General features: G+C 39.5%; 2 protein-coding genes across 4 annotated transcripts; both read left to right on the top strand.

Annotated features, from left to right (window-relative positions):
- The first annotated feature begins 12,888 nt into the window (after positions 1 to 12,888).
- Positions 12,889 to 58,124, top strand: TENT2 (terminal nucleotidyltransferase 2). Of its 3 annotated transcripts, none has more exons than XM_084224995.1 (15): positions 12,889 to 13,027; positions 14,649 to 14,840; positions 15,437 to 15,574; positions 16,817 to 17,072; positions 18,029 to 18,143; positions 18,265 to 18,356; positions 19,128 to 19,194; positions 24,283 to 24,352; positions 27,907 to 27,983; positions 31,120 to 31,248; positions 33,389 to 33,432; positions 39,274 to 39,410; positions 47,058 to 47,149; positions 52,363 to 52,442; positions 53,916 to 58,124. In XM_084224995.1, the coding sequence occupies exons 2-15, from the start codon at positions 14,686 to 14,688 to the stop codon at positions 53,988 to 53,990; spliced, it is 1,527 nt and encodes a 508-aa protein (XP_084081121.1). In that variant the 5' UTR covers positions 12,889 to 13,027; positions 14,649 to 14,685; the 3' UTR covers positions 53,991 to 58,124. The 3 variants fall into 3 exon arrangements, with proteins under 3 accessions (XP_084081121.1, XP_084081123.1, XP_084081122.1); XM_084224996.1 differs by having other exon boundaries at positions 12,996 to 13,033; positions 14,656 to 14,840; XM_084224997.1 differs by lacking the exons at positions 47,058 to 47,149; positions 52,363 to 52,442; positions 53,916 to 58,124 and adding an exon at positions 41,850 to 42,029.
- Positions 58,125 to 58,738: 614 nt separating this feature from the next.
- CMYA5 (cardiomyopathy associated 5) lies at positions 58,739 to 104,322 on the top strand. Its single transcript, XM_084224552.1, has 13 exons — positions 58,739 to 58,987; positions 66,663 to 76,938; positions 79,588 to 79,683; positions 80,335 to 80,568; positions 82,324 to 82,346; positions 84,290 to 84,411; positions 88,310 to 88,459; positions 89,334 to 89,480; positions 92,705 to 92,849; positions 100,768 to 100,901; positions 101,665 to 101,764; positions 102,714 to 102,890; positions 103,734 to 104,322. The coding sequence occupies exons 1-13, from the start codon at positions 58,833 to 58,835 to the stop codon at positions 103,984 to 103,986; spliced, it is 12,012 nt and encodes a 4,003-aa protein (XP_084080678.1). The 5' UTR covers positions 58,739 to 58,832; the 3' UTR covers positions 103,987 to 104,322.
- The last annotated feature ends 9,803 nt before the right edge of the window (positions 104,323 to 114,125 follow it).

Here is a 114,125-nt window from a genome sequence, read left to right as displayed (position 1 = left end):
GCCGTGGGCTCAGCCCCTCCGGTGGGACGGAGGGAGAGACCGATGGCCGCCTCAGGCGGTGCCCAGCTGCTCCGGCGCCACCGAGCTGCTGCCTGTGCCTGCTCGCATCCCCCGCCTCCGCCTCACACCTCCGCCACCGCCCGCTCGTCCCCTCGCGGCGGGCAGGCGCAGCCGCCGCGCGGAGCCTGCACCTCCGTCCTGCTCCTCCTTCCCGGGGAACGGCAAGGGAAAGGAAAGAAAAGGAAGGGAAAGGAAGGGAAGGGGCGAGAAGAGCGGAGTGGAGCCGCGCCCTGCCCTACAGCCCCGCGCCGCACGCGGCCACCGCGCTCCTGCCCGCGGCGGCACCTGCCCGCTCTGCCTCCATCCTCCGCCCGGGGAGCTTTAAATAGAACACGTCACCGCGCTCCCCTACGCACCGACGTCACGCCCCGCTCCCGGCGCTGACGTCACCGGGGTGCGGAGGATGATGTCAGAGTAGTCCACGCCGCCGGAAGCTCTTCTATAATAGGGAACGGCGGCGGGGGGAGAGCGGAGCGGGGAGGGCTCAGGGTGCTGGCGGCGCCCGGGCCGCCTCCTCCCGCCCCCGGCCCCTGCGGCGCCGTCTCCACGGCAACGCCGCGCCCGGCGGCTCGGCGGGGAGAGCCAGTGTCATGGAGTCACGGGCGAAGGCGGTGCGGAGCCCTCTCCGGAACGTGGCTACTGCAACTTCCCAGCCCTCCGCCTTGCCAAAACACAGGGCCGCGTCCCCATGCTCTGCAGACGCTCTGCAGACATTTAACACAGACAGCGTTACCGGAAAAACGAGGAAGAAACACGGCAGCCGTTCTAAAATTGTTCCCCCAAAACCGTACATTCCCGCACATCCACGCTAGTACTATCGAAAAGAAAGAGACAGCACTGTAGGCTGGATAGGACCTGCAGTATTAGTCTGGGTTCTTCAGTTGTGCCAGTTCAGTTCATGAAAACAGCGAGCTTCTAATCCATCACACTTGCCCAAGTGTCTTGCAGGGATATACCACATCTTGAGTTCTGCAAATACTTCCATTAACTCCCTGAGATTCCCTCAATTTGTAAACATTAGGTTTACCTACTCCCGTACACTGCCAGTGGCATTGGGATGCCCCAGGTGGAACATGCTCCTTGCTAGGATGTCTTTTAGTATTTTCATGGTATTTTCTGCTTAACTGAGGCTGTAGCTACCCCAGAGGCATACTAAACTACAATGAGCATAAAAGGAAGATATTGATACTATACTAGATACCAATCTCCACATAAAAATTGAAGAAGCCCAGAATATTACCAGTGTGTGTTACAGAATTGTAAAGCCTGATAAAACCAACCATGTTAGAACTGTTGCTTTAACAAAGGGTTGCTTGTCCTCTCATAGAACCTCTATCACTTGTGATCAAGTGTATCCCATGAAGAGGCTGGAATAAAAGACAGCTAAAGCATTCACCTAACAATCTGATTTTTGTGGAGTCAGGATGCACGTTTCCAAAACTTATTTTAACTTACAGGTTACATTTTACAGACTCTTGTTTCAACATTTTGACCTCTAAAAGTAATCAGCTATGGGAAAAGCAAGGATGATAAACTAAATATGAAGGCAAACCTCCCCCAATCACAATCATAGGAAACCCAGCATGAATCATTACTATGGGAGTAGCAGCAAGGCATACTGCCTCACGAGGCAGAAAAGAACAGCTTCCTCAGTTGCCCATTTCTCATTTCCCACACACCACCTCATAAGCTACAGTAAAGACACTGAGCTAAAAAAACTTTAGTCTGAGTGACAACAGTCTAAGGTTTGTTGTGTGCAATGCTCAGGACCAGCATAGTTATGATGAGGCTTCATTACTTCATTGGACTGCAATTGCTGTGGTTGGGCTTCACCTGCTAGCTCTGAAATATGAAGTCCTATGTATTTTCCACTAAAAATCAAACTATGTGTGCAGGCTTCTATTATAAAATGGAGGTACTCTCTGGTGTTGGGGTGGGGGGGAAGATGGAGATCCACAATTATTCCTTCTTCTATATGATTAGAGTGAAAAAGATCAAAATTAATGCCATTAGGCAAACATAAACAAGAAGTAGCTTATATGTACATATTCACTGATGTCAAGTAGCTAGGAGTCTATATTCATTAGCTTCTAAAAGTCTGAAATGACACTCTGCATGTCCTGCAGTAATGGCAGGTCAACAGCAAGGAAACTAAGGCTTTAGTTTCATATATGAGTAACTGTTGCATCAGTTTTGTTCTTTCAGCTCAAGCTCACACACTAATGCAAATGCTTTAGTATTTCATTATGTTCACAGTATTTTGTTTAGATATCACAAAGATTATTCCATCTGTCTCTCCCTTCCAACTTGTTCACATATTTGTCTTGCATGAAGTATACTTTTCTACAGCATGGGTACAAAACCAGAAATCCCCAAGAACGAGGATAAAAGAGAAAAATATAAAAACAGATAAATACACACTGAACCCTGGGGTGAAGAATAGTGTGTTCCCTTGAGAATCAGAGGTGTGAACAGAATCATGGACAAAGAAATGTGGACTATCAATAATGTCTTTATTGACTTTTGAAATAATGAGCTGTATGTTTCATGCCCTTCTATAAGTAATAAAATATGAGTACTGGGACAGATATATCCTGGGTAGGGGAACAGAACTGTAGGGACAAAGAAAGCTTTACTTCAAATAAATCTGATTTTTTTTTTCATTCTTAATTCTTCATTTAAACAATTTTTATTTATTATTACATTTAAGTGCAGAGAGTCCACCTAAATGATTACTTCTCTTCCATATTTATTGTTACATTGCTTCCAGTTCTGACATGTTTTTCTAATATTTAGGCTTTGTCTCAATTACACCCTTTTACGATCTTGATTAGTTTCCAGGTTGATTTTGTCAAGTTAACATTATTTGTCTTGTGGAAAAAGCCTCTGTTTTTACTTGCCAACCTTACTGAAATCCCTTTTCTGTGTTGCCATTCCCCAAATTAATATATGACACAAAAACATGGTGATCTATGTCAGCTATGGCAGAACTGTACATACAGATACAAAGTAAGCAAGCCGGGTGATTAATCAGAGATATTAACAGGAGAAATACACAATCATCTCATCTTGAAGACTGAAGTGTTATAAAATGGAGAATTTTAACAGTGATGACAAGACTTTTAGTTCTAAGTTAGTTGCTTTGGGATTTTTCCCCTGGTATTTTAGAACACTTCTTTGTCTAGAGCACTTTGATGGAGGCAGTCTTGAGCATGCCTGGAAATCATCAGCAGCTTAGTGGCTGTTCCTTCACAAAAATACCAAATAATGCCACAATCAAATAAGAGATGGATGGCTTCAGGCAAGGCAAAGCACAGGTGCAGGAGAGAGAGTCTTATTTTGCAGAGTTGAAGTAGCATACTCCTGGCGTGTATATTCTTTGCCAGCTATTGAGCTGCCAAACCCTGTTCTGACACCCTTGCCCAGGATGGCCAACCAGCTGGGGCAACACCTGTAAACTTGGCAGCAGTTACTGGTATCTCTGAAAGGAATGCTACTTTGAGTCTCTCAGTGGGATACCTGTAGATGGAAAAAAAAACCCAGATGGCTGTGCTGTCTGAATCTCAAGCTTGCTGTGTATCAACATGGCCACTGCTCAAAGTCCTGGAACAGCAGAAGTACAGAGCTGGAACATCAAGAAGCACTACAGAGGTCTGCATTTTGCCTGACTTTGCATGGTACCTGTTTTTTCTCTATGCAAAACCAGATCTGTACCACTTGATTGAACACTGGCTATGAGCTACCATTCCTATGGAAAAGACAGGGGAATCCCATTAAATTATATTACATAGTGAAAATATTTGAACTGCAATTGTTTGTTCAGGTCTAGTTGACACACTCAAAACAAAAGAATTCTAGCTGCAGCAAAACCAGAAACTGTTAAAGGGTTGTTTAGGGAACCTCAGAGCAATTATGTGAGAATAGAAAACTAAAAATTGGCTTGTTTGGTTTATGAAAGTAAAATCCAATATGACATATTATTATGTTCTCCAAATATTTTGGGTGAGGTTAATACAAGCAAGGGAGCAAAAAGAGCTATTAAATGGCAAAAGAATTAACAAGTGTAAGCCTTCCATAAATGTTTTTTTCTGGTACTCCAAAGGTTCTTGCTCTTCAAGAAGCTCATACCTTCAGGAGTAGCCTTCCTAAACAAGGATTGTGTGCAAAAGAAGAAATGACTGAAAAGTAATCACAGATGGCAGCCATGTCTGACTCCATCTGGGAAAAGGTAGAGGTAATTAAGGACATAGACATCTTTGCTACAGCAGCTCACAGCCTGCAGGTACTAGTTCCTCCATGGCTCAGGGCTGGGGTACTACCACTCCCTTACATCAGCTGTTTTGTTCTGTTTGTTTGTACTGTTTGTTCAATACCAGATCACTTTAAATTTTACAGTCCCTAAGGAAACCAAGGATGTTTATGCCTGTTGAAGGTGAGGGAGCCAGGACCTCACACTTGCCTCACTTCTCATGCATTGCTGCTATTTAGTGTCTCCTTCCTTCTCCTACTCCTTTATATCTTCTTCTTGCCCTCTTTTCTCCTGTCTAATAACAAATTTCCCTCCCCACACACATGATTCTTTCAGTGAGTGGGATCACTTCTCCATCATTCTTCCTTGCAGGATCTGCATTTAATATATAAGTGGAGAAAAGAGAGGAGGAGAGTAAATGTCAGCCTCTTCCCTGAGCCCAAGGTTTTTGACTACATTTTTATCAGTCTAGAATAAACTTCACTGCTGCATCAGATGGGCCTGGAGGGATTCTGGACCAATTTCACAACCACTGTTTTTTCTCCTGGAATAGATGAAGAAACGCAAGTGTTGCCTTACATTCAAGTAAATGTGGTACTCTCAAACTAAGACTAGATTTGATTTTGAAAGCAACTGTATGACATAATTCCCTGAGATGCCTTATGGTCCAATATTTCTAACTCTGCGCTGTTGCCAGTGAATGCTAATTTTCCAGCACCCACTTCCAACATTTCATTGTCTTGCCACCAGAAATGTATTGCACATCTCCTACACAGCTCTGTGGCAGTACACCCCTACTGGAATTTTTAAAAGATACTGATCCCTGATTCTTTTATATCTTACTTAGGTTTATCAGTGGCTGTTATTTCCTTCAGTGCTTTTTCTGGCCATACAGAAAATACAGTTTATGCCACTAGACTGATTAGGTCAACTTGTCATTTCTGTCTTTTTACACCAAGTTTACCTAGAGACATCACTTGGTTTTGTTTTTGCAGTTTCAGCTGAAGATTATTAAAATATTGTAAAATAGTCACTATAGTTTTTACATGTGAGTACTGAGAGAGTATGTATGAGAAGGAGGGAGGAGTGGGGGGGGAAAGCATTTTTAAGCCTTGAGGTTCCTAATGTTCAACATCTGTGCATTCCTTGCATATCATTTGAGAATAGCCAATTAAAAGAAGACACAACTTCACATAAATCTGCCCCTTTATCTGGCAGATGCAGGAATTCTGAATTGGGCAAGAGAATATGCAGGCTTGTAGCCAAACACAAGCTTTGCAGAGGCTTGATACTGCTCACCAAGTTGCTGGGGAGGAAACTGGAGGAGAAGGAGCAAGAGCTCTGTCCTGTGAAGTAGAATGTGAAGTGCTGCAGGGAAGAAGACACACTTGCAAATCACAAACTTTTTTCTTTTATTTTCACACTTTGTTGAAGTGTACCATTATACTGGTAAATTGAACTATACTGAAGTTACTGTTTTCAGTTTACCTCTTGTAGATTACTTGTGTTTTCTAAGATTTTGCTCTTCATGTGATAATACTTGAAATGTGATGGCCATACTGTGCAATTCTAACTCAGAAGGTGTGCATTTTCATTCCCTGGCCAAAAGTTAGCCATAATATTATTTTTTAGACACACATCATACAGTCACTCTCACAATATGAGAGTGACAGATAGAGTCAGCCCCAGTTAACATCTGATTTCTGATGTTTGCTGAGTAGCCGCTGCCATTGATATGCATTGTCAGTAGCACTCAATATAATTAGAATTCACATTTTGAAAGCCACTTATATATAGTTGGATAAAGGGGAAGTAATTAAAACCATGGCATACTACTTACCTAAAGGTGTAGAGTTAAGGCTTCCATGGCAACCTTAACTCTGCATTTCCTGCCTTTAGTGATTTCAAAAGCTCAGCTTCACTCTTCCTTTAATATAGTATTTCACACTGAATACTTTCACCAATGAGAAACCTGACATTTCTAGGACTCCTAATGCTAACCCAGTTTGCACAGCAACAACTATAAATTATTCAGAAGAAACTGCACTAATACATAGTGCACAACAAAGACTGAACTTGCCTTAAGTTGGTGTAATGTATTATGGATATGTGGGAGCCTCTCCATAGAAAAGGTGATGGCAACTTCCCTTTGGATCTCTGTTTCATTGCCTCTGTGACACTGGCTGAAGAACTATCTGGCCTGAAAAACACTATATTAAAACTGAAGATGAGAAGGAATATGCCTGCAAGCATAAAATTAGAAAAATGTTTTAATTACAACTAATGAAAAAACATTAGCAAGTACACCTGGAAAACTGGGGGTGTGATAGTGAATAGAAGCAACACTATGGATTACTGTTTAAAATTGTTCCAGTTTTGAACTTCTAACTTTTCCTTAGACTTCTGTAATTTGTTTCAGGAAGTGTGTGTGGCACAGATATATCTCTTGGCTACCTGCATTTTAACAGGTCAACTTTTATGGCTTAACATAAATGCTATTGGCTTGAGAGATAGGCCCTTCATTTTCAGAGACAAAGCACATAGGACCAGCACTTTGCTTAAATGGTTATTAAAAACTGTGTCTTCAGTTATTCCTATTATAGGGCTTCATAGAAAAGTTTTGAAGGAAACATCTATTTGCATCATATTGCAAAGTTTAAGGCAATCCTTGTTCTTGTTAACAAAAATGTTCTGATTTCTTGAGTAAAACTCTTAAACATGAGTATATTTCATTTGAAAGCTTTTATGGTACAGGAAAATGTTACTCATTCATCCATGTTTATAAGTATCTGAAGAATGTCAAGACAATTGATTCAGGCTTTTCTCAGTGGTGCTATGCAATAGAACAAGAGGCAATGGGCAGACACTGATGCACAGGAAGTTCCACCTGAACATGAGGAAGAACTTCTTAACTGTGCAGGTGACCATGCACGGGAACAGATTGCCCAGAGAGGGTGTGGGGTGTCCCTCACCGGAAATATTCAAGCACTATCCAGATACAATCCTGTGAAATGTGTTCTGGGACAACTCTGCGGGAGCAGGGAGGTTGGACCACATGACCCACTGTGGCTCCTCCAGGCCTGACCCATTCTGTGTTGCTGCCGAATGTATTTGAAATTTGGCAAATTTCAGAATAGCTTTTGTGTAAGTAGGCATGTAATACTCAGAATATGAATAACATTAACAATCTGCCCTGTGGGGTTAAGATTAAAATTAAGGAACTTCTTAGTTGATAGGTACATATCTTTGACAACAAAACCATTATATTAAGGTTTTTTTTCCTATAAAATGCCTTCATCATTTACAGCCAAATGATGGAATTTAGGTCTTACACATGAAGAAGCTCATGAATCAAATAAAACTGGGCATTCAAATGCATTTTCCACAAACAACCAAAACCAGAGGTAAAAACCTGAAAGACACAGTAAAGAAATATAATACAAGAGAATTTATGTTGGCCACCAACAGCTAGCTCTTTCACCCTTCTCAGCCTCTGGCATTACATTCAGAAGATGTTTGGAAAACAGGTAGGTATATTTTATTTACTAATCCACAGCAGAACCTTTGCAATTTGTTCAAGTCCCAGTATGCTGAGAACTCATAAATTCTAAGTGCATGCTTAAATGTATCAATTTTTAAACAAATATAAAATAGAAATAATACTGACTTTATTAAATGTTTAATTCAGTAGAGAAAAAAAATTGTATCTGTCTATCTGGCAGTTTGGGGATGTTACTATATGCATGAAGATAAGTTTATGGATATTGCCTCCAGATCCATTAACCTTAAATCAATTTCTCTCAACTACATCTAAAAACTGGGCAACAGTGGATTATGTACTCTGGATTATCAGAGTAGCAACGACAAAATTCTTATTACAATCTTAACCCTCAGAAACTGACATATCAGGCAGGTCCCTCAAAAACTTAACTGACTAGTTTAGGGCATGAAGAACATGAATATCCTCCTAAGGGTACAATGGGCTAATACAAAACAAAAAAAACCAACCAGTTTTCTAGAGTTGTGCAGAATAAATTTGCTTTATCCACTGTTTTCAATCAAAATTCATGACCCTGTGTTTTAAGACATGTCTCTTTTTATGAAAGAGAGAAAAGATTAAAATTTAGGAAAAATTAGACCTTCCTTTAAAATGCTTGTATTTAAAGGAGTGCAATTAAAAAATTTACAGAAACAAAGATTGAAGTAGTAAAATTACTAGCAATTACTCATTAAGCTAACCAGAGCAGAGCATTAACCATGTATCATAACACCTTAACTCTCGTTAAATGCATGTAGTACATTTTAAATTGTAATCTAAATGGTGTACTACAAAATATTCGTCCAAAGAAGATACAGGGATAATTCATACATAAACACGCCAAATGAAGATATAAGTACATATTTTGCTATAAATCATTATTATAGATTTATGAAATCTGTATGTTATCTGGATTTTACAATTCAAAGTTGGAATTAATATATTTAACTGACATGTTTGCAGAGTTACTTTACATTTTCATTTGGGGCCTATGATATTAATTACATTTAATAAATTCTATATTGTATATTATGTGATACCTATATGCATATAAAATTAGCATACTATGTAATAAGTACTTTAAAAGCATACATAAGCATCACTGAATCTCATCACTGAATCTGGCTGAAGGTTGGACATCAGAACAAGAATGCTGCACAGTAGGGAAAAAATACTGCATTTGTGTAATTAATTATGAATTTTTCATTCAGTATTTACTTGCTAAACTTTTGAATCTTACTTTATATGCCTTTATACCTTTTAATATTGTTTTCTAATGGACATCTAATTTATGTTCTTTGTATTATTATTAAAATCTTGTATTGTTTTCCTGGGGAAAGCTGCTTTTTCCCAGGTACAGAAAATTTGTTTTAAACCTAATTCTCTGCTTTGGCTTCAATCCCAGAGTATCCTGATTTCTAAATGAAATCCAAAACATTTCATGACTAAGAAGCTTCAATCTTCACAGTGGATCCTGCACTGTATTAATCCCTGTTATACCATTTATTTCATTGTAGCTACATTTTTTTATTTTAATATATGTGCTATGTTTGGTCTCAGTACCAAGTATGAAAAAAGGATACTTAGAATGAAGCTCCGTGTTGACACAACAGACCTGGTCCCAGACACTAACAACATCATAAATGATCACATATTACAGGTGGTTTTGAAATGAAAAAAAAAAAAGTTAAATAAATAGGTAGGGGCAGAGTATGCAAATACATATTTTTCATCACTCTGAAAGAGTGCAGTAGTAGGTGGCCTTTAATAAGGCTGTTTGCTATGGTAAAGCTCATTCTAACCACACACCTGTCTGAACTCCCATAGGCCTTCTGAGGTACTAAGAGGCAAAGAAATGTCTGTAGATGTTTCAAAGATTAAACAAAGGTTTCCATAGAGGAATTGACTTTTATTCTTAATTTTTGCCTTCTTGAACTACTGACAATTGAATGCTTTGACCAAACTTTCCATCACTATTTACCTTCAGAGACTAACTAGCTGGAGCACTTCAGCTCCAAAAGCTTCAGAAAATTGCAAAAAAGCACTAAATAGGGACTTTTATGTTGCATAATGGTTTTCTTTCTAAGAGGGAGATTGCAGATGGCTCATCAGAGATCTCTTTGTCAATTACTTCTGGAAACCACTCTCTTTCCTGCATATCAGAACTAAGTATAGTTTTTAGTTTATAGAGGCTGACTTTAGACTCTTGCTTCTATTACAGATCATAAATTTCCTTCATTGATCGCTCCGTTTCATGGCTGTCATTCAAATAAATTAGTTTTACAAACAGTTCTTTGACAATAAATATACTATTTTTATTCTAATGCAAGCATCTTTTGACACAGAAACACAAGACTAGTCCTAACGCCATTCTGTTTGGGGGAAATCGGTTGGAATCACTAGTGCAAGTTCTCCAATTCTTTGTTGTATGGTTGTTCGGTTGAGTATCTGTAGACCACCAGTCCGATTCCTGACTAAAACTAGAAGTAAGGCTTTATATGTCTTTTCTAACAGAAGAGTATCTGTAAACTGTCTGAGATCACAGTCAGGGTCAGGAAGAACGACAGCACACATTGAAAAAATAGAACAGCTCTCAGCACATCAAAGCAGAGAGATTTGTCTCAGAAGGCTGTTAGCAATTTGTAAAATGTCAGGTTATTTCAGGTGCCTCACTGAAATGTGCAGCTAGGTTGACAAGTGAATGCAGGCAAGACATGGGAAAAAAAAATCCTTAAGACTTAACAATCTGTGCCAAAAAAAAAAAAAAGTTATTTAGTATCTCAATTGATGCAAACACAAAACCAGAGTGCCTTATGCCAAGGAGCAGAGGAAAGGAAACCAGGAAAATACATAGCAACACAAGTTACTTCAATCAGTAAAGGCATTCCTAAATATTTTTTTAAATTTTCTTTCCTTTCTCTTTTTCATTTTTGCTGTATAAATAGATGTTGATTTTTAATACCTTGCTCTAAAAACTGCCTGCTGCCAAGTATATCTATTGTGTTAGGTTAGATTTATCGTAGACCCCATGGCAAATGTGAGAAACCTAGGAGCACGACTAGTTTTGGTTAATGGATAGATTATGGCAAGAAAAGCAGTCAAACAATCTGGAGAACACCGTTTGAATGTGGCACATGGGGAACTGCAGCTATAAGTAGTTGTATCACAGACTTCTAACAGTTAAGACACAAGTTTCTGTCTTGAGCAGGAAAGAAAGTTAAGTCTTCATTCCAAACAAACAACACAGAAAGATTGTCATTGTTTAATTCTGTCTCTCAACCAGCATTACACAGCCTCCTTCTTACTTCTCCACTAGAAGGATCTGTGACAGAATCAGAAGGGTAAAATTTAGAAAACATGGCTTGAGATACAGACAGTTTAATAGAAAAAGCAAAAGCTGTGCATGCAAGCAAAGCAAAATAAGGAATTTATTCGCCACTTCCCATGGACAGGCAGGTGCTCAGCCAGGAGAGCTGGACCCCATCACAAGTCACGATTACTCAGGAAGACTAACAGTATAATTCTAAATGCCCCCTCTTCTTCCTTCTTCCTCCCAGTTTATATATTGGGCATGATGTCACATGGACTGGAATATCCCTTTGGTCATTTTGGGTCACTGTCCAGCTGTGTCTCATCCCAGCTTCCCAAGCAGCCCCAGTCCGCTCATCAGAATAAAAAGTTCTTATGGGAAATTTCTTTGTGGCTGAACTTTGCTTTACATCGTCACTCCAAGTATGCCACTAGGATTTGTCTCTCATAAATGCAATGCTAACCACAAACAGATCCTTATATGAAGATCCCATGTCATAGCCAAGACAATAAAGTCTCTTCACAGCCCAAACTTTCCCTTTCCAGTTCCATTTGCAGTCCCACTTCACTAGGCCCCTGTGTTTTGCCGCTTTCTTATCTGTTAAGTCTATCTCCAAGTGGACAGAACCTTAAACCATAACAACCCCAGCTGTGGCCCGCTCTCAGCTGAGCAAGCACTCAGGTAAGAATTTTGAAGCTGACCAAGCTTTCAACTTACCTCTTTCCTCTCAAACGTGGGAGCTTCAGCAGTGTGTCTATGCATGCACAAACTCCCCGTTTCAGTACCTGCTCATGCCAAGAGCTCACTTACGGTTAGCGTACTCCCCAAGAAGGAATCAGATTAAAGGGGACATCGAGGTGCTGGAGTGTGTCAAGTGATGGGCAACAAGGCCGATGGAAGTACTAGAAAATGTGTCATAAGAGGAACAGCCAAGGGAGCTGGGTTTGTTTAGTCTTAAGAAGAGCAGGCTCAGGGGGCACCTTATTGCTCCTACAGCTCCCTACAAGGAAGGTGCCAGGTGGGAGCTGGTCTCTCCTACGGTGCCTGCAGGATTACAGGAAACTGACTTAAATTGAACCAGGGAACCTTCAGATTATGTATTAATCATTTTTTTCTCTATTATTAGGGTGGTTAAACATTGGAATAGATTGCCTAAGGACGTGAGTCACCTTGAGAAGTTCTTGAGGTGTTTGGATCTGGTGCTGGGTGATAGTTCAGTGGTTTAGGGATTACAGTTGGTAGCGCTGGGTAGGGAGTTGATGGACTGCATGTATCTTAAGTCTCTTCCAACACTGATGATTCTATGATTTTGCTTCTGATATCCTTCAGGGAGCAAGCACTTCAATAAATTCGTAACTCCAGATTAATCCTAGCACGCCTATAATCCATGTTGGCCAAATCCTAGTATTTAGCTAAATACAATAGTTCGGACACGCTTCTGAACAGTAGCCCAATAACAGTCTGCCAGTAATTATAGAAAGCAAACCAGATGTACCGTGGTGTCACCCTCGGGCCCGGCCGGACCGGGTGCCGGCGGAGCGCTGTGACTGTCGCCACCGCCTCCCACCCGCCCCTCACGGAGGCGGCGAGAGCGCCCGCCCCGCGCCCGAAGCCGCCCCGCGCATGCGTCCCGCCGCGCCGCCAGGGGGCGTGCGCGCCGGGAGGAGGCTGCGAAGTGGCGCCGGAACTGACGGAAGAGCGCTTCCTGCGGCGGCCCGGCCCTTTCCTGCAGCTTGTCTGCATCCGGGGACGGGACCGCGCTCAGCTGCGGGAGCTGCTCTCCGCTGCCCGCCCCGCGCCCTGGTACCGCAGGCCCGCCCCGCGCACTGATACCGCAGGCCCGCCCCGCCTGCCTCCGCTCAGGCCCTGCGTGAGTGTCCTGTAGGGGTCCCGCGTGCACATGGCAGGGAGCGGCGTCGGGGTACCGGGCTCTCGCCCCGGCGGTGGCGGTGGGCCCGGACGGCTCTGCCGGCACGGGGGCTCCGGGCTGGGCGCTGGCGGGCTTCCGTGCGCACGGGCTTACCTGCACGGTTCACTCGTGTGGCTCTGTGGGGAATTCTTGCTTGTTTGGAAACACTGACCAAAGGCACAAAGGTACCTGAACTGTAAGTTAGGAAGCTTGTTTAGGAGAGCCTGGCAATTCCTGGCGAAGTAACCAGTGCTGACGGTCCCGGTAAAGGTATTTGTCGCTGTTGTGAGACAGCGGTGTTGCTGCATTGGTTGGGTTGGAGAAGGTTACTCCTCCATTGCTTGTCTGCTTGGTGTTTACAGCTTCAAAGGCTAAACCGAGCATGTGTTTCTTCTGCGCTTAACTCTTGAATTCTCATTCCTCGTTCTGTTACTAGCTAATTGTATCCATAAACTGCTTATGTCTACGGTGTGCTGTGGAGAGTGCCTGGTCTGCTCACAGGGGGATGGGGCATGTGAACAATTGTTCTGTCTGCTAGAAATGGAAGAGTTTGGATGGCACATAAATACTTATTCAGACTAAATGTCAAGTGACTTACTTGTTGCGCAACATGGTGTCATTTCTTCGGCAGAACTGAAAGTGAACATCCAAATAGTAACTCCCATAATGCATAATGCTTCCCCTCACCCACCCCATCAGTGGGGGGTGGGGGGGGAGGAGGGAAGGAAGAACTCTTAATAGCTTTCTCTTAGAGCTAGTGCAGCAATGGATACATTTTTTTCTGTTCACTAATGTGGGTTGTTATCACAGGAAATAAGGAGCAAAGCCAAATCCAACCATATAAACTCCTCATTATAAATTTTCTTATGCTTTGTCCTAATGCTGTCCACAGTGACAGTCAAAACCATCTGGGTAGTTGTGCCACAATCAATTTTTAGTTGAAAAGATAGTAAACCTATATTTTTCTAAGACAGAGTCTGTTCAGTGAAATAATACTATATATGTACGATAAACCATGATTAGATTAGTTGCAATTGGTGTCATCATTTGTCTGCTTTTTTACATGTCATGTTGTGAAAAGATACTAAACTTCATGACATAACTTGGTAGTTCATGATTAGCTGCATCATCATGCTCTTATGATGTACTCTAGGGTTTCTTTCCATATATTGTGAACCTCATTGTGGAATGTTTCCAATATGAAACAAATTCCACGGTTATATGTTACTTTTCCCTGAGATGAAAACTGTTATATCTTATGACATGTAGTTTTTTTAAAAAGTGAACTTAAAATTGAGAGGGTCATATAAAAAATCAAAAATTAAAATTCACTTTTAGACATAAATAAAGTAAGCAGCAATTATGAAACTTCAGAGTTTGCAGTATTTTTGTTTAGTGTCTTATAATGAAAGTAAATCCTGTGATCACCATTCTCTTAAGCAATTCCTGGAAGTCTATTCTAGCTTACTTGAATTTTTAAACCAAGAGCTTAAAAGGTAACTGGTATTTATTTTTGCTTGATTTAAATTTCTTTTTCTTTTTTCTTTCTTTCTTTTCTTTCTTTTTTTTTTTTTTTTTTTAGATAAAAGGATACATGTTCACTTCAAGTAGAAAGGAGCATGTTCCCAAATTCGTCCAACTTGGGTCGTCCACCCTTCCCTCCAAAATATCAACAACAGAGTACTTTCTTCACTAAACTTCCTCTAAATGTGCCTCCTACTCTTCTTCCTCACCAGCAAATTGTTGTTCCTCAGTTTCATCTTCACAGTGCAGTGTGAGTACAGTAAGATTTGGTAGCATGGGTTGGGTCTGAAAGAAATATTTCACTGTTTATAACACTGAACTGCCCTGAACTTCACAAAATGTGAACATGTCATGCGTATAAAAAGAGCTATATAATTTGTCTTATGGACCTGCGAATCTAAATGCCTACCTGTGATGCAAAATGCATGAGATGTAATGGCACTGATTGGAGTTGTTAATCCATAGTTCAGTTTTGAAGCTCTTCAATTGTATTTGTTTACTGGGGAGAACAGGGAGGTGATGAGAAGGGGAGGAAACGTTTATTCTAGGGTTTATATTTGAAGACACTGTAGTGTTGTTTAGGCTTTTGAATTTAATAGTTCCTTAAGTGAATTTGTTTGCTAATCCCTTCTTACACATGCGCTGTCAAGAATGAACATTTTCTGGTTTTGATGAAATACCTATTATAAACTGAAAGATATCTTCAAGTTGAATAGAAAAGAAAGATGTATTTCTTCTAAAAAAAACCCAAGTGACAGGACTTGTAGAATTTAGTATTCAGTTAACAAACTTCCAATCCATAAAAAGTATCTTGGTTATCTTACGAATTATTGTTTTGGACTGTAGTCTTTCTAGAGCTCTTTTGAGTGGGAGCATTGAAGCTACTCCAGCTGCTACTCCAGTTGTTACACTGCAACCAGTGACTTACGGAAGTGTCAGTCCAGTGTCTACATCGGATGCCCTGACGTCATTTCAAGGAAGAAAGTAAGTTCTTTGTGCATGTGTGACTAATACTGGTTGTAGTGTACTCATTGTGAAGCTCATCTGATGCCAATTTCTTATGCAGTTTGAGTTACGTTAGAAATTGCAATACTGAATACTTTTTTCTTTTTGATGGAAACAGGCCATGTATTGGCTCTTTAAAGCATTTTACCTGATTGAGAATCTTAGTACTAAGAAGTGACTTCCTCTACCTAGTTTTTCTCTTCCAGCATCTGTAGCCTTGCAGAAGTGATTTAAGTGATTTATTGTAATGCTGCAGTAAGTTGTGGTCTGTGTGGGCTTGACTTAGGGCTGGTTTGTGTCAATGAATGTTCTTTTCCTGCTAATTTGTCAAAATAAAAATAAGAGCACATGCTCAAGGTTTTATGGGAATTGTCTTGTTTTCCTGATAACACATTATGTGTTTTTCCTAATTTTCTTAACTATGTGATGTATTATTTTTTTATTACAGGGTGTTAAATACAAGCATGTCTAAGTTCTTTTATTTTAAAGACGATTTTATGGAAACCTAGTTTTGTATGTTGTATTTTTTAAATTAACTTGAATTTACTACTTTTCTTATTTTAGTTACCACAGAAAGGGAAATTTTGCATAAATGTAGGGTTTAATTTTCTTTTAATACTTTGGAAAAAATCCAGTTATCTTTATTAGTTCACTTATACTAGTCAATACATGTTTCTAGTAATTGTGGGAATCAGCTGATTGGAAGGAGGTTCTTTGTAGTATGTCTTCAGTACTATCTCCTGAATGATATTTCTCTACCAAATCTAACATGAAAAAATGAGCACAATTAGATATGTGCTGTTAAGTTATAGCTGAGTGTGTAATTATTCCGTGGACTAAGGAAGCTCCAGGTTTCATGCTGCATGCATCTTTTTTTCTTGAGCAGTCTGTTCTATGACAAACTATGCTATGTTGGGAGATTTGTAGTCAGCTTAAACAAACTCGTCATTTGGGTTTCAGTTGGTTAAGTGCAGACTCTTACCTTAAAGACTTGCATCAATCCAATTCTCGCGTAGTTTCATTTCTGTGATTTTATGTTCTCTTTTCCCATTCCAGGTTTGTTTCACATAGTACCTAGGATGGGCACGCTGGTTCTATAGCATACTTGGGCTTAGTGAAGTAGTTATGTCATTGTGTTAGTATTTGAACTTTGTAGAAACTGTCTTTTAATCATAAGTTGGAGCTTGTGAATTAGAGGAGTTACACAGTGTCTCTCTCTAGGAGACAATGTCAACAGAGTGTTCGAGATGATGCCAAACGGCAGCGGATTCATTCACATGATTCTGATACAGCTGTAGTTAACCAAGCAGTGCCTTTGCCAAAAGAACATAGACGCTCCTTCCCAGCATCAGTTTCAGTTCAGTCTCCAGTGTTGCGTGCAAGTGGCTCACCAGCCTTAATTGGATGTGTACCTCCTTTGCAAGATACTTTGTTTCCAGATCCTTCAGAAACCAGCCTCCCTGTTGCCACTGACGAGGTAATGGCTTTCTGTGCCTGTGCTTTACTTCTGTCTTCCAAGTATGCAGAATCTAGAGGTGCTGTAGGAGACCACAAACATTTCTGCCAGGGTTTTTGACAGTATCATGGGATATCTATTAGTAAGCTGCCATTAGAAGGAGTATCAATAAGTGTAGCTGCCACTGTTGTTCTGTATCACCTCCTTGTCTGTGGCTGGGTTTGAAGCAATTTTATGGTGGCAGGGGAAGTCAGTATTGTTTCCGTGTAAAACCCCACCGTGGTAGTCTGAGAGAAGCCCATTCTGAATAAATGCAGTATTTGGCCTGAAAAGATGTTTGCTACCTCTCTTCAAGAAAGCATAAAAGTTACTGTCATAGCTGTTCTGGAATATAGGGGAGAATGGAGTGGAGTTCAGAACTGTTTCTTGTTCTGCACACGCATGAACGAAGGGTTTTGGGTTTTTTAGTGTAAATATGCCTGCTGATTATAGAATGTAACAGTGCTGGGAAGGGAAAACAGTTGCTACCTCTTTCCAACTAAGATCTGACTTCTTAATTAGTTTATGTGGGATAAAAAAGAAAGCTAATTTAAATCAAGTTTTTTAATGATATTTTTCTCCCTATTACTGGTGGGCTAAGTGCTGATATTAAAGTCAGCAGAAGATGTCTCTGGTCATTCATTACTTACTCCCTGAATACTGCATATACTGATGATGTAAAAATTATTTTCTCTGGTTTGCCATTTTATAACAAATGGAACAAATTTAAATTTAAAAAACTTAGCAGAAATTTCTTTAAGGAACTATTAATTGTGAATTTGAGTGCAGTAAAACTCTAAACAATGGAGTTGGTCATGTGAAATGGTGCTGGGTTTTGCATTAAAAAAACCCAACCTTCTATGTTTCATGTAATTACATCTGTGACAAGAAAGAATGTTCACTTTGCTGTGTCTTTACTTTTTGTATATTGTATCCAGTTAAGTAAACAGGTTTTGGAGTGGTTTCAAGTATGTCGGCAACAGGCCTCTGATTTGGACAAAAAAGAGCTTTGCAGAACAGAACTCCAGAGAGAAATTCAGCTAATTTTTCCACGTATGTTTTGAATCTAATTACTTAATATCTGTTTGCATGTTCTTCAAGTCTGTGATTCTTCCTTCCTCTCGAACTGTAATATGTCACGTCACGTTTATTTTTTGTTACTCTTCTATTACAGAGAGCAGACTTTTCTTGGTTGGGTCCTCACTGAATGGATTTGGCACTCGTACTAGTGATGGCGATTTGTGCCTGGTGATTAAAGAAGAGCCAGTAAGTAATTTAAAACATACGTAGCTAAAACTAAGTCTGGTTTTATGTATGTGCTGTTAAAAGGCTGGATCCTGAAATGATAAAAAAATGTTCAAATCTTTTTGATTTAATAACGTAGTTTTGCACGCATGATAGCTACAAAGTTTGAGCCCATTAATGCATGGATAAGAATTAAACCCTATCTACCTAACAAAACTTATTTTTTAAAGTTTTCCCTTCAATTCATAAGTGCAAAAATACAGCAAAAGAGAAGCAGATGCCTAGAATGACAAAACTGTTTAGAGAACTCTTTTAGATGCAGAAACAACTTCTAATAAGTAAAATTTCTTATTATTAAGATTCGTAGCTACCAATTTTAGTGATCAGGCATTAAAATGTATTTAGTATTGTAAACATTTTTAGTGAGAAAAAATGTTATGAGTAGAAATTGGGTAAATGGAAAGGATATCTAAAATTTAAATAGACCGTAATCTTGAAAGAATTGAAGCATAATTTAAAGGGGAAAAGAGGGCATATTTTTGTAAATGGGGCTAGGTTTTCATCTAGGTCTGTGATATTTGAATGTCTGTTAATCACTTTGTATATTGAGTATGGATTGTTCTGTCTGGCATTTACTGTGATAAATGTGTCTGTAGGCTGTAGAATGTGTTGGTGTACATGTTCATGTATTATTCTGAGAACTAGTTTCATTTTAAAACCAAAGCATGCTTACTTTGAGTATTTAAATGGGAGATACCAAATTTTTTCATTAATTTTAATACCACATTTCAGGTGAATCAGAAGACTGAAGCAAGGCGTATACTCAGCTTAGTCCAAAAACTCTTCAGTACTAAACTTTGTAAGTTACCATCTAAAGTGAGGTGGTAAGATTATTGGCAGTTCTGGAAGAAGTGCTGATGCTCAATTGCAACTAATGTATGTAATTATGTTTCATCTAGGTTCTCTTTGGGAAACCTCTGTTAGTGAACTCTTGCTAATATCTTAGATTGCAGTGTCTTCCTGGGAAAAATGCTCTTAAGAATTTGTAAAATAAGATGTCAGTCACAGTAGACTGTGTAGAATTGGTTTTGTTCTTTTGAGAAGTAATTAACTTAGGTGCCTAATGAAGAAAGTAATAAATGTTGACAATACCAGCACATACAGATAAAACGTATCAGTTCCTAGTTTCTTTAGTTTATTGTTTAGACTCCCTTCAGGTTAAGAATTCATATGGGTAGTTCCTGACTTAAATGTGAAAGCCTTCTACTTCAAAGAGGCTTTTGTATCTTCCTTTGAATTATAAAATACTTAACATTTACTGATACCAATGACTTTATCACCCTGCTTCCCAGACTTGTGGTATATTCTTTGATGCTAGTACTTATGGTGATGTTCTGAACAGTCCTGCAGTGCTAAAAGGCTCAAACCATAAGTTTAAATGCAGACTTCAAAATTTCTTCATTGGCAAGCATGCATGCACAGATTTTAACAGCTCATGTGGAAGAAGGACTTGATACATCTATTGCTGAATAGGCATATGATATTTAGTGCTTATTACTACTGATTATTGACATTTGCATAAGTCTGAAAATTAATCTGGGTTTTTCTGTGGTGCAGCTCTCTCTGTCTGTGGTGCAGTGCTTTCTGATAGCACAGTGATAACATAGGTGTGTTTTTAGGGTTCAAGAAGCTTCTAAATGAGCAGTCTTTTTCAAGAGCTCTTGTTCTGTGACAAAGTCTTAGACAAAATCAGGTTTGTTTACCAGTACCAGAAAGGTATGAGAAAGGTATGATAGTTGTATGCAAGTAATCCCCAAGTGATTTGTGCCTTTGCCTATTTTTGATTTTGTAATTCTCTGATACCTTGCAAGTGCATTTGGTCTGCTTGATTTAATCAAAATATTCTATGGAAGGTAAGACAGGACAAAGCACTGCTGAGATTACCACTCCTGTCAGGCTCCCTTAGTTGTGGTATGTAGTCCTCTTACATCAACTCTTCAGAATCTTAACATCACTGTGGCATTAATTCCTATTTGTAGCAGTCTGTCCTGTGTCTGTGTGTGGATGTTTTGTGAATAGAACTAACAAGACAGAGTTTGGTTAAAAATGTCCAAAACCAAAAGGCTTCGGCACATGGGTCTTTGCACCTAGATTCAGCTAATTTACAAACTATAGCTCAGTTATGCCAAGGTTTAGTACTTCTGGATTGGGAGGTGTCCTGGTTTCAGGTGAGATAGTTAATTTTCTTCTTAGTATCCAATACAGTGCTGTGGTTTGGATTTAATATGAGAATAATGTTGGTAACACACTGAAGTTTTAATTGTTCTCAGTAGTGCTTACTATAAATCAAGGAGAGCCTGTCTACTTAAAATGTATGAAGCTGCTTCTGGTAATTATTTTCAAGTTTTTGCTGCCCTGTTCGCATGTATGATACCATCCTTTAATTTTAAGGTAATACCTCTCTTACAATATTAGTTAAGTATTTCTTTCTTTCTCTGTAGAAGAGAGACTGCAGCATGTTCTTAAAAAGTGCGTGAGCACTCATAAAACTTACTGTTGCTTCACAGGAAGGAATGGAAATAAACAGTGTGGGCCAAACATGAATGCTAACAAAGTAACAAAGTGTGTGCCAAGATGTAAGAGAAACAACAACAGGGAGAAAATACAAGATGCTATTTAAAATAAGTTCTTGCTCTGTTTTTTTTGAAAGAGTTAAAGGACAAAAAGAAATAATATATTTATTTGTGGCATAGATAAAGTTTTAGAGCTTTTTTAACCTTTTTCCAGATCACTTTGCTTCAGAAACTTGGGAGAAGTTTTTTCTATCTGTGCCTCTTATGACATCTCCTTCTTTGCTCTTGCACCCTGCAGTGTTCCTGTGCATTCCAATATAAGGACAGTAAAAGTGTGATTCTGTGCTTATTTCACCTCAGTTCTATGATGGATAAATGAAGGAGCATTCCAAGTGCAAATTAGATCAGTCCCTTTCACAATTTGTTTTGTTTTCAGAACTTTAAGTGCCATCTCTTTTATCCTTCATATGGAGTTGAATGTGATTATTAGATTGGGAGGTTTGGGAAGTGGGTTCAAACTTTGTATAAACTCTAGCTTGCTTCGGGTTTGTAAAAGATAACAAGTCTGAGTAAGGAGTTTTAGTCCATCAGATTCTAAGTCTTAGAGGCTTTTCTGTGTTGTCATTTTGCATCTAGAATACCAACAAGTGAAAATGTGTTCTGTTTTTGAATAGTCTAATAACAGAGAAAAGTGGGAAAAAGCTTCTGATATTTTATTCATTGTTTTTGTGGATATCTAAACCACTGAGAGTAGATGTCAGACTGATTTCTCACTTCAGATTCATCTGTGTGGGATTCATTTGAAGAACACCTTGATAATATTAGGTTGAGAGGTATTTACTGTCTGCATAAATAGCAAAGAGCTCATTTTCCCTTGGATTTACAAAGAGGTACAGTAGCATTGAGACTAGGGTATCAGAGTGGAATCTGCCTAATGGTGATCTAGTGGGAAATGTGGAACAGCTGGGACAAGCAAAGGATTTTGAACTCATTTGAATGGCTTTGAAGGACCGTGCAGATCATTGAGTGAATTCCAAAAAAATCAGCAGTTACTTCACCCTGTGGTGGGTTGTACCTTCCTAGATTCTTCATGAATGTAGATTCACAGACTTCTGTGTTGTCCAGTTTCTCCTTCTGTAGCATAATCAAATCAATAAGAGCAGGCTCTGTGCCCAGGTTGTCAAAGATCTTTTTGGCAAATATCATGTTTGGGATTAGTGTTCTGTAAAATTGCTTAATCTTTCATTATGTAAAAGAAGAGAGGGAATTAAACTCGTCAGTCTGAAATTCAGCATGAATAAGTTATATATGAAGCAATGCTTAGTCTTCTTTGAAATCACTTATATTCTTTTTTGCTAAGGTGAAGTGGTGTTCATGACCTTTCCATAGACATGCCTAAAACTATGGATCAGCTGTACAGATTTCTTTTCATGTATTTTGGTGTAGCCTCTCTGGTCATAGCTTTCATGATCACATAGTCAGTTTACTAAGGCACTTACTCAACCTTCAAGAATTCCACACCCTGTATTTGTGGTTATTTCTTCCCTGTATGTATATGTAAGGTACAGTATAGATTCTGCTAAGAGCATCATTGGACTGAGCCAAGAAAGAGGATACCAGCAGGAAGTTACTGCCTTCTAACTTCCTCTTACCTCTTCTGTCTTCTTCCTTGCTTTCTACCACCCTGTGAAACAGAGTGAGATTATCTTTTTTTCTTAGTCAGCCAATTTGGCACAAGCATCCATCAAGTGTAGGGAGGCACTTGCAGACAAGGATGTGTTTGGAAGTAGATTGTCCCTAGAATGAGGTCAGTTAACCTCTGAAGAGCATTAGGAAGGATCATAGTGAGGAAAGCTGAATTGCTGTGGCATACAGATAGATGTCTACTCTTGCCTACCGTGTGTTAGTGCATTGGGAATCTTTGTCATAAATTTGATAGTGAATAGAGAGGCGGCAGAGAGCTCTGCATTCGTTAGACTCTCACTTTAAAAATATTCTGCAATGCTGGAGGAGAGATGCCTGGATGTGTCAGAAGGTGCAGCTAGAAGGTGGGGATGCTTGTGTTAATTTAGCAGACAGAGAGCATGAATTGAAGTTGTTCATTTAAGAGTCTCCCTTTAACATTGGTAAATTAGTAAGATTGTCTTTATTCTGAGTGCCAGTCTGTGTTGCTTAGGCTTGTGCGATGCATTAAAATTCAGATAAAAGATTGCCTCAGGTCAAATCTGTCTGAACATGCATATCCACAGAACAGTTTCAGAAAGTCTAAAAAAAAAAAGTTTGTTTTAATTGAGTATTGCACAGTTTTTGTTCCACCAAATCTGAATTTGTCACCCAAAAGCAATGGAGATTATGCTGTTTAATCAAGCTTACTGTTCAGCTGATAGAAGTACCTTGTTGCTTTTTCTGGAGGGAAAGAAAAAAATCATTTTATTCAAGGTTATTTTTAGTCTGTATTGCTTGTACTGTGCATGCTTATTTATGCTAATCTGAAGTTAATTTATAAAAACAATGGGAAAATATATGATGTTGGATATGGACAAATTCAAATGATCCTAGGCTTGGCAACAGAAGTAGTTGCTAAAATCACACCTTTTCATATCATATAATATGAAATTCATATCATACAACCTACAGGCTCTATCTTTCTTTCTTTTTTATTACTTTCTTGGGCACAATATTCATTCAGAATTATGGAAAATTACTGAATAGAGGCTGAGGTATCATGAAGTCTAGGGAATTCACAACAATATGGCTGATGCAACAGCTTTGGGGAGCTGAGTGGTAGATGCATTTGGTAGCATACTGTGTAGGTAATATCTGATAATCATCATCAGTGTGGATTTATTGCATGTCCTATCACTATCAAAACATAAGGCAGATAAAGCTTACCCCATCTTTGATAGAAAGCGTTATTGAGTTTTCAGTAGCATTTCCTGGTATGTAGTTTATAATTCAAATGAACAGTTTTCAAAACAAGTTTTAACCTTATCATTAGCCTATCCTGGTTGGATATGTTCTTGCTCCTTTATTTTTGTACCTTAATTATAATTATTCAGGATTTGTATTACAAGTACTATTCCATGAAAGTATTATAGTACTGCATTCCTTATGTTAAAATTTCTGGAATATGTTTCCCTCTTTATGTTCTACTTACTTCTTCTCTAATGTTTAGTGGGGGGGTGGGGGTGTTCTACCTGCTTTCATAGGTTTTTTTTGCTACAGGTTCTAAAGGTTACTTAATTTACCAGAACCCTGCTAAATTTAATAAGCTGATATTTGCTATAAATCAGTCAATTAGATTCTATTACAGGATCTTTTATTAAGATTTGCAAATTGCATGAAACTTAATTGCATATTTTTCTCTCTTTCAGCTAGCTATATTGAGCGACCTCAGCTGATCAGAGCAAAAGTGCCAATAGTGAAATTCAGGGATAAAGTCAGGCAAGTATTCTGTTCAGCCTAATCTTTTAGACTTTGACATGGGAAAGTATTCTATATGTGTACTGCTGTTACAAGGAGTCCCACTATTTTGTGTGTTTATTTGTGTGGTGCTGTAGTTGTTACCACAAGTTTGTAGAGCTAGCATGCAGTGACAGTCAGCTTATTGCCTTGATGGTCTGACTCTTCTCATGTGGTTGAGATGCTATTCAGTTCCTGTGATGTGAATTAGAAGCAGTATATCACATATTTCTGTGGGGTTTTTGTACATAACTGGACTCCAAGTTAACAAATGGTTTGACAGAAAAACAGTGGTTGGAAGAAAATGGTTGTGAAATATAATTTTGCTTGCTGTGCAGACATAACTATTGGGCTATATAAACAACACTGAAACAAACTAGTTTGTGGTGATATTTTCTTGTATTCATTGTATATTCATTATGAAGACATTAGAATAATTTAGTGGGTTGCACTAGGACAGATAATGATGTCTTTCTTATTGTGTATGATAAAAGTATCTGACAGGAAAAAGTCATGCAAACACTGAAATATGTTGACAGTCTGAGTAATGTTCATTGGATTAGTTTTGTAACATTGATATGTATCAGTTTCCCATAGTAACATTGTTTCATCTTGTTTTTAAATTGGACTTTGAGCAACTTTAATGTAGCTCTCTCAACCTGTCTATACAGTTCTAAAATTTTATAATACTGTCTCTGTCTTTTAAGAACAAATAAGCTTACTTTTCTGACCTCTCCCTAAGAATGCATATCACAACATGTTTTTATCATGATATAACTTTATCATGGCTAGGTTCCTGCCCTAATAAAACTAAATCTGTCATGTTTACAATTTGAACTAATCTATATCATCAGTTTAACCTTTTGTTTCATCTGAGATTATATGCACTTGTTGGGGTTTTTACTTTTCAGTTTTTTCTTCATTTTCACCCAGTCCCATATTTACTTGAGTATAATTGTCTACCTTTTTTTAAAAATTGGAATGTTTTTTACTTTCTCTTCTAACAGCACAGAAGGTTGTTTCTTCCATGCTTCCTGAAAGTATGGTACTTGTCAAGCTAAAATTTGGGTTATTTGGATTAGCTACATATAGCAATGCTAGTCTTCGTATATAAATGAAATGATACATTCCTGGTCCGAATATTGAAGGAGTTACGGGATTATAGCAAGAATATTTTTTTCCCCAATTTAAAATGAGAAAATAAACTTTAAAAAGAGACCTTTAATATGGAAGAGATAGAAGTGATTGTGTGAGAAAACGGAAGTCTTTTTGTAAGCACTGATAATTCATAGTATTGTCACTTTCAAAAAATGTCATGATAATTGCATACCTTACAGATAGGATTTAAAGAACTCTTCATTTCCCACTAAATCAAAGTATGATCTTCTAAGACTAGAAGCAGCACATTATATTTTTGCAGAGTAAAAAGCAGTATTGTTCACCGTCTGGTTTTCCATCTTCCACATTGCTTTTGTGGAAGAGAGAAGTGACAGTGAATGTCATCATTTTGGGTTGGGATTTTTTTTAATTGGAGTTAATTTTTGTTTTCCATCTTTGCAGTTATCTTACTCTTACATAAGCTGTCACCATCATGTTTTGTCTTTTTATTTAAGCATTTGTCTCTTTCTAGTCTCTTCCTGGCCTCTTGTCTTTTATAGGCTCAGATGTACAAAAAATGCATATGCATGCATTTTTTCACAAAAGTCTTGAAAAAATGCATTGTATATTCTGTACCCTGAACACTAAGCCTGTCTTTGCCCAAATTGAAACTAAACATTACAAGCTTCCTGTGGGAGCCGATTTTTTGTTGGGAGTTTTTTCAGCTGCTGCGAGAACGTGGTTGAATTCGATGGGTGTTATCTCTGTATCTGGAGATGAACATTCTAATGTGTTACTTATAACTGAAATATATATATATTTCATATATAACTGAAAATGGCTGTTTCCTTTTACTTTGATTCAGTGAATGAGAAAGCATTCAGTTTGTATTTGTTCTCTTTTAAAATCTTTAAAATTGGGGGTTTATGGTGCTGTAAAAGTAAGAGAAGATCAACTGCACTTTAAGACTTACCATCATTTTTTTTGGTAGTCTTTCCCAGGAAATTATTCTAATGCCAGTACTGCTTCCCAACAAGCCTTTTATCAATAATCAAGATTTTTATACTACAGAAGATATAAAAAACTTCCTCTTCTGCTACAGTTTATGTACAGTTGACTCTTTTCCTCTTCTTAAGTGCTTTATAGTAGAACTTGAGTCCAAGCAGTACAAAACCTTTTTCACTTGCCACTACTGCAACAGCCGGTAAACATGCAATAGGACTTGCTCCAGTCAGCATCTGGTGAACAGTCTTGTTGTCAATTTGGATTAATTGGAATTACACATGCAATCTGACATTTTTTATTATATTTGCACATACAGTTAATATTCTTATGGGTGTTCATGTTTATATTTACAATTGTGATGTGGTAGCTGAAGCTTGTTTATTTCCTGTACTGTTATGTACTATATTCCTAAAACATATAAAAGGTTATGTTTGATACTAACTCAGGTTTAAAATTATGCAGCAGTTTTGATGCAAATAATGTTTTGGTGTAAAAAGTGTATAAAAGATGTAAAAAATGTAAAATGCTCAAAATATATTAAAAATTTCTTGTTGGCCTCAAATTATTGTCTTTTAAAAATTTAATGAATTTCAGGTCTGTGTTCCCCTTATATAATCAAGAAAATCCAAAGAAGTATTTGCGTGAACAAATGCTATGTGAATGAAACTTGTGCATGTAAAATGGAAATAGCTGTATATCACATATACAGCTACTTCTTTGTCTTATAATAGACTCTTCTTATTGCAAGTTAGTGTTGATACAGATTATTGACTATGAATGCAATATAATTTCTTGAGTTCTGTGAGTAGTTAGGCTCTATGTGCAGTAGGAAATTCAAACTTGGGGGCAGGTTGTGTTGTAAATAAAGCAGTTAATGCTTGTTTGCCTTATTTAATCTTAACAGAATGATAAGTATCAAAACTGGTTTATTGCAAAACATGTAGTGTTGACTCAGAATTGGTTTTATTCCTATGTACTGGTTCTCTCTTACTGTCATTGCAGAAATAGCTCTTACCTTCTGACCTCTTCCAGTTCTCTTTCTCAGTTCATTGGCATAATTTCCTAAACTAATACCTCAAAGAGTCCTTCCTGGTATCAAAAGTAGTCTGTAATAAATCATGTACTGCAAGTGTGGTTGGGAGAAAGATTTGGTAAAAGTTAAAAAAGATATACTAAGTTGTCGTAAATTCTAAATTTGTATCTACATGTATTCTTAATTTAAAACAACAATAACATTTTTATACAAAGGAGTTCAAGTCTGTAAGTGGCTCAGGTGCTATAAACAAAACTAAATCATGGCATTTAAAACTCCGAAGAAAGTTTATAGGGCTTTATATTAAAATTACTTTTCTCCATATCTGTCATAAAGTAGGTAGTAAACATTCAGAAATTAAATACCATGATGCTTCTTTTTTTTTTTGCCTCCTGAATAGCAATGTGGATTTCGACTTGAATGTAAACAATGTGATAGGTATAAGAAATACATTCCTTCTGAGAAGCTATGCATTCAGTAAGTTTTTATTGTATTTTCTTATTTCTTTAAACTTTGCTTTTAGAGTTTGTATTTTGGTATTGATATGCTATGAAAATTCAATAGATTACTATATATATAATTACCTATTTAGCTACATTAAGTAGCTTTAAGATAAGTTCTTGTTGCTCATTCTAAATACGTGGAGAAAACAGCTGTATGTTTTTAACTGAATATTATAATATTCAGAGGATAAAAAAAGATTCCTCATATTGAGGTCCATATATCTACTACAAGGGCTACTTCAGGTACTCTGCAGATAATAAAATCAGTATAGTAATGGTTATCTAGTGGTATAATCTCCAGCTTCTTTTATTTCCTTACAGCCAATGACAGTATGGATGGCTGATAGCCAGCTATGTCTGTATGCTGTTGCAGAGCCTTTGCTTGGAAAATCCAAAATACAGCTTCAGTATTTATACTAATCCCAAATCAAAATTGGTTTGTGTCTGCTCAGGAATTTGCATTTTAGGGAGAGATTGCGAAACAGCCTTGTGAAAGGAAGGTAATAACAACAGCACTCTTAGTGGTAAACTAAGAGTTTCTTTCTTAGCATTGCAATGTCATTTGTCAGATAAGTACATAAAGGAGTGTGCCTCAGCCTTTTTCTTCTAGGGCATTTGCATTTATTCCGTGACCCTCTTCTTCAGTTCTTGCACAAAAGAATTTCTTTCTGTTTAGGGTAGGCAGTTACCAATAGAAGCTGCCTTCACTAGTTAAATTTTACTAATACTTCAGTCAAAGTAGTTTGTATTCCATATTCATGTTACTAGGAGAGTCTATAACTTGTCCTGGATCAGTTGGTTAACTGTAATTTCTTCATACATTTAAGAAAGTGTATGACTGGAAAAGGATTTGCTTCCAAGTATTAAAAATGTTAGGAAGTAATCATTGAGCAGTCAATTCATGAAGTCTAATGTTGATATACTTGTTTGTAGCTTCTGTCACAGATTGTCTTTGCTCAGAAAATCACTGTAGGGCCTACAAGTGCAGATGTGAAAACAGCAGTGGAAGCAGTCCTAGTATCCCACTTTGTCTTCTGTTCTGCTGTGGTGCTCACTTTTATAAGGCCAGCAAAGTCAACTTCATGTTTCCTGGTGAAGGCTAAATAATATTTTCTTGAGGTCAAGGGGTGAGTTAATAGCAAAGGGAGACCTGTGATTGAAAACAGTATCTTCCCAATGTTCTGGACCTTCCTAAATATCATACAGCATACACATTGTCTGTCTTGTCTTCCTTGGACCAGAAAACTCAGGTGACATAGGGCGCACAAAACTAAATGGAAGCTTTTATCACACTGCTTCTATACTTTTTATAAGTCATATGAGCAAGAGTGAATAGCCTTATATGTATTATCCTGCTCACTTAAATGTGTAGTTGAAGGTCTTCAACCTGAATAGGGGGAAAAAATTATCAAATTACCTCTAACGTGAAGATGTATTGGTCTGTGTTCTATTGGAACAAATTAGATACTCAGGCAAACAAGGGACTATCTTAGTGAACATGATAAAAAAGCTACAACTCACAAGATTTCTGTGGATGCCCTTCTGTCTGTTTTGAAGCGAGTGCTCTAGAAAACATCGAGAATGATGAGGCAAGCTGACACAAAATGTCCACAGAAAGTGTAGGTAGATTAGGCACAGCTAGAAGATGAAGTCTGTGCTGTTATGTTACCAGCAGTTTGTTGAAGGGGCCGTATCTGTGATTAATCAGCAATTTTTGCTAGATATTTTTCAGTTAATGGGGGCTGGGCTTCTTAGCTTTGTGCAAATAACATTACTGAGCATTTTCTTGCGAGGTAGCTTGTATCAAAGTTTACTGGCCATATTGCACACTAACTTTGTTGTATACTAGTTAGATGCACCAGCAGAGAGAATTTAATATCTCAAAATGAGGTCAACTAAAAAAAGGTCTTTTCTGCTGTGACACAAAATAGCTATGTTTGAAACTGGAACCTATTTGCATTTTTCTCTCATGGAAAAATTCTATTCCAATTAATGCATCTTCATGTGGTATCTATACAGTACTTTTTTGGCATCTCACAATTGGTGTGCTAAGTTATATTTTTTAGTTTAACCACTGGTGAACAATGTCAAGAATAATGTGATTAGTGTAAGGAGTTTGGTTGTTTTCATAAGGTGTTCCAGATCTAGTAGGACATTAATTCTTAGAAGAGTACCAGTTACATGGGCATATCTGCTGAACCACTCTAAACATATTGTGAGAAAGTCATGCTTGATAGTTTTACAGAAAAACAGAGAGCACCCCAGCTGAGGCAGTTGTAGGATGCTTTTTGTCCTTGTGTCCTGATAAGCAAAATACAAAACTTTGTATGATGATGTCAGGTTAGAAAAGGTACTCCAGAATGTAAAAGCTTTTTTTGATGATCTACTTCGGCATACCTGCAAATAATAAACTATTCTGCAGAGTCCCAGGAGTTTGTGGTGGGTGATGTTTTCCTACAATAGATTAATACTTTACTTAGAAGGTTATCTATATTCACCAGAAATTCAGAAGATTGTATCTGGCATATGGCTGTATTTATGTTTTTCCTCATGAAATGCATATGTATTAATTTAAAGAGATGTTGTATCTAACATGTCTTCTGCATTAAAAGCTATGGAGGACAAGGCAAATTTAAAATTTATGTTTGGATGCAGGGATTACTGCTGTCATGTCTCCTGATGTAAACTTTAGAATCAACTGTGTCCTCCAGCCACAATAATTCTTTTCCCTGCCTTCAAAGTTCGTATAGTCTGAATTAAATAAAATAACATAGGGTCTGTCGTGGCAGCAAGTTTTTTCAGGGAAAATTGGTACTATGAACTGGAGAGACCTTAGAAGTAGAAAGACGCTTTCCAAATTTCCTAGTGTACCTCTTATGATGTGTCTGTGGATTTTACTACTCAAAAGGCTGTTTGCAAATGCAAGTACTATATTTTGATTTTTATAGGGTGGATAGTAATTGTAGAATTCTATAAGTAAATTCTATAAAATGCCTGCAGAATGTAGCCTTAGAATACAAAACTACCATGTTCATCAAGTAAGAGCAAATGTTGATTAATTGCTATCTAGTTAAATGTACTTTTTTGAGATCTGTTTATTTTACTTGCAGTTGAGAATCGAGTTCGTCCATTAGTAGTTGTTGTTAAGAAGTGGGCAAGTTTTCATGAGATAAATGATGCCAGTCGTGGTACTTTAAGCAGCTATAGTCTTGCGTTGATGGTTTTGCACTATTTACAGAGTAAGTATTTTTTACATGTTTAAACTGTCCCTTTTAAGTTCATTTTGTAGTTTTCCTCTTTAATGAAATAAAACAAGCATCTCCTACACAAAAATACTTAAAAGTAAAAGTGAGTTTTACTCCATTTCTTTAGTGTTGCATTTGTCTTTAACAAGTGGTTCTGCTCTTTGGAGGCAGAGTTACCACCTTTAAAAAGGTTTGGAAAAGAAAAAAGTACCTGGAGGACACTGTGTAGCTATAAAATAAACTCAAGTATAAAATAAACTCACAAAAATGCATAAGGACATTTACTGTAGTCAGCTGCCACAGCTGTCTAGGAAAGAGGAAAAAAAGGGTTCAAATAATCCTTTTCATGCAAAACTGTGATCAGTCAGCTGTCTTGGGAAGATCAGCAGTCCAGAAACCAAAGAGGAGCCTTGTACCTGTGCTTCCTCAGCCTTTTCTGTGGGGGGAAAAAAAGGCATGAAAAAAAGCCCCTGAGGTGTGGCCCTGTACACTGTACATGCATCTAAGCATCAGATTTTTAGGTTCTGATGTTTTATTCATGCAGATTTTAAGGTTTTTTTCCCTGCTATATGCATGTGATGTTCCTGAAAATAGCTTGTGTCCTAGAATTTCTAATAATGTTTTTGTTGATACTGTAGAGGGAAAAAAAGAATACCTTTCTTTGGCACTAGTGTCCCTGCCTTCGCGAGGCAAATTTCTTTTCTATACTTATTTCTATATTCTTATACTAATGTGGATGTCTTTGGACCCAAGTTTAGTGTGGCTTGAGTTTATTTTGTAGATACATCAGTATCTTGTACATGAACTTTCTTCCAGATAATATGTCTAATTAACTTGAACAGTAAAAAAAGGAAACTCATAGGGCAAATGCTAGTGGTAAGTGGTAATATTTCCCCTCTCATCCGTCCTCTTGGTACAGCTTACTAACGCATACACACCTAGATACAAACCTTGGTTGTTTGCTCTGATTTTGTTGCCTTTTAATTTAGTGTGGTAGAGAACTGGAAAGTATCCAAGATGTGGCAGAAACATGAACACCCACAAACAAAAATGTTATTGAAGCAGCTGTGGTAATTTTCTTAGCAGTCCTGATAGTATATTCTACTCTTTGAACATACTCCAAGCACATTCTAAGGATTTTGTGTTCTGATTCTTAGTTCCTATGGAACTAGGATTCTATAAGGTCTTCACCTGTAAGACCTTATAGAGTGAACTAAGTCCCAAGTCCAAGACCTGTGTACTGAATTTATTTATTATTTTCCCTAGTGAATTTTGTATACCAATTTCTTAAACCATGTTGAAGAAATGATATTCAAGCCTTAGTTTGAGGAGTGCTCTGACAGTTCTATAACTGCTTGAGTACGTTGAAAGTATAGAATATACTTTGGGATTTTGGTTCTTCTATAGGACCATCTAATCTGAGTCTTTTTTTTTTTTTTAATGTTTCTAATTTATGTAGTTCAACAGATGCACTCCCAATCTATGGTTTTCATAAAAGTAACCAATAATTAGGTAATTTTATGTTTGTTAGTATTGTTAATGACTGCATGATCTTCATAACATATTTGTCATTTAGCAGACCAGCTAATACTATTAGACTGCATTTGTGTATTTTATGGGGATTTTGCTAGCAATGCCTACTAGGTGTGTTGAGCATTTTTTAATAGGCTACATTTGGAGACTCATTATGTAATACTTGGCAGCTGAAAAACATGTTCTTTTGCAGTAACTGTAGACTCGTTCATAGAATTGTATTAGATGTAAGGAAAAAAAAGATGAGTGAAGCTCTCATTTTTCATTTAGGGAATCTAGATGATTTTCCTGTAGCCATGAATTCTGAATATGAATTTGAGAAATAAAGCTGTACACAGCTGCTATAGAATTTTTCATGCCTTTTACATATAGTATTATCTTGGTAAGACCTTTCTTTAGCTGAATAAAGTTCCTATAGTACTTACTAACTACAGTAATAGAAATGTTTCCCAAATAACTTATTTTACAAAATGCTTGAAAGTGAAGTTCTTGATAAATGTTTTTAAATTAGAATTTCAATGCAACTCTTTGGTGTAGTTGATATGATATTGCTTCCATGTGAATTACATGAATCACAGCAACTTTGACTTTTTTTTTATAGCCTTACCTGAACCCATCCTTCCATCCCTCCAAAAAAATTACCCAGTAAGTGTTTCTTATGGATTTACTGCATCATATATGTGTGTGACCCGGCTTATCTAAATATATGAATTCTTAACTGTCTCTAATGGATTAAATTGAATTAACAGTTCCAGTAGGTCAGGTCATTTTTATGCCAGACCTAAGTGTGAAAAAGATTATTTGCTGCTTTTGATAATTTCTTTAATGAAAATTCTGTTATGCATGGGAAGATCTGACACACAGTTAGAAGAAAGTGCTAATGAAAACCACTGACCTAATTCTCTTTATGCTGGGCTGGAAATATCCCTGTGTCAGCTGTAACTTTCTGGTGCCTGTATCTTAATGTGTTAAGTAGTGCTTTTTCATTCAGCTCTGCTGCTTCAGAATTCCATTCCTTCCTACAGCTGTTGAGTTGCCTGATATTTCCATGTGCAGAAAGTGAGTGATACATGGTTTACTAAAGCAACTTGAGACATCACAAAATTTGACTTCAGTCCAAAAACAAAACACCTTTTTGGAACTTTGCTATTGTAGTCAGATCATACTCTGTTCATTTCTGGAGAAGCCAGTGAATCAGTATGCTTTGGTCCCTCCAGAATTAGGAGTGTTATTAGTGAGATTTAATCTAAGAAAAACTATCTAGAAGTAAGAACTGCCTTCCTAAATATTTGCCTGTGCACAGAAGTGCTATTGCTGAGTAGTTCAATGCTGTAATTTATTTACAAAAATTTCTTGTTTCCTTCCTCTTTACCTGTCTCATATGTGTCACTTAAAATTTTTCTTTATTCATAGCTGACATAATTTGGTGTTCCTGTCTACATATAGGGTATTTTTAATTGGTTGCTGGCAATTGTGCCAAGCTAGTATCAGAAAGCCATTCTGTCTTTTGCCTGTATTTCCCATAGTGCTCAAACAGGAATATTTAGTGGTGCTGAATATCAGGGGGAAAATATTGCGGTGTCAGCCATTTTGGGTAATTGAGATAATTGAAATGCAGGAGAAAGCATTGGGCAGTATTTCGCTGCAGTTTTATTTATGTGTTGTAAATCTACTTAGGGATACCTGCATTATATTTTTATGGTCTTTATCTTTTCCTGTGATTTTTTTTTTTATGGTACTCTATACCTTCTAGTTTCTTCATTGGGAGTGCTGAAGAGCTTTTGAAGCTATCTTGCATTTCTTGTATCCTTAGCTTTATCTGATAGGTTTTTGAATTGCTAGATTTCCTTATTACCTTTCCTTAAAGTTTGTGTGCTCTAGTGTTCTAAGTTTTGTGTAGCATGTTATTTAGAAAGAAGTGTTTAGAACTGGCAACTTTTGACTCTTCTGTATTTATAATGCAGACATATTTGTCTTGTTCAAACTTTGTAGAGATCTTCGGAATACTATACAAATATTACTGCCTTCAATCATTAAAGCAAATGTATACAGTCCATTAAGCTGAAAAATCTGATTGATCTAAATGCAAATTTTTATCTTGTGTTGTGTGAAAAATCGTAAATCACTTGCAGGTGAGCACTGCTGTAAGAACTGCATTTTTGCCCTGTTCTGATATAGATTATCCTTGGTTTTGTTGTTCTTTCTTATATTTGGAGAATGGACTAAATATTCTAGAATTGCTAACAAAATTAGAAGATATTTTATGCATGCTTACTGCAAACCAAATTGCAAGTATGTTTTTGATCTATTGTCTCCATTAGGAATAGAATTAAATATTTAAAAATTATGAAACTTGAAATTTCTGAATACTGATATTTTGAAGGAATTTAAAATTAAAAATATGGCAAAACAATTTTCATCTCGTGGCTTGCAGTAATAATTAAAAAGCACATGCAAATTTCAGTATCAAAAGAAACCATATATTTTTATGATTGTAGCTGGTCAGAGTTGTGTGTCCGTACAAAAATTGTACAAACATACTGCATCTTCCCTATATACATCTACCCACAGTTTTTCACATTCAAATCTTCAGCCTGAAAAAACTTCTGTGATCTGGATGAAACTGCTTATCTTAAATAGTTGGCACCATATAGGAGAGACATGCTTACATTGAGGAGGAAACAAAAGACAGATTCTGTATCTCAGTGAATCCCTACTATGAATGTGAAGGGTTAGAAGTCCTGGAAAGCCACCAAATTTGCCCACTTTTGCATTCTGTTGTCATGGGGGACAGCTAGCACCAAGCTGATGAGTTTTGCAGCCACTAGTTTAGGGGGAGTGTCAGACCATGCCCCCTAGCCAGGTAATGTAGATGACAAAAGCCCACCGAATGTGTTTTGAAGTCTATATAGGACATGCTTCCATGTCAGGGCTTCAAGCTCTAGAGAGCCTGTGGTGGATTAAACCATTGTGGTTGGTGAACATTGCTGTCAATGACACTCATGTGGAAACCTGTGCCTGACTCACCACTGTTCAAGAAGTCTGGTGTTTTAACTGAAGTCAAGATGAAATTGGGTTTCCATGAGTGCTCTGGATCGGTAAACTTCAAGGACTCTAGCATGAGCGCATTTTTGTTTCTGCTGCCTCAGCTTCATGACATGTCTTGCAAAGGGTGGGGCAGAAGGCGGGATGGTCCTTACCATGGAAGTCAGCTCTTGGAAAGATGCAGTTTGCTTCACACTGAGTTGCACTTTTAAAAGATGAGTTACTCATTTATAGGACTGGGGAAAAGTATATTTTAGGTGTGTCAAGATATTATGCTGATGTTACTACTAAATTTTTTTGAACGAAGGATCTTGTACGTTCAGAGTTAAACTCACTATTCATCAAAATATTCAAATATAAATATTTTTTGATGTACACTTGTGTTCCTTTCCAGTGTGTAAGGTGGAATGAGTATACTTAAAAGTATTGTGTAGCTTGAACATGAAGCATGTTGCTGAATACTGTTTCTTGAGAAATCAGCGAATCAAGCTGAAAATTAGAGATCCAGCAAAAAAGAAAAAGGCTTTCGGGTCTCTCTTCTGGGATATCTTAAAATAATGGAGAGCTCATTTGTATTTGTTGCTCAATGAGATCCTGAATCTAATCTCTGTCTCTTAAGATGGCTTGAGGCAAAGACACAGTAAGCGAAATAGGGACTAGTTTTAATAGGAGCTGAATCTTTTTCCTTCTAGAGCAAGTTAAGGAAAGAAAACGTACTTCAAAGGTTGCTTTCTAATCCCATTTTTTTTAGCAACCTCACCTATGTGCAGAATCTATAAGCCATGCCTTGTTTTGTTTGTCTAGTTATTCCCTGAGTCCCTCTGGTGGGAAGGAAAATACTGTTATCTTTGTTTTACAATAGGTGAATGGAGATGAGTTGAAGTTAGTGGAGTATCATGGGTTGTCTGTGGCAAAGCAGGAAAAAATATCTAGGTATCCCTTAGCTGGTCTGACCTCTTGTTCACTGGACACAGAGCGATTCCTTTGTTAAGAAATGACCTTAAATTACATTGTTGGTAATTGAATTATTGAATAATGGTATATCTTGACAGAAGCTGTCACTAAATATTGCCAGTTTTAAGTAGCAATTAATTAGTTTTACATGTAGAACTTTCTAATATGGTAATAGCAATGTCTTACATAACAAATTTTCTGTATTTCAGAAAGATGAAACACTTGGTTTTGCCTTCTCTGTGGGGTGATCAGCAACCCCCAGTGCATAGAAAATAAATCTACTAACACTATCACAAACATGTGATTAATACATTGCTTTAGTTTCTCTTAATAAGTCTTATTTTCTTGCAGAAAAGTCATATCAGGTATGTCTTCTATTTTGCAATACTCAGTTGTCTTTTTAAGAGCAATTTTTATAGTGACATAGCCACTAAACCAAGTGGAAATGAGAATTACTTATATGTGTCTCTTAAACTAGGTGGTTGGGGGTTTCAATAGTTAGCTGCTATAGCCCATAACCTGTGGTTTTAGTAATGCATGTGTCTAGAATAATATGCGTGTATTTTCTTGAAAGCAAAAGCCTTTCTGAGTAAGAAAATCTTTGATTTGTCTGATATCTCATTGTCTGCCAGTAAAAAAAAGCTTGTTTTTATGAAAAATAATAAAGTACAGCCTAACTCTTTAGCTGCTGAGGATATCAACCTCACTGTGATGACAGAATTCTCTTGCAATTGGGAAGTTCTCAGGCAATTAAATATTCAAAGGTTAAAAAAATTAATCTTGTCTTCCTTTTCTGCTGCCTCCAAGCACTTAGTAATTGTAGTAGACGTGTTGTTATTCCATTGCACTTCTGTTTTATGTTTTTGTAGGTCAGTGGCCCATTTTCTTCTTTCTTTCCCCTCCTCCCTTGTATGTTTCTTCATCAGCTGGTGTACTACTAATTCTAAGACTCTTCCTTAGCTTTCTGTGGTGATGGGCAAGGAGTGACTTTCACTGTAGTATCTTTCTGATTAACTTTAGGGTTAAAACTGTATTTACTATAAGGCATTGGAACAACTGTTCCTTTCTTGATCTTTGTATACTGCATATATGCTTTTTATGTCTGTGCTTCCATTGTTTTGGTGTCTTCTGATGAACTATAAGCTGTTAAATTCTGAGCTTTGTGAACTAAAATAATGTTTTACATATAACATTTTATCATATGAGATCAACCATTGAAATTTTTCTATCTCTAGAAGAATGGCTTTTTTTCCCCAAAAGGTGTTGTACAGGGTTCCAGAAGTTTTGCTGGAGCTGACAGAAAGAAGATGAGAGTCTCGAACTTTCTAGTCCTACTGGTTTTGTTGCTTAACAGTACTTTTCTCTGAGGAAGTACTGCCAGCTGTGGTCATGGAAGTAATACTACACTACGTAATGCTTCTAGTATTATTCTAGTACTATTAAGTTTGAGTCATGCCTGATACTACTCTTAAAAATAAAAAATGAATGGGTGGGGAGGGGAAAGAAGATATAGTAATGAGTGAACAGGTTCCTAAATTTACATAAATGTGTGTCTTTATGTGAATGTTATGTTTGGTTCTGTGTATCTTGAGTTCATTTTTAGTAAAACAGAAAACATTGCTGTAAAAGAGTGTTAAAACCAAGTATCAGCAAATTATAAAAATTGTTTCTGTACCAAGAATGCAATGGACACTGAAACAGCAGGGCAGTTCTAAAACCGTGTGTATTTAGTCTTGTATATATTCCTTTTTAAGCTGGCAATAGTGCTTTCTTTTCATAGCAAACCTGATTTGATTTTTTTCTTACCCTGTCATACTCACCCTCTACCCCTACAGAAAAGCATACTTCAGCTGAAATGCAGCATTCTGTGTATTCACATGTTTTGCATAACTTCATTGCTGGTTTGGGGTTTTTTGTTGGGTTTTTGTTTGTTTGTTTGTTTTTAATTCTTGGCTAGAGGAAGTCATACTTGCAGTCTTTATGCTTATTTTGTGGGTGGATGCAGGTTCATTCATATGCAGTTTTTAACTGGGTGCTTGGGAGCAGTGTTAGACCTTCCCTCTGGATTATTTCTGTACTCCAGTTAAGCTGTGGGAAATTGACAATATGTGCATTAACTTCACCTACATAGTTCTCAGCTGAACTGCGGTCAGCTGAGTGCAGGCTCAGCTTTTGCTCTTGTGGTTTTAAATGCAAGTCTAGTTCAAAGATTCTCCCATGTTAAAATTCCTTATCTTGTATGCTCCTGTGCAAGGTGATTCTACCTAAGTTCAGGGGGAGTAACTAGTATTCAGTGGGGCAGAAGAGAAATGGTCCTTGGTTTGTAAGTTGTCCTTGAACTTATAATAAGCAAACAATAGGCAGCTTTCTTATTGTGGAAAATACATGCACCTGGGTTAAGGCTATCTGTGTGTGTGTGTGTGTGTATATATATATATGTATGTATGTATGTGTATATATATATACACTCTGATTTTATTTTGACAGGAATGTTTTGATCCTACTATGCAGTTGCATTTTGTTCATCAAGCGCCACGTACCATTCCTCCTTACGTCTCAAAAAATGGATCAAGCCTTGGAGATTTGCTAACAGGCTTCTTCAAATATTATGCCACAGAATTTGAGTAAGTAATAAGCTCATTTTAGTGGTTAGAAGATGTGAAACTTTGATTCCTTCTATTCAATACAGCAACACTTTATAACCCTTGAAAGAAAAAAAAGCACCAATGCAGATAATTGTAACAATGCAGGTAACTGAGAGTGAGGAAGGCTATGAGTGGAAAGGCTAAATGACAGCAGGAATGCCAGTAAATTGTCTGATATCTTCTAATTAGCTAGGCATTCTTTCTTGTAAATTAGTTCCCAAAAGTTAGAGAGCTTTCTCCTGTAAAAATTGCTGGGGTTTGTTATACAGTTACACTATTCTATAACTGCCTATTCCTGTGTGAGATCCAGTTCTTAGCTGTCATTTAAGGTATGAACTGTGATATGAATTATTTGGACCTTAAAGGCTGTGCTTGTCTTTTGTCACACTGAGTCAATTGAGGTAATTGGCCAGGTGGCTGCTTACTGCAACCAGAATCTACATCTGTATAGGCCTCACCTAGTGAAGAATTCTGTCATGTATAGTTGTTTCACTCACATTATTGGTTTGCTAGAATCTGAGTTCAGTTTTGGCACCTGCACTTCCTTGTATAAGAGAAGCTTAAGTTGTGAGGACATCTGAAAAAGCCTTAAGTTACAAATGTTTTGCCAAATTTTTACTCAGTCAGCTTAAAGATCTTCTAAATAACTTCTGAGGCAGTTGTTTCATGCATGTTACTGTCCTGTGTATGTACATCATCTCCATTTCTTAGAAGAAGAACAAAACACACAATCAGGTACTCATAATTTTGGAAGTGTTCATCATTCACTTTAATATAAGTGAAAGACTATAAAATCATTAAAGCATTTCTGGGGTGTGCATCTCATGTAAAATAGGTAAGCTAAATCCCTATGGCCTGTAGTAATGCATGAACCAACTGCATTTTGTGCATGCTTAAGCCTGACTGAAAGATTTTCATGTAAGAGATTTTCTTTCAATGATCTCTGCAGATAAGAGAATGGTGTTTTGTCTTAAATGTTTGTCCTGAGTACCTGTCTTTTCACCTGACAAGGTGATGTTTGCTAAAGAGGCAAATGAGAAGACAGTGCTGGAGGATAACCTTAGATTCTTAATTTGTTTGGGATACTACATGAATCTTTTGCTACTTGACTGTACAAGCTGTTAATCTTCTTAAATATGAAAGTAAATATCTTATCCACTAAGGAATTTTCTGGTTTGCCTGTGCAAAGTACCAGAGATTATCTTGTCTAATTACAGGAAAAATACCTACTTTGACTTTTTTGGGTTTGGATGCTTGTGAACATAATCAAGACCAGATTTCTGTCTAAGTTGGTGGCTGATCCAGAATGACTTCATTTTTGTCTGCTATTAGAAAGGATATGCTAAGACATATGCAGACCAAAAATTCTGCAATATCAGTGTTTGAGCTGATGGCAGTCCCTAAATACCATTTTTCTGATGATGATAAATCAGGAAAAAGTACTGCCTAGATTTATTCATAGACATGCAGAGGAGCTTCTGGGTAAAAGAAAGCTTGAAAAAGTAGATAGTGAAGACAGGATAGTTGATGATGTCAAGGGAAGATAATGTTTCAAAAAGCAGCTGAATAAAAAGATTACCTGATGTGTTCTTCTAGTGTTCAGTATCTGTTATGTATTTAATATACCAGTAAAAACAGCCATTAGAATTCCTGTGTGAAAATGCTACTACATAGCTGAGAAGTCATTTGAGGAAATTATGCACTTAATGCAGCAGCCTTTATTATTTTTAACTGTTTCTGCTATGGACATAAAATTCAGTCAAGTGTACTGTTTATCTGTTTATGTCTGTCAACTATATCCTGTTTGAAAGGAATAGGATTGATAGTAAAATTCCATCTATTTTCATTGACTGGAGAAGACAAATTAGTGCACCATAGGGAGGAACATGAACATGGCTCTTAACAAATTGTGTGTGTGTGATAGCCAGCCAGTGAAAGTTAAAGTAGTCTCATGCTAGCCACAGGACCTGTAAGCGTTCCTTTGAAGTTACTGATGGAAACAACAGTACAAATGAGAATGAGGGTAAGAATTAAATACATAGAATCACAGAGTAATACGATATGCTTGATTGGAAGGGACCCATCAGGAGAATTGAAATCCTGCTCCTGGTCCTGTACAGGATCATCCCTAAGATTCATTCTCTAAGACCCTGTGCCTGAGAGCATTGTCCAAACACTTCTTGAATTCTGTCAGGCTGGTGCTGTGACCACTTCCCTGGGGAGCCTGTTCTACTGCCCAGCCACCCTCTGGGTTAAAAATAGTTTCCTATTACCCAAATTAAACCTCCCCTGACTCAGTTTCATGCTGTTACCTTAAGTCCTGTCATGAGAGTGGAGAGATCAGTGTCCACCCCTCCTCTTCCCCTCATGAGGAAATTGCAGACTGCAATGAGGTCTCCCCTGTCTCCTTTTCTCCAGACTGAACAGACCAAGTGACCTCAGCCACTCCTCATACAGCTTCTCCTCAAGGCCCTTCGTGATCCTTGTTGCCCTCCTTTGAACACTCTTCAGTAGCTTTATGTTTTTCCTATACTGTGGCACCCAGAACTGTCCCCAGCGCTCGAGGTGAGGGAGGTGAGGCTGCCCCAGTGCAGAGCAGAGCAGGACAATCCCCTCCCTTGCCCAGCTGGTGATGCTGTCCCTGATGCCCACAGGACATGAGTGGCCCTCCTGGCTGCCTGGGCTCTGCTGGCTCATGTTCAGCTTGCAAATACACATAACACAGGGCTCTCTTAGTTCTGTCGTGCATGGAAAAACTACAGTTGAGTGTGAGTGTTCCTTTTCTTTGCTGTAATAAGTAGTTTTTTCACTGTTTGTTTTCCCTGTGAAAAATTTACTAGTGTCTTTATGCTCCAAAATTCTGAGATTGTATTTCAGACAGTGTGACTGTTAAATGAGGCTATATTTTTATGATCTGTACTTGGCCACTGAACTTTCCCTATTGGACTGTCATGTGTTTGATGAAAAGATTGCTACAGCGACTGTGACTTCAATTTTTGTAAGCTCCTATCTGTGGAGTAGGATGCACTGCCAGATTTGATACACAGGAACTGTTTTACTGAATGAACAGCATGCAATCAAGGATGATTAGATCATGTGCAAAGATCATGATTTTGAACAGAGTAAATCTCTGAAGCTACCTGTCTAGAATGTTTACCTACTGATCTATTTTACATGTAAGATAAGAGAAGATGGAGATATATTGTTTTAAGTTTCTCCCTCACTCTAGCAAAGGCCATTAGGTATGTCAGTTAAAATCTGTGATTTTTTTTAACTTGATGGAGGACAGGAGGGGCTTAAAGAGTATAGCAAAGGAAGAAATAGGAGCTTTTCATCCTGTGCAGTCATGCCTAAGTCCTGTGCTGTAATTATTTTCCCTTATGCTTTTAAACTGTTTTGTTTATTTAAACTAAAAGTTGTTTCAGAAAATAGTTTATTGCTATGTATTTATACAGTACCTTTTCCACAGTCTTACTCTAGGGTTTTTAGTGTGTCCATAAGAAGTAATTTTTGTACCCTTTCATCCCTGTCCCTAAAGAAATGTGTTTTGGAAATTGCAGCATGTGTTGGCATAGCGCACCATATATGGGAAAGCCTGTTTTGCCTTTATGGTTGTATATGTATCTTGCCTTAAGAGTTCAAGTCTGTGTAATGCCTCTTAGGATACAGCTGGGTATGGTAGTGGCTTCATTTTAACTTTAAATATTTAAAATTGTCCACTGGTTAAGTAGTGAGTGTAATCAAGAAAAAACTGTTGATGTTCTCTGAAGCAAGTATTTGGAAACATGTTTACCAGCCCCTCTGAAGGAGGTGTCTGATTTCAATTCTGCAGCTGTGAGTGAAGGCAGCAGGTTTACACTTGGCTGTCTCCATACAAAGTGAGACCTTGAAGCAAGGCATTGCTTGCCTGAATTTATTGCTTTGTGATTACTTCCCTTAAATTTACTATGGCAGGTTAAGTAGCAGTTGTTTAAGATCATTCACTGATTTGTATATGGTGTACATGGTAAAAGCTTGCATACATTTTAATGGTAATAAAGGGATAATTTTTAATACTGTGTTGGATTAAATATATTTGTAACTTGTATCCATCTTATTGTGTTTATAGAAGTGGCTTTGATTTGTAAAAATGCTCTGGAAAAGATGAGTTTTTTATTCTGTTTGTACTGTAGTCATACAAACACTTGAAAATGCCTAGTCTCCTCCTTTCAAATATATGCCTTTGCCATGAAGATGACATACCTAATGCATTCAGTGACAACAGCAATAACTGATAATTGAAATAGCTGTTTAAATGGCAGTGTTAATTCACAGATAGAAAATGTGTGCAGGGAGAAGATCTGCTTTATGTTGGTAACAATGAAGTTATTATATGCAAGCCAAAGTGGCTAGAATTGACACACAAATAATTTGCTATTCATAATTAATTTCTAATTCAGTATGATCTTGGTACCATGACAGTTCTGTAAGACGTCCGATAAAGGACTTGTTTTCAAATTTAAATTTCAATTTTAAAAAATTTAAATATAAGGCTTTTTAAACAGCCAAGAAACATCAATTTTTTGTTGCTTTTTGCTTAACCAGTGTATTATAAATGCTTTTTTTTTTTTTTTTTTTGCTGAGGGATCAAGTATAGCCTGGGAAGAAAAGAATTCAAGAGAAGAATTACTGTTTCAAGTGAAACAGTACTGCCTTGTTTAACCAAATACAGATCAAATATTTCTTTGCATGACTTTCTCGCGCTCGCTCTCTCTTTCTCTTTCTCCCCTGGCCTGGATCTCTGATTTTTAAGTAAACTTTTTAAAAAAGCAAACTGTAAGCTTCTGCTCATAACATGTGTTCTTGAGCTGCAGTTTAAGCTTGTTTGATGCTCTAAGCACAGGGGTTTTGTGTTTTGTCTTTGTGTGTGTGTGTGTTTGGGTTTTTTTGAGCAGTTCATCTGAATTGAGCCTGTGTTGATGGTTGATTATTAAAAGACATGATAGGAGAGTATTTGATGCTTGACATTATCTCTGTTTATCACAAAAGTAGTCTACTGTGGGAATTAAGGAGAGGAGGGATTATGGGTTAGAATGGAGGCTTTAGTGTGTACATTGAATGCCAGAAAAGATCATCATCATTACTAATTTTCTAAAGAATATATTAAGAGAATGCTAAATATACACACTGAGGTATCCTAGATCTCTTCATGTGCTGTGTCCTGCATTTTTTAAAAATAGGCCCTATTCATAAATGTACGTGTTCTGTGGAATTACAGTTATTCAAACAACTGAGTTCCATAGGAGGCTTTAATTATGAGTTGTATTCAAGGTAGTTTGTAAAATTAGAGTCAGGATTTTTAGCTGTCTTGTCATTGTTGACTTAATGGAGTTGCAACAGCAGATCTGTGGTCTAGGGAGGACAGAATTCTTTCAGATTTAACTGATGAATGAACTGATGATAGTATTTTAATTTACAGTTGATATCTACAGATTTACTGTGGGTGGTTGACATACCCAGCCCAGCTCTTCAGTCAGGTGTATATAAGACTAGTACAGCTGGAAGCATATTTCCCAGCTATTTCTACCCATTTAGTCAGGACATGTGGTGATGTATTGGTGATCCAACTGTTTCACTGATGTGGTGGCTCCTGGGTTTGCAGAATCATCAAGATTAGAAGAGACCTTATAGACCATTAATCCGGCTGCACATGCAGCACAACTGTAACCATTCCTACAACATATACCCAAATGCCACATCCAGACATCTCTTGGGCATTTCCAGAGATGGTGATTCCATCACTTCCCTAGGCAACTTATTATGCCTGTTTACTCTTTCAGTGAAAAACAGTTTTCTAATACCTAATCTGAACCTCTACTAGTGCAATTTAAGGCCACTTCTTCTTTTCCTTGACACATGGCAGAAGAGATTGACCCCCACTTGGCTACAACATTCTTGTAGTTGTAGAGAGGGTTGAATTCCTCCTTGAGCTTCCATTTCTCAAGAATAAAAAACACCATTTCCATCTGCTCTTCATGGGACATGTTTTCTAGACTCTTCCCCAGCTCTTCTTTCGACAAACACCCGTACATCACTGTGTTTCTTGTAGCAAGAGGCCAAAAACTGAGTACAGGATTTGAGGTGTGACCTCACCAGTGCCCAGCACAGGGGGACAATCCCAGCCCTGCTCCTGCTGGCCACACCATTGCTGATCCAGGCCAGGATGCCATTGCCCTTCTTGCCCACCTGGGCACAGCCTGGCTCATGTTCAGCTGCTGTCACCAGCACCCCCAGGTCCTTTCCAGCCACTCTGCCCCAGCCTGTGGAGCTGCCTGGGGCTGTTGTGATTCAAGGGCAGGACCCAGCACTGGGCCTTGTTGAACCTCACCCCAGTGGCCTCAGCCATGATCCAGCCTGCCCAGATCCCTCTGCAGAGCCTTCCTGCCCCCCAGCAGATCAGCACTCCCACCCAGCCTGGTGTCACCTGCAGACTGACTGAGGGTGCACCCAAGAGATCATTGGTGAAGATATTAAACAGGACTGGCCCAGTACTGAGCCCTGGGGACAGCACTGGTGACTGAACACCAGCTGGATGTAACTCCACTCACCACCGCTCTTTGGGCCCGGCCATCCAGGCGGTTTTTCATTCAGTGAACAGTGTAACTGCCCAAGCCATCAGCTGCCAGTTTCTCAAGGACAATGCTGTGGGAAATGGTGTCAAAGGCTTCACTAAAGTCCATGAAGACTGCATCCACAGCCCTCGCATATTCAGGTTGGTCAAGTCAGGATCTGCCTTTCATAAACGCCTGCTGGCGGGGCTCAGTCTCCTGACTGTCTTGGATGTGGGACATGATGGCACACAGGATGAGCTGCTCTCTTTAGTTAAAAACAGCTGAAAGGTGGCTGGGTAGATGAGAACATAAAACTGGAAGTGGGGGTTTTTTGCTTCCATTATGTTTGGGATATTGTTGTGCCAAGTGTTATAAAGATGATGGCACATCATAAAGACTGCCCTATAATCTGTCTGCTGTTCCTATTTAAATGTGTTAATTTCCATGTTTTGTTGTTGTAAAGCTGCCTGCAGAAAGTGGTAGAGTTGTTGTACTTGCAGATCTAAAATTCAGCATATAAAAAGTATTGAAACTTTCTAGTAATTGGTTCCTGGCACAAGGAAGGCCTATGAGCAAATTATTTCTACATATCTTTATACTATTGAGTATTGTTTATGGAATGCAGTATGTGACTTGTCTGCACTTATTCCTTACATTCCTTTTCTTCCTACAGAAAATGCTGTGAAAAATTTTATTCTGTAATTTATTTTGAACTTAGAAATAATTGTAGGTGAAAATACAAATTGTCACAAAGTTTGACATTGATAGTAGAAAAAATTCCATTGTGGATATATCTTACTCATGGATAGCTGTGATGCTCTGTTTTGGACATGATTTTTGTACTTGAACTTCTGTTAGTAGAAAAATGTTCTCGTTTCTTACCCATGATGTTAAACTAAATTACTAATTATTATAAAATGCTGTGTTAACCAGGCTTATAACATTGCAATCTGACAATTTTTTTTAATGTAAACTGATAATTTGAATTTAGAACTAAGAGTTAAAATTTTTTGCAAATTGTTTTCTTTTTCTTTAGTTGGAGCCGTCAAATGATATCAGTTCGTGAGGCCAAGGCTATCGCAAGACCTGATGGTATTGAATGGAGAAACAAATTTATTTGTGTAGAAGGTAATATGTGAAGCTGCGTTATAATTTTTAACTGTTAAGGTATCAAATACATAAATCTATCAATTAGACTTTACCTTGGTTGTGTTTTGAGAAATATATTACATGTGTGCATCATGTAAAGAAGGAAGTTCAACCAATGTAAATAGTTTGTAAACAGTCGCGTCAAAAACATTTGAAAAGGAAGCTTTAAGCTCTGAAGTGTTTAAAAATAGTACTCCTGACCTTTTCCTCAAGAGACTCATTGCCATCTTACTTTTGGAACAGGGCTTAGGATTTTGATAAGGAATGGCCTTTATGTTGGTAATGTGTGTTTTTCTGCTCCACAGAAATAGTTGTCAGTTTCGCCAAGTTTGAACTTCTGAAAAAACACAGCAGGCACATACTCAGATTATTCTTGAAGAATATTTTTTGTTCTTGCAGTGCTCTGTCATTGCACTGACTAGGTTATGTGTACGTTGATCTCCTTGTGGGTACTATTTTTGGTTGGCTAGTGAACATATGCTTTGTGCAGAGACTGCATGATGCCTTCCAGAACTGGAGGGTAAGCCCAGGCTACCTGTTGGAGTTGCAGGTCTCAGCTGTCTCAGTGCAGAAATGAGTAGGAGCAGTTTCAGGCAACAGATAGAGGCAACCAGATTCATGTGCTAGTGACACTTTTCAGCTGCCATGTGGAATGGAGAAGATGAGCAGGTAAGCATGCATAGGCGATGAAGCTTGCACTAAGGAAAGACAAGATGATAAACCAAGAGAAGGATTGAGATGTTAGGAGAACGACAACAGACTGACGGGACTGAGAGCTGCTGGGTAACTGGAAACAGTTGTCACAAAGGGAGAGAGAGGTGTCTGGGCCCTGGCTGCAAATTAATGAAGGCTGTTAGGATAAGGATATCAAGGGTTGACATCACAGGATGAAATAGGACTATAATTTGAACAGGAGACAAATGGTATGGGGAAAGTTGTCAGACACTGAGAAGATTTTGCTGGGGGAGGAGGAGAATAGGACACAACTCTTGTGGCTGAACAGACATTCTTCAAGATTGATGATGTTTAGGGTTGGGGTATATATGTACTTTCCTGCATTTGTGCTGTTCTGTGCAGAGAATCACCTTCAAACAACTTCACCTGCTGGTGAACTTGGCTGTTCTCTGGTCTAGAGCTCATGGACTTGGCCATAGTCATATGAATGTCAATGTAAAACCACATGATGGGATTCCTGTTCTTTATTTGACCCTTTGGGAAAAAATCAACAGTTATAGGAGAAGAAGAACACACTGAAATATAGTTGCACTGGAGTTGAGAAATCTGAGAATTAAAGTATCTGCACAGCTGAAAAGATTCAGAATAGCGTAATGAGGCACTGCCAAGGCTCTGGTCTGCATGTGGGAGGTGGGAATGCTGGACAGCTATGTTTGCTGCTGTCACGTGATGCTGATCCACTGTGTTGCAGGGGACTGTGTGTTTCAATCTCTCAAGTATTTTATGACATTACAAAGTGGTTGAATAATTAGGTTCTCTTTCTGCCAGGCTGGAAAATAGAATACACATCAACATACAAAATAGACACTCTTAAGATTTTTCATTTAATGGTCTTGATTACATAGTACTTTTCCTTAATGTGTTTGCCTTTGAGCTATTAAAAATCAAAATTTTCTATAGGTAACATATCTGATTCCTTCCTTGGTTCCAGACTTAGTGGGTTTAGCCTCACCTACCAAGTTTTTTACTTCTGATTTGGGAGGGAAAAATAAACTCTACTTTTGCTCAAAGTAGACTTCATGTGTATAACAGCTGTTAAAAACAACTAGGTTAGCAAAGTATCTACATCAATTTCTGTGTACTTGAGAAGAAGATTGCAAAAGTTAGGTAAACATGCCAATATATTCTGTTTTCCAAGTCTTTGTCAAATTTTCCTGTTTGCAGAATAAAATTTCAGTAATTGGTACTATTGCATTTATTTTTAAATATCTAAAATGTATTTGTTGATAGATTACACAAGTCTGTGTCTGCAAGTTTTCACAATTCTGCATGTAGTACTGTATTCAGATTAGCTCAAGAAAAACTGTATTCTGTTTTAAATGTTATGGGCCTTAAGGCTGATTCTCACATGTATTTCTGCTGTTAGAGAAACAAATAAAGTAGAGATGCTCTTTCTACATGCTTTAAAATATGATGGGCTTTTACCATGATGGGGATACAAAGATACAAAGAACCCTGCTTTTAGATAATATTTTGAACAATTCTTGTCAGAAGCTCAAAATGGCTATTAACTATTCTAGTTTCAGTTTAAATCTTGTCTGTATCAAGTAATATCAACTACTCTCCTGTTGGAGAATAGGAAAAGCTAGAAATGTGGCAATCTTATTCGATAATTATATTGATAATAATTTAGGGAAATCAAATCAGAAGCCAACTGAGCTGCACCTGATTCATATTTGTAGTTTCAAGTCTTTCAGATCCACATGCTAAAAGTAATTTTAAAAAATAATTCCTCAGGCTTGGTTAGCAGCAGTTCTGAGGTTCTGTGATATCATGTATTTTTGTTTGGAAAAATGACTCCCTTTAGCCTTTCCCTCAAGCAACAGTGTTAAAGCTGTGTTACTTTTTTCTTTTAATATTCCCATGTCTGTGTGTGAACAAAATTACTTACAATAAACTCTTACTGTCTTAAGGGTTAGAAAATGTAGTGGTGTAAAGAGTAGCTGATTGTAAAATTATTCTTGCTGTGCTTCAGAGAACCAGTTTGTCTTTTGACAATCAGTAAATATGCAGGAATATTAAAGGGAAGATGTGGGTTAGCTTTTATGACTGGAATGCCTTTTTTCCAATGATGGTTTGAGAAGATTGTACAGTTCAGCCCTTGTTGCTTTAAAATATAGATATGACTTGATTCAACATAAAGGTCCTAGCATTAAAAAAGCAGTTACCATCACATTTATTCATCACAAATGAAATGCTGTATTTGTTCACATAGTAAGGGACATGGAGTTCTTAATTATACTCTCTCAAATAATGGGACTGACATTGGAGGACTGTGTATGTTTTACTTGGTAATCAGTTTTTGTTCTAAACTAAAAGTGTGATGCATTCTGAAATAAAAGAAATCTGCCTGTAACTGCCCACTGAAAACTAGGTAGTTTGAAGAGAATCCTTTTAGAAAATTGCTAAATACAACATTTATTGAATGAAAAAATTTCTTAGTGAATTTAAATCGCTAGCAGAAATAAAAACCTAAAACCATGGAGCATGAACCAAATTTGAAATTCCAGTCTCCATAAAGGCACAAGCCCTTCTGGTGTCTGTCTAATGCTTTATTTTGCTATACATCACTGTCTGAATAAAAATAATTCATAACCAACTAGACAAAAAAAAAAAATCTACATGATATAACAGATACTTCTGTGGTTCTGTGGTCCTTGAGGACTTCCATACATTCTACCAGTGTGAAATACACAATATTACTAAAGCAGTTCTCTATTAAGGAAAAAAAAGACTATAAAATCTGTTTTGTAGCACACTGTAATGCATAGTCCCTGCATCATAATTTCTTAGTATCAATTGCTTTAATGTTGGCAGCCTTATCAGTAGCAAGAAGTACTTTTTAAATCTTGCAATTAAAAAAGTTCATACTATTTATTAAGTTAGTATAAAAAAGGAGGGAACATCACATTGATTTGTCATCAGTTAGAAAGTAGAACCTCCAAATGGTTAACTTATGAACAAATATTGCAGAATGGGTTTGAAGTGATAAAATATATTTTACAGCAGTTGATATGTCTTATATTAAAGTTATAGTAAATATTTTGCTGTATTCTCAGTATTTCACTGAGAAACTGTTGAATGAGATGAATCTAAAGTAAATAGTTCCAAGAGTCTCACATGTAATAAGTTTCAAAATATTTTAATATGCAAAATCATAGTCTGATATGTTATCACAGACTATTGAGCTGTAGCAGATAATTGCTACTGCATAAATTCAGCACAATCATAGTATGCTTCAACAGATAATAATAAGTTGAGTTTATTAGGAATTACATATCATTAAAGCATTCATTGAATCATAGAATGGTTTAGGTCGGAAGAGACTTTTAAGTATCATCTCTTTCCAACTCCCCTGCCATGGACAGGGACATCTTTCACTAGACCACTTTTCTCACAGCCCCATCACTCCCATACTGGGAGGTGCTATGAGATCCATTGCAGAGCCTTCTCTCTAGATGGAACAACCCCAGCTCTCTCAGTCTGTCTTTTCAGAAGAGGTGTTCCATCCCTCTGATTGTCTCTGTAGCCTCCTCTGTACTCTCTCCAGCAGGTCCATGTCCTTGCTGTGCTGGGACCCCAGAGCTGATGCAGCACTGCAGTGGGGTCTCAGCAGGGCAGAGGGGCAGAATCCCCTCCCTGCCCTGCTGCCCACCCTGCTCTGGGTGCAGCCCAGGACACGTGTGGCTCTCTGGGCTGTGAGTGCCCATGGCTGGGGCATGTCCAGCCTCTCAGCCAGCAGCACCCCCAAGCCCTTCTGGGCAGGGCTGTTCTGAGTGAGATCATCTCCCAGTCTATAATCACGTCTGGGATTGTCCCGACCCAGATGCAGCACTTTGCACTTGCAGTTGTTCAACTTTCATGAGATCTGCATGGGCCCACTTCACAAATTTGAACATGTGCCTCTGGATGGCATCCTGTCCTATAGTGTCAACTGCACTGCTCAGCTTTGTCTCATCTGCAAACTCCCTGACGATGTTCTCCATTCAGGGCATTCAGAGAATTCAGCGTTTGGGGTGTTTTGGTTTTGAGGTTTTTGGTTGGGGTGTTTGTTTTTTTGGGTTTTTTTGGGGTTTTTTTGAGGGTTTTTTTTTTGTTGCTTTGGTTGTTTTGTTGTTGTTGTTGTTTTGGGGGGGGTTGTATTTTTGTTTGTTTGTTTCTGTTGGGGGGGATTTTTTGGGTTTTTCCCTCCTTTTATTGGTTTGTTTGTTTTGTCTTGGGTTGTCTCGTTCTTGTGGGGGGGCATAATTTTGTCTTATTGGTTGGTTTAGTTTAGTTTTGGTTTGGGATTTTTTTTTTGATAAATGTTATGTAGAAAGAAAGCTTGAGAACCAAAGAGGAATTGAGTATTTAAAACACTTTTGGGAAGCAGTTATATGCTTGACCCTTCTTGGTTAGCAGAGATGACTAACTTTAGATCTTTTTAACAGTTTTCATGTTTGTTTTTGATCTTGCAGAGCCCTTTGATAGGACAAATACTGCTAGAGCTGTACATGAGAAACAGAAGTTTGATATGATCAGAGCTGAACTTGCACAGGTAAAAAGTAATCTCATGTAATTTTTCTGGTCACTTTGTTTTTCAGGATAGTTTTACTGTCTTGAAAATGCTAGTCGTTAAACCTGCCAGTTTCTGATATTTTATAGTTTGTACTGTAAGTAGTAAAAATGCATGTTTTAAAAAATATGTGGAAAATCATTTAAGAGTATTCTTTAATGTCTGTCATTAAACTTCAGGTTTACACTGAAATGGGTACTCAAACTAGTAAAAACCCTCTCTCTTAGATTTTCTTGTATGTGGGTCCTACATGAATTTGAGTGGTTACAGATAATATTTTCTACTTCTTACTATACCTTTTTAAAATAAATATCACCACCAAAATAATGGGGGTTTTCTGATTTTTGATAACTTACTTAGATGGGTACTTTTCTTTAGGGAGACCGCACTCATAATTTTAGAACATGAGTAGTTCAAACATGAACTTTCACTGTCCCAGTCAGGGGAGGAAAGGACACTTTGAAACAAGGAAAAATTTAGACTTTGGTTAAGCATTTTTCTGAAAATTTTTGGTATCAACTGTCTTTTATGCTTGTTTCCTATCATAGGCATTGCATAGGTATTGCAACTCAAATTCTAGGTTTCTGAGATCTTTTTTTCTGTAGTTATGACTAGGGATTAGTGCATAGAACTGGCTTCCAGCTTTAACCAGTTAAGACTCCCCTGTTAAGCTGTCCTTGGAGGTTTGTGTTTACTCCAGTTATTCATGTCTTCAAGTATCTTGACGGCTTCCCCAGCAAAATGTAATTCAATGCCCGATACTTGTAATAGAAAAAATGCTGAAAGAGACACCTTAAGTCATTTTCTTTGTAAATCTCTTCAGAAATGTAATAAGTTTTTCTTTTATTTAACCAAGTTAGCATACAAAATACTGAATCGTTTAATACTGGTACGTAAAATAGTTGATTTTGTGAATCTCCTGAAGTCACGTTTATGAAATGGTTTGGGGTTTCACGGTACTCTGAAATCAGAGTGAACTTCTCTTTTCAGAGTTTTCAGTTAACAAAATTTGTTTCAAAGCTCTGTGGTTTTCTGGAAAATGTAAAAGCAGATGCTCAATCTTAGCTGTCTGGAAGCAATATACTAGAGTGATAGAGCCCTGAGAAATGTCCTTTTTACCAGATACCATAAGAATGACAATTGCTCTAAAAGTGCAAGTACTTTTTAATATCCTGCACTATTTTTTAAAAAGCTTAAGCAATCTGTTTTATCCTTGAGAGAATTGTTCTGCTTGTGGTTTTTATTACACAATGGAGCATTTTGCTTCCCTTAAAAAATCCCAAAAACAAATGAACAAAAAATAGCACAATCCACAAATTTTCTTTTCAAGAAGGGGAAAAAGTCAACCTTAATTTTATGGCACTGTGATGCTTACTGCTTATAATGGTATTTAAGTTTTAATGGCAAAGATTATATAGTCTTTTTTTAAAAACCCTGTGGTTTTTTTTTCCTTAGGCTTGGCAGTTATTACGAGACAAGAAAGACCTGAACCGTATATTGCCTTTAAAAGCAATCAAACAGAAAAGATAACTGGCTTCTTTCATTTTCCCTTTTTTTGGATCCTGCTGAAATAAATAACAGTGTCAAAATCAGGAGGCACTCACCCCATGGTTTTTATGACCTGTTTTTCCCTGTAAACTTTTGTTAAGAAAATGTTTATAAGGATGTGGCATATTTTATTATCAGTATTTGTTAATACAGCTGTTCAAGATACGCTTTCTGAAATGGTTGCATTGTTGACTTCCAGAAAAAACTCACAGCAAACAAGAATACATCTGTTTTAAGGAAAGTATGGGGATATACTAACTTGTTTCTTGTTTGATCTGTGTAACCATTATTTCAGACAGGTTTAACCATGAAGGACAGACATTCAGAGTTAAACCATGTGCAAATCTGACTACATCCTTAAGGCACTGTGCACTACCAACTTCTTGATGAACAGTCTGTGCTTTACATCTGCTGAATTGCAGTAAGCACTTCTGCTCAACTTAGCACTTTGCAGTTTTATTTCACTTTTACTTGGAATAACAAGCAACTGTTTATGAAAATGAAGCTAGATTATGGTTGGTAATACTCTCAATATGAAGAACTATAAACTAAACCAAAATTTTCAAGCAACAGTTGTACTATGAGAAGGTTGACGTAAAAAAGCTCAATTCAATGCACATAGATGCTTCACATTCACAGAGAGTAGGAAGGAAAATTTTTAGTGCTTCCTTTTACATATTTGAAGTAATAGTGGTGCCTCTTTTGGAGAAAAAGACCAAATCAAAATCAAAACACCTCACATCAGTGCTAAAATAAGCTGGGCTTCTCATTTGATTTTGTGTAAATCAATCATTTGATTTTGTGTAAATTTGATTTTGTGTTTGTGAATTGATCAGCCACTGTAAATTGAATCTAAGTAATACTGAAAATTATAGCTCTTCCAAAAAAATTGCAAACTTTCTCTTAGACCTCCTATAGCACAATTTGCTTCTCTTATATATTTGTTATTGAAGACCAATTAATTTTTAAGGCTGTATTTACCACTGAAGTTGAATTCGTACTTCCATTTTTTTAAGTTTAATATTTTGTATGGTGTCCAGTGAAATAAAGTTTATATATGGTAGATACGGGTTATTTTTCCAATTTATGTTATTTTGTACTGCATATTTAAAATATTTCCTATAATTAAGTAGAATAGGAAATGCCCCATGAGGCAAGGCCCATGTTGCAATTCATCAAGATCTGTCATGGCTATTCTGCAGTATATCTGTGAATAGGCAAAAGTTTCGTTTATTACTTTCACTAACAAGATTATGAAAACTCTTTAACCATAGAATAACAAGCATTATGTCTTCTTATGCAAACTTTTAAGTTCTAGTTTATTTAGAAGTTCTAAGTACTGTAAACTATATGCCTGATGTGAGATTACTTCCTACACACTTTGTCATGGTCTAGTCTATGTAGAATTTTGTCTTTTTTCTGCAATTGACTTTTCTTCTCAATTTTAACTGTCTTTCAGTTTTAATATGACTCTAGCAGTCCACTGAAATGTTCTTCCTCCTTGCATACGTTCAGCCTCACTGCCCTTTTTCTGTAGGATGGTAGACTTGAGTGTCAGTGAAACATTCACTTTGATTCACTTTATGTAAAACTGAAGCACAAGATTTTAGGACAGGATGATGTCTGGATTCAAAGATGCTCTATAAGTTCTGTGTAGATTCTGGGAAAAGAGAATGTTGGCTATATCTTCTTAAAATCATATTGACTATATCTTTGTCTAGAAAATTTAAAACTTTCCTAACCTAGGATAAATAAGAAGGGACATAAATGTTTAAAGTTGGTTTAAATATATTTTAAGTGAGCTGAATGTGAGAAACAAAACAAAAAGGCATAAAACTATCTAATGAGTTTGTATTGCATCACCTAATGTGTCAACATTTCTTACACCTTAAATTAATGCTTCATGTTTAATTTAATTCCTGACTATTTTTTAAAGGTTAGTTTAAAACATTGTGATATCTCTGAGCTAATCTATAAAAGGTGCCCTACTAGTTAAGTGGTATTGTTAATACAAGTTAAAGTCGGTAACCATAGCAGTCTTTCAAAAGAATTCTTTCAAAATTCTTTCGAAATAATCCTTTTGTATTTTTTTCTCAAGTTTATGTCTTTCCAATATACCATGTCTATAATCAGAAAATCTAGATGGTAGTTTTCCCCAGTTTTTTGGAGCAGACCTGTTGGTAGTGTATTTGTTAAATAGTGGGCTGCAACTTTTGTCAGAAAACTTCAGATTTAATACCACAAAGTAAATGGCTTGGGGGGAGTAGGTAGGAGCTGAACTTTAACTTTGGATTCAGTTCTGTATAGTGTGAAGCTGTTCGAGGTTTAATGACCTGTGTTTTCATCTACTCTGGGCAAGTATTCAGAGTAAAAAATTCAAATTTTAGTGTTAGGATAAAATTTTCAACTTTCTTCAGCTTAAAAATAAAACCTTTTGCCTTCTTATCCCTTGGCATATATCCTAGCAGGAATAGTTTTTTCTGAGAGCTCTTTGGTAAAAGATATTTTTCACAACTGACCAAGGTGTGCATGCAAGATGCTGTCTTCTTTGGAATTTGTTTTTGCCTTGAAATAAAACTGCTTTAGTTCAGCGCTTTTATTTATTTATTTTTTTTTTAATTATTATTCTTGACTACTCTTTTTGGCATTGGGTTTTCTTGTCTGTTCTCACCTCATGTGTCAGAAACCACTAGTGTCTTCTCTAGGATTTTAAGAACTCTGTTTAGTCCTTCAGGACTAAATTAACAGGCTCAGAGGTGCACAGAAGGACCAAATGTTGGCAAGAGCTTCATATTTGGTGACAGTAATGCAGAACTGGTATGGGGTATGCGCTGTGAAACTTGAAGTTTCTCTTCTAGCTCTTGCTCTCACTTGTCCTAAAATGTGAATGTGTAAGTGAATTCTCATTACCTTTACGTGTGTTGACAGTATAAGGTGTTACTTTTTAAAAATCCCTCACAAAGAAATCAATATAAATCAATTTTAAGACTCACACTGCAGGGTGACATGGTCATTTGGGAGAAACGGGCAGTGATGATAAAAGGATGTAAGATGATTTGTATAAAACCTGAAGTTAGCATTTGTGAATACATATGTGTGAATCCCAAACATTTATTTGGAACTAGTGCTTTACTTGAACTTGTGTTACTGGACTTGAGTTACAGTATATTTGATGTTAAATTTAAGTTCATCAGAGAACGTCACTCTTGATTTATTGTACTCTACTTGCTACGGGTTGTCCTGTGTTTTGTGGTTTGTGGGTTTTTTTGCCTTGTTCTCTGTAATCCTTGTGTTTTAAGATATAAATATTTCCATTGATTTTACTGAGTATGATGCTTGTCTGAAGAGCATGAAAGAATGTACGATTTTTGTCCATTTACAGGTCAAATTCACTTGTGAGAAGTACAGGTTGAAATAAGTTGAAGGGTTTCTGGTAAAAGAGTACTTGCCTTTCTCTTGCTGTGCTAAAGACTGAATCAAAACTTGTGCAATGTATGAATGTTTCATCTATAAGCATTTCTAGAAGACTTGTAAAGCTCTTGCCTTCCACATGAAATTTAAGGAAGAGTACTTCATATTCTTTACATTTTGCTGTGTACACTGTCTATGATCATGATGAAATGTAGAGTTTATTTTAGCTTAATATCTGTTTCAAATACACTTTTTCAAAAATTACATTGTCACCTTTTAAGTTGTGTATGTCACTGTGTGGCTGAAGAGAGCAGAAAGACCTGTACATACTGTTTTGGAGTGTCAGGAGAATTTTAATTTTGCGTGCAGAGATAGCTTGTAGTCAGAAGTACATGGCTGGGTGTTTCTATACTTACAGCACTCTTAAGGAAGAGTTTGCTGATTGATTTATAACCAGATATTTATTTTAAGAACAATGAAAAAAAAAAAAGCTGGGGGCATTGGAGTTATACTGTGCAAACAGTCATTTATACTTGAGATATCTTGGCAGTTCTTTACTTAGAATCAGGGGTTTAGTGCTTTTTGTCCTCTTCTAATTTTTTTTTTTTAATAAAGTCATTATGTTGACTAATACAGTTTGAAAATATTTCTGTTTTGTGTGTGAAAAGCACTGCATTTTGTGTAAAATGCAGAACAATAAAGCATAAATGTGGCTTAACCTAAAATCTGCATGGTAGTATAGTTTGTCTTTGCTTTATAATGGGTTCAAGTCCGTTCAAATAGGAAGTTGTAAATGTCCTGTGATTTAACACGTTGATAAATCAAGGGTTTAAATACATTCCTTTTGCATGGTTAAATACCACAGTGCATCTGATATCTCTTACAGTACAGTAGTAATAATTAAATGTGTTTGTCAGAGGCTTATCCACCAGTTACTACTGTATTTGACCTTTCCAATTCGAGCTTGAGGCACTCTGGGCATGCTCAAGGGCAGAACTTGTGAAATGTACCTTCTCTTGGAGCAGCAGATAAACTCTCCCTCTGCTTCATCTGTACCATCCACCCCGAATTTCCTAGAGGTGACTGGGGAAGGTCTGCTTGGCCCCCTTCCTCCCTGCTGCTGCCTGACTGCCCTGTCTGCTGTACAAGCGACTCTGTGGCAGCGGCGGCAGGTGAAGGGGGAGAGCAGCTGGAGAGATGGCCACAGGGCCACGTGTCCTGGCACTGGGTTGGTGCTAGGAGACAGGGTAAGAACAGCAGCAACTCTGCGCTGTAACTTTGCTGCCTTCTATTTAAAGACTGCCCTGAGTCAGGAGAAGTGAGTGCTACTGGGGATGACAGTTGCTTCAGGCAGCCCTGGGGAGGACAGGGTTGGGGGTAAACATCACCGGCGAGGCCTGAGCAGGGAAGGGAATGGAGGGCTCCCACGGCGCTGAGTGCGACAGGGTATCCGAGACTTCGTCCTTTGTAGGAGATGAAGAAGAAGAGGAAGAGGAGGAAGATGAGGAGGAGGACGAGGAGGAGGACGAAGCTGTGGACCCAGAGGAAGCAGAGGAGCTGACTAATAGGTATGTCCCCCCAGGGACTCATAGCCCCAGAGGGAGCTGGCAGCTCTAGCCCAAACCATCATCCCCCAGGAGATGCCAGGATTGGGGTCCCATGCTGCTGTAGATAAAAAAAGGGGGGAGTAGAGGGCTGTAATATTTTTTTCAGATGAGTATGGCTGTAATTAAATTTTGTGTGGTAAGCGCCTACCCCGAGTTCCCTGAAAGCTTTTCTATTTAAAGATCCTCTGATGTGCCAGCTCAAGTGGCATCTCCTTCCACTCCTCCCTCTCTGGCTGACTCTTTGTCACATATGGATCTTAAATGCTTTGCAGATTTGCTTGTCAGGGAGAAAATGCTCAAAGATTATAATGGTGCATTAAAATTGGTTCCTTTTTATGGCACTTTATTCCTTCCCACTTGTCCCTCCCTCTTCAGTTTCTTCTTTCCTTGAAAAGGAAAAATTTGTTGTACATGTCTCCTATTGCTAGTCATGATTTGTAAGGCTGATTTTTGTCGTGGAATGGGAAATATTCTATCCCTTTGATCTTTAATTTCTCTTAGTATTTTTGTTTTCTTTATAAGTCTTCCACAGAAACAGTTTATTGTCCCACTATTGCTCTCCTACCATTAGGAATGTAATGAACAAGGCTGTGGCCCAGTACCCTGCCCAATGGTCTTGCGCAGGCTACAGAGGCATCTGCAACCTGATCCAGTCAGACAGACCCTGGCTGTGCCAGCACCATTGATTTCATAAAGAGACCACAAAGCCTGAGAGCCCCCCAGCACATACCAAGTCTCAAGATTTCTTCCTTGTCTTGAGTAGATCCCATCAGTTTTAAGTGGATACTGTAGAAGAACCTAAGATGTTGATATTGTTAGCTTCAGTTTTTTCCAGAAATCCATTTTTTAAGAAATGTGTCATACAGTTCCTAATATCTCTGTGCTGTGAAGCCATCTGTGTTTACCATCACTCTGTGTGAATCACAGTTCAAAGTGCTTTCTGACATTGCTGATGGTCACTGGAGAAAAAAGATAGCAGTGGGGAGCTCTCTGCAGCCTAACCCACCCAAAGTGCTACAAGAACAAAAGCCAAATGGGGAAATGTATCCTGGAACTGCAGGAAAACCCTCCTGCACAGGAAATAAAGAGCTAGTTTCCCACTATGAGGGGATACCCTGGTGTGTAATGCTGCTTTCTTCTCAAGAGAGGTGTTGGCTTTTCAGTCCTATACTGGCAGAGAGAGGGATTACATGCCAATAAAACACTGTTTGCATGGTATCCCTGCAAGAAAACCAGCTGAAGTCCATGGAGTGGAGCTGCTCACTGCACACAGCTAAACCATTATTTAGATAGATAATTTTTAATAGAATCTGGAATTAAATAGCTAATAATAAAACAACTGAAATTGTAAAACACAAGTAGGAATTATTAAAAAGGGACTGAAATCTATGTAGCCTCACAGTTCTTAACTACTTGGGCTGAGAGGATGACTATTCCATGGGTGCCTGTTAGCAGCTCCTCACAAATGTGTCTTGCTTCTGGCTGGCAACCTCTGCAACGCAAACTTGGGTATGGCATCTCAGCACTTACTTAAATCACAGCAAAAACATTCCCTTTAGCTCCCAGTTATTTTAAGCACAGCAGAGTTTTTCTCTGTCCTTAACTGTCTTACTAATAAACAGGTCATAGTCTACCAGAGAGGTTTTTAACAGCTATGCTAAGTGGTAACTGAGCATATTTAAATTGGTTAGTTTAATTAGGTTAAAGGAGATGTAAAATTTTGGGTTCAGCACAAATGTGGTGACTGCAACAAGCACTTAGAAATAGCTTGGAAATTTAAATAAAACTGACTCCTTCATTGCTTAGATGTTGTCGCAAATGTCAGCAGGGCTGTTGAGCTTCAGGCCTCCTCCTGTCGTCAGTGCCTGGGCAGAGCTCCTGGCAAGATAAGACAGGTTGAGCCCGTGGGACATACTTACTCAAGCTGTGAGCTGATTATTTGTTGACAAACAGGTTTTCAAGCCCCCATTGCAGAACAGATTTTTTTTGAGTGCATGGGCTTTGAAAACATGGCTTGAAGGAGATGTAACTAATATGCAAACTTGGCTGAAGGCAGCTTGTCCTGGACCCTGCTGCAATCAATTTATTTTTAACAACTCCAAGTTCTCTGTTGCTTCTGCTTTCCTCCTTTGAATGCAATTGAACAGCACCTGGTTGTGAAAGTCAGCTTTCCTGCTGACTCCTATTTCAGCCTTTCAAGCACGTTAAATAGCCTCATACCTAATTTATGTGAGAATCATGCAGCAAGATGAGTGCCCCAAGATCAGGAAGTGCCTCTGTGAAACAAGCAGAAGAGCCCTGGTGTTCCTCTGAGACACCAGGCCCTGAGCTCTGACCAAACCACTCTGCTTCCACACTGTGCAGCAGCTGCAGCAAATAAAATTCCAAAAAGCTGCAGCAGACATTATGACTTGTCTCAGAATTACAAAGCACGCATGTGAAAGGCAGGAGAGTTTGGGTTTCATGTCTTTATTACCCTTATTAATGTAATGTTTAAATAATTTGGTTTCCTTGCACACTTCTTTATATAAGTAATGAGACTAACATGCAGCATCAGAACCTATTAAAAAGGTGGGATAAGGGTTTCATAACCTTGTCAGCACAAAAACGCCACTGATCAGTATAGCATATTTTCTTGCCTTTGGGCATTTTACCATCTAGGACACATGATCATGGTAGATGATTTCTGCTTCCAGCTCCATGTATCCAATTAATCACCTAAATGGGAAAATATTTTGAATACTGTGTTCATTAAGGCAAGCATAAGGAGGAAGTTAACAGGTTTTAATTTTTGTATTGGTAATGGTGAAAATTAAGTCTAACTAAAGTAAAATTGTTTACTGTTTAACTGGTTTACATCCCCACTGGAATATCTGTATCTCTAACAAATATGTGATGGGTGAGCTGTTCTGACACAGTTCTGTCTTTCAGACCATTCTCAGCTGATTTCCTTCTACAGTGGGAAGATCTCTGGATGTCTCTGTGTGCAGGTTTACATAAAAATGGCTCTGCAGCCAATTTAAATGTTTCCAGACAGCTTGTTTGCCTGGAATATGAAAATAGCATTTTATCTGCTTGTTTAGTGTTTACCTATAACCAGTAGACGGGGAGAAAAATGGGGAGAAAGTCCTTGAGTTCTGGAAGAGGTTGAGTTTGTTTGTTTTATTAATGAAGCATTACTTCCACAAGATTAGAGGCGTGTAAGCTTTAGAGACAAGTGTCATTTATAATGATTGATGAAAATGAATATAAAGGGAAGCACAGTGGAGAAGGCGTCTTCCTGCCATGTGGGGGATGCTGCAGCATCTAGGAGAGCAAAAGACTGGAGTGATAGCAAATGGATGGTGAGAGGGAAGAGGTGGGGAGTATTGTGGATTTGTCTTCCGGAAATGTTACCCTACCCAAAGCAGAGAAAGACATGGGGAAAGCGTGTGTGATTTTAGATGCCTCTAGATGAGGCAGTGCCTGACATGGGCCAGGGTAGAAGAGGCTGGCAGGGCTGTTCTTTTGCCACCTGCAGCAGAAGTATTAGCAGGGAACGTGAGAGAGGTAGGAAGCAGAATTGTCTGGGCCATTTCAGGCACATCACAGTAGAGCTTGAGCAAAAGGTAACTGAGCAGCTGAATGGGGCAGAATGCTGAGGTGGGGCCATTGCAGAGAGGAGGGGTGCAGCCAGCCCCCACTTGCTCCCGCAGCTGGGCACTCCATGTTTTGTTTCTCTTCAGCCTTTTGAGTAAAACTGAGTCCTTAATAGAGGCCTGTGTTGCATAGGGCTCTCAGACTCAAGAAGTTCCCCACTGGGTCTCAACAGAGTGATTACATAACTGTGTAAAGGAAGTGTCGCACCCAGACTGACGTAATTGGTACCTGTTCTCCCTCTACAACATGGTGGAGAGCCCAGAATGCAGGAGCATTCTGGGCATGCAGACCTCTGGGCATGGAGGTGCTGGGGGCTTCTCAAGCAGCATCTGATCCTGCAAATGGCAATGCCACTAGGACATGACCTGGTGTCTGGAAAACAAACTAGGACTACAGCCGGCTGTGTTCCTTCGTAAGAGATGGAACAAATGGTGTGAGACAAGCCCAGGTCCTGGCTCCCAGCTACTCATCATAAACCCCAGCTTTGCAGCTGGGGAAGCAGCTGTCTTACTGTTTTTAGATAGTAGTTCCTTTGAATTTCAACAGATGCATCAGCCACTTTGTTGCTAGACAAGGCATCATTAATTGAAAGAAGTCAAAGGTGGAAGGCTGGGTTTGAAATTATGTCCTTCTGTAGCTCGCAGTTCTCTTAGCCTGAAGAAGATGGATGAGCTGTAGCCCTGGGAAATGCAGAACAATCGGCAGAGACTTTGCTGAGCATACTGATTGCTGTAGGGGAAAAGGGGCACCATGGTAAAGGCAGAAACTACAGATATGTACAGAATAAAAACACAAGCACAGAGTAGTGTTTCCTTCAATTGGGAAAACAAGCTGGCAATACCAATTTCCACCACTCCTGCACTGTGCCTGAAGTAGGAGCTTTCAGAAAATGAGTTCTTGTCAGTGCAGATTACAGACATAGGTTGACATCTTGGTCATTTAATCTGTAATGTTTTCAGCTTGTGAGGAATTATGCAGCAAACAGCTACAGTTTTTATGATATCAGTGGTGGCAAGGTCTAACATGAAGAGGATAAAGAGAGGCTAGGGAGAATTTTAGAAAGCTGATAGGCTGGCTACATGTATATCTCATAGTAGTGGTGTGCACAGGTGGGTAGACCCCACTCACTGTGTGAACACAACCACTCCAGCAGCTGGGGAGATGAAAACTCTTCCCTCATATGATTCATAAAGGAACATTTGTGCAGCCCACCAGGCTGGACTAGAAACCTGAAATCCTAGTGGACACAGCACAGAAGTCATAATGAGAAGCAGAGAGCTGTGAGAAGCAGGAGGAGGCAGAACGAAAAATCTGTGTTTGAGCTCTTATGGCAGGAGGCACAAAACTGGTTGTCAGTGACTCCAAGACTAAGAAAATGTTTAAGTCAATGTCCCAGCAGTAGAATAACATGCTGATAATATAAGTGCCAACAGAAATGTCTACATGGAAAAAAAGACAACACTGGCTTTTGCCCTGGATGTCAGTGGATTCATATCTACATTTACGAGCTGAAACATTGCAATCATCTTTTTCCAGTGGCAAACACTTCCTCTGACTAGAGAGGTGTCTTTCAGCTACTACTGTGCAGCTTGTAAACAGTTCATAAAAGGGCAGCATTTGGAAGTGCATTGGAAGTAAATGTTTGAGTTCCGTGTCTCTCATTCTGATCTTAAAAGTGTAAAGCACTATCTCCTTGCACTGTAGAGGAATATGAACTGTAACAAGTTTGTGACAATGAAAATGAGATAATGGTGTTTATAATTCAAGCTTTTTGCATAGGCAGGGCCAGGGCAACCTATACTTATTCATTAATATCAGCTCAAGTGCTGCTCTGTTCTGTATGAAGGTTTATTAAATTGCACCAAGTAGTGTAGACAATAGGTTTAAAATATAAGAATGATTTAGAAGTTGAAAAATGTAAAAAAAAAAACCAAAAAAACCCCAAATAATTCACCTGTTATTGTGGACTCAAATAACAGAAAGCTTCCTTAGTAGTATTGCTATTGATTTTTCTTATTTCTTTTAATCTTAGTCCAAGTCAATGCCAAGACATGGAACTGGCAAAGGAAAAACTAAGAAAAATTGGCATGAATGTATTCTGCTGTACCTCTTTCTCCAGCCTGTACGTTTTCACCAATGGAGCTAGCCTTTCTAGAGAGTACTACACCAAGGCAGATAACCAGCTGTACATGCTGGGGCTTAAATCTGTTTGAGGGCTGGGTTTGGGGGGCAGGAGGAGATTGGCTGACGTGCAATTATGTAGTATTGCACTCTCAGACATCCTTTGAATTGTGGGCCTCCCAGTCGTCCTGCCAGTCACCATCTTCAGGCCAGCCCTGTCACCACAACTGTGTTTAAGCTCCACCACTGGAGTCTGATACTGTGTTGTCCCACCAGGAGCTGGTCAGGCTACTGTCCCACGGGGTGACTTCAGCCTTCAGTTAGCACCACGTCAGAGATGATCTGTGCCTTGGTCTGCACAGACCTGAGCACGGACCAGCCCAGCGCAGCCCTTCTGGTTCTGGGCTCTGGAAAGTAAATTCGTGGAAAGGGTAGCACTGCCAGTAGCAGGATTACATTTCTGTTTCTATTAGGTCCTGAGCATTTTCACTGAGTGTCCTTTAAAAAAAATTTACAGTCCAGAGAGTTTGCTTAATTAAGTACTTATGACTTTCCACAGGATTTATTTTCCACCTTCAAAGACCTCTGCCTTCTAACTGGTGCTCAGCACCCTCTGGCACAGTGCCACCTGCTTCTCAGGGGTGTCCACCTGCCTCTGCAACCTGCAGGTATCTCTGGCACCCGTGTGGTGCAGGGCCACAGCCTCTGGCAGTTGGTCAGACGGATTCTGCTTTTCTGATCCCTGATCAGTAGCTAGCTTTCTTCACTTAAGCTGAAACGCTTTTCTCTAGTCAGTGGAAAAGTGACCCTTCCCTCTGTTCAGTGGAAGCAGGATATTGTGTGGCCATAGATGTGCATTCTTTCATGGGAGTAACAGAGACTTCACTGTTTCTGCTCTACTGAAGGCTACATCTTATCCAGCAGATGCTCTCCCTTTCTTTCCATCAGCTACAAATGTGATTTCCATAAATGAACTACTGTCTATTCAAGAAATATCAGGGTCGAACTTTCATTACCTTTTCTGTGCTCTTTTTTTATTTGGTTTAAGTAAATATTGCCACCCTAAAACTACTAAACCCTCCACACATCGTGTCTTTTAATTGATTATGCTAATCTTTACACTCTTAATTTGAAGAACTTGAAGAATTTGAAGTTTTCTTTCCTAAAGCTTCTCAGAAAGCCTTTCTCCAGCCTTTTTACTATTTTAGCTGAGAGAGTTGGCTACAGCCTATGATAGTGTATTGATTACACATCATAAGGTTTAAAACTACCTTTATGAAACATTGGAGTTTCATTTGGGGAGGTGTCAGTATATTTTAATTGTTGAATGCATCCTAAATTACTTTTTTAAGTATCTAGAGTGCTTAGAGGATAAAATACATGAGAAGACAGCAACAACAGACCAGTGGATAGACTACTGCTTTGAGCATTGTATAATCATTCACACTTGCGCAAAGCAAGTGTGGGTGCTATTAAAACACTGACAGTATCTTTGAAGTGTTTAATGAAAGGTTTAATTTATACTGTGAGATAAACACATGCTGGAGAATAGCCCCAGAATGAGCTCAACCTCACACTGGCAAAACAAGGTCAGATCAAAGACTGTTCTTCCTGCATTGTCAAGATCTTTTAAACACCTCCCCTTCATTGAACTAACCTTGCAACATGCAGTTTTACACAAATTCATCTAAAATATAGTTGTGAGATGAAATATGACTTTTCTTATGCTTGTACTTCAAAATCTATGCTTATGCAGTATTTTTACAACTTTGAAAACCATTTTTAATTTAATGAATAAATGCAGCTTTTTCCTCCAATAATTTAATTTGTTGTGTGTTTTTACAGCTTTCTTTTGTTATTGTTCTTTTGTTTGTAGTTTAAAAGATCTTATCCAAAGTGAAGATGTGAAACCCAAGCTGCAGTACATCATGACTAACCCTTCCTTTTCTATGGTAACATGCCAAAGTGAAGACAGTGGAATAACCTGGGAAACCAGCTCAAGCAGATGTTCTACTCCCTGGACCTCAGAAACTAGTACAACTTCTGATCTTTACAGTATGGAAAGCTCACCAGTAGGTTCTCCTCCAGGAAAAGTCATCTTTATTATGGATGAAGGCAAGATTGTTCGGAAAAGGACACGCAAATCTTCAAATAGGGTGCCAAAGGCTACAAGACCAAAGGGAGGACAGTGCAACAAAAAACGTGACTCTTCTGGAATGCAAAGGCAAGAACCAAGAACTGTTCTAGGAGATGTGCAAGCCTCCACGTTGAATGTAGAGCAGGTGGAAGCACAAGACACAGATGAGGAAATGTTGGACAACAAAGAAGATCAAGAGAATATCGCAGAAGAGCCCATAAAACGTGCTCCAATAAGATCAATATTTAGGGAGAGCAGACTGAGAAAAGTTGGTCCAATTCTTGGAGGACCAGTACAAGCTAGAATCCAGCTGTTCAACTCAATTTTTGGAGGGACTGGGCCAGCCCCTGAAACATTGGAGAAAAACAAAATCCGGAGAAGTAGCTCAGCTTCAGGAGATTCTGAAAAGCTCCTTGAAACATCAGTAAAGGAAAGGTTGCAGAAATTCGGTTCACTCTCAGCACATCCAAAACATTTCCAGGGAGCAAGAAGTAAAATTCTTGAAACGCCTTCAGAGAGAAGAAGGAAGCAAAGACAACAACTCGCAGAACAAGCAAATCAAAGCTTTTCTTCACCAACATCACCTCTTGAAAAACAGCTTAATAAGAGAAATGATGTTTCATCTGAAAATATTGAGCCTTATAAAATGAAAGAATCAACTCTTCAACTTGAAGAAAGAAAAGAGAGGCAACCTCTTTTAGAGACTCCAAATCAGGTTTCAGGACATTTACTGAAGGATGAAGAAGAAGCCAAGGAGCAGCAAAGTCATTCAGCCACGGCCAGAACATCAATAACAGAGTCAACAACCTCCACACCACTCAAGTCTGACAAGAAACAAGTGCTGCTTCCCTCAGCTGAAAATGCAAACAAGAAGCCAGACCAATCCCTGCTGACAGCATCAGATCATCTGGATGAAGTGAAGAAGCAGGAAGTTCAGCCTAATTCTGCACTACAGTCTGTTTCAGCAGATTTTGTTAGTGAATTAGATAGACCAAGTTCCCTGCATATTTTGCCTACAAAATCTATGTCAGAACATCCTGAGAGGGAAACAGAGAATTCTTACTTACCTGATGTTCCATCAGCTAAATCCAAATATTCCACTTCAACTGAAATAAGACAGGAAGATATTATTCCTCAGTCATCAGAAGCTGCACAGTCTGAGTCTGAACATGTTTTACCATGTTCTGGAAATGAAACAGAGAAGCAAGAAACTGAGTGTCCATCATCAACTGCACTGTCAGAGTCAGCAACTTCAGGTCTAACGTATTCAGCTGAAAGAGAAGAGGGTCAAAAGACCCCATCTTCAGAAACTCAAAATGTTCATTTGGAGAACCAAACAAAATCTGAACAAGACTTTTCACTTCAGAAAACAGAGAAGGAAGGAATTAAATTAAAACCACCAATTCCTGAAAATATAGATTCCAAATATTTTGGCATTTCATATCCTGTTCATACAGAAACCGAAGAAACACAGAAAACTTCAACTATAAATAAAGCAGTAGATTTTGATCACTCTGATTTTTCCATTGAAGAAAACAAACAAGCTGAAGGTGGGCAAATGGAGATGGAGTTTCCAGACCTCTCATATTCCACCGAAGAAACTGGAGAATCGGAGACAATACAGATGGAGACAGAGCATCTGGACTTCTCTTCTCCCAAGGAAGAAACAGAGGAACTGAAGGATGAACAGATGGAGATAGAGCATCCAGACTTCTCTTTTTCCAGGGAAGAAATAGAGGAACCAGGAAGTGCACAGCTAGAGACAGAACTTCCAGATTTCTCATATTCCAAGGAAGAAACAGAGGGATCAGAGAGTGCAATACCAGATTCAGACTATCCAGAACTGCTTTTTTCCACAAAAGAAAGAGAAAAATCAGGGAGATCCCCACTGGAGACAGAACAACCAGAATTTTCTTCCAAGGAAGAAACAAAAGAACCAGAGAGTGCACAGCTGGAGATGGAGCATCCAGACTTTTCATTTTCCAGGGAAGAAATGGAAGAATCAGAAGCTGAAGGAATGGAAGACTTTTCTTTTTCCAGGGAAGAAATGGAAGAATCTGCACAGCTGGAGGCAGAGGTCTCCAGCTATGATAGATCTGAGGATCCATCATATTCCAGAAAAAAAATGGTGGAATCAGAAAGTGCACAACTGGAGATGGGTCATCCAGACTCTTCTTTAACCAAGGAAATGCAAAGTGCACAGCTGGAAAATGAACATCAGGTTTTGCTTTCCAGGGAAGAAACAGAAAGCCAAGAATTCAGTCCTTTTGAACTGGAACAGTCTTATTCCCCTGAAAAAGAAAAACAAGAAGAAAAAGAAGAGCTTGCACAGGTACATTCAGATTTATCATGTTTGATGGAGGAAGCAGGAAAAGAAAACACTGCAGAACTCCAGCTGGTACATCCAGAAAGATTTGATTCTACTGGAAAGGCTGAGACACAACAAACTGGGTATCTGGAAACAGCATTTTCAGATTTACCGTATCCCATTAATAAAACAAAGGAGAAAGAATTGTCACAAACTGACAAAGGAAAACAGCCACAGCCTGTACAGCAGGATTCACAGTCTGAAGGTAAGCTGGATTCCTCTGCCACAGCAATGCAAGGAGAAACTACTCAGCTGCAGTCAGAGCATCCAGTTTGGCCACATTCTACCAGAAAAGAACAGAAAAATAAAACTTCACAGCTGAAGATGAAACAGCCAGAGACAACATCTTCTACTGGCAAAACAGAGCATCAAAAATTGCAACCAAAGCTGGAACAAACTGATCCACTGTATTCTCAGGGAGAGATGGTACAAGAAGCCATACAGAGAAACTTAGAAGGTCCAGAGCCATCATGTTTCATTAGTGAAGCAGAGCAACATGAAAATGCACAAGTAGTTTCAGAAAAGAGGGATTTCTCATTTATCACTGGAGAAGCGACACAAGCAGGAGTTGAGTCCGGAACTTTGTCGTCACGAATGACTGACAGAGCAAAGCCCTGGGGAACAACACAAATGGAGCAGGAGCAGTCTTTTCCTTCCTGTTCCACTGCTGGTACTCAGCAACAGGAAACACCACCACTGAATGTGCCCCAGCCAGATGTTTCATGGTCCTTTGGCAAAATGGAACAAGATAACGTACAAAGAGAGGTGAATCAGCAGGAAACAGACCAACAAGAAGCTGTGCAATTGGAAACAGAGTGTTCAGGTATTTCAGAAAGCCTGGGTAAAGAGGAGCCACAGGTCATAGACCAAATTAATTTGGCACAGCAAGAAATAGCTCAACCAGGGTTAGTGCATCCATCCTTGCCATATTCGTTCAGTAAACAAATGCAAGAAATGCAAACAGAGCCAGCATATCCAGAAAAAACATTTTATGTAAGTACAGAAACAGAGAAGGAAATTGTACAACAAAAATCAGAGCAACAAGAAATAGTACATCCAGAGCTGGAGCAAACATTTTTGCCTTCTTCCACTGAAAAAGAAGCTCCACTGGAAATGGAAATAACTTCAGAATATCCAGATTTGCCGTATTCCTCTCACAAGCAAGAAAAAATATTGGAAAAACCAACCTTACCATTCCATTTGAAGCAACAAGAAACTGAACCAGTAATGGTGGAACATCCAGATGTTTCATGGGACAGTGGTGAATCAAAACAAGTTGATATTGTGCAGCAGGAGTCAGGACATCCAGAGCTCCCGTACACTATGGGAGAAACTCAGCAAAAATCAGAACATTTGGATTCACAAGGAAGCCTGAGTGAAGCAGCAGAAGATGAAAGTATGGAACTAGAATCTCAATACCCAAATCAGTCATGCTCACAACTGGATTCAAAATATTCAGATTCATCCTTTTCCTTTGGTAAAGGCAAAGAACAATCAACTCAAAAGTTTGAGTCTAAACACCAAGAATTGCCTAAAGTAGGTAAAAAAAGAGCTTCTCCAGCAACTGCACAAATAGAGTCAAAACATACAGAAATTGCACCATGGGAAATGAAGCATCCTGATTTGTCACATTCCACTGGTGAGACAAGCCAGGAAGAAGTAGCACCATTGGATCAAAAACACAGAAAACTTTCTTTTGGCAGAGAAAAGCAGCAGAAAGCCACAAAGCAGGGGTTAGAGCAAGAAAAGTTAATGCATTCTCCCAGTAAGAGGGACACTTCAGAACATGTCCAGGAGGGCTTGGAACAACCAAATTCATCATATTCCATTGATAGGCCAGATGATGAAATGATACCACCAGAGGTGGAGCATACTGATTTGATATCTCGTCTGGACAACACAGAGATGCAACAAACAGTACAAGAAACAGAGCAAACTTATCCCTTTGGACAAATGGAACAGAAAACAGTTCAGCCAGAAGTGGAAAATTCACATTTGTCACGTTCTGTGGGTACAGCAGAGGAAACAGAAATGGCACAACCAGGGCAGGGACATTCTGATTTGCCTTACTCTGTTTTCAAAGTAGGAGGGCTGCAAACATCACAGCTGAAACCTGAACACCCTGGGCTAGCACATTCCCTCAACAAACTGCAGGAAACAATCCAGCTGGGCTCAGAGAAGCCAGGTGCATTGTATGGTCATGACAAAATGGAGCAAATCCCACCTGAGCAGCTGGAGCCAGGCCAGGCAAGCTTGGCACCCGTGGCCAGGGAAGTGGGGCAACGAGGGACGGAGCACACAGCTGTGGAATGCTCTAAAGAGGAACAGTCTGTCAGCAGAGCAGAGCATTCACAAGCTGCAAAGGAGAAACAGAGAGTTCCAGATGCACCATCCCTGAGTGGAAAAATGGAGCAAAGAGAAATGTTAAAAGCAGAGCCAAAGCATCCTGATTCACTGCATTCCATTGATAAAGGAAAGCCACAAAAAACTACACAACCAGCATTAGAAAAAACAGATCTGTCATCTTGGCCTGGCACAACAGAACAAGGACAAACTGCTGGAGAGGAGAAGCAAGGCTTCTTGCATTCTTTCAAAAAAGAGGCACAAGGCAAGAAAGCATGGACAGAATTGGGACATTTAGAATTATGTCATTCTCTCAGTGAGGCAGAACAAGAAACTTTAAATGCAAAATCACACCATTCAGATTTATCTGCTGGCACATTAGAACACCGTGAAATCATACAGCCAGAGGCAGAAATAATGGATTTATCATGTTCAATTGGTGAAACACAGCAAATTCAAATTGCTGATGAGGATTTGGAGTGCCTGGATTTATTTCATTCCACTGGCACAGTACAGCAAGAAAAGATTCAACCAGAGCAAGAAAAGACAAATGAATTTTCATCATTTATCAAAAAAGCGGAGGAACGGAAAGATGCAGGAATGAAGGCAGAACCCCCTGAGCTGCAGTGCTCTATGGAGAATACAGAAGGACTGCAAAATTCCCAAGCAAATTCAGAATATGCAGACTTGTCATTCTCTGTTGGCACAGCAGAACCTCATAAAACAACTCAGCCAGAGCTGAAAGAACAGAGTTTGTTGCATTCATTTGTCAAAACAAAGCCATCATGGGCCGCTCTACCAGAGTCTGAACATGCAAATGTCGTGGATGCTACAGGCAAAGAACTGCACATGGATTTGTCCTCTTCTGTTAGCAAAGAAAAACAAAGTGCACAGCTGGAGGTCAAACAGGAGAGGGGAAGTTGTACATTACACCCAGAGGAAATAGTACAACTAAAATTGGAGCAACCAGTGTTTTCAAGTCCTCATGGCATGAAAGAGCAACCAAATACACCCCCAGTGGAAGGGGAGTTCCCAGACTTCTTGTATTCCTCTGGCAAATCAGAAAAACAGGACGCTGCACAAGCAGGGTTCACTCCTTCTGATGTTTCATGTTCCACAGGAAAATCAGAGCAGTTGCAACCAGAAAAACTGAATTCAAAACATCCAGATTTGTCATACTCTCTTGGCAAAGCAGAGACTTGTGTAGCAAAGCCACTGGATTTATCATATTCCTGTGGCAAGGCAGATCAACCACAGACTGCCCAGCTGGAGCATCCAGAGAAACCATATTTCACTGGTGAAACAAAGTGGAGGGATGAGGTCCAAACAGAACAGCCACATGTGAGTTTGCAGTCCTCTGATGATGTTGAAACAGAGCAGCCCGAAACACCTTCTGCAGCACATACCTTTGTCAGGACTGAGGAGCAAGGAATTGCACAACCAGACTTCAAACAATCAGATTTATTAAGTCCTACTTACAAAGCAGAAAAGCATGAAATGGCCCCACTGAGAGCAGGACATTCACAGAAGCAAGACACTGGTGCTCCTTCATCTCGAAGTGCACAGCTGGAAACTGAACAACAAAATTTATCATTTTCCACTGAGGAAGCAGACAGCCACAAAATTCAACCATATTCATCTCTTACTGAACAAACAGTGCCTGTACCTTTGGGTGCTTCACACACTGTCTCTGAAACAAGCCCTGAAGGAAGACCAAAGTCTTCACCTGTAACTGGAAGCTCACCCCCCAAACATTTAGATATATCTTATTCCAGCTGTGAAACAGAACAGTCACAAACTGCTCTGCCTGAGCCAGGGTCCTTTTTTGCAAGAAAAGAAGCAGAGAATACAGAAAGTCTTCTACATTTGCCTGTAGCTACAAAGTCAGAGGCTGAATGTGAAATTTTATCTGAAGCTGAGAGAGAAGAGACTCCACATTACTTTCACACAGCTACACAATTAGAATCTGAACAAGTAAATTTATCATATTCTACAGATAAAACAGAAACTCTAGAAAGTCAGGATTACCTGACTGTACCTTCAAAACTGCAGTCTGAACCTTCAGTTCCATTTTATTCAGGTGATGAAACATGCCAGCAAGAAGTTCCACCGTATTCAAAACCAGTCTCTGAATATATGATTCCCACACAGTCTGTTGCAAAACAAGAAAATCAAAATATGCAGCCATTTATTACCCAGCCCATACAATCAGACCGTGAACATGTAATTCCACCACACAATGAACAACAGTTCCAAAAAATTCAACTCAGTTCACCTGAAACAGCAAGCTTAAAGACAGTGCACTTGGAGAGTATGTCTCAAGTGCAAGACCAAGACAAGCCAGAATCTTCTTTGTTGGACACAATATATTTTTCTCCAGACCAGCTCAGAAGTTCCCCCAAATTTACTACTGAACAATATGAGCAAGAAATGCAACCTGATGTACAGAGAGTGCCAAGGTCTGTGACCACAGAGTCAAAGGTGACTGGTGTAGCAGACCAGCAAGCAGTGTCATCAGAGTCATTTATACCTTTTCATAAATTACCTGGAAAGTCAGAACTTGAAAAGCCAGTATCGGTGGCTCTCACTGATGATGAAGAGAAACAAAATATTCCATCATCTTTATCTGATGTAGCAGACGTGCTTGGAAAGCAATCTGACAAAGTTTCAGGCATTTATACTGAAGGAGAGCATATACGTGAAATGCAACGTTTTGAAGACCAAAAGCATACAACCTTGGAGCATCGGAGAGCTGTTTCTTCAGCCCTTGTTCATGAAACTGTGACACACAAAACTCAGCATTATTCTGGTGAATTAGGTAGCCTTTCCTCAGCAGAGATAAAGCCCCTTAGCTCAAGTTCTGAAGAAAAGCAGAACCCAGATATTCCATCTTTTGGGCTGGCTAGCTGGCTGGTAGAAGAGGTGAAAGCTGGCTCAATTAGTCCAATAGGGGCTGCAGAAGTGGACACACAAGGAATTCAGCTGACTCCAAATGAAGCTTCTGATTTTGGATCAAAGCAATTCCCAGCTGGAAGTTGCGCAGAATTTAAAGTTCATGGGACGACAGAGACTAAAGGACAAACATTTAGAGTTTCTGAATCAGTGTCAAATAAATTTTCTCCCAGGAAGTCCTCAGACACTAGTCCCAGAACACAGATATATGATTTACCATCTCTGGTAGGAGACAATCAAGGTCCAGATAAACTTCTGGAGCATGAAACCAGTACTTTAAACCCTACAAAAATTGAAGGAATGCAACATTTGGAGGTAGGCAAAATGTCTGAAGTGCCTGAACATTACCTGAGAGGAGAAGAAGAAGAAATGGAACATGCAAGTGCTGTAGAAGACAGCCAGCATGCTCTGGAGACTACTGAACAAAAAGATCTATTTAATATCATTTCAGAAGGTTATGAAATACTCAATATTCATGCACCTAGACATATTTCTTCTGTTGATCAAGAAGAAAGTAAACACATGCCTGATAAATTAGAATACTTGGAAACAAATCCTTCATTTAGAAGAAAATCAGTTGAGGATGGCCAGAGAGCCCTAACTTCTGGAAGAACCACAGAAATTTCAGAAAGCTCTGTATTGGGAAAGACTGCAAGCTATGAAGTAATAGAATTGGTCAAAAAGGATGATGATGAGGAAACTGAAGAAACTCAAGAAGAAAATTTCCTGTTGCCAGAAAACAATAATTGTGCAAAGTTGGATCCTAATAATGGTACTGCTGATATGGATTATTTTGAAAAATACACATTGATTGATGACAAATCGCCAATTAAGCCACAATTTGAAAGACGAATTTCATTGTCTCCTGTGACAGAAGACCCCAATGAATCTGTGGAAGAAGCCAAATCTTTTAAAGAGAGTACTGAGGTAGATACTTTGGAAGAGTTTTCCTTACTTGAGGACCTGGATGAAGTCTTTTATGGTACCATAAAAGGAGAAAGCAAAATGCAATCCTACGCAGATGCTTCAAAACCTTTACCACTGCAGAAATCAATTGATTCTAGCAGTAAAAGCATTACAAATGTAGAAGATGAATGCAAGTCACCGGGGACCCCACTCTTCGATTCAGAAGAAGGAGTGCTAGAACGATCTCTCTTGTTCCCTACCACTGTTGCTGCAGTTAACCCAGAGCTTTTAGAGGAGCCACCTGCTCTATCGTTTTTATACAAGGACCTCTATGCAGAAGCAGTAGGAGAAAAGACAAAGGATGAGACTCCCTCTGATGAAGAAAGTGGTAATTCTAATGCTTCTTTCCCTAGCAGAAATTCAGACACAGATGATGGAACTGGAATATATTTTGAAAAATACATTCTTAAAGATGAAATTCCAAGTAAAGCCATAGGGCCTCAGAAAGATCAGATACCAGAAGACGAGTCTTTTAGTGGAGGAATTTTGGTTTGGAGTTCGGAGAATAAGCAGGAGGAGGGATCTGTTGATGTTCAATATGTCAAAACTGAGGTTTTGTCAGAAAGAGTTGTTATGGAGAGAGACGAGTTCCAGGTTGACAGCAACATTCAAGCAACAATTTGCAAGCCAACACATGCCATTCCTTTTGGAAGCAAAACAGTTCTTTCAGGTGCAGGAACTGATACTACTGAACAAAGAGAAGAAGAAAATGTACCAGTAGAAAGAACTGATGAGTTTCCAGAGCAGCCAAATCAACAAAGATACAGTCATCAAGTGGATTATCAGGGAGCTACATATCAAGAAGCTAGTACTCAGCAGGAAGAACCACAAGATAGAACAGCATTTCCTCAAATGGAAAAGTATGTTCCATATGTCAGGGCTCCCACTGAAGACAGTGTAGATGATCAGTTTACTCAGGAACATCTGTCCTGTGTTCCTACCATTCAGCAAACAGAGAATCCAGACTTGCAAAGAGAGGAGCAGCACGGTGATGTTTATGAAGATTTTGCTGAGTCAATGGACTATGATGTGATTACACAAGAAGAGCTTTTGCAAGATGAAATATCATCTCAATTTACACACGAGGAACTATTATTTGAAGATAGGGATTCCTTTGATCATGCTGCTGATAGTTATGAATTTGTTAATGAGCCAGAACAAAGAACTCCTGTTGAGTTTGAAGATTCAGGCTTTGTGGTGATGTATCCTGAAAAATCAGCAACAAACATTCCTCAAGTTGAGAGCCCACAAAGAGAACTGAAGAAAGCACAAGTAGACACTTATTGTTACCACTGCAAATGCCCAATATCGGCTATTGACAAGCTTTTTGGAGAGCATAAAGACCATGAAGTCACAACACTAGATGATGCTGCAACCAAGATGAAGGTAAGTATTAATTTGGATTAAAAAAAGAAGCTACTAAGTCTAATTTCTCCAGTTCTCTTGCATTGTCAAGAGGAGAGGCTTCCAAGAGCAGCCCGGAAGCTAAGATGCAGTATCCATTAAATAAAAACTATTCCTATGCACCTGTTGGAGATCTTGAAGGGAGACCATCTTATTAAGGTATTCTCTGGAGTCCTAGACTTGCTAAGCTGGTGTTTTAATTTACTCAGAAATTTGAATGGCCTTGTTTATATGTAGTTGTTAGCAGACCTTCCATCTTTCAGTCTTATCTGTATAAGTTTGTTCTGGTTTTGATATGTAGGGGGAGAAATGGGAAGAATGTTGTTTCTATGAAAATAAAACTTCAGTAACAGCAGCTCACTTCACTTGACAAGGTACAGAAACCTCCGTATGTGGAGACTGGTATCTTCATAAGCATTCCCTGTCCCACTTACATGTGCTAGTTGCTTGGAGATGTTAGGCAAATCACCCTGCACAGTTTTGTTGAAGTGCCAACCTATTTTCTGTTCCATTCACTTTCATCTGCAAAATGGCCTTAAACTGGAGAGGAAGGTTTTACAAGGGCATCTAGTGACAAGACAAGGGGCAATGTCTTTAAACTGAAAGGTGGAAGGCTTATATTAGAAATTAGGAAAAAAATTCTTCACAGTGAGGGCGATGTGGCAGTGGAACAGGTTGTCCAGAGAAGTTGTGGATGCCCCACCCCTGGAAGTGTTCAAGGCCAGGCTGGATGGGGCTCTGAGCAACCTGGTCTAATGGAAGATGTCCCTGCCCATGACAAGGAAATGGGAAATAAAGGTCCCTTCCAACCCCAACCATTCTGTGATCTGTGCAATAGCATTGTGGTGTCAGCACAGATAAGAGTTTATAAAGTCTTATATCCAAGCTGTTCCCCCTAATAGATAAAATGCCCTCCATTTCAGTAAACTGGTCCACTGCTATAAATACTAGTGAAAATGCTTTTTCTGTGAAAACTATTGTTCCTTAAATTACAGTTCTGCTAGTTAAAACAACATGTATGTGATACATCATTTCTCCAATATCAGATCTGCTCATGTACAAGTGAACATGTCATACAGATGTTTCTTTCTTGATTACCAGCTATTTACTCTCACCCCAGTAAATGAAAGGTGAGGTCTCTTTTTTGCACATGTTAATTTGACAGGAATATAGATTTCATGTCATTTTACTGAAATTCCAGAAGGGCTTGTATTGGTGGTATTTACATTATATTATCTCATATGCAGAAGAGAGAAATCAAAAGTAGGAGTCAATGTAACAGTTTCAATTATCAGTACTTGCAAACCATCTCCATGGTGCTCAGATGTAGAGTTGTTTTTTATATATGGCCATTCAGGTTTGACTTAGCAGTGATAACAAGGCACAGGTAAGTCAGCAATAAAGTCACAGATCCCAGCCACCCCTCAAATGTACCCGCATTACAGTGAGTCAAGCTGCAAATAAACATCCCATGACATCACTCCCTGGCTTTGGAGCACGGATATGAAGCCAGTATCAAATTTGGCTGCAACACAGGCCTGGCTTCACATGATTTCTAACACTCAGGGCTCAGGTTACTTTGAGACTGCATTTGTATGTCTCTTGTATAATTACTGAGAAAACATTAATATAGCAAAATGCTTGTTGCATGATTTTTAATTCTTAATTTTTTAAAAATTATTGTTGCATGAAAACTGTGAGAACAGAGCTTCACAGTAAATTAAATGAGCTAGGGGTGGCATTTGTCAGATTTTATAGTTCATGCTGACAAACAGAAATTGGTTTCCAAATCTTGATGATTTCCCTCAATATTTTTGAAGGGCGCTTTCAATTGTATTCTCCAATGGCACATTTCTAAGTAATGTAAAGTCTTGTGCTCTTTTTCTACAGATCTAGCTGTAAAATTTTGCCATAATAAGAAGCTGTTACAAAGGAAGATAACCTTCCTTATAGGTTTATGCCATCAAATTAAAACTTAGTGTTTTTATAAATTATGAATTGTGCCAGAGCAATTGAGCAACTTATTTTCATAAAAGGTCAAGAAGCACTAAAAAAAAGTTCTGAGTTGTCTCTGATGTCTGTTGTGCTTTGGACTGCTTTTGTTTCCAGATAACTCAAACAGTGATTTTGATGACTTCTTGTTTATAGGAATTACATATATACACATACACCTACGTAAAGGTGTATCTATTTATCTATATAGAGACAGATACCTATCTTTCAAATTCTAATTTTAAAAGCCATGACACAGTATAATCTATTGCCCTCACAACTACCTTTGTTATCTTCCTTTTTATGGGCTTGTTCCTGTGATGTCTCAAGGACACTCATGAGGCTCTGAGTACCCCCACTCTCTGGCAAAGCTGCAGTGGAATTCATAACATTCAACAGCTTGTATGGACAGAGTGCCTTATCGAACTGAGCTCACTTGTTTTGGTTTGGAAACAGTTCTGTGACTGTTCCTGTTGCTATTTCTGTGCTTGTCTTTGCAGCCAGGGTGGTACTTGAACTTACTTAGCAATTGTTCCAATGGTGGCTCATGGCAAAAGAAAAATATTCACCTAAAATAAATTCTGTGTAAAAAGTCTATAAAATAACCTGCCTAAGTTACTGAAACATTTTAAATTTCAGGATAAGTTAAGTAAATTGCTAACAGCACTGGAAGAAAAGTCAATGAAGATTGAAGAGTTTGTGAGTGATATTGAATTGCGATTTAACTCAGTTGAGGTAAGTCCAGTGTTTTATCACACTAATTTTCTTTTCCTCTACAGGATTACTTCTAAGATATGCTTGCCTATTTGTGCAGCATTATTGCTTCCACTAAAATGGGCTGCTGCTCCAGTCCTCAAATTGACTTCTCTGGAGGTTCACTGGAAGGTGTTAACTTTGGAGGAAGAGAAAGATTGCTTTTTTGCACATTACTGCAAAGCAGAATAAGTAACTGTCAAACACTGAAGGAGAAAGTTCCCTTAATTTTGTTTATGCCTATAAAAAGCTCACACAGTGTTTTATTTAGAATCCCATGCAAAGCATTTAAATTAGTTGGCCAGTATCTTAAATTCTGATTGCCCAAATTCTTAAGCCTTGAGAACTGTATTAACTCCAGTTGTAACTATGCATTTTTTAGCTATTTTTTTGGTCAGACATCCTATCTCAGTGATGAAATATTAAAGTTTAATTTTAAACCCTAACAGTTAAAAAAAAAAGCTGTTGTTGTTATTGATGTATTTCTCTAGAGATATTTCTCCCAGAGGAGTTTGCCTGCAGAAATAAAATTGTCTTATTGTCAATGTGCCAGAATCAATATGGTGGATGGCTCATGAATGGGTAATTGAGAATTTCTGTGTATTCGTTAAATGTTGTCATTTTATCCTGTAGGAAAACTGTAAGAAAAATGCAGACTTATTGGAAAAACAGAATGAAGAGATGCTTAAGAAAGTGGTAGCACAATATGATGAGAAATCAGAGAACTTTGAGGAAGTGAAGAAGATGAAAATGGAGTACCTGTATGAGCAGATGGTAAATTTCCAGCAAACGGTTGATTCAGCAAAGGAAACTTTGGAGACAACAGTAAAAGAAACAGATGAAGTGGATGGATTTGTTTTCCTAAATGTAAGTGGAATTGGCTTTCATGCTGTTGCTTTTATGATATTAGTTAAGAAAGGACTTATGTATCTAGAGTCTCAATATTTTTTTTTTTTTAAGATAGATAAATCCTGCTAGCTCAGCTAGTCCACTCTGAAACTGCTGGATCACTTGGTTTTGATGTGGGGATTCTCAGAGAGAGCTGTATAGAGGATGCACAGGACAAAAATGTGACTTATGCAAGTAAAATGGTCCTGTTCATTTTTTAAGAAGTTGAAAACACCATTTGATAATACATCTAGAATTAGTAACTGAGAAGTAAGAGATGTTAGAGTATTTAGGTATTTTACCATATGAAAAATAAAATACATATTATGTATCATAATAAACAACACGAAAGTGATCTTTGAAACAAGAAAATGTAATTGAAAAGTAAAATTGTTTCTGAGCTGTAGGGTTATTTGTTGTGTATTGTCCTTGGTTTTGGGGTGTTTTTTAATGAGCAGATGGACAGTATTTATGCACTCAAATTACTGAGGCTGTGATAAATAATTACTGTTGAAAAACAGTGAGGGGCTGTGTTGGTTGCTGACTGGGGTGAAACCATGGCAATGAGATAGGCTGAGGGCAGTGCATGTGGTGTGTGTGGCTCCAATGGTCCTTCCTGGATGTTAAAAACACCTCCAGTGAATCTGCAGGACTGGACCTACTAACTCATACAATCATTAGTCTTAAACTTTTCTCAGAGGGTGTTGCTGGTCCTGGGTCCTCCAATACTGTTCTTGTGCTCCAAGACTTGTCCTGAAGGGAGTGACAGCCCTTTCTTCTCTCCACAAGTGTATTACCAGTCTCAAAGAGGATGGAGTTTCTGGGATAATAATCTTCCCCTATTATGGAATTAGCATGTGGCCTGGAAGTTGCAGATAAACTATCTTGGAATGCCAGAAATAGAAAGGTCTAATTACTGTCTAAAGACTGATCACTCATGCAGAATAAGCCAGCTTTCGAAATACAAGTGTCCAGCCCACATATGCCCCAGCACCAACAGAAATTATGCCAATATTTGGCTTTCTTCCCTGCTCTCTACCACACAATATTGCAGTATCCTGTAACCAAGTGAATGTTGTGGTTGATTTGATTTTGGGGCGGCTGAAAAATCTAGATTATTTTCCTGATTTTGTGAGGATCAGTGCTTTGGCAAAAAGATAACTTTGTAATCTGTAATTCTTTTGTGGGAGTGTGAAAATTACTGTATTTCCCTGCTCCCTTCTGTTAGTGATAAAGGACAGGAACTTTTTTGTTCACAGGCCAAGAAACATTATCTGAAGATTCCCGGGGCATGGGACAAACTCTCATTCCATAAGTAAAAAATCTCACATGGCTTCTAGTAATAAGAAGTTATGAAGTACATTTCAGCCAGAATTTGGATTTAACTATTCTTAAGTGATTCTTAAGTGATTTCTTTCTCTAAAAGTCCTGGTTTTAGAAAGTACTTGATTATGCTCCATCTTTAAATCTAGATATTGAATACTGACCCCTCAAGCACTTAAAATGAGATTTATACTCTAATACCCTGCCGAGCCAGAGCTTTGAAATGAAATATTTCCAAGGAAATAAATTCTCTGTTAGTGTGAATGAGCAGTATTCCACACAACTTCAAGTCAATAAAGCTGTGTGGTTTTTGTCTGTGGAGAGTAGAAAGACTGTTAGATGACCATAACTGGCTTTTCAACACTTCAGGGGTTTTGAAAACTGTTAACACATTTCTTTTCCCTTCTCTAGTCATCTAAAGAATTGAATAAAAGGTACATGAAGTATGGGCTAAGTGCATTGTAGTGAGTACTAGGCCTAGCATGCTGGATGCTTCATTTAGTATTTAGTGAGCTTTTGAAAACACACTGCTAGTAATCAGAGCTACCTTTATAAACCTTGCAAATAATGACATTCACAAAAGCAGCTTTATACTTGTTTCTGTAACTGACTGGTTTTGAAGTGTTTTGCACATGTTCTGTAATACATTAATTAAACAAATAGCGCGTAAAAACATCAGCTCAATTTTAAATCTTTACATAGACATTTTTAAACAGACGCTCCTTGTAGTTTTTACTATGCATACATATATAACAACCATTGTGACTATGCTTCCACCTTTTAGACTGACCAGACACACCACTGATACGTTTCTTTTTTCACTGGTCTGGTTCTGTATCACTTAGTCTCTGAAAGGTTATAACACAAAGCAACACAGGTAGTCTGACTAAGTTTCTAAACACAACTCCAGAAAAATGAGATAAAGTAGATTTCAAAACCTGGCTAGGAGACTATGAGCTGATGTTTTCCTATGGCTTTCCACAAGCACTGCCTGATTCAGGGGGTGTCACAGGGCTGATGCCTCATCAAAACTGCATCTGCCTGTACACACCAGCAAATGCATACAGTCACAAACAGTTCTCTGCCATGTGGGATTTTCTCAAGGGGGTTATTTTGGTGAGTCCCATCTTTTATGAGAGAAGTGTTCAACCATAAGCCCATATTCCCCCCAAAAATTCTCTATGGTAAAGGGAAAACATTCAGAGCAGTTGGCTGCAGGCTTCTCCCGTGCAAGCACCCAAAACTGCACTGCCCAGTCCACCACCCCTGACTCTTCCCAGAGGGCTTGGGCACTGTGCAGCGCATATCAAACATACCCTTGTCAGCACTGCCTCAGCCACACAGGGATATGTGTGCTGACACCAGCTGGGGTATAACAGTGACACCAGGGTTTCAGTTTGCAGTCAAATTACAACCCCGGCAGAGCGATCTGAAGAGAATGTGCCAAACACCCCTTCAAGGTTTCTAGAGATTTCCAGAATTAGAACTATAAATCAGGACTCACCTGTTGCAAGTCAAACTGTCTGGCCACGTAACTGCATTTAGTTTATTGCATAAGATTAGAGCAGGTAAAACGGGACAAAACAATTTCCCAAGCCTCTCTGTCCACTTGATCTTTACTTTTTTACTTACACAATGAAGTTTATTCTGCTTGGTGCATGGGCTTGGTTATTACTTTAGTCTCATAATACTTGTCTATATAAAATAGGTTAAGAACAAATCTATTTAACAATGCATGGTTTTCTTAAAAAAAGTGTATTTTACATTTGTTGTACTTTGTTAAGATTAGTCATAATTAACTACTTCAGTGAGTGAAATAAAATGAGGGGGAGAAATATAAAATTCAGATGCCTTGAAAAAAAAACTTCTTGCATTTTCTTGAGTTTGCTTCTGTCCCAGGGTTAAAAATGTTTGGGGTTTTTTTAAATATAATGAACCCAGCAAATACAGGCTAATTAAGTGGAATCTATCTTCCCTCTCATGTTTTTTAGCTTGCCACAAGCAGCTGCTTTACATTTCATCTCTGGAGCCAGCTGCCGTAGTTAGCTCTAAGGTTTGTAACCTTTAAAGGCATTGCATTAGCGAGCCTAAACCCCTGTGTTCTTGAGAGTCTTGCTGAGAACTTCCACATCTTCACATTCTCATGGGTTAAGTGTAAACAGACCCATGAGCACTCTCACTGTGCTCCTGATTTGAAGCTGCAGTATGGTGTAAATGTTCAAAATCAGGGAGACAGCTTCTCCTTGTATGCTGTCCTCAAGTTCCCAGGAAATATTCAAAGCAGAATATGTCACATAGTCTTTGCTTCTGGCTGTTGGAAAACTATGCTATACCACAAAGGATTTACATGGACAGATATGTGTTTTCTTCCAATTAGGTTACTTTCTGCAATGGATACCACTCTCTCTTTAGAGAAGGTGCCCAGCGCTTTTTCACTGTTTGAGCACTATGCAGACAGTCCAGGACAAAGCAATCAACACTCCTTACAACATGTGGCTGGTAAGAAACTCCGGATATTGTCTTCACAAAGGCTAACATGCTGGCAATACTTTGGAAATTTCAGGAAGCTAAAAATAGAATCTATATAAGAAGTGTAGATTTGCAAACCATGTAATTAGCAATCACAGTTGAATGCAAAATGAAGTTTAATTGTGCACAAGTATTTGGCTTATAGTAGGTACAGTAAGATGAGCAAGAGGGAGAGGTGCTAAATTGGGAGATTCTTGCATCATTTTAGACATCTGTACCTCAGACAAGCTGAAAGTCTTGATCTCTAAATCTCCCAGGGCTAAAGAAGTTGCTTTTCCTTGCATATAGAGATAGAAGAAGCAATCAAAGGGTCTGCTGAGCTCTCTTCCGCTGAGTGTGGCAGTCCCAGAGTGCTTGGTGTGGGAATGAGAGCAGGGGGCTGGTTGAGGGCTGAGGTCCCTGGACTTGTCACAAGTGAATGGAGGCACCTGAAACTCCCAAGGGACGTGAGAGGGAAAGTGGTTAACCATAGCTAGAAACAGCCTCTGCCTGGGAGGGTAGTAGTAAATATTGTACATGAGAAAGGGATTTACTTATCTCTGTCTGATATTTCATGTCCTTTAAAAAGCCTGGCTGGTTTTCTGCTCTCCCTGTTTACATAGGTGTATTATCTTGATCTGGACAGCTGTCAACAAAGATTTTGTCAGCACCATTTTGTGGATTCATTTTCTTCAAAATGGGACCCCACTCCAGAGTTTCTTTTTCAACAGAACAGTGGTTTAGGGATCTCACACCTCACTGTCATGCTTTGTGCCCTCCCATTCTTCATCACATGCGCCACTGCCATCAGAGTCACTCCCTGGGTTTTGAAGAGAAGCCCCTTTCTCATGTGTTCGGTCCCCGAGCACTGAGACTAGAGCATTAGATTCCCTAAGTTGCTTTGTTCAGTGGTTGGATTTTCAAGACTAATGGGACATTGGAGAAGTGCCCACCTTGTGCTGACTCTCTGGTGTCTAATAAGGGCTGGATGCACTTCGTAGCAGTATCAGGACGGGGAGATTGTCTCTCTCCTCCACACCACTGCTTTTATTAGACTTGGAGGAACTCAAATATATCTGAGATGTTAATGTCATTGTCAGATGTGTATGAATTTGCCTGTGGCATTTGAAGCTTCTCCGGTGAAGCTGGACAGGCATTTGTGTATGCAGCATTACCTCAGTGTCACTTTTTTTAGGAAGTCAGATAAAAAAACCATTTTTGTAACTCACTCTGCCAGTTAACTTGCTGGTGTAAATGTGCTGTGTTTCTTGGCTTAGTTCCTAAACCTCCTCTTGCAGTCCCCTGGGTGCAGTTGTTCATTCCTCCTAGGCTGCTGCCTACTGGCAAGGTCATACAGGAGAACGGAGCCACGTACTTCTTTTTCCCACAAGCCACTCCAGCATTTATTTCCCTAAACTGCTGAAGTCTGCTTTCTGGGTTAGTTTGCATTAGCTACTGAGTTTGCTGGCTCCAGACCAGTTTGCTTTGACAAACTGCAAATGAATAATTGTCCACTAGTAAGAGATCTTTAAAGCTCCTTATCCTTTATGCCTACTTAATATCTAACATTCCTAATTTTCTGTCTTCACTTTTACTTCAAAGCATTTCAACTGCTATCACTTTTACTTTGGCAAGAAGCAGACAAAAAATTTGGTGTGTTTTTTCTCATTTGTTTGATAATTTGTTTCTTCAAGGTTACGACCTTCCTGAAGGAAAATAGGTACATGTATACATGAAACTTGATTTGGAGTCAAATGGAACTGAATGCTCATGTGAGTGTGCCAGGTTTCTTAAATCCATGTATTTTCCTTCAGAAAGAATTGTGTTTTACTGAACAATTTCATAGAACATTATTTCACCACTTCAGAAACATCTTCCTTCAAAATGCCCTCCATTTCCAAATTTTCCATGTCCACTAATGAAAAGCTCTTTTCCCTCAAGTTCTTCCTCCTTTCATGTAATCCATTTCCATTCATAAATGCATTAGCATAAAAAGCCCTTGCAGCATACTGATGAGCACAATGGGACCCAGGTTCTGCCTGGGAATAGAAGAGTGAGAATAATTTTAAAAATTAAAAATTATTATTTCCAAAGCCCACTGCAAAGCCCCTGGCCTTTTATACTGGAAGGCAAGGACCTTTGCTGATTGTACAAAAGTTTCAAATGGAGTCACAGAGGAATGTATCTGCTCTCCTTCAAGCACACAATGCCAAGGAAATAAGGAAATATTGTTTCTCATTACACTGGAAAACACATGGATTACTGTGGAGATTACACAGCATGATGGAAAATTTCCTTACACCATGGGACTTCAATGAAAACTGAACTGATGAGAACATATGCCACTTTTCTGTTGAAAAATATCATTTAGTCAAACTCATATTGCAAATACCTCATTTTTTGATTAAAATTCACTTAAAAGGGACCACTTAAATGAGGATAATGCATAAATGTTCTGTTTCTGAAGAGAATAGTTCAGCTTCCTGTTTTGAAATTGCTTCCTATCAAATTGTTTCATATTATGCAAAAGGAAATTAGAAATCAAATGTTTCTCAATATTGCTGAACTGAATTTTGATCTATGATTTTTTTTTTCCAGAAGTTTCATCCAGCAAACTAGCTTCTGTTCAGATTTGGCATAATAATAGATCTTGCAACTCTGGGGTTTCTGTGATCAAAAATAGTGGTTTCTAGGCAACTTCATGGGGGAAAAAATGGTTTCCCCACCATGTCCACTGAAAGGAAGTATTTTCCTAAAGATGATAAATTTCTTAATTGCCAACTCTAGATGCAGTCAAAAGACAAAATGAGGATTGTTTTTAGCAATAAGAAGGATAATTTTTTTTTCAATGGGAAGCAGATGTAATGCTACTGTACTGGTAGCTCTCTGTATAAATCATAAGGAAACAGCCAGCATCTGCGTTTGCCTTGTTCATGCCACAGGGGATTATCATCATTACTGTGGAGATAACTGAAAAGAAAACTAAAGCTTTCTGCTGAGATTCTAAGAGAATTCATGAAATATGGAAATTTACTGGGTGAAGAAATAGAACCATGTATTTTCGTTCCCTGCAATCATTTTAACAATTATCATCTTTTGGGGCTTTTTGCTTCTTTCTTTGCCCTCCCTCTCTTCTATGACATAATCACAGAGGCAAACAATATCTCATCTGGGGCTGGATCTGTGTCAATCAGGAGACAAAAGTTTGTGTGAAAGCTGGGGAGCCTTGGAAATCTTTGAAGCACTTGTGAGGAATGATCCTGGTAGCCCCGTGGGGTTCAGGTGCTTTGGTAGAGTTCAGCTTCACCTGAAAACCAAGGATTCTCAGTCCCCTAGGTCGGTGTGGCAATGACCACAGCAGAAAGGAGTGCCAAGCTGTGCATGTGCAGTAGGAGTCCACCCCAGAGCAGGGGAGGACCCGAGAGTGCAGCTCCTGCTCCCCAGTGCAGTTAGAGCCTTCTCTGCCCGAAGCACATCCCTGCTGCTGTCACTGGCACTGGCACGCTGCATGAATCCCCTCCTGCTGTGGCAGGTCCTTTCCCCTGCCCACGTTTCCGGGATCAGTACACACATATCTCTGTGGAGGAGGGTATGGCACATGCTTTGTGCTGGGTTTGGGTGGTCCCAGTACTAGGACTGCATTGTATTTTGTCCAGACTTGTGAGGGAAATGGGGGGCTTCCAATGCTGAGCAGATACTTTTTTCTGTTCTCAGTTTATGAGGATCTGTTGCTCTAAGACTGCACCAGAATTCTGTACTTCCTGCTGTACTTGCTCTCCGGAAATACACAACCTGAGTGAAAATAAGCAATTGGGTTGACTCATGAATTTGTAGGTAATTCGGCTAAAAACACAGGAGCATGTATAAAAATGGGAAACTTTCCTCTCAGTCCCACAGACACCAACTGTCATACCTCAGGAGCCAAACTCAGCCACCAGCACCTCCATTGCTGTCTACTGGGCTGTGAATGATGGGGACACCATTGACTGCTTCCAGGTCTACTGTACGGAGGAGCTGCAAGCCAGCAAAGATGCAGGCGGTGTGTAAGATCTTGTCCTTTCTGCCCTGGCCTGGGGTAAGCAGATGGGAGGATAAGCTGCAGTGCCCAGGACATGGGAAGAACAATGGCTGTGTGAAAAACTAAAGACAGGCAATGGTGGTGGGGGAGATCGTCAGGAAGATGCCGTTTCTTCTCCTCCCCTTCCTCCTCACAAATGCAAGATAATATCATGCTCTGTAAAGTCAAGGGCCTTTTTACGAAGAGGCCTGACCATCAGAGAGGATGTGTCCATGCTGCCCCATTGTTACTTATGGGGACTGCAGACAGAGCTCCCAAGGGGAGAGGTTTCATTATGTTTTTAGGACCCTGCATATGCTTCAGAAATATGTCCTCATTGAAAAAGCATTAGGAAGTATTTCCACATGTAGACAGAGATTTTTTTCAAAATATTTCAAACATTAAAAATTGAAATTTAATAAAGCTCATTTGTTAAAAAGCTCAAAGCAGACCAGGCTCTGCACAGATCCATGTGCGCATCTCCAGGCTAAAGGATGCTAAGGGCTTTTTGTAATACGTAATTAGTACCTATATAGCTCATTACGAAGAATTGCTGCTGTAGAGCGGTGACACCAGGGTTGGTAACTGCTGCTTGCATGTCCCAAACTTGCAGTCCAGTAGGACTGAGGGCAATAATCTCCACTTGCCATGAATGGCATTTGTACTCTCAACTCAAGGGCACGTTAAAAGCTTTCTGTCAGTCAGGGTGAAATATGGAGATCTTAGCTATTAATAATTTCTGAATCTTTTTCAAATGTTTCAAATGACTGTTTTTAATGTGTTATTTGAGAGACTTAGTTATAAGCCCTACCAGTGCAACCAGTGTGAGGTCCTGTGCATGTGTGTGTTCTCCCAGCCTTAGTGGAAGAGTACAGAGTGACAGTGAAAGAGAGCCACTGCATTCTGGAGGACCTGGAGCCAGATCGCTGCTACAGTGTGTGGGTCATGGCTGTGAATGGCACAGGCTGCAGTCTACCCAGTGAAAAAGCCATTTTTAAAACAGGTATGTACATTTTTTGTCATTTGGATATTACAAGTTTCAGATCCTTAGATTAATTCAGTCCACAGTGTTACTACAGGAGAAACTGCTTCATTGTGCCCATCTGGCAGAGAGCATGCAGTCCACGGTCATTCCCCTGTTCACTCAGAGACAGTGGCATAATTGCTCCTGAGAGGAAACTTGAAGGCATTCAGATTTGAAGGCGTTTCCAGCGTTGGGCCACATGGCTGCAGCATCAGGGCGGCACATTTCATTCATCTTAACACATCTCTGAGTGCGTTGCACTGCTCCATGGAAGCTCTGGGAAAGCCACCTGGCTGCTGCCTGCTGCTGCTCCCTCTCCTGCCCACAGTGCAGGAGATGGCTGCATGTTTTGCCTCTCTCCCATTCACCCGAATACATCTATGTTGCATTGATTTAAGGTATTAATTTTTTCAGGGGAAGGACTGCTTTACTGAGGTTACATGCTGTGTCTTGCTCAGTGGGACACAAATCTCAGGTGTGCCTGAGAGGCTCTGCTGTTGTTTAAGTAGTATAACTTGAGATGAGTAACTAGATGAGTATTGCTTATGAGCTTCATTTGACTGATTAAGTTTTCTGAGCATTAATTTCTTTAATACTTTGTATTGACAAAACTATTACTTCTTGAATTGCAAGCAAGGAGAAGCATCCTTGTGTTTGAGGCCCTCCTGTTAAGACAATTTTTTCAGTGCTGCAGGATAAAAACAATTGCTCCATTCCTGAAGTCACAAATACAGGCAAGGATTTCTAACAATTTCATAGCAAAAAATTCTGTTCCACAGAGTTTCTTGTCAAAATTACTTGGCAGCAGCCACAGCTTCAAGCCTTTTGCTTAATCTACTAGACTTCACATATGTTGATAATTCTCCCCGATACTTAATTTGTGATTTATATTTTAACTAAGGTTATTTTCCAGAGAACTCAAAGGGGAAATTCAAATTTTTGGCCTCAGCAATGCAACTGTGGAGACTTTCTGCCAAATGCACAAATAATTATGAGTTATTGCAACCTAATAAATCATAATTTTAAAAGAGCATTTCACCTTTCTAAACCCATTATTTTTAAGAAACCTCTTTGTCATTTGGTTTCAAGCTCATAATACTCTTTTTCCTAAAAATTGAACCCTTCTAAGAAAAGTTAATTTGTATGAGTGTTTAATGGCTTCCTTCAGCTTGTTTCTTTAAGAAAACAAATAAACTAGGTAAAATATGGACTTATTAAACACCTTTCTTCAAAGCTCGTTAAACTCCCCCTGGAGTGCATGAGCCCCAGATGGACTTCTGGGGACACTGCTGAGGACTGGCTGATGCAAAATTGCTGCATCTTTTCAACACTGAAGGCAGAAAGATGAGCACCAGCAATGGAAGCCAGTTCTTCAGTGGGAGTCCAGCTGCTTCGATACAAAATAAATCTCAATTATTCAAGTAGCCCAATAAACTCAGAAGCAAGAATGTAGAGTTTATTTTTAGTAATTCAGATTAAAAGTTCACACATACAAGAAAATAATTTGCTGATATATGCAGTTATAGGAATATACACCTTAATAGCTAAACAAAGCTGAGACTCTTCCAATTGTTGGGAATGCTCACAAAATTTCTCAGTTGGCACTGCACCCATGGAAGAGTCAGTGTAGCCTGGAGAGTTGTGGGGAATGCAGGTAGATGCTGCTGTAGCATCCCCCCCAGAGCCCCCAGACTCTTGTTCCTCCACCTCCCAGACTCACAGCTTGTCCTTCCCTCTGCTGAGGAACATCCTGTTTCCAAACACTATTTCCTGTGAGGGGATGATGCTCAAGGCAAGAAGCATCCCTCTATCCCCAGACTCCTCCCCCACAATTTTGACCTCCTAGTGATCTCTCCTTGCAGTCCTAAAGACACAGAAGAGGACACACCTGCTGTTGCTCAAAACCTGCATGATTTTCACCCTGTTGGGTCTTTGCCTCTTATACAATCACTTAAATGAGTTCCAGAATATTACAATAAAGTTAGATTTTGTATTCTAGCTGCAGTTTATTTGTTTAAACATCTCAGAAGCACAGCTTTTTCTACTATGCTCACTTCAGCTACTCTTTAGACAGATATTTTCAAATTACAGTAAAAAAAAGTTTAATGTCTTGTGACATGCTGTTTACACATACATACCTGTAGGTATGTGTGTAAGCTGCTGAATGCAGGTATTAGGGGATTCTGCTATTAATTTTTCATTCTTTAGCAAGGGTGCATTTAGAAACACATAATAATGAAATTTTCACTAAACCAGGGAACTGTTAAATATTTGTGGGTGTTTTTTTTTCCTTTTCTAGTAAAAACAAATCATTTTTCTTGAAAAACAGAATGCATCTGGAATGCTTCCTGTAGTTCTATTCAATTATCTTGTCATAAAATAATCTAATCCCTGCTTTTGTCTTAGGCTTCCTATTTGGAACCCCAAAAGAAAAATTAATTTTTATGACTTTTTTTTTTTTTAATCAGTACCTTTTCTTTTAGAACTGGGATTAAGACTGTTGATGTGAATTTCACAACAGGTCGTAGGGTGTCTTCTGTTTTATTTCCCAGAATGGGAAAAAACAAGAGAATACAACTGATCCATTTTCAGCCTACAGTGTTGAATGTGCAATTTCACACAATAGCTTTTGATTACTTGCAGCTAGTGCATTATTTTATATTCCGTTTTCTGTATTGCAGTTGGGCCTGCAGCTCTTAAACGGAATCTCTAAAAAGGAGAAATTACAGGACCAAATTTTAGCATTGCAAAAATAACGAAGACATAATTAAACAGAAAGTCAGCATCTCCCTGTCATTTTTGCAGCAGCACATTTGTTCCTGATGCAGTTCATGCGGGGACTGGTGAGGACAGGACTGAGGTGATTGCAGAGACCTGTAGGCAGTGCTGCCTCCCTGCTCTGCTCCTTGCAGACTGGCAGAAATGAGGAAACATTGCTTGAGGAAAGGCATAAAAATTTACCATTCTAAGGTAAATGTGACAAACGCACCACTATTCACAATCACTTTCCCAGCATGTTTTCGTTGTTTGTTTTGCCTGTAAAGCAGCCTCCTGCCATTCAAATACAAACAAGAAAAAGATCACTGCCGGATGGGCAAAAATCTACCGCACGGGTTTTCAGGGAGCTCACTGTTCCTTCCCTTCCAAGGATGCCCCTCGGGCACGCTCCTCGCCGCACAGCTAACGTGTCCTTGTGTCCCCAGCACCCGCCGTGCCCACCATCAGGGCCGAGGACTGCACCGTCTGCTGGGACACAGCCACCGTCCGCTGGCGCGCCGCCTCCGTGTCCGCCGAGTCCTTTATCCTGGAGTACTGCCGGCAGCACTCGCCGGAAGGAGAAGGTCTCAGGTCAGTGCCGCGCCCACGAAAGCCGCAGGTCAGATCAGGCGGGCGCTAGTGACCGTCCTGCGGTCCGCCGCTCCTTACGCAAGAGATTATTCCGCCTGCCGCCACGCGAGGAAGAAATCTGCTTCTGTGTGCTGAGGAGTTTAAGGGGCTGGCACTAATCCGTGAGATTAGGCTGAGACATAAAAATACTTCCTTTTCATTCTGCTTAACCGGACAATCCCTTTCATTTGGGGCCAAAACGGTGGAGATGTCGCGCTGTCTGCAATCCACCAGAAGTTTCGGGGCCGAGCTGGGCGGGGCGGCCATGGCGGCTGCCGTAGCCCCGGGGCAAGGCCGAGCAGGGCGGCTCCGACGGGAGGCGAGTGGTGGAGGAGCGTGGCCGAGTTTGCTCTTCCCTTTGCGGAGAACAAGACGGAAGTCATCTCTGGGCATAGCAAGGTTCATATGGGTGTCTCAATGATATTGGTGACCTATCTGGACTATCTAGATGTGCGTGCAGAGCCCTCACAACGCGCAGCTGAGCTTGGTAATGCCTGTGTGTGCCGGGAAATTCAGGGTTGTGGCTGTTTATGCCAGACCCTCTCTGGTTTCCCCTATGCCAAGCTTGTGCTGCATAGAGGAGAGGACAAGGAGGGATGTTGGCACCCCTGAGCCGGGTAACTGTGCACTGTGCTGAAACGCAGAGAAAATTGTTGCAGAAGCTTCGAATCTTAGAATAGCCTTGGTTGGAAGAGACCTTAAAGATCCTCTAGTTCCAACCCCTCAGCTGTAAGCAAGGAATTACATGGTAGTCCGCATGTCTTTAGGGCTTGGGGGTATTCGTCTTTTTGCCTTTTAAAAACAGTGACAATATTCTAGCAAAATACATGTCTGAGAAGTTTTGTAGAGAGGGGTGACTTGCCACACAGAAGCCGATGGAAGAGCCTCAGCCCAGCTGAGGTTGTCTTTTTCACTTCCTGAGAGCCTGATTAGGATCTTCACCTCTGGGCCAGTTCACATGGACATGGTGAAGATGGGGTAGAGAGGGAAGAGCTCCTTGAAGAGGAGGGAAGGGCTTCATGCCCTGCAGTCAAAATTAGTTAAGTGGACTGAAGCATTCTTAGCTTTGTAGGAGAGAATTACAACTGTGAAATTGTGAATGCCTTGCTCCTTACAAAAGTAGGCTGAAAACTGAAATTGAAAATTTCTGTGTGGGTGGGAGACTCTTTATCATGCAGTACCAGTGTGCTGCATTACTGCAACCAAGGAGAGGTCTCGCCCAGTTCTCCTGCTTCTTGCAGGGGCTTGCTGTGTTTCGTACCTATTTCATGAGGCCAGCAGGTCCCTGTCAATCTGCCAGAGTCAGTGTTGGTCAAAGATAATGTAGCTGCTGCAGAAACATATGCTGGTTGTTTGCCCTCAAGTTTCTGTGCTGTTATCTGAAACGGACTTTTTTCTCAAAACTAAACCAGAAACTGTGCTGATTTCTGTAATCCATGAGCAAGGTGTTGGTAACATCAAGTGTTTTCTTGTGTAGTGATAAATGTGGCAAAAAAGCTTCTAGAACAGGCCCCTTTGCTTTCTCAAGTGACCTTGTGTAAAATCTAACGTGTTTATAATTATACTGTCACATTTGACTTTTTGGCCTCCCTGTCAGCAGAAGCTGGCCTTTAACTGTGACAAGTGTGAATACTTTCCATGGGGCAAAATAATGAATTTTCTCAGAATTGCTATAGCTGAAAACTCTCTATTTGTAGAAGGGCTTTGACCTCTTTTTGTGTGTCAAAGACAATGTTTTACCACTTACTTTCCCTGAAAACAATTTCCCTCTTTTTTTTTTTTCCTGAATCAACCCCTTGAGAATAACCTGGAAATGTTCTGTAGGGTCACAAGTTGTTATGGAGAAGTTTTTTTAAAGGTTTCTATTTAAGATTTTAGATAAAGTTGAGGGGATGAAAAGCCTACTGGTAGATGGAGAACTGCCTGTATCACTTGTATCCAAGGTCCCCAAAGGTGCAATTTTGAATCAGAAATCAACTTGAATAGAAGTCAAGCAACTGGACTACAAGCCAAGTACCTGTGTAAGGTAGAATAAAACTCTGACTCTATGCACACCCAGAATTTTGGTCTCAAATCTTGTAGTTTTGTTTTTTTTTTTCTTGAAAGCCTGGAGTTTGTTCTTTGCAGGTTTCCTGAGCAACATGCATCTTGGGGATCAGCTGAATGTGGAGCCCTCTCATAGACAGCCTGTGCCTTTTGTGCTTGCAGCAGCCCTGGAGCTAAGCAATTTCCCAGTCCCCGGGTGGGAGTTCAAACACATTTCTCAGCAGCCACAGAAGGTTCATTCAGTTGCTGCTGTGGGCACAGTGTGAAAGCAGAGGTCAGGGAAGAACATGGAAGAACAGTTCAGAAGAAGGCAGCATGGTCCCATCCCATAAGGCTGCTTTCACAGATTCATTCTGGAAGCGCACCCGAGGTAAAGGACACTGCCAAGGGAGCAAACAGGGAGAAAGGCCTTCATTGAACAGCTAGGGACTGGTCTAAGGCAGCAGCACGTAAACTTCAGCATGCCACATTATCATAGTGTGGTTGAGGCTGGAAGGGACCTTCGGAGATCACCTAGAGTAACACCCCTGATCAAACAGAGCCCCCTAGAGCCAGCTGCCCAGGATGTTTTTGAGTAACTCCAAGAACATCCTTGGAGCAATCCCAGCTCCCCAGGGAGAGAATATGAAGCATATCTGGAAATGAAACCTCACTAAAGTTTCCTTTCAAATACTGTCAAAAAACAAACCAAACCAACCAAACAAAAAAACCACAAAACCCCACCTGTGGGAAATAGATTTGTAGAAGGCTCACACAGTATGCATCTGTATGCAAACTTTGTGATAAGAAATGCTGATTTAGAAATGGAATAGGAGAGATATTGTTGAGAGGAATGGAGCTAGAAAAAATGTTTCAAAAGATGGCCTTGCAAATAAGACTAGATACTTTGGAGAAAGAGAACTATGAATGATGCATTGGGGTAGGACCCATGAAGGGTAGTTTTAGATAATTGGCTTTAAGGCATCTACAGCATGGTGTGGCAAAAAGCTGATAGGCCAAGAAACACTTTTAGTGTATTGTAATTATGAAATTATCAGCTTCTGATTGTGATGGCATGAATTATCTGTATTGTCTCACTCTTCCCATGAGACTGAAAATGGAATAAAAGTTTCTAAAACAACCTCTTAGTTGCCCCATTTCTAAGTCAAGAAAAAGGTATTATCCAACACCCAACCAACCAAAACATAGAAAAAACCAACCAATCAACCAAAAAAACTCCCACCCAAATCTCTTTTTCCCTTCTCCTTTCTGTCTTCTTGCCAGCTTGCCATCTGAGGGACATAATTTCTTATAAAATCACCTTAAATCTTCAGCAAAAATGTGTCTCTGGCCTGCTGCAGTGGTTTTAAAGCTCTTTTCCAGGTTGAATCTTTTTCCAGAATCTTTATAAGTGACACTTGGAAATGTTTCTTTCAGTTTCAAGAGCTCTGCTATTTTCTTACTGTTCAGCCTCTTTGTGTTGAGAAGTCAATGGAGTTGTGGGTGGAAGATGGAAAGCTGTGAGAAATGTAGTCCAGGGATTAGGTATGTAGGCTGTTCAGATGGAAAGCCTGTGTCACATCATGAGAAATCCGTAAGACTCAGGGAGGCGGAAATAAGTGCAGTATGTGGTGAGCTTGTGAAAGTGGAAGTTACTGAATGTCATCCTTTCTGACAGTGCAAGACCAGCACTTCTAGGGAATGAAATTTTTGGGCTCCTCATGAAGCAAGTCTAATGCTGGAACAAAAGGAGCAAGTCTCCCTCCTCTTTCATTGCCTACATGGTAGTCCTGGTAGCTCAGGAAACAGGGTGTTGGAAAGGCAGAACCTTCCTTCCCTCTAACTCTGCCAGTTGCAGATAGTAGCAAGCAGGGGGTGTTTTGGTTACCTAATCCCAAAACAGACCGAGCTGGGACAGAGGAGAGGAGAGGAAAGGAGGCAAGTGGCACAGCTGGGAGCAAACTCAGAGCTGTTTGCTCTTTATTTTTAGCTTCAAGAGCTTTTTTCCACTCATGGTGCACCCTTTCTGTACACTTCCATGTGTATCTTGAGACGCTTGCATACTTTCGCCCTAACTCCATATCAGTGATAGCAGCACAGCTCTGGAGGTACTGTTTCAGTGGGATCTTGGGGGTGGAAATGACAATTATAGCGCAGAGGGTGTTGTGAATCACTGCAAGGCATATCGTTTGCTGGGTTCAGGCAATATTAAAAAAATATCCCCTAGATGTTGTTTCCTTTAAATAAATGCGGATGCTGATGAGAGAAATGAGCATGAAAACACAGCATCAGATGTCCCTAAAACCAAAGAAATCAGAGATTTAGCATAAAACTGCTACTATAATATTCCTTGGCAAGTTAAAGGTGAAGGAACATGCAAGTCCTTCTTGTTCTGCTTTAAATAGCACATACCTGATATTCGAAGAGGGGATTTTCAGTCTTACAGATTCATCTTACAATGAAAGGATTGAGAGGAGATACTTAAAATATTTAATTTCTAATGCTTCTTGTCTTTCTATGCACTAATTTTTGTATCAACAGTACCAAGAAATTGAGAGAACGGTGCAACTAAGATAACATTTAATCTAAAGACCAGGATGCCTCACACTTTGATAACAACATTATTACATCTCAAATCATCTCTAAAGTGGGCAGGTGTATATAAAGTAGAAACTATCTGACATTAGAAATGGTGTAGGTGGATTTCTTTTTCTTTCAAAATTACAGTTCACTACTTAAGGTGAGCTTGAGGAAGATCCATCTGCAATGCTTGTTACAAGAAATCAGAAATGAAACAGCCTTCCACCAACACAGGATACATTTTCCCTCGCCTTCTCCTACACATAACCTGTATGCTGTAAGCTAAGCACTAATCATACCTTCTCCTCATCCTTGCTTTTGTGGAGTCAGTCTAAAGCATGATAAACTACTGTGATTGCTGGGGACCCCTCAATATTCACTCTCCCCCTTTACCCTACCCTCTAGACAGGAGAGGCAACAGATAGCAAGACCTATTTCTTCTTTGCGTGCAGCTTCTTTTGCTCTTGGATCTGGCCCAGAATGTAGCAAATGAAATTCCTTCTTGTCAGCATATTCTGCTTCATTACTTGGCAGCAGCAGGACTGTTTTTAAGCCTTAATCATAGCTAAAATTGATGGGCTCTTATTCTTAGGCAGCTTAAAGCTGGCTGAAATAGATTACCAAGCAGATAATGCTTTCAAAAATCTGATCACCGTTTTACAGCCCAGATCTGCTTGAAGTCAAGATTTTTCTGTCTCACTATTACGACTGAAAAGCAGCATGCTATTGCCCTCTGATTTAAATATGCGTCCAAATTCTGATTTGGAGAATTTTGTATTTGTAAGAGACCAAAGTCTGAACCTCGGTCGCTGACTCTATTCTGCAAATGACTGGACCTGGCATACCTATGAGACATCTCTGGGATCTGCACTTCAGATTATGAATACCCCATGTCTACTCATTTTACCACAATGTAACTATCTAATTGAATTTAGAAGTGATTTTGTGTTTTATTATTTAATCATCTGATAAATAGGACATAGTGAAAAAGATCTCCTAATTTCTTTGGAAGGATACTGACTTACATGACATTTTCCAGAACACAGAAGAAGGAGCCATGTACAGGGCATCACTGTGCTTAAGGCATGCTAATCTACATAGTGCCACAGACAGCTTTCAAGGAATAGCTTAGCATATCCTCTTTTCATGTCACTTGTAACTCTTTGCTCAAAACTCCTCTCTGGTGGTCTGTGCTTCAGTTTCAAAGGTGTCAGTGTGCAGCTTTTAAGCAACAGATTGGGTAAGTCTTGCCTAGGAAGCATGGGCAAATTTCTTCAAAGCTTAGGTGCCTACTTCTTTTCCCCTGCCTCTGCTTCTATCTGTTTTTCCTTTCTCTCCTTTCATATTTGCCTTCTTTCTCAGTTCCCATCTTGTAGTTTTCTTTAATCCATCATTTTTTTTTCCTCTTGTCCCCTATACTCAAGTCTAAAGAGCTTGTGCTCTCATCAGTCAGTTCATCAGGTTACACCTCTTCCCTAAAGCTTTCAGTCTGCTGTGCTATCAGTGCCTTGCTGAAGCGGTCTTGTGGTCAGGACCTTGGTGAATCATGAGGGTGAAGCAAACCATGCAATTTCTGCCATTTCTCTTTACTACATCAGTTCCAGCATTAATGTACCACATTCCCTGAAAGTAGCATAGTCTTGTGCTGATCACACCAGAGCCCCAGACTCTCTGAAATTCTTTAAAATTGAAGGAACAGATCACAGAAGCACCTAATACATTTTCTCAATACTCTCAATCGCCCTTAATGACAACTGTCAGTGCAAAATACCTGTTACAGACTAGTAAGAATGGCACACCCGTCTTTTCTGAAGATGCCATCCTCTTAGAAAGAGATCTGTGTGGTGTAAGCAGGAATCTGGTGCATTAAGAGCTGTGAGATTTTACCTTGGTGTGATAAGTGCAGCAGAAGCAGGCATGTGAAGAATCCCGATAGATGAGCACTGATTATTCGTCAGTTTGTACTGCTCTCTGGTGGGATATGTGTGTAAAAACAGTAACCCCTAATGAATAGAATGATCTGATCTGACTGCTGACTTGCTTGCCTTATCTCCTCTGGTGTCACAGCAATTTGTGCTGCAAAAAGTAATTTATTTAGTCTAGCTTCTCACAGGGGCATTTCTTGCCATTGTGGAGTCAGACCTTCATGGGCTCCACTGTCAAACCTGAGGCAGAAGGGAAAGTGTCTTGCTCACGCTCTAAAGGCAGGTCTCCCATTCTGGGATTTAAATACTTGCCTTGTAGATTCCTAAAAGCATTTCTGGGAGGAAATTACCTACTTTATACAGATAAACAATCTTTACCTGCAGGCATACAATGCAGAGCATGTATATTGTCTGGCTTTGCTGTTATCCTAAGAGGCAAAAAATGAGGAAAATCAAGAAAAAATGAGGAAAAGCAAGAGAATTGTTAAGCCAATCTTTCATACTTCTGTCAATGTTGAAAATAAAATGCCATCTCTCTAGCCATCCAAAATGTTTTCACTGATACTTAAAAGCACCTGTGAAGCAGATTGAGTGGGTGCTGGCTCCTGCTTTCTAGCAGTGTGTGAAGACAGGGGTAGATGATGTGAGGGGTGGAGTTATTGAGGCACTGCACTGGGGAGCATAGTCAAAGCAGGGAACTGTGTGAAGGCAGCTCCTCTGCTCTGCCTCCTGCAATACTGTCCTGGTAAAGTGCGTGGTACCACAACAAAGACAGAGCCCAGGCTTACCTTTTGAAGGATTTGTGAGTGAGGAGTTCCCAATAAAAACTTAATCACCATTCTATGATGATTTTATGATGAAGAACATGATTTCTGTGCTGCCTCAGATAATGGTATCAATTCTTTTGGACTTGTAGCACATGCCCAGATAGTAAAGCACAAGTGTATTCAGTGTTATGTAACTCATTAACGAAAAGGTGGCTTTTTTTCCTTCAGAAACTTGCTCATTTTGTAAAGAAAAAGCAGACTTTTCACAGGAGGCAGATGAGGATTTGACTCCGTGCTGCTTAAATTTTATGTGATGAATTATTCCACAAAACCAACATAAAGTGGTAATTACACCAAATGATAAGTAAGATTAAGTGAAAACAATCCCTCAAGTGAAATGCTGAAGCTCCTACATAACCCAGTTGTTTGTGAAACAGTGTTTGTCTTTCTCATTTGGAGTTTCTGTATGGTGTTTGTTATTTCAGTAGTAAAAAATATGGTTAGGGAACTTAAGTGTCAACAAAAAAGTCTTTCCTAATTTGAATACCTGCATATGTTTTAATGTATCTTCAACATTTGTAGGTCTTTTGCTGGTATAAAGAAACCTGAATTGAAAGTATCCCTGGAGCCCAATGTGAACTATTTCTTCTACCTGAGGGCTGTCAACCCATTTGGGACAAGTGAACAAAGTGAAGCAGCTCTCATCTCAACTAAAGGTAGATCATAATTTCCTGATGTCAAACTAATGGGGTGGAAGGGCAAAGTAGCCAAACATTTTTCTTTGGAAATAATACCTGAAGTCCCCAATATGGTTGTGACCAAGTTATTGAATTTTTTATCTTGTTAACTCAAATTTATATTCTTTTTCTTTTTCTTCTTAAAATTACCATAATCAGGACTTTACTTGAAGTTTGTATATTTATGTCCTGTGTAAAATTAGTGTGACCTCAGAAGCAAAAATGTTGAATTCTGTCAAAGAGATGAAATTATTAAGTATTCTTCAGGGAACTCAGTTTGCTTGAATCTGACAGAGCACAATCAGATAAAAGTTGTTATGACCCTAAAGAAAACCTCTCACAATTAAAACCTAATGGAGTTTGAGTGATGAGGAAGCATGCAAAGCGGTTTTAAAACTCTGACGTTTCCAGATAAATAGTGTTATGTATGGTTCTTCCAAATCAGCCCGAAAATTCAAATTCACTATTTTGAAAAAAGCAATTGATTGAAAATTATTCAAACTTCTTACATACTCTGAAAGACCTCTTTATCACCTATCTGCATTTCTGAATATTAGACTGCTGTCTCAGTTTGGAAGACTCCTTGCATTTGTATCCAATTTTCTGTCACTCCTACCAGCCAGCAGACACAACCCTGTCCAGCTAAGATGGCTGTAATTGTTGCTTAACATTTTATGACTCATCTCCTGTTAATGTAGACAGCCTCTCAGATCTGGTGTTTCTTTGTCATGAATTGTACCAGGAACTCGATTTCGCCTGCTGAGCGACACAGCGCATCCTGCATTGCAAATCTCTTCCAATGCAACAGTGATCCACCTTCCTGAAAAAACCAAACTCACTGGGTGAGTAGCAGTTGATGAGCAAAACCATCCTGTGGGGTTCAGGATGGATCCCTCGCTCTTATTTTTTCCAATAGGCATCTTTCACACATTAATTTTGTAGAACTGAATCATTTTGGTCATGCAGCCTCTGGACTTCATGCAATTGAACCCCCCTTTCAAACACTGCAAAATCTCAGTACTAAGTCAGTGGTGGGATTTTGATGTACTAGGAAGAGTTTGATGTCACACTAATGAATGGCCAGGAGGTTGAAGGTAGTGGTACCTCCTTGGACTGCTCGATTTGTTTCAGCCCATGGTCACTGCTTAATCCTTCAGAGCCTCAAAGCAATTTTTTGCTGCGCTGAGAAGGTCAGCTTTGTGGGCTTAGTTTTTAATGCATTGTGGATAGAAGTAATCCATCTTCCATAGTTTGCTTCTCTCCTGAGGGTATTATTGGTAGTGTTTTCCAAAGTATTTGTGGCTTTGGAGAACTAGGAAGTGCTCCTGAGTATGCTAACATGATCGTACCAGGCTAGCTCTGCCCATTGAGAACATTGCAGGGGGGTGGACATATTGATACCAGTCCTAGGACAAGCACGGGTCCCCTTGTATGACTTGTGCCATACTGATATGGCTTCTTAAAAGGTCATGAGGATTTACTGGTTTAGGCACTTTTTGTTGCTGTTGCCACTGAATGTATGCAAGATGTTTGTGACTACGTCTGTATAAAACACCAGACTTTCTAGTTTGAACAAGCCTTCTAAATTTGAGGTCTTTTAGATAAGTCCATCTCAGTGCAAAGATGAAAAGACTCTCCGTTAAATCTTTCATAAAACCCTGCAGTTAGAACAACAGAGTGCAATTCATTAGTAATTTAATGTGATGCTTCATGATTTGACTGAAAGAAGTATCACAATATGGTTTGTCTACCACCACACTTCATTTACTGTATTGCCTCTTCCACAAACAGGTTTCCTTCAGTCCTGGGTGAACTGCTGCCTGCTCAAGGATGTCATTACTGGGAAATTGTTGTCTCTGCCTGCAGAAGCTACAGGATTGGGATTTGCTATGAAGCAATAACACAGAGCAATGTCCTGGGGTTGAGTGATACCTCCTGGTGCATGAGGTGCTGTCCTACACAAACCAGGTAAAGAGGATTCAGTCTGGTGGCTCGGGAAGTTACTTGTCCTTCATGAAAATAAAGCTGGCCAAACACAAGAATTATGAAAGCAGAAAGGATTCTTCAGCTTCCTTTATGTAAATTTGAATAATAAGAAAAGGCTATCTCCATAAGATCTTTAGGCCTCCTCTTAGTTTAAAAAGTATAAAGCACCTTAAAAAATAAAATTAAACTCAAAACAGATTATTTTAGTGCCCTTTATCCAGACAGTGAATAAAACTTAAAGAACTAGTTTGTTGCTGCTCATATCCTGATTTGCTTCACTAAACCCCAACAAGGGTGTTTATTTCAATAAAAGCAGCCTTTTTAGAACCTATTTCCATTTGTAGGATATGTCAAGACTTGATAGGGAATGTTTTCTCCTGCCTTGTCCTTCATAGACCTCACCTGCCACTGTGGCAGGACGGCAGGGTGCTGGGGTAGTCTGTGGTAGCAGGCCAGTGCCAGGCTGCTTGGAGATTTGTAAGGCACCACCCTGCTACTTTGTAAAGGTGCTCTTGATCTAAACAATTGTGCTTTTTTCAGTGTGAAATCATACAGATGTATGAACATTACTAGCTAAATGAAACATCCAAGAGGCTTTTTTTGTTACGAGTCCAAAGATGCCAAGTGAAAAGACTTGTCAGGATGCCAGGCAAGGCTTGAAGTGATGCCACGTTTGCTTTGCCTACGTACTGAGCAAAATGCTGCAGCCACGTGATAGGCTGCTGTATGCAGCCACCTGTTAATAGATTGGAATTGAGCTGCAGGTTATTTCTGATAAATGGCTATGGGGAGGCTCATTGTATTCTTGTTTCCATTTTCCTGCAGCTTTCTTTACAGATTTCTTCACACTGGTGTAATGAGTGATGTCCATGTGACGGAGCACCTGGCCAGGATTGGCATCCTGTTGGATTATAGTACTGGAAGGCTATTGTTCTTCAATGCAGAGAGAGGACTGGTGCTGTTTGCCATCAGGCACAATTTCACTGATGCTGCTCACCCAGCCTTTGCCCTGGAGAAGGCAGGAGTGCTTACCCTGTGCACGGGAATGGAGCTACCAGAGTTTGTGAAGCAGAGCTAATCTCCTGTTTCACAGTTTCCAGAAAACTGGCAAATACAGCATCAGGGGATAGAGGGAGGAAGAGGTATGCTAGGAAGGGATAGGTAGTCTTCACTGATGAATGCTACGTGCACAGCTCTCCTTCACATCATCAGCAATTGTAGTTTCTGCTCAGATAGTTAATCACCCTGAGCCTGGAAGAAAATCAACTCCTTCAGATGGAGCATGCACCTAGTAATACACAGAGCAGTACTTCTAAGGGGATAAAGAAGTTTTGTTAGATATGATAGTGCTAGCTGTCTTTTTAAAGTTAATTATGAACCCATGTATGAAATAAATGCATTTCTCACTGCAATACATGAAAGTCATTGTTTTATCATTTGCTAGGACAGCCAGAGCCTGAATCCAAGATGATGTGCATGGAAAATGTATAAAAATTTCAACGACTGAAACATGCTACAGGTTGATATATCCTGTGCCATTGTTTGCCAAATCTTTAATGCACAAATTAAGCAAAGTTGATCATGTTGAGATCCTCATGTTTGCAAAATGGGAGGGGAGTTCCAAGCTAGTTCTTTGTATCGGCCTTGTCCAGTCTGAGTATGCTACACCTACCCACCCTGCTCACAGCGGACGAGCAGCTACCTGACTGTGTCAGTAAATACTGTACTTGTGAGTAGCTACTCACGAAACACAGATGTAAGGAAACTTGATAGTAGGAGTAAAATTCTTCCCTAGTGTTTTTCATCCTCAGTATGTCAGGTCAGTGGTTTTGATAGTGAAAGGAAGATTGCTATGCAGGACTGTGTGGATCAGCACTTTTCTGTTACTGCTTTTTACCTTTGCTCTTAGAAATTTGATGCTCCTAATTTCAGGTTTGTGTACATTTTCCTGCATCTGCCCTGCTCTTTACTGTTATCCACACTAGGACCACCAACATGACAGTGAGGTGCAATGTTTCAGGGCCACCAAAAAAGACAGGCTAAAATTGGTTTATGTCAGCACAGTAGTAGGATGCAGATTTTTCTCATTGGCTTTTTCAAACCATTTTCCAAGCACTTCATACATTGGTGCTATGTCTGTCTTCCTGCCTGTCTCAGGCTGAAGGCACAAATGCCAGTGGTGCTGAGCTCCAGTGAGTGCTGGGGGAAATTAATCTTAAAGCAGGCAGGCAATGTTTTCATGCTGTGCCTGCTCTGGAGATTTCTGCCTCAGGGGACTCTGTTGCCAGACTCATTTTTGAGCTCAGCTGAAGAGCAGTACCCTCTGAATTAAGACAGGTTTCAGAAGTGTAATAGAGTTCGCAGCTGAAAAGAGGAGTTAAATGAATTACCATGAAGCTTCTGCTTTTTATGCTCAGAGAAGGTGCCTGCTGTTGGTTTATTTATGATTTAACACCACCAAGGCATGTGTTTTCTGCTCCAGCCTGCTATATGCTTGTCGTCCCAGGAGAGCCACAATCCAGACTGTCATAGCAAGCTCAGGCAAGCCTGTGCTTGGTTAAGGCAATACAAAGAGGATCCTGTGACCACTCATTTTAAGCTGGGACTCTTCTGGCATTTCAATAAAACGGTGCCAGTTCTGAGTCCCTGTCAGGGAGAGAGTGGAATGAAACAGTGGATTGGGCCATGTTGGCTCAAGTGAGTGTTTTGTAGAGGTGTGGAGGATGGTGAGAAAAGGTCCAGGATTAATTGGGAAAGAAAGACAGAAAGGGTATTGGGGGTAGCATTACTCTGAAGGCTGAAGCGGAGGAGGCGACAGAAGGTAGGCTGGAAACTCACACAAAGCAGATGGTGAAAAACTAAGACGCAGGTCAGTAGTGTCAGCAGGGCTTGTTCGTCAGGCTCCTGCAGCCAGTGAGCTCACCAAAGGTTTGACCACCTCCGGATCTTGATGTGGTTCTTAGAAGTAAGCCTGAATCCCAGTACTGGGCTGATCTCAGCTATGCCCTCCTCACCCTGATCACTGCCATTCCAAAAGTGGGATTACTTCATGGACACCAATATCATATGTTGACAAGGGGAGAGACAGTGATAAAAGGAGAACAAAATGACAGGAAATTATCTGGATTTTTTTTTCAATGAAGACAAGAAGCAACTGCCTTGTCAAAGGCAGCTATGTATTAGTAGTAAAATGAAAAATGAAAACTTTGTCTATTGCCAGACATTATCACTTAGGTACTACCGCAGCACCTGAGCTTGGCAAAATGTTTTTATTGGAGGCATCTCATTCTTAGACATATTTGGTTAATTTCAAAAAATGGCCGGTATTATTGATGAATTTTATATAAGGTCCACCTTTTATACTGAGCAAAGTCCAAAAAATGTATTTACTGTTTATGTGAAAGCTGGGTAAGTTATTTTAAAAAGAAAGTGTCACTCAAAGAGCTTAAACAGTACTCATTTGAATGTCTAAATCTGGTCTGCTTTTAGCTGTGCCAGATGAACTAGTCCTGTTCAGAAAAATGGAACAAAGTGCGCACTAAACAGGAAACTATATACAAGTTAAGATTCTGCACGAAGAAAACACTCATATTAATGAAGAAAGCAGACCCTGAAAGCCACAGCTAAACTGCTAGAACTTATGGTATAGAGTGCAAACTCTGCTGCCATTGGAAAGCTTAGAGGTACAGCTGCTGTGATATTTTACTTGCCTGATGGTTATTAAGTTCAGAAACTTACTTTCCAGAAGGTGACTGTCCTTCAGCACTTCAATGTACAATGCAGTAAGACTTTGACGTTTGTTGCTCTCTTTTTCCTCACCATTGTAACTTGCATACTAGAAGAAAAAGGCAGAAAACTCCCAGTCGCTATGTTTTTGTTGTGCTTTATGAATTTAGCATTTAAAAATACTTCAAACCCAGCAAATAGTGTCACTTAACTTGGCTGATAATCACTAAGACTTCATGAAAATATTGAGAGGGTTGTGTCATGTCTGTACACAGTCTAGTCATCATTCCATGCTTAGAACAACATTTTAAGAGTTACACAAATATCTTGTAAAGAGTTCACCAGTAATTTGGGGTTTATTTTAATTCTGAAGTACAAAAGCTGATGCCTAACAATGTAAGCATTGTTAATAAATAATTGGACTGACCTGAAACACATTTCATTAAAAGGAACAATTTCCTCTCACTTCAGCTGATTTTAGATTAGGCTTGTAAATGCCTTTGCACTGAGATGAGAATATAGGCTTGACTGTAAAGACAGAATCATTTATTTCTACTGTCAAAACAGCGCTGAACAGAAATATTGCTGGTATCAGTGGTATTGATCCACAAACCTCGCTTAGGTCAGTCTGCCCCTGAGAGAATTTCATGCTTCCATGCGACGTCAGGCAGACGTTGGCAATGCGTCTGCAAACCGCAGCATGTGCGCTGTTTCTGCGCTTGCAGAACACCTCTGCTCTTGAACTAGCTGTTCTTTCAGTATGATTGGTACTGAAAATGGTCAAGTAATGCCTTGTTTTACAAACAGGTACATTAACCCCCTCATGACCACTGTTGTTGAAAACTGTGTGCATATTGTCACTACATCTGTTGTATGACAAATACTCAGTAAGTTGTTGCTAAATCCACAGTCCTGAGATATTGCCTGTGATATACATGTGACATATTATTTCTATTAGCATTGCAGGGGGTTTTGACAGGTGTGTAAAGATGGATTTAAGAGTAATGTGAAACTGAGTTCTTTCAAACCATTCTCACTTCAGACTAACAAGTAGGACCTGTAGCATATTGAAGTTTAAGTTTGATTTGAAAAATCACATTCTGTGGTGTAATCACAATTGCATTACTGTCATTTTGCTGATGGATTTACTAGCTATAGAGAATCCCAATATGCTCAGACAGTCACAGAACCACCAAGAAAGAGAGAGCAACTCTCCCACTTCCAGCCTTGTGCTGTAGAAGAGATACTGAGCTAGTAAAGTTTTTGCCATTTTTCCTGGCAAGTTTGTCCAGTCTTATGGCGCAATGAAAAGTAGTATTTCTTGACCAGAGATTAGTCTGCAGGACAGTCACTGCAGGACACAGGTTGGAAGGAAATGGAGCAGATTTCTACCCTGGACATTGAAGATCATCTAGTTCCAGCTGCCCTGCCATGGGCAGGGACACCTTTCACTAGACCAGAGCTCCATCCAGTCTGCTCTGGAGCACTTGCAGGGACACGACATCCACTACTTCGCTAGGCGACCTATTCCAGTGCTTCATCCTCAGATGAAGAATTTCTTCCTAATATCTAATCTAAACCTGCCTTTTTTCAGTTTAAAGCCACTCCCCTTTGTCCTGTCACTGCATGCCCTGTTTGAAAGTCCCTCTACCAGCTCTCTGGTAGGGTCCCTTCAGGTACTGGAAGGTGCTATATGGTCTTCTCTTCTATAGGCTAAACAATCTCAACTCTCTCATCCTGTCCTCTCAGCAGAGGTGCTCCATTCCTCTGATCACCTCTGTGGCCCTCCTCTGAACTTGCTCCAGCTGTTCATTAGAATGGGTCCCAGAGATGGGCACAGCTCTCCAGGCAGAGTGCTCATAGCCTGATGAGGGTGATGGAGCAGAATCACCTCCGTGGTGTACTGCTGGCCATGCTGCTTTTGATGCAGCTCAGGATGTAGCTGTTTTTTCAGCTGCAAGTGCATGTTGTCAGGCCATGCTGAGCTTCTCGTCCATAAATGTCCCCAAGTCCTTCTTTTCAGGGCTGTTCCCTATCCATCCTCCACCCAGCCTCTCCTTGCATTTGGGATTGCCCTGACCCAGGTGTAGGGCCTTGCACTTGGCTTTGTTGAACTTCATGAGTTTTACACAGGCCTAGCTGTCAAGCCTGTCCAGATTCCTCTGGATGGCATCCCCTGCCTCCCAGGAGTGGAACAGACTTCCTATTTTGATGTTAGCAGCAAATTTTCAAGTGAATGTCTACTCTGGAATCCCCTCTGGAATCATCTCTGCAGAAACAATACTGTCCTTTTCAGGACTTGTTTTACAAGCACACTCTATTTCTAACACACAGTCTTCTGAACCCCGAGGAAGCAGTGGTGCAAGCGGAGGAGTCACTTAGAGCATTGTCAGTGCTTAGCTGACCTTCCTGCTGCCAGGCTGAGGAGCGAGGGATGGAGAGGGGGGCCTGGCCACAACAGGAGAGAACTGCCTTCTGCTGGGCAGGCAACGAGCCAGAGGAGCTTGGAATACTGGGGCTGGTAAAAGGAAACCTTTGTCTGAGCATGACTTCGCACAGCCCAGCCTTCTGAGGATGTGAAAGCCTGCCTCATGTCCTTTCATGAGCCCTGCTCAGAAGGCACAGTGCATCTGTAGACCCAGAATTCTTATTTTCATTTTCACTGTGGAGAGGAAAACTACATTTTGAAGTAAAATCAATAGTTCTTTTACCTAATTCTGTACCATGTTTTAGACACGTACGTGTTCCCACTGTCTTTATCTTATCCCACTATCTTATCTTCCTACTAAAAAAAAAAAAAGTAAAAATGAAAAACTATACTTACATCAGCCTTTGGGAAAAAAACCCAACAACCAAACCAAATAAAAAACAAAAACAAAAACAAAACCCAAAAAAAAACCCACCAAAAAAAACCCCCAAAACAGAACAAAAAAAAAAAAAAAAACCCCAAAAAACCCACCAAAAAAACCAAAGAAAAGAAGAAGAAGAAAAAAGAAAGCTTGGACAAATTATGTCTGAATACTTTATAACAAGAGAAGGGTGCTTTGCATCTATTCCAATAGCATCCCACACTGGCTACCAGTATCATTCTTGTTTCCTGTGAAGAGTTTTATTCTGAAAAAAATATTAATAAAAATATTTTGAACAAGATGTACAACTAGCAATGTAAATAACTAATCAATGACTGCTAGTGCTTAGGAAATAATCTGTGTCACTATTTCCTGTATCAAGTGAGGGCTTCCTTTCAAACCAAAGAATGTGTGTTAAGTAAAAAGCTTTCAGTGCTTTGACCACAACAGAGCTACACAGAAACACTTACAGCCTGCCCAGGTACAGAAAGATCATTACTTTCTAGATAATAAAACAGATTTTGGAAATTAAACTGGGGCATATCTTGGGTGTTAAAAACAAACAAACAAACAAACAAACAAATAAATACATAAATAAGTAGTGTCCCTAAGCCCCACGTGAAAAATTTACATTTTTTAACTCAGGGCCATATACTATATGCTATAATTTGCTTCTCTGGCACAAACTGGTGCTGTGTTCTGTGATTTCAATGCAGAAGACTCAGCCTTGCTGCCTGGCACTGCAGTTATTTTTGCACACATTCAGTAACTTCAGCAGAACCTGAATAGACTGGGCATGCTGATCACATGTGGCTCGTTTGGGCAAGAGCAATAAATCAAACAATTCCTCAAAGTGTGAGATTTCTAGGACACCTGCATGGTGTCAAATTGCCACCAGCTTTACTCCCAGCTGTTCTTCCACAGTTGTTGGACCCTGGAAAACTGTTTAGAAGGAGCATAACAGTTAGTATCCATCTGAACAATATTCCTGCTGCATTCAGAAGACATTCAAGCTGGAGAAGTTTACTTTGCACTTTAAATCATGCCCAAAGTTAAAGAGTTCAGTTAAAAGGACAAAGGTGGGGAAGTCACACTGAATTTACCAGGGAAAAACCCCAAACCACTAAAAAGGTCATCTTCCCCAGCTACTCTACCAAGTACTTCATGGTTGTGGCCCACTATAAGGAACAATTTGGTGTTCTGTTACTGAATGCTGTCTTTTCAACCACTTTGTAGTGTATTTCTCAATTTAAAAAAGCAGGATCTCGGCTAACAGCAAAATGAGTTACAAGAAATCCCAAGAATTTATACAGAGCTCTGTCTTTGGCATAATTTTTACACTGTTGTTGTTCAAGCAAGACTAGAAATAATTTAAGATCTTCACATTAGTGAAACTCTTCCCTTAACTAGTATAATTTTGATCTTGAATTAAGCAGGCTAGCTTTAGCTTTCAAAGCTTAAAATAGTCATCTGCCTTTTACAGTTTAGTTTCTGTGTTTTCAGGTGGTATACATGCTCTATTCGTTTAGTAGCTGCAAGGCAGCTCTGTTATTGGTAGTGCAGTGGTTATTGAAGACATTAAAGATTATGAAGTCATGGGTTAAAGGCTGCAACAATCAAGAGGAAGCCAAAAAAAAAAGAAAAAGAAATCCACAACTGGCGCCACACGTGTAAATATTTAAATATTCCATAGGGAAGCAAAAGCTTGGAGTTATTACTGAGTATTACAGATGTTACCCAAGGAAGATGTGGATGCTGACTTTTATTGCACAATGAAAGGAGTGAATAAGAAAGAGAGATATGCTTGATGTTTGGACCAGGTCTTATTTTTGTCAACTTGTAACAGACATGTAAGAGCACGTTAATGACTGGATGTGGCACTCAGTGCCATGGTCAAATTGACAAGGTGGTGATCAGTCAAAGGTTGGACTTGATAATATTAGAGATCTTTCCCAACCTAAATGATTCTGTGATTTTGTGAATTCTTCTTTTCAATGTACAGTTAATTAGATCTGTTAATTTGAAACCAGTGGATCATATATATGTGCGTTGGAAAAGCAAACATTTTGTCAGACTTTTGGCACAGAAATTAATCCAGACCAACAGTTCCCACACTATGGCTTTACATAGTCTGGTTCCTTGGATACCCCACTCCAGCTGAGAACTGTAGAACAGCCATTCTGGATTCACTGTGCACTTCCTTGGGACTCCACCAAAGGAGCCACTGACAACGACAGTGATGCTGGAATGCAGTTCCACCTCCTTATCCCTGCAGAGGTGCAGCAGGGTAAGCTGTTAAATCACCCCTCTCAGCCCTTGTATCCTATACTTAGGGTAAAAGAAAACTGGGAGTGGCAGAATGCAAGCTCCAAATCAGAACGACAGCAGAATGTGCTGGCACATGGAACAGCTAGTCCCCGCCAAGCAACAGCTCCCAAACACAGCTGAAAATGGTAACTACATGTGATCTGTACTTGACTTACAGCAATTTCTCAGCAACTTGTCTCTTGCTGTAATTCTATGAGAGTGCAATTATTGTTTTTCGTGTCCTACTGAAATTTGCACAGTCCAGCTGTGACAAGCAGGGGTTTTTTAAAGAAAAAAAAAATATTTTAAGGACATTCTTGACTTGTGGTGTGCAACTAGCCTTCTGTAATCCCTTCTGTGAGCTTCTCTGTTCTCCCCCAGGTGGGGAAGGTGCTTGTACCACGAATCCAGGACAGCTGTGGTATGGTACCAGAGTATATAGTACACCATCCCCACTGAAATGTGGGGATTTGTGACTATCAAAGACCGGTCAGTTGGTTTGCTGGTGTGGTAAATCAACCAATCACTTGTTCAATCCCTTCTACCTTTCATGGATTAACCCATACATGCCTGCTTTTTGCTTTTAAATGTTTATACTCTGCTTACAATGTCCTTGCTCCCACCAATATTAATGTCTTGGAAGACTCCAAAGCAAACTGCATGGACAGATGTGCTCTGGAGGCAAGGATTTGGCCAAAGGAGCAAGAGGAGTTTTTCTAAACTGGAGAGACCTCCAAACCAGAGCAGAGAGAGGCACGCCAGCCCCCTCTGCCCTGAGCAATGGAGGAAGCGGTGGAGCCCTGAGTCACAGGCAGCTCTGACTCAGAGTAGGTGGCAGTAAGAGTGACAGTGGCCCCCACAGGTACAAAAGCCACCCCCAGGGAGTGCAAGCAACCAGAGCGCGGTGCGGCAGCTCACAAGGAAGGGTGCACAGGGAGGTGCTGAGGACCGCCAGCTCAAACGTTTAGCTGAGCTGGTGGTCATCATTCTCACTGAAGAAGCTTGGTTTCCACTTGGCCAAAAGACACATCCTCTTTGTGCAGCAAAAAGGACGGGGTGGCCCAGATGGAGCTCCCACAGAAACATGGAGCTGTTCAGGTCTCAAGCTGCAGGAAGCGCCAGAGCCTGACACTGCTCTTAGAGGGCAGGAGAGAAAACAGTTGTGTGAGATGTGATTGTGTGAACAATCTGTTCAGCCTGGTGGCTGACCTGAAAGGAAAAGGTGAAAGGCTGGGAAGTGATGGGTCTCTGAGGAGGACATCATCTGGTAGAACTGTACTCTACCACCCCTTGGACAAACGTTTCTGCCATCCACATCCCAAGAAGCAATGGATCCTCTATCCTCTCACCACCAGGCAGAAGGATTGGACATCAGAGACAGAGGGGAATTGAAACGAGGTTCTGTTTGGAATGGCAGGCAAATCTTCTCCTGACCTACCTCACCTCGCCAGGTGCCCTGACACAATAGGTGTGGGTCTTAAGGACCAGGGAAAACAGAATGTGTGTGAATGTCCATCCAGGTTGGAGGGGTTTCCTAAGGCAGGGCAAACAATCCCCTCCATCATGATCACCTTAATTAAGAAAAGGAAAAAAAAAAAGGTAGTCACTGGTGTCTCCCTTCTGAGAGGAACAGAGGGCCTTTTGTGCTGACTGGACTCAACCCATAGGGAAGTATGCTGCCTCACTGGGGCCACATCACCAAAAAACTCCCCAGCCTGGTACAGCCCACTGATTTTTACCTGCTACAGGTTTTCCAGGCGGGCAGCTGCAAAGTCACAACAAGAAGCTGGCAGACAATCAGTCATACAACCATAGAAAGGTTTGAAAGGGACCTTAAAGATCATCTCTTTCCAACAACCCTGGAATGGAATGCCATTCATTAGATCAGTCCCCCATCAAACCTGGCCTTGAACACTTCCAGAGGTGGGGCATCCACAGGTTCTCTGGGCAACTGAGAAATGCATCAGCAACAAAAGGAGACCCAAAGAAAATCTCCATCCTTAGTTGTTTGTGGGGGAAACAGTGAGAAAGGATAAGGAGAACAATGAGGTACTTAATGCCTTCTTTGCCTCAGTCTTTAATCACAAGACCAGTGTCCTTAAGGTACCCAGATCCCTGAATCTGGAAGACAGAGACAGGGAGCAGATTGAATCACATAATCCAGGAGGGAACTGTCAGTGACCTGTCATGCCACTAAGACCTGCATAAATGGGGGGCTAGATGGGACCCACCTGAGGCAGTTAGTGGAAAGGCTTAACCAAGCTAGTTTCTATCATTTACCAGGAATTCTAGTTAGTCAGGGAGGTCCCAGGTGACCAGAAGTTGGCAAATGTGA

The sequence above is a fragment of the Fringilla coelebs genome (assembly GCF_963513975.1).
Source record: "Fringilla coelebs genome assembly, chromosome: Z".
Taxonomy (NCBI): Eukaryota; Metazoa; Chordata; class Aves; order Passeriformes; family Fringillidae; genus Fringilla; species Fringilla coelebs.
This window is presented reverse-complemented; position numbering and strand designations above follow the sequence as displayed.

What these genes read in the sequence shown, in the direction of transcription:
- TENT2 (XM_084224995.1), top strand. Translation starts at nt 14,686, where the DNA reads ATGTTCCCAAATTCGTCCAACTTGGGTCGTCCACCCTTCCCTCCAAAA. An exon ending in TTTCATCTTCACAGTGCAGT is followed by an intron (nt 14,841 to 15,436) that starts GTGAGTACAGTA and finishes TTTGGACTGTAG; the next exon opens with TCTTTCTAGAGCTCTTTTGA. An exon ending in CCCTCCAAAAAAATTACCCA is followed by an intron (nt 33,433 to 39,273) that starts GTAAGTGTTTCT and finishes TTATTTTGACAG; the next exon opens with GAATGTTTTGATCCTACTAT.
- CMYA5 (XM_084224552.1), top strand. Translation starts at nt 58,833, where the DNA reads ATGGAGGGCTCCCACGGCGCTGAGTGCGACAGGGTATCCGAGACTTCG. An exon ending in CTCCTTACAACATGTGGCTG is followed by an intron (nt 84,412 to 88,309) that starts GTAAGAAACTCC and finishes CTTTCCTCTCAG; the next exon opens with TCCCACAGACACCAACTGTC. An exon ending in CCGGAAGGAGAAGGTCTCAG is followed by an intron (nt 92,850 to 100,767) that starts GTCAGTGCCGCG and finishes CAACATTTGTAG; the next exon opens with GTCTTTTGCTGGTATAAAGA.